Below are 122,529 nucleotides of genomic sequence, written 5' to 3' on the forward strand. Positions count from 1 at the left end.
ATATATTAAAAATATATATTTTATTCCAAATGCGTAATGATTACTGCTCCCTAATTTCTTTTCTTAGTTAAGTATCATTGGCTTTTTTTTTTTTAAGATTTATTTATTTATCTGACAGACAGAGATCACACGTAGGCAGAAAGGCAGGCAGAGAGAGAGAGGAGGAAGCAGCCTCCCCGCTGAGCAGAGAGCCCGATGCGGGGCTCCATCCCAGGACCCTGGGACCATGATCTGAGCTGAAGGCAGAGGCTTTAACCCACTGAGCCACCCAGGCGCCCCAAGTACCATGGGCTTTGTTCCATGTCATTACTGGTAGCTGTACCTATTCTCCCGAATGACTGCCTGACACTTCACTGTACGGATGTATCACACACTATTTTTGGATCTTATGCTGCAGGACAAATGGGTTGATTCCCAATCCCCCTGACTGCATGTTGGTTCCAGAAAGCACTCTCTTGCCTGCGCACCTTTACACTTGTTACTAGTCAGCAGCTTAACTAGTAGTCTGACTGCTACATTTCTGTCTCTAACCTTTGACTCCAGCTCTCTGTTGCCACCTCTTGGGATAGAAGACCAAGGTTTGGATGATTGGCTCAGCTGTCAGTTTGGTCCTCTTCCGACTGTGATTTCTCATTTTGACCTGCTGCTTCTGTTTCCACGCACTGCCCCAGTGCCTCCCCTGTCCCCGGGATGCCAAGTGGACTTACCCATCCCTCATTTAACTGTGTCTGACAGGGAACAGGGAGCCAACATCCTAGTCCTGCTTCAGTTGGGCAGGGAGCCCATATGGTCACTTACCCAGTTAAAAACTGTTCTGGGAAGTGGGGAGCCTGGGTGGCTCAGTCAATTAAGCATCTGACTTTGGCTCAGATCATGATCTTGGGGTCCTGGGACTCCACTCAGCAGGGAGTCTGCTTCTCCCTCTTCCCCTGCCCCTCCCCCCACTCATGCATGTGCACACACATTCTTTCTCTCAAATAAATAAATAAAAACTTAAAAAAAATAAAAGGCAATGAAAACTGTTCTGGGGGACCTGGCTGCCTCTGTCGGTAGATCATGCAATTCTTTTTTTTTTTTAAATATTTTATTTATTCATTTGACAGAGATCAGAAGTAGGCAGAGAAGCAGGCAGAGAGAGAGGAGGAAGCAGGCTCCCTGCGGAGCAGAGACCCAATGTGGGGCTCGATCCCAGAACCCTGGGATCATGACCTGAGCCGAAGGCCGAGGCTTTAACCCACTGAGCCACCCAGGTGCCCCAGATCATGCAATTCTTGATCTGAAGGTTGCAAGTTCAAGTCCCATGTTGGGCATAAAGCTCACTTAAAAATAAATAGGGGGTAGGTAGATAGACAGATAGGTAGGTAGATAGATTAAAACTGTTCTTTGCTTCAACATCTAAAATGCAATTACCATTGCCCTACAAGCCATATAAATATCTCATCATCGAGGGATGCCTGGGTGGCTCAGTCAGTTAAGCTTCTGACTCTTGATTTTGGCTCAGGTCATGATTTTGGGGTTGTGAGATCAAGTCCTGAGCCCCAGGTCAGGCTCCGCACTAAATGGGGAGTCTGCTTCTCTCTCCCTCTTCCTCTGCCCCTCCCCCACTCATTCTCTCTCTCTCTCTCTCTCTCTCTCTCAACAGATAAATAAAATCTTTTTTAAATCCAGAACAGCAGGATTTAAATCCATGTCTGCAACTCAGAGGCACAAGCCCCTTCCTCTTTGTCACACATGATGCTGGGGAAGAAAAGTATAGCCACTCTTCTATCAGAGAAAAATTACCATTTGTTGTAGATACATATTTGGATGATGAGATATTTATTTTTTTAAGATTTTATTTGTCTTGGGGCACCTGGGTGGCTCAGTGGGTTAAAGCCTCTGCCTTTGGCTCGGGTCATGATCTCAGGGTCCTGGGATTGAGCCCCGCATAGGGCTCTCTGCTCAGCAGGGAGCCTGCTTCCCCCTCTCTCTGTCTCTGTCTGCCTCTCTGCCTACTTGTGATTTCTGTCTGTCAAATAAATAAATTTAAAAAAGAAAAAAAACCCTGCTGTTCTGCTTATTCACTATCCAAGGGAACTTCTGGGAGGAGTCAGAGTTCCAAATCTGACATGGGGTTTGTGCAGTCTCTCCCGCAGGGTCACTCTGAGGATGAAGTTAAGATAGGTTTGAGAGGCACCTAAAAGTTGTTTGAAAATGACAGTGCTTGTGGTTAGATTCTTACTAGCAGCTTTCGAAGGGTGATGACTGATTTCTCCTAACGTTCCAGAAAAAGCATCATTTTTCTTTCGCATTAGAATGGTCATAAACTCGTTGTTCATAGATGGAACTCTACCTAAAGGGTGGGTTTGTTTCTTGAACAGAGCATTCCTATAGGCCCCAGACTTTTGTTTTCATCCCCAATGAGATGCTAAGAATCTTCCAGGGCTGCCTCTAGTCTTTGCATTTGTAAGGTTAGAAACAAAACTATAGTGACATATAATTTATAATGAAAATTATATAAAACAAATATATACTTTAACAAAAGATTATAAAGTTTGCATCCACTGCTCACTACCCAGTTCAAGAAATATAAATGTGGCTGGTAGGCCTAAAGTATCCTGTTCCCCTCTTAATCACACCTCTATTCCCTACACAAAGCTGTGACCCAAATGAGAAGGTCACCAGTTCCTTACTTCTCTTTATTTTATTTTTAAAGTTTTTTTTTTTAAAGTAGGCCCCATGCCCAGCATGGAGCCCAACATGGGGGTTGAACTCACAACTCCAAGATCAAGAGTCTCACACTCCACTGAGCCAGCCAGGTGTCCCTCATTTTGATTTTCTTGATTACTAATGAGATTGAGTGCTTTTTCAGGCTCGTTGTCCGTTTGGACATTTTCTTTGGTGAAATACCGTGGGGCATTCAAAGTTGTTTCTTTCTTTTTTTTTTTCTTTAAGATTTTATTTACTTATTTGAGAGAGAGAGAGCGCGCACGCAGTGGGTGAGGGGCAGAGGGAGAAGCAGACTCCTCGCTGAACAGGAAGCCCAATGGAGGGCTCCATTACAGGACCCTGCATCAGGACCTGAGCTGAAGACAGACACTTAACCGACTGAGCCACCCAGACACCGCCATCAAAATTGTTTCTTTCTACTTCTGGCCATACAGGTAGACCACATTTCCCTGCTTCCCTTGCAGGCCTGTGAGCTCATGGAATGCAGGTGGACGAGGTGAGAGCCTAGACCTGGCCTTGACAGATCCCCCAGCGTGAGACTCCCTTTCTCCCCGCTCTTCTGGCTGGACGCTCATGTCCAGGATGACTTCAGAGGCCACATGTCAATGACAGTTGAGTGTCTACCATTTGGGGGGATTTGGGTGACTTTGTGGAGCAGAACGTCCTCTGATCAGGAATATTAATTTTGGACTTTACGTGAGCAAGAAATACAGTTCCACACCTGCGATCCTATAAGGCGCTGAGATTGGGGACTTGGCTGTCCTCACTGTTGGTTCATTCTAACTAATAACTGCCCATTTTTCTATTAAGCTTTTTCTTTTGATTTAGGAGTTCTTGGGGACACAAGTCTTCTCCCAGTTACACATGTTGCAAATACGTTCTAGCCTGCAGTCCTTCTTTTCATTCTATCCATCCTGGGTTTTAATGAAAATTCTTCATTATCGTACGATAAAATGTATTACTCTTTTCCTTTATGATTAGTGTGATTTTGCATTTGTTCATAAAACTTTTCTATCTGGGGCTAAGAATGGATTCTCTGGTTTTGTTATCTAAACTTTTTTTTTTTTTAAGATTTTATTTATCCATTGGACAGACAGTAGTAGTAGACACAAGTAGGCAGAGAGGCAGGCGAATCTTCATCTCAAAGTCGTCAGTTACTTGGAAATGAGCTCAGTACAAGCTCTTCACCCAGTTAGAGGCAATCTGGGATTGCCAGAGAGAGAGGAAGGGAAGCAGGCTCCCCGCTAAGCAGAGAGCCTGAAGTGGGGCTCGATCCCAGGACCTTGGGATCATGACCTGAGCCAAAGGCAGAGGCTTTAACCCACTGAGCCACCCAGGCGCCCCTATCTAAACTTTTTTTAAAAAGATTTTATTTTTAGGTAATCCGTACACCCAGTGTGGAGCTTGAACTCACAACCCTGAGATGGAAAGCCAGTCACATGTTCCACTGACTGAGTCAGCCAGCATCCCTGCCCCCCCTCTTTTTTGGTATGGTGTGAAGTAGGAATACAACTTTGTTTTCTCTCTGTGGATGTGTGAATATCAGACTGTGACAATATCATTTTTAAGTTGTGATATCTGGTAGACCACATCCCTCCACTTTCTTCTTCAGAAATGTCTTTGCTTTAAAAAAAAAAAGTTTTTGCACTTTGTGAACCCTGCATCTCTCTTGAGAATCAGCTTGTCAGGTTCCACAAAATAAAACAAACAGAAAATCCGTTGGGATTTTGACCGGTATTACTTTACTTCTGTAGATTCTTTGGGGGGATAATTGACAACTCTTTCAATTAATCAATATATTACAGCTTTCCAGTCTTTGTACCTTCTTTATCTCTCAATACGGTTTATATTTTTCTCTGTAGTTGTATTCCACTTGTCTTTGCTCATTTTGTTCCTATTTGATAAACTTCATGCTGTTGATTTTATGCTGTTAAAACAGGTTATATTGTAGTTCAATCTGCCTCATTAAAAATAATTTTGGGGGCACCTGGGTGGCTCAGTGGGTTAAGCCTCTGCCTTCAGCTCAGGTCATGATCTCATGGTCCTGGGATCGAGTCCTGCATCGGGCTCTCTGCTCATCGGAGAGCCTGCTTCCCCCCCTCTCTCTGCCTACTTGTGATTTCTCTCTCTGTGTGGCAAATAAATAAATGAAATCTTTAAAAAATAATAATAAAAATAATTTTTGGGCCACCAAGGCAGCTCAGTCAGTTGGGTGTCCGACTCTTGATTTCAGCTCGGGTCATGATCTCAGAGTCCTGGGATCAAGCCCCATGCTGGGCTCTGAGTTCAGTGCAGGGTCTGCTTGAGTTTCTCTCTCTCCCTCTGCTCCTCCCCCTGCTCATGCACACATGCTCTCTAAAATAATAAATAAAACTTTAAAAAAATTTGTGTGTGTGTGCCTAGCTTCCCCTTTCTTCTTTTTATGCAGCAAGACCAGTTGGGTGTCTTGTTTTGTTTTGTTTTTTAAGATTTTTTATCTTGGGGCACCGGTTGGCTCAGTCAGTGGAACATACGAATCTTTATCTCAAAGTCGTCAGTTACTTGGAAATGAGCTCAGTACAAGCTCTTCACCCAGTTAGAGGCAATCTGGGATTGCCAGTCGTTGGTCCCTAACAATTCCACCTTTCTGACCCCTCTCCATCCTTCATCCAGAAGAGTGAAAGGAAGAAGATGACCCAGGACAGGAAGAGCGGGTTTGAAAAGAAGCCTTGCGACGGCACACCCGGTGTCACCTGCTAACGTCTGCTGAGGCTGGGGGTGAATGTGGGGTACACATGAAGGTGTCCTTGCTCTTCAGTCAGAATTCTGGCCTGTCTTGTGAAAGGCTCCTATTCCATTTCTAGCCCATGTTACTTCCTTTCAGTCTCCCACCTGCCGCACAGCAGACGCTCAGTAGATAATTGTGCAATGACTGAATGACCAAGGTCCTTTGATATGCGCCATCAAGGACCCGGACTAAATTGTCGCATCAGGCCTTCTACCCCCTCTTTTCTCCTACACACCCATCCTGACAGTCACTTCTTTCTGGCAGCTGCCCCCAGAGGCTGGTGATTCCTGTTACCTCCTTTAAAGAGCTGATAAGACCAGAGGGAAAGAAACAAAGATATGACGTGGGGAGGGGGGAGAGCAAGCCCTCCCCCAAATTCCAGAGACACAGCTGTGCCAGGACCCATTAACAATTCAAGGTCAAGGCATTTTCTTTATTTCCCCCATCCCATCCACCCCCACCCCAATATTCTCCAGTCCTGCTTTCCTTCTGACTGCTAGCCCCAGGTTATCCTCATTTTCTTACTAAAAATGCCACTTCCTTAAACAGATAAGACATTTTAAACATTAACCTCTGTTGCTTACATTGACCTGTAGAGGGTACAAAAATGATCTTTTTGTAAAAATTTTAAAATATTGCAAATAGAGGGGGCACCTGGTTGGCTCAGTCGGTGGAGTGCATGACTCCTGATCTCAGGGTTGTGAGCTCTAGCCCCACGTTGGAGGTAGAGATCACTTAAAGATGAAATCTTAAACAAGAAAATCTCTTTTGAAAAAGAAAACATTGTGACTAGGGCTGATTTGACGCTTCCTATCCTCTGCCATCGCTTAATTTCATCCCTGGATTTGCCTGCTTGGTTTAGGATTCATCTGGGATTCAAACCCGGCTCAGGCTTTTAGGGATTTATTTATTTATTTTGAGAGAGACGGTGGGGGGCAGTCTTCTCATTCAGTCAGATGCCCTCTAGGATGTTTCTGGCTCACCCTTCAGGCCACGCAGCAGCTCAGACAAGAGGCAAGAGCTCCCAGCTCCCAGCACTCTACCCCTGTCCACATTTTCAGAAGCTACATTTTCATCTCTCACCGCCATTCTCATCTGCCACTGGGAGAGCTGACCAGGAAAGCGGACCCACTGGTGGCTTGGGCTCTCCGGCCTTTCTCCTCAGCCTCTTCTCCAGGGAGGCTAAAATGGAAGGAAAGAACAAAACCCTGGGGGGAGGGGTGGCTGGAGCCCCTTCTCTCCACCTCGGAGGTGGCCTCTGATCAGGACCTCGTTACCTGGGTGACAGGAGTCGGTCCTCAGGCCTTGGCAGAGGCCCCCTAGTCAGAATGCCAATTTACTCTTCTTCAAAGCTCCCTCAATTCTTTATTATTTTTCTTTAACAAGGTGCTGCCGTCTGGATTTAAAGGGACTGGGTCCTTTGTTGGCCTTTCTGAACGTTTTTTTAAAGCAGTGTTCTGATGGAAACAACCCCCCTCCCCCAACTGAAGTAGTTTCCTCACAGAGCTTAGGGCTTGGCTAGAGTTGCCTGTGCGTAGTGCCCCTGGAGAAGGTCTACCTGCCCTTGGGGACAGGTCATTCAGTGTGCTGGAGGAACCCAGGTGTCCCATCACAAAATGTCCTGAAGGGCCCAGAAGGCTTAGGAATTCCAGTCCTGTCTCCAGGAGGCTTCATCTCTAAAATGAAGAGCTTTTATTCTTGCCACATTTTACACATCCATGTGCTTTCATATTAGCTGTAGACCCAGCTGTGTCCAGCCCAGCCCAATTCCTCTGTCAAAGCCCTTACTCTGAGTGTAACTGGATCTACAGATGGAGTCCGCAGGAGTTGGTCAAAGTGAATGAGGCCATAAGGGTGGGGCTTGAATCTAATAGGACGGAGGCCTTATCAGAAGAGGAAGAGAGACAGGGGCGCTTGGGTGGCTCAGTGGATTAAGCCTCTGCCTTCGGCTCAGGTCATGATCTCAGGGTCCTGGGATCGAGTCCCGCATCGGGCTCTCTGCTCAGTGGGGAGCCTGCTCCCCCCCACACCCCCCGCCTGCTTCTCTGCCTACTTGTGATACCTCTCTCTGTCAAATAAATAAATAAAATCTTAAAAAAAAAAAAAAGAAGAGGAAGAGAGACACATGAACACCCCTTCATGGGGGGACACAAGAAGTGTGTCTATAAGCCGGGGAGAGACCTCTCACCAGACCTCCTCCAGCGCCCTCCTGATCTCAGACTCCAGAACTGAGAGAAAATATGTCCATATTATTTAAGCCACCCAGGCCACGGTCTTTTGTTATGGTGGCCAGAACTGACTAATGCAATATTAAGACTTATTTTGTTTACTTGAATACACTTACATAAAAAGGACACTTGACTTTTCCTTTGTAATTGGAAAATCGGTAATACTCACCATAAATAAATGAATCAGGGCCAACCGGGCACAGAGCCTTGAGCCCAGGATATTTTTAGGGGCCTAGAAAATGCTTTAATGTAAATTTCTTTTAAAATCAGAAGAAAAAAGAAATACAATAATGAGTCCAGCCTGGATTATATTCTTATTTTTACCAATGAGTCTAAATATAATTTATTTTTATTGTATTTATTTTAAAAAAATTCTTCCTTTCTTTCTTTCCCTCTTTCTTTTAAGGAAGGAAGGGACCCACCAAGGTAAAAGTGTCTAGGACCCATGAAAGTCAGGATAGAACCCTGGAATGAATGTACCTATAGAAGAAACACAATGAAAATGGAATGATGTCACTAACTTCTAGCAGATTCTACCTGCTGAAATTTCTTTTCTTTTCTTTTCTTTTTAAGACAGAGAGAGAGGGTGCCTGGGTGGCTCAGAGGGTTGAGCCTCTGCCTTCCACTCAGGTCATGATCTCAAGGTCCTGGGATTGAGCCCCGCATTGGGCTCTGTGCTTGACAGGGAGCCTGCTTCCCCTCCCCTCTGCCTGCCTCTCTGCCTGCCCCTCTGCCTACTTTGTGATCTCTCTCTCTCTCTGTCAAATAAATAAATAAAATCTTTATTTTTTTAAAGATTATTTATTTACTTATTTGACAGACAGAGATCACAAGTAGACAGAGCAGCAGGCAGAGAGAGAGGGAGGAGGAAGCAGGCTCCCCGCTGAGCAGAGAGCCCAATGCGGGGCTCGATCCCAGAGCCCTGGGATCATGACCTGAGTCGAAGGCAGCTTTAACTCACTGAGCTACCCAGGCACCCCAATAAATAAAATCTTAAAAAAAAAAAAAGACAGAGAGAGAGGATGAGCAGGGGTAGGAGAGAAGGGCAGAGGGAGAGAGAGAATCTCAAGCAGACTCCTAGCTCATCGGGGAGCTGACGTGGGGCTGGATCTTATGACCCCAAGATCATGACCTGAGCTGAAATCAAGCATCAGTCGCCTGACTGAGCCACTTAGGTGCCCCTGCCTACCGAAATTTCTGTATCTCCTTTCTGTGCCTCCTTAGTCCTTGTTGAAAAAGAAGATTAATATGTATTAGGTATTTAGCTAGTAAAGACCTACTAGCCCCAATTGATATTTTGTTTTTGAGAAATCAAAAAGGATCAAAAGAAGTGGAAAAAGCAAAAGCTTTTTCAGTTTGTGATTTTTTGTTATCTATACACCCAGAATTGCTTGACATCCCTTCTGTGAGTTCATCCTGTACTGGGGAGACACTGGGTTTGATGATGATGATGGCCTTGAAGATGATAATGTTGGTTATCATATTCCTGTGGCCCAGATTTAGTACGAATGCTTCCTGTATTTCAAGCCCTGGGCTAGAAATTTTCATATTCAAATCTCACATAATCCTCACAAGGATATTGGGAACATGGCACTATTATCTCCATTTTATGGATAAACTAAAGCTTAGAGAGGTTAAGTAACTTGCCCAGAATCACTTAGAAAATATCAGAGCTTTAAATCCAGGGCTGATTGGCTCTGAATCCCACGTTCTTAATCCCTTGGTTACACTTCCTATTTTTGTTTCCCTCTTTGCCATTAATTTTCTTTAAAAAAAAAAAAAAAAACACATTGTAGGGGCATCTGGGTGGCTCAGTCGGTTGGGCATCTGACTCTTCATTTCAGCTCTGGTTACGGCCTCGGGGTCATGAAATGGAGCCCTGAGTGGGGCTCCACACTGAGGGGGTGTCTGCTTGAGATCCTCTCTCCCTCACCTTCTGCCCCTCCTCCCACTTACATGCACGTGGGTTCTCGCTCTAAAAATAAAATAAAATAAAATAAAATAAAATAAAATAAAATAAAATAAAATAAAATAAGGTTTTATTTATTCATTTGAGATAGAGAAAGGGAGAGAGCATGGCAGGAAGGAGGGCAGAGGGAGAGGGAGAACCAGGCTCCCCGCTGAGCAGAGAGCCAGACACTGGGCTCAATTCTAGGACCCTGGGATCATGACCTGAGCCAAAGGCAGATGCTTAACTGATTGAGCCACCCAAGTGCCCTGCCCAAAAAAAATCATAGAAAAACACATTGTATTTGTTTATAGCTTTGAATGGAGAGTTATTCACGTAGTATAAAGTGGAAAGTAAGTCTCCTTCCCACCCCATCGGAAGATAGTTTTCCTCACCAAACTGAGGAACTACTCATCAGTTTCTCTTTCTTCCTTCTTTCCTCCCTCCTTCTTTCTTCCTTCTTCTTTCTTTCTTTCCTTTTTAAATTTTACTCATTTACTTGGGGCACCTGCATGCCTCAGTGGTTTAAAACCTCTGCCTTCGGCTCAGGTCATGATCTCAGGGTCCTGGGATGGAGCCTCACATTGGGCTCTCTGCTCAGTAGGGAGCCTGCTTCCTCCTCTCTCTCTCTCTCTCTCTGCCTGCCTCTCTGCCTACTTGTGATCTCTTTCTCTGTGAAATAAATAAATAAATAATCTTAAAATTTTTTTTTTTTACTCATTTACTTGAGAGAAAAAGAGAGCACAAGCAAGGAAGGGGCAGGCAGAGAGAGAAGGAGAAGCTGACTCCGCACTGAGTGGGGAGCCTGACACGGGGCTCTATCCCAGGACTCACAGTTGGCTTCTCCTTCTCAAGAGTCACTTGCTCCACCAACTGAGCCGGCCAGGTGCCCGTAAAGGAAGAATATTTTAAATTTTAAATGTTATTCATTTTTGAAGCGGTTGACGAGAGAGAAAATCTCTAAAGGCCTGATACACAAGGGAAACCATTTTAGATTTCCTTCTAAGTCAACATGACTATATATAAACTTTGTTCAAACCAAAAGCCTGATTTATGGCCAGCCACACAGACGTTATACATCTGCTTTGTGAATGAGTCGCCTAAAGGAAAATCATCTTGTCCTGGAGATACCACTCAATGCTCCCATTTCCTGCATTCCTTTACAATAGAACTTGTGATTCCTGCCTATATGCTAATTGATAATCTTTTGAGCTTTTACAAGATGTAGAAGGTATATAACCTATAAAATCTATTCATTCTCCAGAACACTTTTTTCCCTGTGAAGAGCATGTTTCCCCAATTAGCTGTCTTAACTTTGGCTGGAATGAAACTTTCTTTTTTAAATTTTTGTTTAAAGATTTTGTTTATTTGACAGAGAAAGAGGGAACACAAGCAGGGTGAGTGGGAGAGGGAGAAGCGGGCTCCCCGCAGAGCAGGGAGCCGGATGCAGGGTTCCATCCCAGGACCCCTGGGATCATGACCTGATCCTGAACCAAAGGCAGATGCTTAATGGACTAAGCCACCCAGGCTCCCCAATAAGAACTTCTTTTAAAAAAAAAAACAATGTTCATAGTAATAAAAATAATACTAAAAAATATTAAAATGATGTCTGATGCCTGTCCAGGAGTGAATGTGCTGGGTTGGAGGAAAAGAGATGTCTGACTTTGTTTCCTGAGAGCAATGGAAATACTATGTTCCCAAACAGGAGAACCCTTTTTCCTTCTGCCTGATCTACTCATTGACCATGTGTTCCTCCACTCTACAAAGTGTCTTGCGCACTTACCACACGAAGCTCTGGGTGTAGCACGGCAGTGGCTGCATTCCTTCCCTCTGTCTAAACAACCTGAGAGCGAGCTCCTCAAGGACAAGGGACCCCACGTTATCTATTTATTTAAGATTTATTTTTAAGCACTCTTTATACCCATCATGGGGCTTGAATTCACAGTCCCAAGATCAGGAGTCACATGTTTCATGCACTGAGCCGGCCAGGCATCCCAGGGACCTCACTTTCTTATCAGGGTGTTCCCCAAAGGCAGGGCCTGGCACTCGGCAGTTAAATGCTAATTCACGAAGAGGAATGATCAGAGGTAGGTTCAGATGCCTTTCTACTCTCACCTTTCGGACAGTTTCCTCGTCACTTTTAGCATCTAAAAGGTGCTCAGCTAGTTTACTGAATTGAATTAACAGACTTAATCATTCTGCAAATGCATCCCACATCTGAGCAGAGAAGTACTTGGTTCTAACACACTTAGATAAAAACTATGTGGGGTACAGAGCTTAGGATTCAAAATACGTGCTCAAGATCTGCTGATTTCCTTCCTCATTTGGACTTGTGACAGGGCTTGGTCGCAGTGAGGAATATGTGTTCAGTCCTCCCGAAGAAGAGAGTATTACTAGTATATTCTTCCCCAGATGCTGCTCGGTGCTCGGAGGCTGCTATTCCATGGTGGTCTCAGGGTCAAGCTAGGGGAAAGGTCTTTGCTCTCGCACAGAGGGGTGGAGACCCCAAGCTGTGTGTTGGGGGGGGCGCCCATAATATGTCCATTTATAATGGACCGGTGGTAAAATAAGGGAGGCTGAGCAGCTTCCCCTGAAGAGAGGCTCCTGAAGTCCATCTTGGGACTCCCGCCACCCGTTTCCCAAATTACCACATAGTGAGCCTCAGTAAACATTAAACCTAGTCAAGGACCGAATGAATTGCGGACGGAACCCCTAAAGCTAGAGGAATGGGTCCAACAGCGCCCCCTTGCGGTGCCCTGCACCCAAGCCGCCCCCGGGGAGAAGCGTCTGTGCGGTCCCACCAGTGAACACAGCACAAAGGACCCAAGCTGCCACGGGAGCGACCCCTGGAGGGAATGTCGTCCACGCCATCCCCCATCTTTTTAGAGACGGGGCACTGGGCCCAGGGCGGGTAAGTGGCTCGTCCAGCGGGTCCCCAGGAATGCGCTCCAGCGGCTTAAGGAGGCGGTCTGACGGCGGAGGCCGCGGGCGACCTGCGGCGGGGCTGCGCTGGCACCGCGAGCAGCCTGTGCTGACTCACGGAGAGTGTGTCCTGCGGGCGGCACGGAGGCGCCCGTGGGGATGCGGGGTCCCCTGCGGCCGCCGGCGCCGGAGCTTCAACTAGAACCCGGAGAGGCGCCCTGGCGCCGCGCCCCGAGCACACGGGAGTCCCCTGGATCCCAGCCCCTCGCGCGGGACCGAGGGAGCCAGAAGCCTCTGCGCAGCCCGGGCCGGGCGCGTCGAGGGGGCGGGGCTCCGGGGCGGGGCACACAGAGGGGGCGGGGCTCACGGGGCGGGGCGCACCGAGGAGGCCGGGCTCCGGGGCGGGGCGCACCGAGGGGGCGCGCCCGACCTCAGTCCTGCTGGAGCGCACGGAAGCCCCCCAGGCTCGGTCCCGAGATGTTGGCCAGCAAGCGGGTGGCTAAGGTAACGGCGGTCGGACGACCCCTTTCTCACGGCTCCCCTTGCCTGCCTTGCCCTGCCCCCCTGCATCCCTCCCCCGGCTCTCGGAGCGCGGTTATTTGTCGCTCTCCCAGCCGCCGGGTCTGGAGGAGGAGTGGGTCTGCGAAAGGGGCGGGAGCGGGAGTTGAAGAGAAGCTGGGGTCGGGGATGGGGGTGTGGGGCATCGAACCGGGCTGTCGCTGCCTCCCTGGGCTGTGCTGGGGATGGGGATGAGCTGGCTCCGAGTCGAACTGGTTTCGGTTTCTTTTCTCTTGCCAGAAACTTGTGATCACAATTGCTCGCGTCTCACGGAGGTGCTGGAAAGGTTCCAGGAGTCAGGGGCTCTGCTGGGGCGGGTGTGTGTGTGTGTGTGTGTGTGTGTGTGTGTGTGTTGGGAAGAGATAAAATGAGAACAAGGTCTTTGCCATGGAATAGCTCATATCCCGCCCCGAAATTGGGTACCTACATTTCTAGAGTCCTGGGAAGTATGGGGTGTTGAGTAGGAGTCAGGAACAAAGTTCCCTCGTTATTCTCAGGAGGAAAAGATGCCAAAGCGGAGCTGGAAGGCGTCCTGGAGTAGGTGGCCTGCGCTCATTCCTTCTGCAAATGTTGTCGAAAGCCTGTTATGTGCTGATTCCTGTTCTAGGAGGTAGGGAGGCAAAGATGAGCAAAAATCTTGCCCGCCCCCCACCTTGAGCTTTCTTTCCAATCAGGAACACAATTTGAAGATTTTTGTATTTTTATTTGAGAGAACCGGCTGAGCACGGAGCCTGAGCTAGGGCTTGATCCCATATCCCACAACCCTGAGAACATGACCCCAGCAAGTGGAAATCAAGAGCCCACACTTAACCGACTGAGCCACCCAGGTGCCCCTCCAATCAGGAACACAATTTGAAATAAGGTCTGGGAGGGTGGGAGGGGGGGGGAAATTCTCCAGGAGGTAGGAAAACCCAGGGTGTTTGAAGGACTGGGGTGTAGCCAGGATGTGGGCGTAGGTGGGGAAGGAAGAAGGGTCACGGTGAAATGGGTCTGGCATATCCCCAGACTTTGACTCTCTTGGAAGTGGCCCTCCACTGTGTAGAGTGGGGCATGGGCCTAAGGGGTTGGGGAGGGCTGCAGGCTCCTTTCCACCTTTGAGAGAGAGAGGATCTCAGATTGGGACATAGAGCTGGCTCAGCCCAAAAGAACTGAAATCTGGAACTTAGCAACAAAATGGGGCAGGAGATCCTTCTAGCCAAGTGTGAAAGAGCTAGGAGCCAGTATTTATCACATGGGCACCATGAAGTGCCAGGCACAGCAACTCTGTGAGATAAGTCATATGCCCCCATTTTACAGATGAGGATGTTGAGGCTCAGAGAGAGTAACTCGGTTGCCCAGGGTCACCCAGTAGGGAGTGGTGAGGCTGAAACTGGAGCCCAGGTTGGCGGGGCTCCAACCCACAGGCTTGTCCAGTGGCCTCTTACTTTCATTTTCTTTTCCTCTGAGTAAGGTGATTTCCTCACTGGCCTCAGGAAAGAGCTGTGTGTCCTAGTTTGGATTTCATATCCTCAGGCTTGCAGAATCTTTTGGCAGAACTCTTCTACAACAGAAAAGCCCAAGCAATCCCAGTTACAGTAAAGTCGGGAAACTCTGTTGCAGAGCTCTGTTTGACTCAGGGTTTCGTCCTTGCCGAAGGGTCGTAGATGGTACTGAAGCTAGGACTCATGGAGCAGATGCTTCGACTTTCGGAGTGAAAAATAATCGAGGGGTCATAGACCCTGGGCAGAAGGCATGAGAAGCAGTCTGGGTTTGAAGAGAGAGTATGGGCTGAGACATGGGCGATGAGGCCAGCGTTGTGTTTATTTGTTGGAAGTGCAGAGAAAGTTCATGTGGTCCACAGTCTGAGGATCCCCGCCCCCCATACCCTGGAGTGGTTTTGAGCTTTCTGTCCACCTTTGTTTATACCACAGTTTCTGTTGACATCTGGGGCTGGATAATTCTTTTTTTTTTTTTTAAGATTTTATTTATTTATTTGACAGAGAGAGAGCGAGAGATTGCAAGCAGGCAGGCATGGGGAGGGGGAAGCAGACTCCCTGCTGAGCAGAGAGCCCGATGCGGGGCTCGAACCCAGGACCCCAGGATCATGACCTGAGCTGAAGGCAGAGGCTTAACCCTCTGAGCCACTCAGGCACCCTGGATAATTCTTTACAGGATGTCTACTGGCATCCCTGGTCTCTGCCCACTAGGTGCTGATAGCACTCCTCCAATTTGTGACAACCCAAAATGGTATAGGCATTGCCCAAGATCCACGGGGTGGGGGTGGGGGTGGGGGTGTCCAGTTGCCCTCAGTTGAAAACCAATGGTTTATACCCATTTGGTGTTGCAGAGGAATATGACTTGCCCTCAAATGTCTTTTTTTATTATTGCTGTTGTTTGGTTTTCCAGAGAAAAGTTCTGTTGTTCTTTAGGATGGACCCCAAAAGGGAAGAGGGGTTCCTTGATCAGATATGTTTGAGAAGCACTGTGTGCTATGGGCTCACATCTTGCAGATTCACGATACACTTTAGCTTTATGTTTTCCAATGTGCTTGATCATGAAACCCTTTTCCATCAATAACTAGTCTGCTTGCGTGGGGTGCACTGTACATATTTGCTCCCTCCGCCTTGGGACCTCTCCCCTGCTCTGCATGGGGGAAGCCTGTTTACTCAGTGGCTCAGTGCTCCTCTGTCCTCTGCTTCCCCAGTGTGTATCCACACACCTTCTTCACGTAGTCCTGTTCATGTTTCTCCCATTACTCCAGGGAAGCTTTGGAGGGCTGGGCCCTTCCTTCTCTCTCAAGCGTCAATAGAGGATACTCTGTAGTGGGCTGGAGGGGGAATGCAGCGATGTCCTAGGCACCAGGCTACATCTTGGGGTGCGGGTGGGCATGTGAGTCACTCCTGTCCTCCTGTTTTTCTGCTCAGGGTGTAGAGTTCTCCTCTGCTTCAGGCTTCCTGAACCATCTCCCTTCCCCAGCCCTAGCCTGGAGGGCTTTGTCTTTGCTGTCCACTGTGCCATGAGCACTGGAAAGAACAGGCTGGACATGCAGTGGATGCCATGGGAAGAAGGGAGGGAGAGAGGGAGAGAGGGAGAGAATTAGGACCTTGTGTCTTTCCAGGAAGAAAACAAGAAGATAGGGATGCAGTGTGTAGTACCTTGGTTTTAGGAGGAAAGGCCAAAGAGAGTTTACTTCCAAGTGGTAATAATGTCCAGAAACGAGGATCTTCATCTTCTCTCTCCATCTAGTATCTACAGAGCTTGGTGAGGCTTAAGGCACATAAGTCACTTAAAACACTAAGCACCCTACCTGACACATTCTTTTTTTGTTTTTAAGACTTATTTATTGGGGTGCCTGGGTGGCTCAGTTGGTTAAGGCTCTGCCTTCAGCTCAGGTCATGATCCCAGGGTCCTGGGCCCCACATCAGTCTCCCTGCTCAGCAGAGAGCTTGCTTCTCCCTCTCCCTCTGTCACTCCCCCTACTTGTGCTCTCTCTCTCTCTCAAATAAATAAATAAAATCTTTTTAAAAAGTTATTTATTTTTTGAGAGAGAGAGCGTGCCAAGCAGGGGAGGGCCAGAGGGAGAGGCAGATTCCTTGCTGAGTGGGAAGCTGGATGCGCGGCTCAGTGTCATGACCGTGAGATCATGACCTGAGCCAGAAATCCAGAGTTAGACTCATAGCTGACTGAGCCCACCCAGACGCCCCCGTGACTGGCCCATTCTAAGTACTCAGTATATGAGGGCTCTCACTTTGCCAGCTTCTGTCCCTGAGGGGTTCCTTTTTGGGACCCGGGACAGCTTGCTGCTGGGACAGGCAAATGGGCAGCTGAAGGAGTGGAGACTAGCCATCTGTCCATGGCTCTGCCCCCTGCAGGAGCTGGAGGATCTTCAGGCAAATCTTCCCCCCTACCTACGGAACCTGTTCAGCGACGATGCAGACGTCCTGGTGTGGCATGTGCTCCTCCTGCCCGTGAGTGTTCCTGGGGACCATGGCCTTGGACTGGGGTGGCAGGCCAGGGGGCATTGGCAGGGTGGTTGAGGACGGAGGACAGAGTTTCCCCTCCCTTAGAGTCCTTTTTTGGACTCTAGTCGTTGGTAGGTAGGGGTCTCAGGATTGATGCTTCTGAGATCAAAGTAGGCTGTGAAGAGGCTAAAAGAGAGTTCTGGATTTAGTAAGAGATTTTCCTCAAGCCAGTAGTCACCAAGCCCAACACAGGAGCGTCAGCAGACAAACGGCTTCGAAAGAAGAAAACAGATCTCTTGGACCTTTGTCAAGGGGTAAGGGTAAACTTCCTGTTTTTCTTTTTCTTTTTTTTTTTTAACTTCCTGTTTTTCACAGTTGGCAGAATTTACCCTCTCCAACCTAAAAGGTATTTTCTTTTCTTTTTAAGATTATATTTCAGGTAACTATTTTTTTTATTCCAGTATAATTCACATAGAGTGATACAAGAGTTTCGGATGAACAATACAGTGATCAGACAACTATTGTTACATAGGACAACCCAGATAACTCACCTCTACTGTTCTGATGTTTCTCCATTTATTAGATCTTGCTCAGTAAAGTCTCCCCCTGAAAACAGTATTCTAGAGGACCTATCTGAGTGCAAGAATTCTATTTTATCATTAACAGACTGACAATATTTTCTATGGGAAGTCATCTACACACCTTTAGTTACATGAGCATAAATACTAAAACAGTGAAGATTTACGGTAGTTTTTTGGGATATAAAGAGAACAATTCATTTGATTATTTTAGGATTTGGACTTTTTTTTTTAAGACTTTATTTATTTATTTGTCAGAGAGAGAGAGAGAGAGGGAGGGAGCACAGGCAGGGGGAGTGGCAGGCAGAGGGAGAAGCAGGCTCCCTGCTGAGCAAGGAGCCCAATGCAGGACTCAATCCCATGACCCTGGGATCATGACCTGAGCTGAAGGCAGATGTCTGTCATGTCCTGTGGGCTGCTGGGTTGAAGTAATCCATTTACCTGGCTTGGAGCGAGGACACCTGCTCTGGGCCTCAGGTGCCAGAGGACAAAGGTGCTAGAAGGTGTTCCAGGAACAGATTAGATCCCCCAAGGAGGCTAGCTCTGAGGTGGATGAGAGTGAAGGTTGGGCAGCAGGTCAGAAGGAGGAAGGTAGATGACAGGGACCCCTGGGGCAGGTCACATTTCAGAGGATACTGTGAAATCCAAGGACCCTAATGGTTGGTAAGACCAAGGTGGCTGGTCTTCTGGTCTGAGCACAATCCCAGTGTGTGGAGGGGTGTCCCCTCCCCCACCACCAAGCAATTCGCAGGACATCAGCTGGGCGTCCTACTCTTTAACTCACTTCGGACACCATCTACCTGGAGATAGCGTCAGATCCTACAGATGAAGGGCCCAGTCCCACAGGACTCTCCCTGCTGCACACACACCCCTGCCTCCCCTCAGATGTCAGTCTCGAGTCCAGGCTGCTTCTGACCGAATGGTTATAAATCAGAGGTTCCCATGACCCCTTCCTCAGGTTTAGTTCCTTTGCTAGAGAGGTTCACAGGACACAGAAACAGTTTCCTTACTAGATGACCAGTTTATGGTGGACGTTTATAAGGCAGAACAGCCAGACAGAAGAGCTGCATGGGGCAAAGCACCAGGGAAGGGCACGGGGCTTCCCACCCTCTCTTGGCGCGCCGCCCGCCCCAAAGCTCCAAGTGTTCACCAGCCCAGAAGCTCTCTGAGCCCTGCCCTTTTGGGTATTGGTGGAGGCTTTATGACATCAAGACGATCGATGAAATCATTGGCCTTTGGCGATTGAACTGGAGCCTTTCTGCCCTCCAACCCTTTAAGGCCAGGGTTGGCTCTCCTGCCAGAGCCCCCTTCCTTAGTTGCTTCCAAAAGCTGCTCCATTAACATAACAAAAGACATTTGGGTCACTCTCAACACTTGAGAATTTCCAAGGGTTTTGGGAGCTGTGAGCCAGGCACCGTGGGCAAGACCAGATATATATGAGAACTATATCTGAGTGACCAGATATCTATTTCTTATAAATCACAATAGCACACTGTTGTACCCTTGGGAACTAGCCAGAGACTTTCCGGCCATATAAGGGTCCTGAACTAGTCTGCTAGGTGGGAGGAGTTGATGCAGGACAGCCAATTAAGGGGGGCCCAAAGGTGCCTAGCGAGGCCATAAAGGAGGCGTGGTTGGCGGGTAGGGGAAGGAGAATCCAGAAAGGTCTGTGGGTCGAGCTGACAGATTGCCCCTCAAAAGTTCAGTCTCAGTATACAAGGCTCACCAAGGTGGCCCCACTTGTCCCCTTGTAAAAAAGCTGACAGGGGGACGAGCCTTTGAAAGCTCACAGTAAGAGTTCCCATTCACTGAGAAACGCTGTGGACGGAGCACTGTTTGCTGGACGTTGCATGAGCAGTCCTACTGAAAACCTGGCAACCACCCCACGGGGAAGCCTGGCATCTCTTTACAGTTGAGGAAATGGAAGCTGAGGGGGTTGAGTGACCTATCACAGGATAAGGTGGCAGAGCTGGAAGAGCAGTGAATGTTTTTTCCAAACCCAAACGCTAAGCAAATAGGACTTTCTCAGCTGACCCCAAGGTGCACTATGAAGCTGTCAGGTGGTCCATCTTCTTCACGTTACAGATAGGAAACTGATTCCCGGAGGAGCTCCAAGCCACGCCCCAGGCCCAGGGCAGAGCTGGGGCAGGTTCCCAGGGCCCCCTGCTCCAAGGCTTCTTGGCCTCCTTCCTCTGATGGAGCCCAGGAAGCCCAGTCTGGACCGCTGCAGACAGGACACGCGGGCATTCTCCCATCCCTTTTCTGAAGCGTCACTCTCGGGCCTATCTCTACTTCACAGGCCCCAGGCTCTTCTTATTATCAAAAATGGAAATGCTGAGACATTTTCCTTCTCTGTCCTATAGTCGTCTCTTCTATCTCAGAGACACGCCCAGGACGCCCGTGGCTCCCGTTTTGTCCTCTGCTAACCAAGAGGAGCTCTCATACAACCTTGACTCTGGGCTTACCTCTGTACGTCGTTGTGGCTGTCTTTGTCCTATCTTCTTGGGAACGAAGTTTCTGAAAGGATCTGGAGTTTTGGAACCAGCCAGAAGCTGCTGTGCTCTGTGCTGGGTCACCTGAGTTCCAGGACTTCCTGCTTCTAGGAGTGTAGACTAGTGCTCACGTGTGGAGACGTAGAGACCGGCGCTGGGTTCCCACCCAGCACTCCACTGTGCCCTGGGCAAGCTAGAGACATTAAACTTGAGTTTCTTCATCATAATATAGACCCTAACAGTGGTGAGTTTTCATGATCCTTACTGTAGCAGCTGACACAAAGGTAGTGTTTTCCATATGATAGGTCCTCTTCTAAGCCCTTAATATAAATGAACTCATTTAGTCCTCATGTAAGCTCTGGGAAGAAGTCTATTCTCATTCTCATATGGAAGCACAGAAGAGGTTAAGTTACTTGCATAAGGTCACACAGCTAGAGAATGGCAGAGCCAAGATTCATACCGAGGCAGGGTAGCTCCAAAGTTCATGTAACCGCTACCCTCTGCTGCGTGGACTAATGTGTGTCAAGCCCTTAACACGAGGCGGCACAGGGTGGTGCCCAGGAAGGTTTTCAGGTTGCTCGAAGTCTGGAGGGTCTTTTCCTGGCTCCTGGCAAACCCTCAGCCACTCTAGCCACTGAGTTCTTTCTTCTTTAAAAAAAGTTTTTATCATGATAAAATACACAATAACAATATGTACCATTCATGGACAAGCAGACTCCTTGCAGAACTCAGAGCCCGAGGAGGGGCTCTACTCCAGGGACCCGAGATCATGACCTGAGCCCAAACCAAGAGTCGGATGCTTCACCAACTGAGGCACCCCAGCATCCCCCTTCTTTTTCTTTTCTTTTTATTGTATCTATGTGAGAAGATGGATGTTAGCTGGACCGATTGTGCTCATCATTTTACCATGTAGGTAAATCAAACCGTTACACTGTACACCTTAAACTTGTACAGTGATGTCTGTCAATTATTTTTCAATAAAACTGGAAAAAGGTTAATTATTGGAAAAAACAAAAAAAGCTGAGAGAGTCCTTAAAGCTCATCTGGTCAAACTTGATCTAGTCTTCGATGAGGAAACGGGCCCCCAAGGGGAGAGGCGGCTGGCCCACCCCCCATTGCACAGCAGGACTCAGGATCTGACCTTGGTGCCTCCCAGGCCCATGATCTTTCGTGACTCTGCTCCTCTGCGAATCCGTGGCTCAGTCAGCAAGTGAGTGCAGGTGCCACCTCCATTCATGGTCCTACCTGGGAGCGAGCAGAGAATGCCTGGGAGCCCAGGGCAGGGCGGAGAGAGAGAGGGAGCCTGACCAAGGTCCTAGGAGGAAATCAGTCTTTTCAGAGCTGACGTGTCTCAGAGTCGAGCTCAACCCCTTCTCTTGAGCAGGAGGAACCACCCTACAACCTCAAGGCCTTCCACGTGCGCATCAGCTTCCCCGAAGACTATCCGTTCAAGCCCCCTATGGTGACATTTACTACCAGGATCTACCACCCCAATGTGGGCCACGATGGAAGCGTTTGCCTGCCCATCATCAGCCGTGAGAACTGGCAGACTCACACCAAGACCAGCCAAGGTGGGACTGGGGCTCGCCTAACAGGAGGGAGGGATCCTGGATGCGGGGTGAGGGGACTGATTCTGAGTCAGAAAAGCCCAAAACAGGGGAGATAAACATTGCGGGGCTCAGCTGGGCCTGTCTTTGGATAGAAGGCATGCATCCGGAGATGCTGGGCTGGCTGACCGGGTCCTGCCCCTGCTCTTCTACCTGGACAGGTGTGACAGAGCAGCGGGCTGTAGAGGGAAGGGCTCTGCTGCTCTGTCTGCGGACCTTGGTGAGGTCTGTTCCTTCCCAGGCTCAGTGCCCTAAATGACCATCAAGGGGACAGGCCCAATAATGGCAGTATACACTGAGGAAGCACGTTGAGTGCTGTGCTAGGAGCTTCGCAAACGGACTTTATCCAGTCCCAGCAACCCCCTGTGTGATGCCCTCATTGCCCCTTGAGTAGAGGGGGACCCCGGGGTACATGACAGCTAAAGCGCCTGCTTGCGGTCATACAGCTGGCCAGGGGCCGAGCTGGGATTCAGAGCCAGACTTGGCTGACCCTAGAGCAGTGGTGCCCAGCAGAACGTTCTGTAGTGATAGAAATGTTCCATAGTGCATGGAACAGTAGCCACGTGTGGCTGTTGAGCACCGAAATGTGGCAAATGGGATGGAGGAACTGAATTCCTCATTGCAGTTAATTTTAATTCATTTCAACTTAGATATCCACATGTAGCTAGTGGCTACCTTACATATTGGACAGTGTGTCTCTAGAGCCCATGCACATTTGTGTGCAGTCTGTCCTGCATCTGGACCAGCTCAGGAGTTCTCTTTTTTTAAAATTAATTAATTAATTGATTGATCAATTTTTAAAGATTATTTATTTATTTATTTGACAGAAAGAGAGAGAGAGATCACAAGCAGAGCAGAGAGGCAGGCAAGGGGTGGGGGAAGGAGGCTCCCTGCTGAGCAGAGAGACCCATGTGTGGCTCAATCTCAGGACCCTGAGATCATTACCTGAGCCAATGACAGAGGCCTAACCCACTGAGCCATCCAGGCGCCCCAATTAATTTATTTTTTAAGAGAGAGTGAGCGTGTGTTTGCATGAGTGGGAGTAAGAGTGGGGGAGGGAGATGGGGAGAATCTCAATCAGACTCCCCACTGAGCGAGGAGCTTGACACAAGGCTCGGTCTTATGACCCTGAGATCAGGACATGAGACCCCGAGCTGAGCTGAAATCAAGAGTTGGAGGCTTCACCGACTGAGCCCCCCAGATGCCCAAACCAGCTCAGGAGTTCTTAGCCTTGGAAACAAAGATCCCCAGTGGGGAAGGGAGGAGGGGTCCCAGGGGGACTGTGGAGAACTGTGAATGTCAAACCACGTTTGTGCGTGTTCATACGTGCACTTGCCTCGAGCGATGGACTGCTGCCTTCGCCGGTCCCCAGAGGCCCCTGTGAAAGAGTGGGAGCCACGGGGCAATAGTGGTTTCCAGTCTTCAGCCTCAGAACCCTTTTTCCCAAATAAAAGTTGATGTATTTGGAATCCTGATATCAAACAGAAAGTGGTTCTTGTTGAAAAAGGAGTGGGATCCCGAAACCCCAGTTATCTCATCGACCCCCATAATGGGAAGCCTCTCGGGAGCCATGCACGGAACCTAGTTTGAAAGTGCTGGTGTCGCCGGTCGGGGCTCTGGGTATCATCAGTGAGGAACGAGGGGTATCCGACTCAGTAGAGCCGTCCTCATCCCGAGGGATGGACCCTCCCTGGGAGTCCCCCCGCGGAGAGAGTGTGGAATGCCGGGGCATCTGGGGGTGCACTGCCGTGGCCTCCCTGCCAAGGTTTTTCTCTCACCCTGCTGTCCTGATCTGGCCTCTCTCCCCAGTCCTGGAGGCCCTCAGCGTGCTGGTGAATAGACCGGACCTGGGGCAGCCGATTCGGCTGGAGCTCGCCGACCTGCTGGCAGAGAACCCAGAGCGGTTCAACAGCGAGGCCCAAGAGTTCACCCTCAAGTACGGAGCCGACCGGCCCTCCTAGTGGTTCTCCCCCGTCCCTGCGCGGGATCCTCTGCTTGGCGGACAGACACATCTCACGGAGTGGGGGCCAGAGCCCTTCTTCGTTCCGTATTTTTCTTTCTAGGTTGTCTGTCAGTCATTAGTCTCTGTGGGGTGTGGGCCCATTCCCAGGCTCACCTGACCACAGGTGGGCTTTGCCTCACTCCTTCTCTCTGCCCCAGAGCCAGAGGAGTTGGCGATGGTTATGGGACAGCTCTCCGGCACTCTAGGGTGTGGAAATCCTGGTCTCACTAACTGCTCTGTCTTAGGACCACAGGTCACCTCCAGCCTGGCTGGCAGGGAGCGAGCCCAGGAGCCCACCAGAATGCCCGGACATCAGGGAGCCGGGGGTACATTGGGAGGGTGTGTGGGAGGCAGGGCTCATATTTACAATTGAGCCATTTGTTTATTGCGTGACCAAAGTCAGTTAGTCCACTAATGGGTACTACATGTCTAGAGGCAGGTGCTGAATCTTTCCTTTCCACTGAATCTTTCCACTGACAAATCGTGAAATGAAGACTCTCCATTCCGAAAATCTGACTACATGGTTTTGTTTGTTTGTTTGTTTGTTTTTAAGATTTATTTATTGATTTTAGAGAGGGAGAGAGGGCGCACACACGGGTAAGGAGAGGGGCAGAGAGGGAGGGAGAGGGAGAGAATCTCAAGCAGACCCCCCTGCTGAGCACGGAGCCTGACACACGGCTCCATCTCATGGCCCTGAGATCATTTCCTGAGCTGAAACCAAGAGTTGGTCGCTCAATCGACTGAAGATTTTATTTATTTGTTTGTTTATTTATTTAGAGAACGTGTGTGTGCACAAGCAGGGGGAGGGAGGGAGAGAGAAAGAATCTCAAGCAAATTCTACGCAGAGTGTGGAGCCCAATGCGGGGCTCCATCTCCAACCCTGAGGTCATGACTTGGGCTGAAACCAAGAGTCAAATGCTTAACTGACCGAGCCACTCAGGTGCCCCCTGACTGCATGGTCTAAACCCCCTTGCAATTCCCTTAAGATGCCAGTTTCTGGGGGCCAGGCTTTAGGCTGGGAGGAGTGACCCCTCCCCCAGTGTCCAGTTCAGGGGGAACCACAGAAGCCACCTGCTTGTCCACCCATTAAAGTCACAGATGAATTTGGAGGCTGGCTGGGTGTTCGTTGAAAGGATGGTTGGATTCATTGGGAGAACATGAGGCTGAGGGTTAGCTGCTCTCTACTAAGAGGTGTGACCCCACCCCCCAGAACAGAGGGCTTGCTGGACTTCGAGCCTCGTGGAACCCCAGATGCTGTGGGGGAAAACTGGCCATGGGGGACTAGGCTGTCAACCCATCTACAGGGGGAACACCCCCATTTTACGAGGCAGCTGAGGCACAGAGTGCTTTGGTGGATGGCCGGGTCTGCCCAGTCAGTCAGGGCAGGGTCCACACCTTCGGCTGCACAGCCAAGCTGGCTGGTTTTCATTTCTGTGTTTCTCATGAGCTGTTCTTGTCAGCGCACATGCTCGGAATGGCTGATAAGGTCAGACAGGCCCGTTAGCAGGAAATTATAAGCAGCCCAGGGGTGCATATCTAACGAACGATAGAAAAGCAGAAACAAGCCAGAACTTCAGCCTGAGCTTGAGGGATTAACTTAACACGAAGGAAGAACCTTCAGGGAGCAGCGGTCTAAGCTTCTGGAAAGCCGGTGCTTGTAAGAGACTGAGAGCAGGTGTCTCCACAGGCCCTGCTAACTTAGCTTGAGATTTCCAGAGAATCTCCTAGCCCAGCACCTAATCTGGGAGAAGTGTGGAAAGAGGGAAGAGAATCAGGAAAAGCACCACCAATAACTCAGAATGTACAAATGCACTCACTTTTGGACTCACTTATGGAACACTAAGGGGACAGGCACCCGGTGAGGCTGTTTGCTCATTTCATCATCTCATTCCACCTCCATCAGGTCTGTTCAGACCGTAAGCTGAGACTCAGAGAGGTTAATTCACTGCCCCGAGGTCACACAGCTGCATATCGGTGGGGGGTGGGGGAAAGGAGTTGGAGGGGTTGGCACCCAGACCACTGTCTTTTCCCAAGTGGCATCCTGGTTGTTGAGGAGATTTTGTCAGGTGAGGAACCCTGGCGGCTGGCAGGGGTTTATCATTCCAGAGGGAACAAGGTCCCGGGGCGGGGGGATGCACCAAGGGGGCAGACAGGATTTTATAAAAGGACTTTTAATGCATTTAAGACTGGTGCCACCTGCCTGGGCCCGGGCCCCTACTCTGCCCATCTCCACCCACAGGGCCGGTCCGCTCCTCATTTCTTCTTGGTCTTCACCAGCCCCTTCTGCACAAGGCTGCGGTACAGCTCCTGGATGTAGGTGTAGACGCACTTGGAGTCAGGCACCGCCAGCTGCACCATGTCGTCCACCTCCAGCAGCTGGGCACAGTCTGCCAGTTTCCTGAGGGACAGAGCCAGAGCTGAAGCATGTGGGAGCCAGGGGGAAGGGGCGCAGCCCAGCCAGGGTGAAACCCACAGAATCGTGTATGTTGGAGCTAAGAGGTCATCTAGGCTGACAACCCATTGTACAGATGAGGTCACTGAGCCCCTGACAGTCCAAACTCAAACTCAGCTTGGTGTGATCCCAAAGCCCACGTATGTCCTCAAGGTCAAAGCAAGTAACACAGCTGGGACTCAATCCCAGGCTTGCCTCTGGCATCCTTGCCCTGAAGCTGGGTCTCAGCAGTCCCAGCCTGTCAGACTGCCATGGGTGCTGGCAGTGGGAGAATCCAGGGTCCCAGCAGAAACCCTCTCGGGGCAGAGATAGCCAGGCTGAACCCAAGCCAGACTGGCCAGAGAGCCAGGGGAGGGGCACAGACTGGAGGACTGCCAAGAATGAGACAGGGTCCCTGAGACCAGTGTGGTGTTTTCCCCTCCTGGGGGTGGGTCAGGGTTCTGTCCCCCTACAGGGTTCTCTCCCCCTACACAGGAGAAGCTTCATTCCCACTGGACCTGAGGGGTGGTGGGGCTGGGATCTTCTGGCCACACAGCTGACTGGGGTGGGGGGCGAGCACTGGCTGTTCCCCCATATCCCAGGACTCCATGGAAATCAGGTGAGTTCCAGAACAGGGGCTGTGGGAGGTGATGGCTGGGGCAGGGGCCCCCTTACTTCACACACTTAATCTTCACACCAAACCCAAAGAGAAGGGAAGTCCATGGTCAAGAATCACAGAGCTAAGAAGGTGGGGACAAGATCTGAATTCAGCAGGTCAGACTCTCCATCCTGCGGCCCCATGCATCCCTACCAAAAGCCTTCCTTTTTTGCTGCTGCCTGATGCCTTCTGGCAGCTGGGTCCTTGTCACCTGATTATTCATCTTGCCTCCCCTAGGCTTTGCCTGGTTTGGAACCAAAGTAAGGCAGCTGCAGGAGGACAATGACCTGTGTCCTGCGAGCCAGGGACACTTGGTTCCTGGCATTCACTTAGAGCTCTCAGCTCTACTGGGAGTTTCATGTCCATGTCCCGGTTCTGCCAGGCCTTCCTGTATGAACCTAGGACGTTGAGGGACCTCACTACTCACATCGACACTCTAAGACTGCTGAGAGGATAGAAGGGGATGCTCCAAAGAAAGCTCTTAGCAGGACGCCCAGCACCTAAGCACCCTCAATCCATGGGGCTTGTCATCATCATTAAAGCTGCTTCTGAACCCAGAGCAGGACCTGGCACTCCTTACCCCCTCAGCTTCCCATCCCAGTGCACTCACTCCATCTCTTGGCAGGAAAATATGAAACTGGAAGGGATCTTCTGGAATACCAAGTCAGGTATTTTTCAAATTGCATTCTTGGTGCCCTAGAGCCCCGTACACGTGCTTAGGGAGCATCTTGGGAAGGGTGTTGGGTGCTTAGCTGGTGTGCTCCAGGAACACCTCCCAACCCAGAAAGGTCTCCTTTTGAGTGATGACCTTGATAGACCATGAACTCGAAGCTGAGGAGTGAAGACATAAGGAAGCTGACAGAAAGTGGAAAATGGTGAGGTTAATGGATTAGAAGTCCCCACGGAGTTAAGAATCTCTGGGAGTGGGGCTGCTAACCTAAGTGAGTTAGAGAGGTGAGGGGTGGGGACAGGGGGAGAGAGCTCAATGTCTGAAACCAAAATTTTGCAGGTGGTACAATTATTGGCAAAAACTAGGTCGTTGGGGCCCTTGGGTGGCTCGGTGGGTTAAGCCTCTGCCTTTGGCTCAGGTCATGATCTCAGGGTCCTGGGATTGAGCCCCACATCTCTGCTCAGCAGGGAGCCTGCTATCCCCCCGCCCCGCCTCTGTCTGCCTCTCTGCCTACGTGTGATCTCTATCCATCAAATAAATAAATAAAAATCTTAAAAAAAAAAAACCAAAAATCTAGGTCGTAACCATGAGCAGGTGGCTGAGAAGAGTGATAAGCTCAACTAACCGAGAGGCCAGTGGGTTGTAATGATTCCTTTTAACGGGTTACTTCATCCAATGTCATCCAGGCTACAGACAATTATCATTTGGGTTAGAACACGCTTTGCACCTTCTGTACCAGTTTCGTGACATACAAATTACAACCTTGAACTCCAACCTCTAGGAACGATCTAGTGTTTGAAGCAATACGTACACTTCATAAGAAAAGTGTTATTTAGTTAAATGAAAATTTAAAAAAATTTAAAAATAAAAAGGTCCCCCTGTAATCTGTTTTGTATGTTGGGCATTCACTTAATGTTTTGTTTGAGGAATCTGCTGAAAAAGAAAAACCCATTTGCAAAGCACAGCTCCTCATCCGTCTTCTCGTTTTGCCCCTGGGGGACATGCAGGCCCAGAGAGGGGAATGCTGCAGGCCCAGAGAGGGGAATGCTGCAGGCCCAGAGAGGGGAATGCTGCTGCCCCAGGCTTCCCCACCGGTTTGTGGCCAGGGACCATGGGCAATATCCTCTGCCTAATCCATTTCTACCGGTGGCTCAGAAGCCTCTCCCTGGGGCTAGAAGAAGGTGTGCCTCTGGTATGCACTCTTTGGGAGCCCTAAGGCCATCACTGTGTACTCTGGCCTCCCAGGTAGGTACAGACAGAGGCCTCCGGCTGAGGCCAGCTCTGGTGGGGCTTTACTGGTGGGAGTACCTCCCCTTCCGCCACCACCCAGCAGCCACGTCTTTGCCTCTCAGGTTCTTCCTTGGGCTATGCTGTTCCTTACACTCCTCCTGCCCTTCCAGGACCCCTTTCTCCATCCCACTGCCAACACCCCTGGCATCCAGCCACATGAGCCTCAGCAAGAAATCCCCCTCCAGATTCCAAAGTGATGAATAACTACCAAAAAACTGCTATCATCCATCATCATATAGGAACAACAGCTCAGATCCCTTTTTTTGGAGTTTTTGCTGTGGTTTAGGCACTGCTATAAAGACCTAATTATTTACTTAATTCTCACAGTAGCTCTGCAGAAGAGGAAACCTTGTGCCCATTTTAGAGATCCAGATGTGAGGGCTCAGAGAGGTAAATTTAGGAGGCTGTTCAAGATCACACCGCTAAGAAATGGTAGACTCAGGCGGTGGCCCCAATCTTGGCACCCACCATGTGTAAAATGGCAGGCCTGCCTCCTGTCTATCGCTTGCCCTGCCTGTTCTCCTTGGGGCGCTGCCCCCTGACCCCTGCGTTACAGATCACATGGAGGGGTGTGCTTGTGATCCGTCTCGCCCTTTAGACGCTAAGCCACAACAAGTGGGGACTCTGTCAGGACGGCTGCATCCTGACACATAGTTCCTGGTGATCGAAAAGCATGTGTTGGATTTGTGACCCGTCTGACCCGCCAGCTACCTGCCCTGCGTGCAGCCAGGCTCCGGAGCATCCCCCCTTCTCACCCCCCGCCCCTCACCCCTGGGACCGCCATCGGTGGCGGCTGCTCACTCTGCTGTGTCGAAGGCCAAGGTGAAGTTGTGCCGGCGCTGCGTGGGCTCCAGCGCTGTGTAGTCGAAGGCGTCGGGGAAGAACTTGTGGATGAGGGCGCAGAAGGCCATGCCACTGCTCCAGCTCGAGGAGAAGTTCTGGATGTCCACGTGCTGCCGGCGAGGGGGGCCGTGATGAGCCTCGGGCCGGGCGCCTGACCCCCTCAGACCCGCCCCGGCCCTGCTGCCCTGGGGAAGGGTCCCCTGCCCCACACGGCCGCTGCTCCATGCCCACCTCGTAGTTTCTTGTCATGGCCCGGCACCACTCCAGGAGCATGTTCTTGACCCCGCCGATGGCTGCCCCTGCGGCCTTCGCGTTTCGGAACAGGGCTGTGGGGCCCGTCGCGGCCCTGCAAGGGGAGGCATGGAGTAGGCCGGCCCCCAGTACTGACAGGCCACAGGAGGCCCCATCGAGGAGGAGCCCGGGCCCCAGATATCAGTCCTCCCACCCGGCCTGGGCTGTTCCCACGCCGTCAGGCCTCCCGGCCCCACCGATGGGTCCGTGGTTCACCAGGGAAAGCCCAGCCCAGTCTGCACCCTACCCGCCAAACTTGTCCACGATGGCTTTGCGGTTCTGGGCTCTGGGCCCCCGTGGCCGGGCAGGGGCTGACACCCTGCGCTCTGGTGCCTTCTCTTTCTTCTTCTCCTGGGAGGGAGGGGGCTCTGTGGGACTCTGGGGCACATCGCTGGGTGAAGACTCACTATGGAGAAAGTTCAGAGCAGTGTGAGAGGGCCTGGGACCAGCCACTCCAGAGCACAAGGTAGGGGCAGGAGGCAGGGGGCTGGCTGGTGGGGCAGGGGAGCTCCCTGCAGTCAGAAGAAGCATAGGAAATTGTGGCCCCCACTCCTGGCACACGTCTCCTCTGTGCCCAGCTCTGGGAGGGGGTCGAGATGAACTAATGAGGCTCAACCTAGCTTTGGGGGAGCCTGTGGTCTGGTGAGATGTGTGGGCAGAGCTAAGACAAGTCCGAGGTCTGACCTGAGTTTGAATCCTGACTTTGCCTCTTATTTGCTGTGTGATCTTGGGGCTGTCATGTCACTTCTCTGAGCCTCAGCCTCCTCCTCTGGAAACTGGGGACAAGAAGAGCTACCTGACATGGCGGCTTTGAGGCTCGAGAAAGAAGGGGAGTGGAGAGCACCCCGCTGAGCCCGAGTGAACATGCACCCACTGGCTTTCCTAAAAAAAGTGGCATGGAGGTGGATCTCGGGTCAAGACAAAGGAAGATTCTTCCAGTGAGTCAAGTTACACAATGGCAATAAGGCTCTCACTTTATCCAGCACCCACCGGGTACCAGGCACTATGCTCAGGACTCTATACTGTTGTTTTTAAAAAAGATTTTATTTATTTATTTGACAGAGAGAGAGAGAGACAGCGGGAGAGGAAACACAAGCAGGGGGAGTGGGAGAGGGAGAAGCAGGCCTCCCGCTGAGCCGGGAGCCCGATGAGGGTATTGATCCCTGGATCCTGGGATCATAACCTGAGCCAAAGGTAGACACTTAAGGACTGAGCCACCCAGGCGCCCCTCTATACTGTTTTATAAAAGTAATCTCTATGCCCAGCATGGGCCTCAAACTCATGACCTGGTGATCAAGCACCACATGCTCTACCGAGTGAGCCAGCCAGGTGCCCCACATGCTTTATACATTTTACAGCATGTGAGCCTCACGCTAATCCTATGAGGCAGGTACGATTACGGGGTGGCTTCACACAAGAGAACAGCGACGTGACCAAGACCACACAGTTGGTAAGTGGCAGAGTCATTGTCTGAACTCGGGCTTTCTGCTCACGCTCTGTGGGCCGTGCTGACGCCACGGCTGTATGCTCAGGGACAAGATGAGGAGCCCCGAGAAGATCTGCCTAGGATGCTGAGGAGGAGGAAGAGGAGGAGGAGAAGGTGGGGAGGCTTTAGCGGTGGAGGGGGCATGGTCCCTTCGCTTCCAGCCTCTGGCTCCTTTGGTTTCCTGGGCTCTGCCCTGGGGTAGGGGGCTGAAAGCCAGGAATTCTGGAATATCTCTAGATCAGTCGCCAGGGAGACCCAGGCCCAGGCGACGGTAGACTTGGAAGGGAGCGTGCGGTAGAGGGAGCTGGAACGGGACCCCAGAATTTGACATTACCTGGCTGAAGGACTGGTCTCTCCAGAAGCTGCCAAGTCTGGACCCAGCCCATCTGGAGGGAGAGGAGGGAGGGAGAGAGGGAAGCTGGAGCTACCTTGACTCACTATTGCTGTCCGCCTACCCCCTCAGGGTAGCTCCTGCACCCCACCCCCACGGGCCCCTGGACTCACTCACCTGGGCTGAGGCCACTGCCCTCTTCTGTGGGGCTCTCGAGCCATTCCTCAGGGGAGCTGGGAATCACCCCTGCTCCTTCCTCCGACTCTATCTGCGCACCCCCGTCCTGCTCTTCCTTGGGACTGCCTGGCTCCTAGAACCAGCATGACCTGTATGGGCTTGTGGATGCACAAGCACCTGTCCCAGGCTTTGTGAGGACTCCAGGAAGATCCGGAAGGGAGCCTGGGGCCCCTGGGCTTTACCCCCTCCCCCCCGGCTCTTGATGTCATTGAGAAGACTGGACTTACCCAAAGGAATAAAGCCAGGGGGTGGGAGGCTTAGTTCCTGGGGTGCAGGGGACTCCAGAACACGGCGGGGGGCCTCCTCCCTCCTCTCCTTCGCCACACTCACCACCTCCTTCTTCACGTCAGCTTCCTGAGGTTCAGCGTCAGTCTCCCCTTCCACAGCAGCCTTCTTCTGAGAGTCTGCGGGGGCCTCTGGGGCACTGGCTTTCTTCTGGGCTTCAGCTGTGGGCTCCTCTGTCTTGCTGCTCTTCTCCTGAGAGGCTGTCGTGGCCTCCTCCTTCCCGTCAGCCTCCTTGGCTTCGGTCTTGGCCTCCTGCTCCCCAGCAGCACGTTTGAGCTCAGCCTTGGTCTCATCGTTCCCACCGGCTTCCTCCCTGGATGGAGGCTTGGCGTCCTTCTCATCAGCTTGCTGCTTCTCAGAGGCCGGCATGGTCCCCTGCGCTTCCTCAGCCTCCCTGGGGTCGGGCTGGGTCTCTTCCTTCCCATAGGTCATCTGAGGAGCCACTGTGGTCTCTTCCTTCCTGCTGTCTCCCTTGTGAAGTTCAGCCTCTGCTTTGGATCCCACCTTGACCTCATCCAACCCATCGGCTTCTCCCTGAACTCCAGCTGGGGCGCCGTCCTCGGCTGGTGCTCTTTCCTGCTTTCCCGCTCCATCCAGAGGCCCCTCTTCTCCACTCACCTCCGTCGTGCTTTTGGCCTCTCCTGCAGAGGCTCCACTTCCCTGCGTCACAGGGGCCTCTGGGGTTGGGGAGACAGTGGTCCCATCCTCAGAGGGCTTCTCCTCCTTCTGCTCCATCTCTAGAAAGTAGAGACAAGCAGACCTGGTCATGCTGCATCCCTGCGTGAGGTGAGGAACCCGCCCTCAGAGAGCATTGGCCTGGGAGTCTGGAGGCGTGCTGCTCAGTCCCGGGTCCCCCACGTCGCCACTGCCTGGACATGTGACAGGAGCATCCGTGTTCCCTGTGGTAAAAGGAAGGGGTCCAGTGTTGCTTCCCCAAGGGTGCGATGTTGGGCCACATGGACTTGGCCTTGTATAGTGTTCACCCAACTGCCCTCTGCAGGCCGCGGCTTGGGCTTTAAAGAATATTACATCACGTAATCCCTTTTCAAGGACTTTGCCTCTTTCCGATTAAGCAAATGAAATGGTTAAAACGGGATCCTGGCATCAGGAACACCCGTGGAGTGGTTGTTCTTCTCCCTTTTTAATGGAGGTAGTAGCTAGCCTTGGTCTCCGGCTCAGAGCCCAAAGCAGGCGGGAGTACCCAGATCGAATCTAATAGTACTGCTTGGTTTCCGTTGTATTTTTGTTGTTGTTGTTGTTGTTACTTTCTATTTCTGGCCAGTGATATTGAGTTTCCATTTCCAACAGTGATACAAACTTTCTTTTAAAAATATATTTGTTGAATTTAAAAATAAGTTAATTCAAAGGAAGGCATTCAGGAAAGCAGAACACAGGTGGTACAGATGTGCCAAAATCCCGGGGGTGGCGTAAAAGTGCCTGAAATTTGGGAAACCCAGGGCCAGCTGGTCTCTGGGGCCCTGCCAGCTTCACCAGCTGCCACCGCTCTGTCTCAGCTTGGCCAGGGGTTCTCCGCAAAGGTGGGCCTGGACGTGGGAGAGTTTATTTTGAGGAGGAAAAGAAACGTACTCTCCCTAATCTGTGCCAGAGAAACCTGACCCTCTAACTGCCAGGGATGGGGTGGGGAAGAGGGAGGTTGTGATAACTTGACATGAGCTTTCCTATTCGAGTACTGTATATACTGTAGGATCTACAAAGACAGGTGGGCAGGGGGCAGGCAGGGCCACCTCCTTCATCCCCCTGCCCTTCTTGGTTGTCTGTTTACAAAGAAAACAATCCTCAAATAGTGTTCAGGGTATGACTCAGGGAGTAAGAGATCGAGGCACTCATGTCACTGGCTAAAAATACCTTCTGCCCTCTGCCGTGCCATCATTCTGGGCCACAGTACCCAGGGCACCTGGGCAGTTGGGACAGAGGCAGGAAGACAGGCAGGCTGGTACAGGGCTCCATTCCCTGCCATCCACTCGGGTCTTACTGCCCCCAGTCCAGAGTCCCCGGGGTCCCTGGATTTGGGGCCCCCACGGTTTCTGAGGAAGCCGACTGGGATTTGCAAAGATGCTCACACTGTCCTTCAACCCCACCCCTCACACCAGAACCCCTTCATGGTTCAAAAGCTTCAGCCATGTATTATCTGGGAGCTAACCAGCCAGAATTGGGATGCACGTCAGTGGGGATCCAGGAGACTGTGGAGCCAGATTCACCCCTATCACTTAGTTGCTTACTCTGAGACCTGAGCCAACCCTCTGCTTCTCGAATCCTCAGTTTCTACTGACAGTGACAGGATTGGTCTAGATGAGATTTTCCAAACTCTTCTGTGGAAAACTAGGGTCTCCTAAGACATTAATAGGAGCTGGGGTTGGAGAAATGTATTCTCTGGATGAGGCTGTTCCAGAAACAGCCTCCTATTTTCCCTTTTAGAGATATACAACTTCATTAGTAAGGAAGGGGGTTCTAGATACTCCATAGTAAAGAAACCTTAACTTTGCTTAGTCTTATTTAACTAATTGTTCCCCAAACATATTTTACCATGGATTTATTTTTTTCTTGCTTTCTTTTCTTTTTGCTTTGCTTTTCCTGAGACGCATCTACCGCCATCTTGAGGAATGCCTAGTGTCCCAGAAGCGAGTATGGCAGATGCTGGCCTAAATCATCCACACAGCCCCAAACTCCGTGTTAGTGTTTGGAAGGTGGTATGGAGCAGTGGTGGAAATCATCAGTTAGAATCTTTCCACTGTTTATTAATGGTGTTCTTGAGCAAGCTACCCACCAGCCCTGTGTTGTGAAGTGGTAGAGATAAAAGTCACCCTGTGGGGTGCTAGAGGGTTAAGGAAGCCAACACATGGAAAGTGTTTTGAAGTGTGCCTGGCCTGAAGGGAGCACTCGGACTTTATTTTATTATTATTATTTTTAACTGGGCTCCATGCCCAATGTGAGGCTTGAATTCACAACCTTGAGATTAAGAGTCGAATGCTCTACCCGCTGAGCCTTGTGTCTGCCTATTAATGTTGGCTCTGACCCAGCCATGAGGGCATTTTGTTGGTAAGACAAGGCAAAGAGGACTGAACGCCAGTAAGATGACAACAGACCCCTTTTATACCTCAGAGTGCGATGGTGCTTAGCTAAGACTTACCAGAGCCCTGTAGCCATCTTCCCCTTCGTCTACCTGCTACACGCTGGGAGGCGGGGTGGGGATGGGAGGGAAGGAGGGGCAGGTGCACGCGTGTGCACGCACACACTCACGCACGCGTACGCACACACCCCTCAGCCGTCCTGTGTGCTCATCACCTCAGCTCTCCACAGCCCCCAGGCTTGTCATAAATAGATAAGGAGTGAAGAACCCCAGAATGTGAGAAACCAGGGTAGCATCGCCCACCCCAACACTAAGGATCCCCTAGCAAGTTTCCAGCTTTCCCCACAGTGCCCTGTGGGACCTCACTCATTCCTTACTCTTGCCCTTTGGAATAGGTGTTCCTGGCCCCATTTTACAGGTTAGGAATTTGAAGACCCTTGAGTAAAGTCACAGGACAATTAAAGGGCCCAGCCAGACCTAGAATCCAGTTCTCCTAAAAACCAGTCTGGCGCTTGTGCCCCAAAATGCTGCTGCTCCCACCAGTTCTTCAGCGAGGGTCCCTTCAGGGGTCCTAGCCGGGTGTGAGGGGCACCCCACAGGTGGGCAAGGGCAGCTGGGTGTGGCTGCGGAGCGCAGCTCTCTCTCTTCCACGTGCACAGCAGGCCCTCTCCTCCGTCCCCTCTTCCTCTCCACGCCCCCCTCCTCTTTCCTCGCGGGAAGCCTACAGACACCCTGTTTTGTATCCAAAGCAGCACTCCTGACAGCTCCTCTTCCTTCTCCGTGTTTCTCTTGGCTGGCTGGGAGAAAAAGAACCCAGGAGCTCGAGTTCCAAACCCCAAATAATGCAGACAACACTTGATGGTTCTGTTAGAACCTCCCCGAGCCCCTGACAACCAGTCTGTCTTCTCGTGGTCCTGAGGCTTCCGCCGTCCCCCATCCCAGCCAGTGACTCCCCCTTGGAGAAACCACTCTCAACTGCTTAGAGAATGTGCTTCCCACCCTGACCAGACCAGGATGAGACCAGACTCCCAAGGGCCTCTCTGCCCCTGTCAGGTCCTCCCAGGGGATGGCCACCTGCAGGCTACTCTGTAGGTGATTTCAAGTTGCCCTAGAGCTGGGTCCCTGACCTCTGGCATCCAAAGAGAGTTGACAGAGAGGTGAAGAGGATTACAAAGAGCCTGGATTTCTCTAATTCTGTGGCTCCATGAGGAGGCTCCAGCCCCTGGAAGATGGGAGAGGGATTGGCAGCTCGAGGGGGGCACTTAGAAAGGGGCCCGGAGTTTCTCCTACCTGTGGGGCCTCTGCCTGGGGCTTTTGGAGCTGTCTCTTTCCTCCAGCTGAGCGACCTCACTCTTGGGCTGCCTTTAGCCCCAGCCAGTGGCCTCCAGCCCCCAGCTCTTCAGTCGGCTGCCTCCCCCTTCCTCCCCCCTTCCACCCCACCCCACCCCCACTCCAAGAGCCTTCAGCCGAAGAAGAGCATTGTTTATGGCCCTGTTGGTACAACACTTTCCCTTGGCCTAGGAGGCTCAGATTTCCCGTGAAGATCTGACAGGTGGCACCTTTCAATCACAGCCCAGCCCGTCTTTCCTGCCCTAACCCCGGCTGTATCCATCCTGTGGCCACCCTTCTTCCCTATGTACTCGCCAGGCCCTGGTGACCCCGAAAGCCAACTGCAGGCCATGTGGAAGATGGTCACCAGCCCTCTGGGCTCACCTGCCCATCGAGAGAGAGCCCAGGCTAGGTCTCCTCTGCTCCCTCTGCCCCCCTCATCCCATGTTCCTTTAAATAGTCTTTTACTCCTCCTCAGACAGAAACAGCTGCTGAAGGGTGGGCTGCAGAGGGGGTGAATGGGACAGCTGCCCACGGGGGATGTCTCGGGGCTCACACAGCCCAGAGAGATGTGGAGGGGGAGGGGCGAACAGGTGAGGAGGCTGCGTTCTGTTTTAAGCTGAAGTGACTGGTACATAGGAGGCTGAGCTTTTCATACTGAATTGAGATTTTTTTTTTCCAAGATTTTATTTTTAAAGTCATCTTTATGTCTAACATGGGACTTGAACTCAATCCCGAGATCAAGAGTTGCACGCCTTCCAGGCGCCCCTGAATTGAGATTCTGCTCAGGAAAACAAATCTGCATCTTCTCTATGTGTCCTGTGATCTCAGAGAGGTCCTACTTTGGGAGAGTGTGTGCAGGGGACACTCCTATCCCCTAGGGAGCCTGGGGCTCCCTGCAACCTCCGCCCCCAGTTCCTTTCACCTCCACCACACTGGTCTCCTTCCTGTTTCTGAAATTAATCGATTCCTTCCCACACTCAGGGGTGTCACCTTTTTGTTTCTGCTCTTTGCAAGAATGTTTCCTTCTCATTCTGCTCTCAGCTCAAGTTCTGTTCCCTCAGAAAGGCGCCCGTGGCTTCAGTCCCTCTCCGTCATTTCGTCCCAGCTTATTTTCTTCATAATAGTTATTGGAATCCAAAGTCAGCTTATTCATTTCCTTACTGTCTGCCTCTCCCTGAACTCTAAGCTCTCTGTCTCTAAAGGCAGAGACTTTATCTCCCATGGCCATGTGCCCAGGGCCTAGCACATTGCCTGGTTTACACGAGGTGCTCCATACACATATATTGAATAAGTAAATAAGATAATAGAAGGTCATGGTTGGTGTGGGGGAAAATCCTGTGGGGCTTAGAGGCTCCTGTCAGGATGTTGGCTTTTGCTCTGTGATTGGAAGCCAGTGGAGTCTTTCAGGTTGTGAAGGGACATGATCTAACTTTAGTTTTTGACGAGATGACTCTGGTTGCTGTTTTGAGAACAGACTGAGGGGGGAGCATGAACTGAGGTGGGGAAGGCAGTCAGGGCATTACTGCAGAAAGCCGGGGGCAAGATGGTGGTGAGGAGACATGGTGAGGAATGGTAACTGTGGATGACAGTGACCAAGACTGTGCCAACTTTGTCTCCAAGCCACTGGAATGACCTCTCTGTTCAAGTCACTGACATTCCTGCTCTCACATGTCCTGTTCTCCTCCAGGGAGTTCACTTAGACTGCTTTGTGTTCTCTACTCCCCCCTCATGAGTGGTCAGGGCACCCTCTCAGATTCTGGGTGACAATCCTGCATTCCTTCCTTTGGGGTTGAGGTCCCATCCAAGAGGACAGTACTGATCCATGGTGAGTACAAACACACAACTCCCTTCTGGGAGCCTGGGAGGCTGGGAAGGGGTGGAACCCAGTAGAGAGAGAGAGGCCACAGCCACAGGGTGGTGCTGACAGAGGTCAGCTACTTTAGACAACATATCTGGATTCCAAAGAGATCTTGGGGGGCTGGGGCTGTATAAACTGTTTTTTATTGTTGTTGTTGTTTACAAGAAGAAACTTAACAGGAACAATTGGAAATTCCTACTTATGGGTTCTCAAATCCCCAACTGTAAGTGTAGAAAGGAAAAGACACAGTTTCATAGTAAATAATAGCCATGACATCATCATCAGCAAGAACAATTATTACCCGGGCACTGGCAGGAGGAGGAAAAGTGTGGAGTTGTTCAATGGGTATAAGGTCTCAGGTGTAAAGTCTCAGGTGTTCAAAATGAATAAGTCCCCAAGATCTTTTATACAACGTTGTGCACACAGTTAACAAAACTGCATCGTGCGCTTAAAAATTTGCTTAGAGGGTAGATCTCATTGAAGTGTTCTTACCACATAAAAAAGGGACAATTTTTTTAAAAAAGGGACCATTTAAAAAAAAAAAAGATTTTATTTTTAAGTAATCTTTACACCCAACATGAGACTTGAACTCACAACCCCAAGATCAAGAGTTGTACCCTCCTCCAACTGACTCAGCCCGGCGCCCCCCCAAAAGGGGCTATTTTTTTTTTAAAGATTTCATTTATTTGACAGAGAGAGAGACCGTGAACAAGCAGAGGGAATGGGAGGGGGAGAAGCAGGCCTCCCTCTGAGCAGGGAGTCCGATGCGGGGCTCGATCCCAGGACCCCAGGACCATGACCCGAGCCGAAGGCAGACACTTAACTGACTGAGACACCGAGGCACCCCTAAAAGGGGCTGTTTTTTTTTTAAAAGATTTTATTTATTTATTTGAGAGAGAGAGCACACACAAGTGAGGAGGCAGAGGGAAAGAGAGAGGGAGAAGCAGACTCTGTGCCGAGCAGGGAGCCCGACACTCACATGGGGCTCAATCTCAGGACCCCAGGATCATGACCTGAGCCAAAGGCAGATGCTTAACCAACTGAGCCACCCAGGTGCCCCAAGAGGGGCCATTTTTGAGAAATTGGGGGAAATGGAATATGTGCAAAAGATCACATTAAGAAGTTATTATAATTTTGAGAGTATGAAAATGGTGTTGTGGAAAGGACTTTATTTGTGAGAGGTCAAAATAGATGAAGAAAATATGGCCAAATGTTAACAACGGTTAAAGTCTGGTGATGAGCATGTGGAAGTTCAGTATACTGTGCTTTCCACTCGTCTGTATGTTTTGTCTAAAAATTAAAAGGAATAAGTCTAAAAATTAAAAGGAATGAGAATAATGATTTTTTTAATGAGCATCTGCCATGGGCTAGGTGCTTTAAGTCTATTTTTTCTTTTTCTTTTTTGTAATGATTGTTTTAATTTTTTATTTTGAAATCATTGTAGATTTGCAGGAAGTTGCATAAATAGTACAGAGAGAGTACTGAAAGTAAAATCTTACATAACTATATGCAATATCAGAGCCAAGAAATTGACACTGGAACAATGGTATGTGTAGTTCTATGACATCTTATCACATGCTTAGATTTATATAAACACCTCCACAATCAGGATGCATAACCACCCCATCACCACAAAGATCTCCCTTGTTCTACCCCTTTATGGGCACACCTCCTCCCTAACCTTAATGCTGGGCAACCATTAATCTCTTTGTCTCTAAAATTTCGTCATCTTGAGAACATTATTCAAATAGAATTGCACAGTGTGTAACCTTTTGCAATACCTAATAAAAATCCCATCAAGGAAGTAGATTATTCTTGTCAGAACCCATCTCCTTTTCCCATACAATTTCTTAATATTCCATAATGTGTTGACTATATTATCAAAAGCTAAAACCAGGGGTGCCTGGCTGGCTCAGTCAGTTAAGTTTCTGCCTTCGGCTCAGGTCATGATCCTTGTGTCCTGGGGTCAAGTGCCACATTGGGCTCCCTGCTCAGAGGGGAGCCTGCTTCTCCCTCTGCCTGCTGCTCCCCCTGCTTGTACTCTTTCTTTCCGTCAAATAAATATATAAAATCTTAAAAAAAAAGCAAAAACCAGTACAGCAACATGTGTCCACTAAAACACATGTACAATAATATTTACAGCAGCATTGTCATAATAGCCCCAAACTGGAAACAATCCAAAAATCTATCAACAGGTGAAATGATAAATGAATTGTGACTTATTCATACAAACACTAGACAGCAATAAAAAAGAATAAATGACAGATACACACAACAACGTAGATGAAACGCTACGGACAGTACATTGAGCTAAAGAAGTCGGGCACAAACCAGCAAATAATGTATAACTCCATTTACATGAAGTTCAGAAGTAGTCAAAATTAACTGAGGGCAATAGAAGTCAGAATAGTGGTTAACCAAGGGTAATGACTGGGAAGGAACCCAAGATAACTTTTGAGGGTGTTGGAAATAGATTGTATTTTGATCTGAGTGGTGGTTATAAGAATGAATATATGTATATATATATTTTTAAAGATTTTATTGATATATTTATTTGACAGGCAGAGATCAAAAAGTAGGCAGAGAGGCAGGCAGAGAGAGAGAGGTGGAAGCAGGCTCCCTGCTGAGCAGAGAGCCCTATGCGGGGCTCAATCCCAGGTCCCTGGGATCATGACCTGAGCTGAAGGCAGAGGCTTTAACCCACTGAGCCACCGAGGCGCCCCTGAATATATATTTTTAAATTAAAGTTAAGTTTAAAAAATTTTAAGCTTAAGTTTCATGTATTTTAGTCAAAATGTTATACCTTAATTTTATTGAGAAAAGTTTTTTTTTTTTTTTTAAGATTTTATTTATTTATTTGACAGAGACAGTGACAGAGGGAATACAAGCAGGCGGACTGGGGGAGGGAGAAGCCGACTTCCCGCTGAGCAGGGAGCCCTGACCTGAGCAGAAGGGAGGAGCTTAAGGACTGAGCGACCAGGCACCCCTGAGGAAAGGTTTTTAAGTAACCTCAATACCTAAGGTGGGGCTCGAATTCAGAAAGAGGTTGGGGGCTGTGGATAAAGAGTTGTGTGCTGTACTGAGCCAGCCAGGGGCCCCTGCTATACCTTTTTTCCAGATTTTATTTGTTTATTTGGGAGAGAGAGAGAGAAAAAATGAGCTCAAGTGCACACTCAGGAAGGGGGGGTGGGTGGAGGGAGAGAATCTCAAGGGGATCCTGCACTGAGCCGGGAGCCAAGGCAGGATTCTATCTCACCACGCTGAGATCATGACCTGAGTGGAAAACCGACAGTCCCACGCCTAACTGACTGAGCCACCCAGGCACCCCTACCTTAATTTTATAGTCTGGGGGCACAGGGCTTGAGAAAGATGAGTCTTTAGAGCAGAACTAAGGGCCAGAATTTAAAATCTTGACTTTCTTAGGCAATTAGGAAAGCATATAGTGACCAACCAGCCCACCTTCGCCAATGGGCATGTATTCTTGCACCATTAATTTACATGTCCTAAACCTCGTTTACCGGGAAATCCCTTGAAAAATCAAAGGATTGGGGTGGGTTTTTGTGGTGCAGGGGTGCAGATCGAGGAACACATGAAGTCTGGTAAGATGAAAAGAGTTCACAAGTATTTTCTTCCTCCCTCGCTCAAATACACTAAGTTATCTCTTGTGGCAGCCAAAATCACTCCTATCCATCTCTTTATGGTCCAGGGCGTTTAACAGAAGAAGCTGCATAAAACAGACTATACGTATCTCATTTTTCTGTGAGCCGGAACCGTGCCTCGCTTCTCTGCAACCCCAGGGAAAGCTTAGGACCTACATGCCCCTGTATATGCACAGTCCCCTGGAGCACTGGCTCTCAAACCTGGCTGCACAAAGAAATCACCTAAGGAACTGAAACATTTACTGATGCCTGGGTATTACTCTTTAATTGGTATGAAATGAAGGACGAACATCGGGATATTTTAAAGCGTCCCAGGTGACCTTAATTCGCAGCACAAACAGAACTGCTCTTTAGGGGAGTCCTTCCTTCTCCGCGCCAGTTTGCGCTGGGGCGTGAACTCTCCAAGGGTGGGAGCGAGGTTCACCGAGCTCGGCCCTCTACCCCTTCCCACAAAACAGTTAAACTCCAATCTCTCAGCGATAACCCGGGGGACTTGACAGCCGGGCTGCAGGCGCTCTGCACTCCGCCCAAGCCTCTATGGTATTTTGGCGTCCTCTCTAGCACATGCAAGGCGTCTTTGTCTTCAGCCGCTGCCGGCGGCTCCCTCTCTATGGTAGCCGATTGCCCGTCCGCCTCTTTGGTACTTCATTCCGGAAGCGAGTCCTATCATGGAGGAGGCGGGACTTCCTCCCGGAAGTGACCCACGTGCTTCCGCCTTAGCCTACCTGGTCGCACGGTGAGTTTCGAGTGTTTGCCCGAAGTTGGGGACACTGCGGGCATTGTGACAGGCCGCGGGCCGTGGTAAGTGACCTCTCTCCTCAAGGTGACCCTGATGATGGAGCCGCCATTTCAGAGGTGCAGGCCCTAGACCGGGACCTTTGCATCTTAGCTCCGCGTGTTTTCGAATTCCCAGGGCCCTGGAGGTTCAGGTCCGCGGTTTAGTGTTCCTCGCCGGTCTCTAGATTTTCTCCTGGGTAGAAGTGACCAGGAGGCACTGGGCCGCCAGGGCTCGATTTCCAGCCGCTCCACTGACATGTGACCTTGGGCTACGCAGTGTTCCCTTTCTGGGCCTCAGTTTCCACGTCTGTGAGATGGGGTGGTTGAGCGCACAGAGGTCAGTGACCGGTGCCAGCCGCATGTCTTACGATTCCCCCGCATCCTCCACCCCCTTGGGATGGGAAATGGAACGGGCCGGGTGGAAGCTGACGGTGGTGTCTGCTTCCAGGACTAGGAGGCCAGAAGGAGCTCTTTTCCACGGTGCAGGGCTGAGATGGATCCGCTCAGGGCCCAGCAGCTGGCTGCGGAGCTGGAGGTAGAGATGATGGCTGATATGTACAACAGGTAAGGGCCCACAGTGCGCCCCCTTGTCTTTGAGAATGATCCTAGGTCACCCTCTCTGGGTTGCCTTTCGGAGGGTACCCGCCCGCACCTGCACTCCTCCTGGTTGAGGGCTAGTGCAGATGCAGTATGGGGTCACTAGAACAAGTTGGACGTCTAGATTGGGATGCAAGTAGCTGAGCAGAAAGAGAAGCACCAGTCCAAGCTCTGGTCAGGTTCCAGGAACAGTTGAGCATTTGCGTTTGTGCCAAAAAGCACGTAGCCCACTTAGTAGTTAACATTTCTTAAATTCTTACTCCGTCTCAGGCACACGCTGAGCGGTTTACATGCCTTAAACTTTTTTAAGCTTCAGAGTGATCGACTGGGTCAATTTTAGTTGTCCCATTCTAAGGTGAGGACACTGAGGCTTCTAGAGGTTAAGTAACTTTCCCAGGGCTCACAGCTGGTCAATAGCAATGTCAGGACCAGTACCTCAGTCCAACTCCAAGCTAGTGCCCACAACCATTTGGCAGATTTGGGAACAAATTGTAACTGCTCTAGTCACCCCTGGTTTGGCCTAGGGCAGGTTACTTGGACTGTTTGGTGGTTTCCCCAGCTATAAAATGGAGGTAGGGACGCCTGGGTGGCTCAGTTGGTTGTTCAGTGCATGTTGTGATCTCAGGATCTCAGGATCAAGCCCCACCTTGGGTTCTGTGCTCATCAGGGAGCCTTCTTGAGATTCTCCCTCTGCCTCTTCCCTGTGCAGCCGCACACTCATGCCCCCGCACATGTTTTCTCTCTCCCTGTCAAAGAAATAAATAATAATAAATCTTTCTAAAAATAAAGTGGACATAGTAATGGTACCTACCTTGTGGAGACATTGTAGATGTTATGTGTAGAAACGTATGACAAGCTCTTGTATTAAGCCCAATACAGAGTAAGTAGCCCACACCTGTTTGCTGTTTTTATTGCCTTAAGCCCCCTGTATTTTCTCTTGATGGTTTATCTTGGAGGCTATATATTAGAATACTTCCAAACATTTTTTTTTTAAGATTTTTATTTATTTATGACAGATTGTGAGAGGGGGAACACAAGCACGGGAGAGCTGGAGAGGGAGAAGAAGGCTCCCCAGCCTGATATAGGACTTGATCCTGGGATGCTGGGACCATGACCTGAGCCGAAGGCAGATGCCCAATGACCGAGCCACCCAGACACTCCACTTCCAAATATTTTAAATAATTTTAAAATGCAAGCCGTGAGGTCAGACCCTGGGGGTTCGTATCCCGGCTTTACATGGTTCTGAGGCTCTCCATGCTATAATTTCCTTATCTGTGAAATGGGGATAATGATTGTGCCTACGTCATAGGGTTATTGTAACGACTGCATGACAAGCCGTGTCAAGCACTTAGCATGATGCCTGGAACATAGCCAGTACTCAACTAATGGTTCCTATTTAAATAACCCTGGGCTCAGATAGGCGAACATTCTCAAGGACACTTCAGTACAGTTGAGATGTGAACTGAGGTTTTTACACTGCCTTCCTGGAAGGTGAAATCAGCACAGCAGGACAGGAATGATGGAGAGATCCTGGTATGCTTCCGGATGCTGCTGACCTGACCTTGCCCTTGCTCCCTGCCCAGAATGACCAGTGCCTGCCACCGGAAGTGTGTGCCTCCCCACTACAAGGAAGCAGAACTGTCCAAGGGCGAGTCTGTGTGCCTGGACCGCTGTGTCTCCAAGTACCTGGACATCCACGAGCGGATGGGCAAGAAGCTGACGGAGTTGTCTCTGCAGGATGAAGAGCTGATGAAGAGGGTGCAGCAGAGCGCCGGGCCTGTGTGAGGCCCCAGACAGTGTACACCCCAAGGTGCGCCCTGCCCCTCCCACTTGTCCAATAAAAGTGCCCCCATTGGGTGTCAGCTGTGACAGCTGCTGGGCCTCGGCTCCCTCGGGAGAGCCTCCAGGAGCCCAGAGGATGGTAGAGCTACTCTCCTGCTCGAAGAGGGGAATTTGTCACACTGCGACGTGACTGTCTGTGTACGTGGATGTGTGTGTAGATATATATTAAAACAGGTTTGTTGACACCAGCTACACGGAAAGCAGTGTGCCTGGCACTTGCAAGCAGAGGCGGCAGCCGCAGCCTCTACCAGCAGAGGGGGTCTCATGTGTTTCAAGGCATAGACTGCTGCCATGTTCTGGGTTATACGCCAGGGCAGCTGCTTGCCGCGTGACCCTGAACATGTCACTTTACTGTGCTTTAGCTTCCTCGTCTGTGGAATGGGGATAACCACAGGGCTGTGGCGAGGATTAAATGGTTTAACATGTGTCCAGCACGTGGCGTAATGACTGGGACATAGGAAGTGCTCTGTAGATACGAGCTGTATACACGTGTTTAAATAACAACCCAAAATTTAAATGGAGTCAGGCAGGCATTTTTCCAGATGAAAGGGAATAGAGGAGTGAGTGAATGGGAGATGGGAAGGAAGATTTGAGAAGGAAGTAGCCAACGCCTGGGTTCTAAGTGGCAGTATCGAAACATGTGACAGGGCCAGCTTCATGTGTGGTGTGAGTGATCCAGGGAGGGGACTGAGCGAAAATGCTGCCGTTCACCGTTCACCCGGAACAGGGACTGCGCTCCTCACTCTTCATACAATATCCCATCCAGCTCTTTCCGCCATCTTTCTGGGCTGCCATGATGGTGCACACGAGTGTCCTGCCAGATGTTCGCAAGAGCGTTAATGCTGAAAAAGAGAGGCAAACGCCATGTTCTTATTAGGCCATGCCCCAGAGTCCTCGTCTGGTTTCTGTGAAGATGAAGCATGGTTACCTTGGTGAATCTGAGATCACTGATGATCACAGAGGCTTGTGAACCTCATGGGCAGGTTAAACAAGCGTGGAGGGATCAGCCCCACATTTGATGTACAGCTCAAAGATCTAGGAAAATGGTGGAATAATCTTCCATCCTGCCAGTTTGGTTTCATTGTATTGACAGTCTCAGCTGGCATTGTGGCTCGTGGAGAAACAAGATGAGAACACATGGGAGGGAAAATCCTGGGGTTCCTTTTCTCCGGGTGTAACGCGTGCAGAGAAAACACCTCAGTGGGGGAGAAGAGTCTGATGTAATCCACTCAGCTGGGCTAAGGGGCCCTATTAGACAGTGGAGGCCCAGAGCCCTGGTTGCTTGTGGGAGGTCTCACGAGAGGAGTGAGGGCTGACTGCTGCTCTTGCTGTCTCCCTGAGGAGACCACTGCCCCGAGTTCCTGAGTGTCCTGGAGAGCTGTGCACCTTTCAGAATGTGTGGCTCACTCCCTCCAGGTGGGATTTTGGTTGATGTCAATGCCACTGTGGCAGTAGTGCCTTCATAGCAGAGAGGTGGATGTGGGGAAAGAACCTCACCAGGTCACTGGGCATGGGGTAAAGGAAGCACTAGAAGCAGAGAGTTTGGAGCTTAGAAGTGCAGGCCAAGGGACTCGGGTGGCTCAGTCGGCTGAGCATCTGACTCTTGACTCTTGATTTTAGCTCAGGTCACGATCTTAGGGTTGTGAGGTCAAGAGGTCAAGCCCTGCCTTGGACCATGTGCAGGGGGAGGGGTTGTGGAGGGGGGAAGGGAGGCTCTGGAGGAGTCCGCTTAGGATTCTTCCTCTTCCTCTGCTCCTCCTTCACCTCTCTCTCCCTCTGTTTAAAAGAAAAAAGGGGAGGGGCGCCTGGGTGGCTCAGTGGGTTAAAACCTCTGCCTTCGGCTCAGGTCGTGATCCCAGGGTCCTGGGATCAGGCCCCACTTGGGGCTCTCTGCTCAGCAGGGAGCCTGCTTCCACCTCTCTCTGCCTGCCTCTCTGCCTACTTGTGATTTCTGCCAAATAAATAAAATCTTGGGGGGAAAAAAAAAGTGCAAGCCCAAGCCAAACCGTCTGTGGTGGAATTTTCTAGCTGTGTGATCATGGGTGAGACATTTACCTGCTGTGTGCCTCAATTTCCCCATCCATAACATGGTAATAGTGGTACCCACCTCCTTGAATGAATGGTGTGAAAATGGAAAGTGTTCATAACTGCAACACTTAGGAAAGTGCCTGCCTCTGTCAGATTAAGTGCTCGGTAATGTTAGCTTGTGTGTTTGTTATTGCTGAGTTTGGTGTGAGAAGACCCTGGGCAAACTTAAGCCATGTGCACTGACCTAGTGGCCTGCAGAAGGCGAAGGCTCCTTTCTAGTACCGAAGTGCAAGTGTGGGTCGACAGGTGGCGCTGTCTGCTTGCAGGAGCAGCCTGGCAGCGGGCAAGTTTGCCTCCGTGCAGGCGTCCTGAGAGGGAGAAGGGAGGGGTGAGAAAGATAGATGTGGTGCCTGCCCGCAGGTTTAGCAAGGAACATCAAAAATTCTGAGAGCGCATAGCGGGAACATCTAGAAGGGTGGCAGGAGCAGAGAGAAGAGGTTCCAGCTGGAGGGAATAGTACTTGCAAAGGCTTTGAAGTGGCAGAAAGTGTGGAGCGTTCAAGAAACAGCTTCAGTGCGCCTGGAGTGCCGAGTGTGAAGGGAGGTGGTGGTGAGAGATGAGCCTTGGGGGCTGGGCAGGCAGAGCTCCAAAAGAGCCTTGAGGAGCTGCGTTAAGGAGTTTGGATCTTCTCCTGCCGAGGGCAGCAGCAGAGCGTTGGAGGATGTAAACCCTGGCAGCGAAAGATCTGCTTTCCCGGCTGCCCGCTGGGTGGGTAGTGGAAGATGGCGGGAGGTACCAGTGAAGGGGAGAGGTGCCAGGGAGCCCGTGAGAACAGCTGTTCAGTTGCCTGGTGTGCTAAGAAGTGTATCACTTCGGTTAATCCTTGTAACAACTTGCAGGCGGGTACAGTTATTCTCACTTAGCAGATGAAGAAGCTGAACTCTGAAAAGGTAGTTAACTTGCTGAAGGTCACGCAACAGGCAAGGGACAGAGGCAGGGGTTCAGCTTATTCAGACAGCAGAGCCCACTTTTAACTGTTGCTCTAGAATTCGGGGGGTAGGGGGCATGGTCTCTCAAGAGGTACACGTCAGCAATTTCATACTTCATTCAACAATATTTATTATCGGCTGCTCCATGCAAAGAGCCACAAAAGGTATCCAAAGTGCATTTGCTCTGTCCTGGCTCTCATGAATATTGTGGGGAGCTGGAGGGGGTACAGGAGAGATGGGACACACATACAAAGGGTGGCAGAATAGGTTAGGCTCTTTCTGCCATAAAGCGGAGTCCAAAATTCCTAATCCTAATGTATTTTTGCTAGGTTATCATTTTTAAAATCAGGAAATGTCTCAAAAATCTGGATTTGACCTTTTTTTTTTCCTAAGATTCATTTATTTGACAGTGAAAGAGATAGAGAGGGAACACTAGCAGGAGGAGTGGAAGAGGGAGAAGCAGGCCTCCCACGGAGGAGAAGGGAGCTCCATGTGGGACTCAATCCCGGGACCCGGGGATCGTGATCTGAGCCAAAGGCAGACATTTAACCACTGGGCCACCCCGGTGCCCCTGCGTTTGACTTCTTTTGAAAGTTTAAAGTATCAGTCAGCCTCCATTTCTGCTTGGGAGCGGCCAAGGAAGAGCAGCGAAACTCCCATTGCTGATTTCTTTCCTCATCCTCTGCTTGGCCAGTAGGCCATTTGGTCCTAACCTGCCCTGGGCTTCAGGTGAGCCGGATGCTACATGAGAAAACATGTCGATGTCCAGGGATAGGCAGGCTCTAGGTGGCTCCCAGTGGTCCTGCCCCCAGCCAGGCGTTCCTGGTACAGTCTGCTTCCCCTGAGTGTGCACTAGACCTACAGACTTGCTTCTAATAAACACCACAGCAGAGGTGACAGGATGCCCCTTCCGAGGTTAAGGTACAAGAGATTGGAATGGCCATCTTGTTAGTGGTCTCTCTCCTCTTGCTTACCACGAGGAAGCCAGCTTATATTTTGTGAGTGGCCCTTTGAAGGGGCCTGTGTGGAAGGAACTGAGGGCAGCCTCGAATCGGCGAGGAACTCAGTCCCACCGACAGCCCCGTGATTGCTTCTGCTTCTCCAGATGACCGCAGCCCCTGCTGACACTTCCCAGCTCTGCGAGCCACCTTGGAAGCAGAGGATCCCCCTGAACTGCACCCTGACTCTGACCTACAGAAACCAAGATAATGAATGTTGTTTGAAGCAATTACGTTGCGGGATAATTTGTTATGTAACCATCTCTAACCAACACCTGGACAGATCTTACAACTACTACAGTAGTCGGAGATTATGATCTTTTCTACACCTCAACCCAGCATGGGCCAGGCCCCATTCCAGGCCTTTGGGACACATCACTGTACAAAACATAAAGATCCCTGTCCTCTTGGAACATGTATGCAAGTGGGGAGAGTTCTGCATAGTAGAAGTCTGGGGTAGCAGTGCTGTTTTGAAGGAGAGAGCATTTTCAGTTCCTGGGGAGAGGTTTTTAACTGCTTTTAGGTCTCAAACCCCTCATGAAACTCCAATAGACGCCATGGATGGTTCTTTAGAAATATGTACATGCACATAGAATTTTGCATACAATTTTAGGGATCATCATAAAAATGTGGGCTGACCGGAGGGGAGTTTTGTGATGAGCGTTATTTTAAGTGTTGGGACAAAGAGAAACAAGATTGAAAAATTGAATGGGGAGACATACTAAAGTCAGTTGGCTTTTGCAGTTGTGGTAAGTGCCACAGGAGATGTTCTGGAGCTATAGAGAGGAATGTGTCCCCAAGTCTGGGTGCTCAGAGAAAGATATCTCCCAGAACAGGGTAGGTAAGTGAGATTTGAAGGATGAGTGGAATTTGGCCGGCAGGGGGCAGGTAGGTGGTAGGTTCTGTGTTAAGTGCCAGGAGGGTCCCCGCCCTCCGGCACACACAGTCCATTGGACGAAACACACATCTTGATGAGTCTCCTCAAAAGGAAACTCAAATATATAGATCACATAGCAAGGGGATTTATTGCTGGAATCAGGCAGGGAGACTTCTTCCCCCAGAAAGTGACCATTAAGCCATAATCTGAAGGATTAGTTAGATAGGATCAGGCAGGGGAATGTTCCAGGCCCAGGAGAAACTTGAGATGGGAGAACATGGGGTGTTAATGGGCTTGGAGAGGTCACCATGGTGAAAGCATAGAGAAGAGAGAGACCAGAGGGAGGCTGGGGCTGCAGATGGGGCCCAGACGAACTTGGGGTCACTGTCGGGAGTTTGTATATTCGCCCAAGGGTCATGGGAAGCTTGTGAGGGGAGGAGTCTGATCAAATCCCTGTTTCCAGAAGATCATTCTGACTGGACCATGGGGTCATGTGCACAGGTGGAATCAGGCCAGGTTGAGAGGGGCGCCCGGCTGGCTCAGTTGGTGGAGCATGTGGCTCTTGATTTGAGGGCTGTGAGTTCGAGCCCCATGTTGGGTGTAGAGATGACTTAAAAATAAAATCTTAAGAAAAAAAAAAAAAGCCAGATTGAAAGGATTGCGGGAGTGCAGGTGTAGCTGCTGATAACCTAGCTTCAGGATGACAGTAGATGAAGACGAGACATCTTTAACGATAGGGTCCATAGGCTCTCTAGTAGGTTGGATGTGGAAGATGAGGCAGGGAGCAAGTCAGGTAACTCCAGTTTTGTGGCTTAAGTGACCAGGTGGCAGGTGGCACTTTTACTGACACAGGCAACAACAGAGCAGAAGGGGGTTAGGGGACAAGAAGGTCCTTTGTGGTCATTATTGGGCACTTCTCATTTTAAAAAGATTTTAGGTTATATTATTTTTTTTAAAGATTTTATTTATTTGACAGAGATCACAAGTAGGCAGAGAGGCAGGCAGAGAGAGAGAGGAGGAAGCAGGCTCCCTGCCAAGCAGAGAGCCCGATGCGGGGCTCGATCCCAGGACCCTGGGATCATGATCTCAGCCGAAGGCAGAGGTTTTAAACCACTGAGCCACCCAGGCGCCCCTCATTTTAAAAAAGAAAAAAAATTTTAAGTAATCTCTATACCCAACATGGGGCTCGAACTCAGAGCCCCCAGATCAAGTGTTGCACTTGACCCACCAGCTGAGCCAGCCAGGTGCCCCCCCTGACTATTTTAGAAGATCCAACATAGCTGGATCTGTCCAGCTGCATCCTCACACCACAGTCCCCTCATTCTGCAGGCTTCATCCATTCTGGCCCTCATTCAGCATACTGACTGCCTCTGGCATCCTCTTGCCGTAGGACCTCCGTGTGCACTGTGTTCTCCTCTTGGCGGGCTGATAAATCCTACTTATTCAGACATGGGAAGCTGTCTTCAGACTACAAGCATGCTGACCTCCGGTCTCGATCAGATCCCCTCCCCAGTGATACATTCGCATGGCACCCTACGTCTCTCTTCCTTAGCACCTCCTTTGGATGCAATAACACCACCTGTGTAATCACTCGATTCCTCTATACCTCTGTCCCATTGGACTTTGCATTCTGAGGGTAAGGTCTGTATCCTACTCACCATCGAATCCCTAGTGCCCGAAACATGTGAAGGTGTGTGTGTGTTTGAGATATAAATTCCACATATCATAAAATTAAATATTTTATTTTTTAAAAGATTTCATTTATTTATTTAAGAGTGTGTGAGAGCATGAGAGAGACAGCCCATAAGCAGGGGGACGGGCAGAGGGAAAAGCAGGCTCCCCACCGAATAGGGACCCCAATGCAGGACTCTATCCCAGGACCCCCGGGATCATGATTTGAGCCAAAGGCAGTTGCCTAACTGACTGAGCTGCCCAGGCACCCAAAATTGAATATTTTAAAGATTTATATTTATTTTTTAATGTAATCTCTACACTGAACTGGGGCTCTAACTCACAACCCCAAGATCGAGAGTCGCATGCTCCCACCAACGGAACCAGTCAGGTGCCCCCTTCTCTTTTTAAAGATTAAAAAAATTTTTTGCATAATCTTAAAAGTAGATAGTTTAGTGTAAAATTCAGTGGATTTTAGTATATTCACAGAGTTGTACAACCATCACCCCTGTCTAATTGCACATTTTCGTTGCCCCAAGAAGAAATTTCACAGCCACTAGCCATCACCTCCCATTTTTCCCTCCTCCAGTTCCTGGCAACCATGAATCCACTTCTGTCTCAGTGGCTCTGCCTGTTGTGGGCATTTCATATAAGTGCAGTCACACAGTATGCGGCTTTTTGTGTCTGGCTTCTTTCACTGAGCAGTGTTTACAGGGTTCTCCCATGTGGGCACAGCATGAATTGCTATGACCAAATACAATTACACTGGAGATGAGTACACACACATTTTGTTTATCCACCGACCGATGGATGGTTGGGTGCTTGCACTCTATGGCTATTCCGAATAATGTCGCTGTGAACACTTGTGTCCAAATTTCTGTGTCTACGGCTGTTCTCAGTTCTCTGGGGTATATTCCTACAAGTGGAATTTGCTGGGTCATGGGGTAGCTCTATGCTAACTATGTGAGGAACTACCAGCCTGTTTTTCCAAAGCAGCTGCACCATTTTATTTACATTCTTCATGTAAAAGTTTATGATAACGATTTATTACACAGAAGAAATAAGTTCTGACATAGTGAACTGGATACCATTATTTCCAGCACCTAACGGACTAGAAGAGTGAGGCTCAGCAGCGTGCATGCCTTAGGCAAAATCGCACAGCTCTTCAGCTCCTCAGAGCTGTCGGCCCAGCCTTGAAGCAGGCTGCACCAGCAGGAGATCCTATATGATTGGGGTGTGTGTGTGTCAGGGAGATGGAGTTTAGGAAGGCATTACTTTTGTGGGTAGGGAGTGGGCTGAGAAATCCTATCAAGTCTGATACAGAAGTGTATCTTAGGTCTCTGCCCCCCCCCTTTTTTTTTTCCATCTGAACTATTACAGTGGCTTTAAGGTCTTTAAACTGTCCTAAGTTCTCTGTCCTTTCCAATATATTCTCCTTTCATTAAGCACACTCATTAGGCAAACTCAACCACATCCATCACCATCCTTAAAAGGAAAAGAAAAAAGAGACAAGACAAGACAATCCAGGAGCTCCTTTGGGCCATCTCACAGCCCTGGAAGTCCTTGGCCTCGAAGAGGTCATTCCAGACCGACCCCAGCTGACTCTTTCAGCTTCAGGCCCCACCACCCTTTCCTTTATTCATCAGATGTTTACCAGAGGTTCGTTACATGCCTGATGCCAGGATAACGGCAGACCTATCTCTACCACATGGTTGTGGCCCCCAAGAGATTTACAGCTCGTGGGGAGGAGGCAGACAACGAAACCAATGAGTCAAGTTTACTGTGAGGGCTTCAGTGGAGATTAGACTAGTGTTTTGGGGAGTATGTGGGCAGGGCCCCAAACCCAGCCTAGGAGACCAGACAGCTTCCAGAAAAAGGTAAAACTTGAGGTGAGTCATGAGGGAGGAGTGCATTAGAAATGAAGGTGGGGGGCACCTGGGTGGCTCAGTCATTAAGCGTCTGCCTTCTGCTCAGGGCATGATCCCAGGGCCCCAGGATCAAGCCCCACATTGAGCTCCCTGCTCAGCGGGAAGCCTGCTTCTCCCTCTCTCACTCCGCCCGCTTATGTTCCCTCTCTCCTCTCTCGCTGTGTCTCTCTCTGTCAGATAAATAAATCTTTAAAAAAAAAAAAATGAAGAGGGGAATCTGTCATGCCCACAAGAAGGAGGAGCAGGCGCAAAAGCAAGGAGATACGAACCCGGCTGGTTTACACTTCGTTCCACAGGTGCTTGCTGAGGGCCTCTTAGCTGCCAGGGGCTCTTATAAGATGCTGGGGATACAGCAGGGAACACAGCAGACAGACCAGGCCCTCACCCCCATGGAGCTGAGGGTCCACGAGGGGACAATGTGCAAATGAAGATGTGTGTATGTGAGCTCATGGTCACAAATGCATTTTCACAGGGAGTGGACTCATAACATTGCATATGGTGTTCTCAAGGGGATCTGTGACTGTTTGGGGTTAGAACCCTTATTCGAGGGCACCTTGTGTTAAGCTAAGGAGTTTGACCTTGATCTGGAACTTCTGGGAGCGGGTAATGAATTTTAAGAGGTGAAACCATCAGAGCCTGACTCCATGCTCCTGCCAGAGAAAACTCCTTGTGCTTTGTCCCCACTGAGCCTTTGCTCGTGCTCTTTCTCCTGGCCAGGAGGACTGGAGCGGGCCACACTTAAAAGCCAGATCTGACTTTGCATCCTTCCTCCACCCACCACGTTCCAGCAGCTGGCTAGCCTTCCCCCGCTGTGAAAAGCTGTGGAGATGAGCCCATGATGTTTTGAGGATTTAATAGTTTTTGTTTGGCAAGTGCCCAGCGTTCGGTAGTCACTTAGCCAATGTGAATTCCTCTCTTGGCTTGGTGACTTAACTGTTCAGGGATCCTCTTGTCTGAGGTCGTGCCGGCAGTTGCTCACACTGCCACAGAGCTTTGTGGGTGTCACCACTCAACTCTTAACACGCTGTGTTAAGCTCACATCTGTATTGACCGGCCTTTGCCTCACCTCATTAACCCACACTTCCCCTCTATCTTACCATGGAGGAACCTGAGGCTCAGGGAGGGGTCCAGAAGTGTCTGGAAGCATCCCATCGCCACGGCTTTGGAAATAATAATAAAACTAGCCATAGCAGTAACAACAATGAACCCCCAATGTGTTACTGAGCACCACCACGCTCAGCATTTGCCTGCACCACAAGCCCCAATTCCATCCTTCACCTCCTACCTCCTTAATTATGTACTGTTACCTGAATTCACAGAGGAGGAAACCCAGGCTCAGAGAGGTTAAGCAGCTTGCCCAAGGTATCCCAGGCCAGTCACTTTCAAAGTCCAGATGCAGACCTCCAGCTGACTATCCCCTAGGAAACCCGTGTCATTCTGCTTCTTGGAAAACACTACTCCCAACTGCACAGTTCAAAACCCCACCCAAGCCCGCCCTTGCATCGCGGCCAGTCTGCTCCAGCTAAGTCGTTCTCTGTTTTGATCAAGGATACGGAGGGCGCTGCCCAGTTCTTCTGGGGGACCCGAGGGAGAGGGTAGGGGTGAGGGAGTGCGGGTGAGGGTGGAAATATTAGGTGCTGGGGCGTGTGCCGGGGGAGAGTATCAGGGGACTGGAGGCGAGTCACGTGCGCGTGAAACTCGACCTAGGGGGAGGGGAAGAAAAGGGAGCCCCCGCCCCTACCTCGGGGCGCAGCCCGGGACGAGTGTAAATACCACGCTTAACTCAGTGGATCCACTTGATCTATGCCCCACATTAAGGATCCCGGGTGCCCGGCGAGTTCCCAGCCCCCCGACTTCATCCGAGGGAACGGAGGAGGCAAGAACACCAGACTGCGGCGCTGAGTCTCCGAGGCGGCCCTGCCCCGGAGCGCAGACAACTCCGAGCACCCGTGCGGTTCGGAGCTGGGCCCGTGGGACAGCGGACACCGAGTGTGGACGCGCCCCGAAGGCGCTGCGCTCCCCAAGGCGTCGCGTCCGCGGCGGCCAGAGGCGCGTTTGCCCCCAGACCAGAGGTGAGCAGCAGGTGTGAGTAGGGGGTCCCCAGCTGCGGGTCCGCTGAAAGCCCCCCGGGCCGGCTGTCACCGACACTCGCAGGATCCACAAAGAAAGCTTGCTCCCGGAACCCGTGGGTCCCGCGGCGCACTGTCGACGTCTCTCCAAGCGTGCCCCTCCTTCCCCTTCCCTCCGACCCCTCCGACTCCCCTCCGGCCCCTCCGACTCCCCTCTTCCTCTCCGCCCGCTCGGCGGCACTTCCTCAGTTTGGAGCAACAGTCTTGTAGTTTGAACGGGCGCGCGGGAACCCAGAGCCCCATTGCACAGATGAGGGTACTGAGGCCCGGGCAGCCGCAGCTGGTGTCCTCCGCCCCTCCCTCGTGCCCTCCCCCCCCCCCGCCCTTCCCCGCCCCTCTCCTCTCAGCAGAATCCGTCTCCCCCCCCTGCCGCTCCCCGCCCCCCGTGTCCCGTCTCCTCCCACGGTGGTGGCGGCGGCCGCGGCGGGGGGAGCTCGGGCTCCTTCCCTCCCTCTGGTAAACACACCCGCCCGCCGCCGGCCCGCTGGCCCATCCGCCACCACTGCCCTTATAAAGTCAGCGGCCTCGGGACTTCCTGCCGGAGCTCGAGCCCCCTTCCCCAGCCGGAGAGCGCTGGCTGGCGCCCATGCGCGCCTCGTGGTGGCCCGCGCCCCGCCGAGTGAGTGAGGGGCGCCCCGACTCGCCCTAGGTCCCCATCCACGTGGCAGCTGTTGGCCAGGATCGAGAGACTGCAGGGGCACGGGTCGCCCGGTGCAGAAAGGGGGAGGGAGGAGGGCTGGCGGGGGCCCGGCCCCGGAGCAGAGGAGTGGTCTTAACCCGCGCAGCAGGAAGGGGGGGGGTCTTAGGCGAGCCCCAGACTTCCCCTTCCTCCTCCTGCTTGCTTCTGGGGGGTCCTTCCTGGCGTAGGCGGCCGGATACTGGCCAGCGGTGGCTCTTCAGAGCGCGCTTTGCCCCTTGCTGACCTTTGGGGACTTGGGGGAGTGCGGGTTTGGGCCCGGGAAGCCGGGCTCCGCGCGTTCTGGCCAGGGTGGAAGAGCCCGGCAGAGCGCCAGGAATCGGCTGCGCTCGCACAGGACCTGCCTTGTTTCCGATAGTGGCCAGGCGGGAGCCCGGCGCCGCGTGAACCCCTGGCACTGCCAGTGCGCACAGAGCCAGGTTGGCGGCACTCGCCGGGAAGCCCGGGGCCCTGGGGCCTTCCCGGGCTGGCTCGAGGGGGGTCTCGGGAGGCTCCATGATGCGAGACCCTTCCCGGGGGCCTCTGGGGGTTACCCCCCGCTCAGCTCTGTGTTCCGGTGCAGGCTCGCGGCCGGCATGGCCCCCACGCTACAGCAGGCGTACAGGAGGCGCTGGTGGATGGCCTGCACCGCGGTGCTGGAGAACCTCTTTTTCTCCGCTGTGCTCCTGGGCTGGGGCTCCCTGCTGATCATGCTCAAGGAGGAGGGCTTCTATTCCATCATGTGCTCAGGTATGCCCGCTGGGGGAGGGACAGCAGCAGGGCAAGGTGGAAGCTGAAAAAGGACAGGTGGCCAAGGGTACAGAAAGCAGGGCTGCCAAAGAGGGAGCACTGGGCAGACGCACTTCTTGACCTCTTCACACTTCCCCTAGACAGTGGGTGGCTATCTCTCCACTCTATCTCCTTTATCTAATGGAGTCTTTTCCGGAATGCCAGTGTCCTGCTGGATATTCAGACCCTAGGACTGACCACTGGAGTCCTAAGTCTTTGGCACCTCAAGTCTGGCTAGAGTAAGATGGAAACCCCTAGAAGGAGAGCTGCCGCACCCAGCTGGGGAGGGATTTTTAATTTTTTATTATAATTTTTTTAAACCAGGGCTCCTGGAAGCTATACAAGACAAAGGAGCCCCTACAAAGTGCACTTGAACTTAACAGGTCTGTGTCCTTCCTCTTCTAGGACTTTGAGCCCCCAAGTATTCAAATCAGTCATCTGCACAAGGTTAATAAGCCAGGCATTGTGGAGGGACCCTGTTTTCCATTTCAGTTCCTTTGGCTTCCTGTGAGCGGCCCCTAATGAGGAAGTAGGAATTCTAAGGCTCCTGAGTGGAGGGGAGGATACCAGGTCCCCTCTGAGTTGTTTACCCTGGAGACTGCCAGCGACTTGCTCTTTGTCACCTCGTGCTCTTAAGGCTTGCCCCTGCCCATCCTGTAGCTCCTTCCTGCCTCACTCCACCTGCTTGGTTTGGGTGTTTTGGTTTTTGTTTTTTTGGAATCAGCTTTATCAAAGATTAGTCTACAGCACACACTTTGATGAGACTTGACAAATGTGTGCCTCAGGGACCGTCACCCACCACAATCAGTATTTAGAATATTTTCATCACCCCCAAACTCCTGCTTCCCTTTTGCTGCCCATCCCTCCGGCCTGTGCTTTTTTTCTTTTTTTAAATCCACCTGTGCTTTTAAAAAACACGTGTGAAAGCTTTATTAAGATCTAAGTCATGTACCTTTCAATTCACTCATTGAAAGTATACAATTAAAAAAAAAATACTCTATGTGAGAGAGAAAGCGCGACAGCAGGAGCAGAGGGAGAGGGAGAAGCAGGCTCCCTGCTGAGCAGGGGCCCCAACACGGGACTGCATCCCAGGACCCTGGGATCATGACCTAGACCAAATGCAGCTGCTTAACCCACTGAGCCAGACAGGTGCCCCTAAAGTATACAATTTAGTAAGTTATGCAACCACCACCATAATCAATTGTAGGACATTTTCTTTACCCCAGAAAGTAATCATGTACCCATTAGCAGTGCCTTAGTTTACCTAGGACAAAAATAGATTTTCTTTTAAAAGGCACTTGTTACCATTTAGTAAACCTCCCCCTTACCCCACCCTCAGGGCTTCAAGCTACCAGAACACAGCCATCCCCCTCCCCTGAATCTTCTCTTCAGCTCTTCTGTTGAAGCATTTGGCCTTCCCAGCCACGGGTGGCTTTGGGGAGCCCTCCCTTGTCTAGCACTCTGTAGTAGCCTGATTTTACCCCTCAATGATAGGAACTATTTGCATATTTCATGTAAATGGCATCTTATAATATGTGGTCTTTTGTGACTCACTTTTTTTCACCTAGCATGATGCTTTCAGGGTTGATCTGTGTTGTCGCGGGTGTCAGGACTCGGTTTCTTCTCCACCGTATGGATCGACCACATTTTATTTACGTACTCATGAGCTGATATGCATTTGTTTCCACTTTTTGGCCATTATGAATGCTCCTGTTAAACACTTAGGTACAAATTTCCATGTGGGCATAGGCTTTGCTTCCTCTTAGGAAAGGAGTAGAATTGCTAGGTCAGGTAGTAACTGTATGTTGAACATTTTGAGAAAATGCCAGACTGTTTTCCACAGTGGCTGCACCATTTTCCATTCCTAGTGACGGTGTAAAGGGTTCCAGTTTCTCCACATCCTCGCCCACACTGATGACTGCTTGTCTTTTTTATTATAACCAGTCTAGTAGATACAAATATTATCTTCTTATGGTTTTGATTTCCAATCCCTAATGGCTAATGATGGTGAACAACTTTTCATGTGTTTCTTTTTTTTTAGATTTTTAAAATTTATTTATTTTTTTTTATTATTTATTTGACAGAGAGAGATCACAAGCAGGCAGAGAGAGAGGAAGGGAAGCAGGCTCCCCACTGAGCAAAGCGCCCGATGCGGGGCTCTATCCCAGGATCCTGGGATCCTGACCTGAGCCAAAGGCAGAGGCTTTAACCCACTGAGCCACCCAGGCACCCCTTTTCATGTGTTTCTTGGCCCTTGGTATATCTTCTTTGGAGAAATGTCTGTTCAGATCCTTTGGCCATTTTTAAGTTGGATTATTTGCTTTTTTTAAAATTAAATAAATTATTTGACAGAGAGCAAGATCACAAGTAGGCAGAGAGGCAGGCAGAGACAGAAGGGGAAGTAGGCTCCCCACTGAGCAGAGAGCCGTAGGCGGGGCTCCATGGACCCTAAGATCATGACCTGAGCCTAAGGCAGAGGTTTAACTCACTAAGCCACCCAGGCGCCCCCCCTCTTTTTTTTTTTTAATCATTGAATTGTAAGAGTTCTTTATATTCTAGATACAAGTCCCTTATGAGATCTGCTATTTGTAAAATTTTACTCCCTGTGGATGGTTTTCTCACATTCTTTTGGGAGCACAAAAGTTTTTTAATTTTGATGAAGTCCATCCTTTTCTTTGCCATTTGTGTTCCGGTGTCATGTTTAAGCAATCCTCGCCTAACCTACGGTCATAAAGATTTATGTCTGTGTTTTCTTCTAAGAGTTTTTATAGTTACAGCTCTTACATTTAGATCTCGGGTCCATGTGGGGGTAATTTCATCTGGTGTTTTGAGCTGTCCAGAAGTGAGTGTGCGTCTGAGCCTGGTTGTCTGGGATCACTCAGAGGTGACCAAACCGAACCCTCCTTTCTCAGAACTTATTCGTCCACTCTTGGAAAGCAAGGCACAGCACGTCTCTCTTCCCCTGGCTCTCCTTCCCTCAAGCGACTTAGCCTAAATCCTTGAGCTATCAGGCTGATTGGGGTTACTGTACCTTCAGTCATGCTGCCCCATCAAAAGTGCTTATTTTCTGCTTCTTTTAAACATTTTTAAAAAATATTTTATTCATTTATTTGAGAGTGGAGTGAGCACAAGAACAAGAGAGCATGAGTTGGGGGAGGGGCAGAGGGAAAGGGAGAAGCAGACTCCCCAACTGAGCAGGGAGCCCGGATCCCAGGACCCCGGGATCAGGACCTGAGCTAAAGGCAAACGCCCAACCGGCTCCCCTGTTTTCTGCTTCCTGAAGCCACATACACAAGAACACAGAATCAGACCAGGAATGTGGGTCCCCACAGTGTGTGTGGAAAGAGCCGGGCTTCCAACGCTCTGTGTCTCTTGGCTTCTATTAGGTGTTTACTTAGCTCTCTGAATATCTCAGTTACCCCATATGTAAAAGGGGACCGATCATCCCTACCCCATGGGACTGCTGTGAAAATGAAACAAGAGCAAGTGTGTGGCCTCCACGTGGGGGGTCTTTGTTACATGCTGGACCCAGCTTTGCTGTCATTTGCCATGTGCCTGTCATTCTCTCTGCATCTCTGCTTCTAAGTCTGCAAAACAGAGCAGATGTCCCTCATCCTTCTTGCCACAGAGCAATGACATGAGGACCAAATGATGTCAGTTAACAAATGTGAGGTTCATGATCCAGGTCTTCACTAGTGTTGGCCTTGGGGTCCCTGGCTACACCCTCTGTCTTCTCAGTGTTTCCTGCTCCCCCTCGGGGTTTGCCCTGGGGTGAGTGGTTGAACCACCTCTAGGGGTGTCACAGTTGAAGAGGGCTCTGTTACTCAGAATTCAGGCAAGGACAATTCAGTTTAACACATACTACTGTATAGCCAGCAAAAAATGCCAAAATAATAAAATGATACCTAAAGTTCATCAGGCCTTTAGTATTTGCTAATAGGTCTTTATTCCTATTATGTAGTTTATTAGTCTTATTATGTAGAAGAGAAAGCTGAAACTCAGAGAGGCTAAGTAACTTGCTTGAGGTCACACAGCTCATAAGTAGCAGAGTGAGGATTCAGCCCTCGATCTGACTCCACGACCTGTCTCCTGGTCCTCATGGGAATAGTGTAGATATCTCCAACCTCCTGGAGCAGTCCCACCATAGACGAGACAACAAGCTAGAGCCCAGTCCTACAGGTGTTTGAGTGAACATGACTGTCAGTGGACGGACGGATCAGGGTGTGAAGAGGGGCTCACCGACCTGGGAGACCAAGTAAATGGGATCATTTTGTGAGTGTTTGTGTGCGGCAGTTCTCAGCCCAGCCAACCTCTAAGGAGGTTGCAACCCCCAATTATGCCCATTTCACAGGTGGGCTAACAGAGTCTCAGAGTTTCTGCAGCACAGCCAGTGAAGCCAGGATTTGAGTGTGCTCTGGCTCCAGAGGTGGAATGTTTAACCACGATCCTGCTTTCTGGTGCTTCACAGACCTAGTGGCTTGTAGTTCACCCTCATGATTTTACCTTTTCTACGTCATAGGTGCTATTTACTTAATGCTTCCTTTTAAACCAATCCATTTTAAAAAGTTAGCTTAATTTCAAAGTGTAATATCCTTGGAATCTTGGGTTTGATTGTACTTACCCACACATATACACACACATCATACACATACATGTGTCTAATAAACACAGGTACATGTATATGTATCAGAAACACACATATACACACATACATATGTGAATATATTGGAAAGACATATGCATGTTTCTAATGTACATACATATATGCAACATTTTCCCAATACATTCATATATGTATGTGTGTATATATGTGTGTTTCTGATACACTTTGAAATGACTAATGACTATGAAACATCAAAATCCTTTCCCTGTATCCCCAACCCATCGTGAGGGCCCCACATGCTATGCATACCACAGTTTGGGAAACACATTTTTTTCTAAGACTTCAGCTCTACCACTAACTCTATACATTTTCCCTGTCCCACCCTATGCCTCACTTTACTTGCCTATACAACTGGGGCCGTTAGATTTTGACGACCTCTTCTGTTGTAATCGACATGAATAGAGTTCCAAGGAGTCTTGGCAACTTGGGCTGGCTTTATCTAAGAAGTCCGGCTGTAGCCAGCTACCAGAGTGATCAGGCCTCAGGAGCTAGCTCTCGTTAGTTATCAATCAGGCTCACGAGAGGCTGATTGATAGACCAGATAGAGCAATGCACTAACTGACCACGATTAGTAGCTGTCCACCGGGCTGGCATGCTCCACAGCTGGGGAACACCTCCTCTTGCCTGCACCAGGACGGGCTTGGGAAGCGCATGGAGCTGCTGCCTACAGGACTGGGGGTCCTGTGGGGGATGAAAGAGTGCTGACCTTGGAGAATGTCTTGAGTCCGAATGGAAGCCTGCCTGTAGGAAGCAGCATGGCTGGGAGTTGCAGGGAGGTTGTGAGGATCAGATGAGATCTGTATGAAAAAGCTTAGCACAAAGTAGTTGTTAATTAATCCAGAGCTAGTGGGTCGGTGTAAGGGAAGGTAAGGGAAGGAAAGACCAAGGAGTGAGGCCAGAGTCTAATTCAGCGGCTGCACACTCAGACACCAGCAGGGGTTAGGCAGGTTGTAATAACTAATTAATAATCAGAATTTAATAATAAAATAAGGCAGGTGCAAGATGGTGAATGTCTGGGAACTACTGGAGAGGTGAGGACTTGGGTGGCCTGGAGAGGGCAAGTGGTGGCGAGAAGGGGTGACCGCCCCTCAGCAAGTGCCAGATCTTCTGGCTCGATCCATCCTTCCTTCCTTCCTTCCTTCCTTCCTCCCTCCCTCCCTCCCTCCGTTCGTTCCTTCCTTCCTTTCCTTCTTTCTTTCTTTATTGATTTTATTTATTTGAGAGAGAGAGAGAGATATAGTGAGAGAGAGCATGAGCAGAGGAAGAGGGAGGGAGGGAGAGCAATGGCGGGCTCAATCCCAGGATCCTGGGATCATGACCTGAGCAGAAGGCAGACGCTTAACCAACTGAGCCATGCAGGTGCCCCGATCTTCTCACTTCTTAAAGAGAAGCCAGATTTTTCAGGGATAGCTCCTGATTTTAAACTGCATCCTGTTGCAGTTTGCAAGCCAAGCAAAACAGGCGTGGGGGCCACTGCTGGTTGCCTGTTTGCAGCCTCTGGCCTGAATGATCTTTGCATTTTTTGCTGCTTTACCCATTGCCCCAACCCAGTACCTGGCATACAGTAGAAGTTCCGGAAGCGCACGGAGACTGAATAAAGCGGAGCAGACGAACCTGGTGGAGATATGAACAGTGATCGTGACCATCACGAAATTTTGGGGCTTACCTGAACCCCAAAGGCTGTGGTCTGAACACCCCCACTGCTTCTCCCATGGGCCTGAGCAGTCTCCCCTAGTGTCTGGGCACTGGAACTGTGGCCAGCTCCCCGTGGCCTGAGGTGCCTTCTCTCCCGGTTGACCGGCACTCAGGATCCGAAACGTCTTTGTCCTGTTCTTCCTCATGTTAACACACAGGTCGCCTCACCCCTCTGCTGCCCGCACGCCCTTCGGATATCTGAAGTTGGGAGTCAGAGTCCCCACCCGGGGCAGGTGCTTCCCCTCCCAGCATTCAGGCATCATCATGGCCTCCTGTTTTGTTCTCTTCATAGCACTCGTCACTCTTTACCTTTCTTTCTTTCTTTTTTTTTTTTTTTAATGTAAGCCCTACAGCCAGTGTGGGGTTTGAACTCACAGCCCTGAGATCAAGTCGCATTCTCTACTGACTCAGTCAGCCAGGCACCCAACAGCACCTGCCACTCTTTAAATCAGGGTCCATTTGTGGACTTGTTTTGTATCTAATATAAGCCCCACGAGAGCTGAGAGCTTCCATTTGTATTCACTATGGGATCCCCAGCACCTAGAGAAGAGGCTGACCCCATCATGACCCCGCAGGAGGGCCGGCCCCCACTTACCCCTTCATCAGCTGTTTCAGGAGAACCTTCTCTGGGCCAGGCCTTGTGCTAAGCTCACCTTCCCCAACTGAACCTCCTAAGGAACCTGTGGGTTAGTCTCGCTCTGCTTCCTCCGTGGCCCAGGGAGAGGAAGTGCCTTGTTCAAGGTTGCCCAGCTCATAGGGGCGGCGGTGGGAATTCAGACCCTGGTTGGTCTGTCCTCCAGGTGCCCCCCGAGTGTGCCTTTGGCAGTGACACCGAGGCAACAAACGGGGCAGGGGAACAGCCACCTTGTGACTCCGTGAGCCCTGAGTGAAGCAAATTGCCCTCCTTCCCCCATCGTTAACCTTTTTTATTAACTCTTCACGACTCCAAGTTGGCAGGTTACCTTGAGGGCGAGTCCTCACCAGAGTAGATAAGACTCTGGGCCACCCTCAAAGTCACCAGGTTGGCAGGAAGTCATCAGCTCCGGAGCCCCAACCGCAGGCCCTTCTCTCCTGCGCCCCGGTGTTCCCGCTGCCTCGTGCTGAGCCCTCCCTTGCCTCCTCAGCTGAGAACACCACCAACGTCACTCAGGGCGAGCGGCGCAAGTGGCTGAGCTGTGACGGCCAGGAAAAGATGCTCAACCTGGGCTTCACCATTGGCTCCTTCGTGCTGAGCGCCACCACCCTGCCGCTGGGGATCCTCATGGACCGCTTCGGCCCCCGGCCCACGCGGCTGGTCGGCAGGTGGGGGACTGAAGGCAGGGGCTGTCGCTCGGGGCAGGGGTGGGGGGTGGGGGAGGCTCAGAGTGTTCATGGGCAACTCCTCCCCCTTCCCTGGGTCTCCACAGTGCCAGCTTCGCTGCGTCCTGCGCCCTCATGGCCATGGCCTCTCAGGACACCAGAGGTGAGCTCTCGGGTGACCACAAGATAATGGGTGGTATGCGGGTGGATCATCTGCTCCCAGCTCCTCCCTTGGCCTCCTCCGACAGCTCCCCAGATGCCCTCACCCAGCCCTCTCCCCTTCCCAGTTCTGTCTCCGCTGATATTCCTGGCGCTGTCCCTGAATGGCTTTGGTGGCATCTGCCTAACGTTCTCTTCACTCACGGTGAGTGTGACGGGCCCCACTTGGCAACAGGGTACCCAGGAGTCGGGGTGGGGACTAGGGGTAGAGGTGAGTGAGGGGGAGGGGGGTGAGGGAGGGGCCGGTGACCGCAGAGCAAATGCTTGTGTGTGTGTGTGGAACCGCGTAGGCGGCCGCTAAGGGTGGGTGTGAGGCTGTGCACGTGGGGACTCGACGGTGTGTGAGTGTGGGTTTTGGGCCGTGCGCGTGTCCCAAGCACGCAGTGTCTGCCGCCTCCGTTCTAGGCACTGGGGCCACAGCACAAACAGGACTGCCAACTTCCTCGCCTTACTGGAACTTCTGTTTGGGGGTTGCTGAGTGAACAGGCAACCCCCCCCAACAAGTAGACTTACAAATGATGTCAGTAGTCATAAGTGCTGGAAAGAAAATAAAACTGGGTGTTGTGATAGCTAGTGACAGGGAAGGAGCAGCTGGGGTGTGTGTTTGCCACGTTGTGCCTTGTGTGATGCCCTAGATGGGGAAGGGCGTGTGTCGGGGAAGGTATTTGTGAGTGTGCGAGGTTAAGCCGGGTGAAATTACCACCGCTTGACTGCGCCGGACCTACAGAAACAGCTTTTTTGCATGATTCGCTCTCTTACATATGTGTTTGCTGTGCTTGTTGCTCTGCGTGTGTCTGTTGATGGATGTGAGCGAGTGTAAGGGTTAAAGGCTTGTGAGTGTGCGGTGGGGGAGGGGTTCCTGGCTGGGCCAGCTACAGGCTGTTTATCCCTGACCCATCCTGACCTCCAAACTGGGTGTTTTTGGCTGAATTTCACCTCACCCAGCAGCCGCCTTTAATTCCAGCCTGGGACATTTCACAACTCTCTAAGGAAGCGATCCCTTCCTCCCCGCCCCCCTGCGCAGCCCCTTCTCCACGCTGTGCAACTTGGCTCGGGCCCTGAATCCTTTCCCTCCCTTGCCCTGCACTGCGCGGTGCCCAACCTCAGACCCTGCCCTCGCCGGCCTAGGGGGCTCTGCCCGCCGCCCCGTCCCCCCCCACCCTTCCCCCGCCTCGCGCCTCTCCTCCCCTGCCCCGCCGCAGTAATCTCCAGCCAATGGCAGGGCCCGGCGCCCGCCCCGCCCCGAGCTTCTGCCCTAGCCTGCCAGGACAGACCCGAGCCGAGCCGGGACGTCCAGTGCTGCCCAGCCCCTCGGCCCGGGTTAGCCCGGTCGGCCTCGCGCCCTGCCTCCGGCAGCGCCTGGGGACCCTGGGGCGGGGGCATCAAGGGTCCCGCCGCTCTCGCCCTGGCCCTGGCACTTTATCCCGCGTCCTTGGCGGCGTGCCTTGCAGATACCCGGTGTCAGGGAAACCTCTGCCCCAGTGAGGGTCAGCCTGGCCCATCCCCTTTTCATAGCCACTTGGAAGGTGGTGGAGGACTCCGTTCTCCGTGTTTACTATCTTCCTTCCCCAAGGTATTTGAGGTCCCCTTCCTGGCCTGGGTTATCCTCTCTGTAGAGAGGGTTGAATTTCCATATGGCATCTAACTCCGGTCCCAGCTGTGGGAAATTGTTGGCCTGGGGAGGATGGTGGGGCCAGAGGAGGGGTGCACACAAAGGGCAGAGTGACTTTGCTTTCTCCTCCCCGGAGGGCCTGGCTCAGGCCAGTGAGCAGAACATATGATCAGTTCTCTCCGGGTGGGAATTCTGGGCCTGCTCTGCACGTCAGAGCCACCTCTCCTGGACACCTGGCCTGCCCCTACCCCACCTTTAGTTCCACCCTTACCTCCCTGGCACCTCCCATGACTTGTCCTGGCTCAGCAGATTGGGGCCTTTGGCGTCCCCAGGAGGGTTAATTCCAGAGCCAGCCATGGTCCCAGCCTTGGGGCCTGGGAGACAGCAAGGATCACCAGCACAGGGGAGAAAGTCATTAAAGAGCTCTGTGAACTTGAGTATATTTCTCACACTCTCTGGGCCTCAGTTTTCTCATCTTTCAAATGGGTTACACTAGATCAGTTTTTCTTAAACACCCACTGCATGGGTTATTAAGAGGCATTGCCCAATAGAAGGGCTCCATAAACTTGAGGAACCTGGGGGTTAAGCAAAATTGACAATTTTTTTTTTCTTTGAGTGCACGTCTGGGAACATTTCACATGCTAAAGTGTGTTGGGAGGGTGCTGGCTAGTTTCCAACCAAATTTTGCCTTCAGACTTTTCTGTTGCATCTCCCAGAGCTAGTTTTCCTGGAGCTCACTTTGAGGGCTGCAGGGCTGGATGCATTCAGGTTTTACCCCACGGGGCTGGGCACAGGGCCCCCTGGGTGGCTGTCAGGGTCCCCTAGCTCACTAGTGCTGCTTCCCTCCCTCAGCTGCCCAACATGTTTGGGAACCTGCGGTCCACGTTCATGGCCCTCATGATTGGCTCCTACGCCTCTTCTGCCATCACTTTCCCGGGAATCAAGGTATTGGAACTGTTTGGGCTGGGGGCAGTGAGGTCACTTGGGTTTTCTTTTTGCCTTGACACAAAAACTGGGTGGGACTGGGTGAGTAGTGGCTGGTGTGTCTGAGGATCCTGTTCTTGCTGGCTGGAGGTCAGTCCCCACCACCTGGGGACAAGACACTGCCACTGACCCGCAGGTCTGGCCTCCCTGCTTTGCCTCCTTTCCTTTACCACCACCCCGGGCCTCGCCTCCATCCTCTCTCCTAGGCTAGCTCAAGCCTTTCTAGCTGGTCTCCCTGCCTTTGACCTTCCCCCTCTCTGGTCTGTCATTCACACAACTTCTAGAATGATCTTAGTTGGAGGCCTGGCTCATACACTTGCCCTGCTTCGCTGACAGACTCAAGTCCAACCCCTTCACAAAGGCATTCAATGCCCTTCACCTCCCTGGCCTCAACCAGCCTTTCCAACCATGTCTCCCTCTCCTGCCCTGGAGGGACTGGTTGCCTTGGGTCCAGCGTCATGAATGTAGTCCACACGGAGCTGGAGCCTGGACACATCTGCCTGGTGGAACTAGAAGCAAAAGGCTTGCGTTCTAGCTTGGGGGAAAGCTTGAGGCCTCATTTCTTCCTCTGATATCAAGGAGTGGTTTCACCTGGGCCATCGCGTACCCTCCAGATTCTGCCTGGGGCAGTCGCATGTGTTATTTTAGAAGGCACTTGCGTGGCATCCCGGAAGGAGTTTGAGAGTGGAGTGGTGGGGGCGGCCATCAGTCATTCAGGTAGCACCAGACGTGGCGGGTGGCAGGTTCTCCCTTCTCTTTGAAGCTCTGTCCTATCCCCGGGGAAGAAAGAGCCTCCAGGCCCCAGGCTGAGGAGGAGCAGAAACATTCCCAGGCAGCACTGGAGCTCTGAGCGGGAGCCGGAGGGGGTGGCAGATGTCCGTCATCCCAGGCATGGAGGACAGGGGGAGGGACACCATCTCTGTGTACCTGGCTTCCGCGTTGGCAGAGAATCCCAATCAATTCAGAACCTGCTTGTCCTGATGTGATGAGGCCTTGCGCAGAACCTTTGCCTGTGCACGCGCATGTGCGCACCCGCGCGTGCGCGCGCACACACACACACACACACACACACACCACACACATAGTTGTCGTACCTGGGAGCACCTGTGAAAGGAGAGATAAGGCTTCTCATATTGGGTTTGTCTTTCCCTCAGGGAACGTGCCAGGAAGGGGCAAGATAAACACAGTTAGGCCTGGGGTAACCTAGAACATTAATTTTTCTCTTTTGTACATAAAATGAAATGGCATTTTTGTGTGAAAGCCAACACGTGCATGGACTCATAGGTACACTTGGGTGCCTTTTTAAGATAGTAATTGAGATTTCAAAGACTTTCCATGCTTGTGGCCAGCAATTTCAGCTCCGTGTGGGAATTGTTTCACACCTGTTTAGGGGGCTGGGGTGAAAAAGGAAGAGGATGGTGGGTCTTCTGGGTCTGACTCTTAACTTCTGGCCTCAGCTTCCTTATCTGCAAATCAGGCACAAGGAATGGGGTAGAAGAAACCTTGTCTCAGGCCACTGGGTCCTGGGCTCTGCCTTGGGCTGGGAGAGGTGGGGCCAGGCAGCCACCCCTGTGAGTCTGCCCCCTCCTTCCACAGCTGATCTACGATGCTGGTGTGTCCTTTGTGGTCATCATGTTCACGTGGTCAGGCCTGGCCTGTCTGATTTTTCTGAACTGTGCCCTCAACTGGCCTGGTGAAGCCTTTCCGGCTCCTGAGGAAGTCAACTACACGTGAGTGGCTGTGGAGGGCTGTGTGGGAAGGGGGACTCCACTCCCTGTGGAGGGAGAGGTGGTGGGGGGGACTGGCGAGCATAGTGGTGATGCAGTGCACACAATCATCTTTGGTGTCAGAGAGACCTACCTTTGCTGATGGCCTCTGCTTTCTCATCTGTACAATGGGCTTGATCCTCCCCACCCACAAGTGTTTGAATAGACGTGGCATATAAAAGGTGGTCAAAACAGGGCAACTGGTACTGTTAGTATCCTTTCTAAGTTTGGACGGTGGGATCAGTAGGAGGGACCCCAGGCAGGGTGTTGTGTGCTGTGTGGTCCCAGCAGGGGAATACAAAGACTCAAATACCACCCCCTTTATGGGGCAAGCTAAATGCCAACTTTCCCCCACCCCCTATCAGCTTCCCCACAAGGAAGCACATGGGGTGCCAGTCAAAAGCTGATGTTTATCCTGTGTGTGCTTCTGGCCAGGCACTGTGCATAGCTCTCATACCATTGTCAACAGTCCTATGATGAGGCTTCTGTTATTAACTCCTTTAATAACAAAGGCTCAGGGAACAAAGTGATTTTCCTAAGGTCATACCACTGAAGGGGGCTGGGGTAAGGCTTGGAACCAGGCTCTCAGACTCCGGAGTCTGAATTCTTAATTCTGCCTCCATGGCATCAGCCCAAGTGGAAAATGACTTATCCACCCACCACGAGGGTGCTAAGCTGGCCCCTGGCCTGGGCTCTGAGAGACAGACACAGTGGGCCTGTCAGTCAGTGCAAGGTCAGGGGGTGCTCAGCACTCCTGGGGACGACTGGGACAGACCCTGAGAGGCTGGCTGTTGAGGGCAGGCTCTGTGCAGCTGGTTCCCACACACCCTGGCCTGGCTGCTGGCAGGAAGAAGATCAAGCTCAGCGGGTTGGCCCTAGATCACAAGGTGACAGGTGACCGCTTCTACACCCATGTGACCATCGTGGGCCAGCGGCTGAGCCAGAAGGCCCCCAGCCTGGAGGAGGGGGCTGACGTCTTCATCTCATCCCAGGATGTTCGTGGTGCCTCGGAGACCCCTCCTGAGAGTGAGTGTCTGATCAAAGGGCCAGTCTTGGGGGACAGCAAGGGTGGGTCCTCATGCTTAGTGAACACTCATCCTAAGTGCTCATTCTCTCCTCTTGTGGTCTCTCCAGACTCGTGGTGTAGGTGGAACATGCTCCCCATTTACAGATGGGGGCAATCAGAGCTCAGAGAATTCTGGAAGTTCAGACTCAGGGGTACTGGATTCCTGGGTGAAGGAGGGAGGGAGAAGCTTCCAGAAGGGGGCAGTCTCTCTAGGCCTGTGGGGCAGTTGGTTTCATCAGGGCTCCCTTTAACCCTTTTAGCCCCTGGCTTCAGGTACTGTCCCCCTCCTCCCCCAGGCCACTGTCTGGCTAGACACTCTGATGTCCGGCTGGCTGGCTGGCTCCCCCTGCTGGCCAGAAGAGGAGCTGCGGCCACCTGCCTGGGGCACTTCCTGAGGTGTCCCGCTCCCAGATTAGAGGAAGGTGCACCAACCTTGGAGTCAAGAGATGGGGGTTTGAGTCTGGCTCCCCAGTTGCAGGCCATGTGACTTTTGGGTCAATCCTGTAACCCTGCTCTGGCTTTCCTTGACTCTTAAACTAGCAATAATAACACCCACTGAACAGGGAAGTTAATCATGAGGATTAAATGGTCCACGGACGTGGAAGCTCTGTTACGGGCACAGGAGTGTGCAGGTGTGAGTGTGTTACCCCTGCTGCTGGCCTCTCGTGACAGAGGGAGGCCGGCAACCTGCCGCTTCCAGCCCCATGAGCCTGAGCAAGTCACTGAGCTCTGGGCCTCCATTTCCTCAGCAACAGAAGGTACTAAAGACAGGGTTTTGTACGCTTTGAGTAAATGGGATGGTATGTGTCAAGGGAGTGGCACATAGTAGGTGCTTAATAAATAGTAGCTAGAGTTATTATTATACACCAGCGAGGACATCAGAGGTCACGTGAAAATCTTCTGTTGCAATCATTATCAAACTGGGCAAGAACCTGGAGGGCAGTGAGTCTCAACAGTCATTTTTGAAGAAAGCAGTCCCTCCTGAGTCACTAGTGCATGTCCGAATCCCCTCTGGAGCTGCATCTGCGGGGACAATCAGAGGGAAATGGAAGCTCCGGAGGCTCACGGGCGCCCTCTGCTGTCTCCCCAGAGACCGTCCCGTTCCGCCAGAGCCTCTGCTCCCCCATTTTCCTGTGGAGCCTCCTCACCATGGGCATGACCCAGTTGCGGGTCATCTTCTACATGGCCGCCATGAACAAGATGCTGGAGTATCTGGTGACGGGGGGCCAGGAGCATGGTAAGGGGCTGCTGAGCCTGCTGGGGCCTGGGGGCACAGGAGGGTCACCCTGCTGAGCTCCTCTCATTCTGGCTTCTCCCCCCACCCCCATCAGAGACAGACATCCTGAGAAAAAGGGCAGCAGAGACAGGTAAGGGGATGAAAATTGGGGCCCGGCCCCCCCCCCCACTGCCCTCTCCACAGGGAGCCTGGGCCCATCCTCGGAGCTCTGGGCATTTGGGGCATCGAAAACCTGGGCTCAGGGGGAGGCAGGGCTGGCACCCCCTCTCCTACACCAAAAGTGGGTAACAGTGTCCACTGGGCTGCTGGCATCTGTCGGGACTGACAGCTCCTGACTCCACTTTTCTTGCCGTCCTGCCCAGTTGGGTTCTACTCCTCCATCTTTGGGGCTATGCAGCTGCTGTGCCTTCTTACCTGCCCTCTCATCGGCTACATCATGGACTGGCGCATCAAGGACTGCGTGGACGCCCCCGGTGAGGGCACTGCCCTCGGAGACCCCAGGTGACCGGCACAGGGATGGCCATAGCCTGTCACTTTCTCTGCCCTTTCACATCCAGCGTCTCATTTCATTCTCCCCAGAGCCCTGGGAGAGCAGGAGCCTCTCCCCATTTGACAGATGAGGAAACTGGGGGGTAGGGCGCTGCTGGCTTGGTAATGAGTGTGGCTCATCTCAAGGGCTGACCGTGAATGAGGCATGTTGCCCTGTCCTGTCGAGCCCTGCGACAGCTCTCTGAGGTCGGTATGTTGTCCTCATTTCACAGGTGAGGACCTGGAGACACAGAAAGGTTACGTAACTTACCCAAGATCATACAGCTTTGGTTTTATTTTATTTTACTTATTTTATTATTTTAAAGATTTTATTTATCGGGGCACCTGGGTGGCCCAGTTGGTTAAGTATCTGACTCTTGGTTTCAGCTCAGATTGTGATCTCAGGGTCCTGGGATCAAGCCCCGTGGCTCCCTGCTCAGTGGGGAGTCTGCTTCTCCTTCCCCCTCTGCCCTTCCCCCCCCACTTGTGTGCCCATGTGCGGACACTCTCAAATAAATACATAAAACATTTTTTAAAGGATTTTATTTATTTATTTGAGGGGGGGCGCCAAGCAGAGGGAAAGACAGAGAGAGAATCTCAAGCAGACTCAAGCATGGAGCCCAACTCAGGGCTCAATCCCAGGACCCAAAGATGGTGACCTGAGCTGAAACCAAGAGTCGGCCATTTAACTGACTGAGCCACTCAGCTTCCCTACCACACAGCTTCTAGTAGCAGGTTCTAGAACCTGTTATAAAGGGTATACCCTAAAGCCTTCTGTGGCTAGGAAGAAATAGAGTCGGTGTATCAGACATCAATTGCTATATCACAAATTACCCCAGAACTCGGGCATCTTTAAAAAGCTAACATTTATTGTCTCGTAGAGTTTCTGAGTCAGGAATCTGGGGATGACTTAGCTGGGTGGTTGTGGCTCAGTGTCTGTCTGAGTCTGTTTGGGCTGGTCTAACAAAACACCACACATTGGGTAGCCTAAAAACAATAGAAATTTAGTTCTCGCAGTTCTAGAAGCTGAAAGTCTCAGATCAGAGAGCCAGTAGTTGAGTGAGAGCCCTCTTCTGAGTGGCAGACTTGCCCCAGTGTCCTGTCATGGCCTAAGGAATAGGAAGCTCCGTCCGGGCCGCCTAATCCCATGACGAGGGCTCTGCCCTCCTGACCTAATCACCCCGCAGAGGCCCACCCCCTAAGACCATCGTGTTGGGCATTAGGCTTTCGGCGTATGAATTCCAAGGGCACACAGCCATTCAGACCATAGCAGGGTCCCAGGAGGCTACAGTTCGGCTGTTGGCTGAGGCTACAGAGATCTGGGGTGTTGACCGGCATGGGGGAATCCATTACTGAGCTCACTCACGTGGCTGTTGGCAGAAGGTGTGGCTCCTCCCTACCTGGGTCTCTCCATAGGGCTGCTTACCACAGGGCAGCTGGCTTTCCCCAGAGCCAGGGGTCTAAGGGAGAGAGACCAAGATGACAGCCTCTGTGTCTGTCACAGTGAAATCTCACAGGAGACGCATCATCCCTTCCATGGTCAGTCACACTTCCATCTGTCAGTCACACAGAGTCACTGGTCTGGGGTGGGAGGGGACGACACAGGGTATGGATAGGAGGTGAGGCTCACTGAGACCCATCTTGTTGGCCGGAGACCACTGTTGGATCTTGAACTTAGGTTTTCTGACTGCATGTTCTTTTTGTGTTTGTCCTGAGAGGTTAGGAATGGAAGACTTCTTCCTCTTTGTTTTTTTTGTGTTTTTTTTTTTAAGATTTTATTTATTTATTTGACAGAAAGAGAGATCACAAGTAGGCAGAGAGGCAGGCAGGGGCGGTCGGGGGGGGGGTGCAGGCTCCCCGCTGAGCAGACAGCCTGATGCGGGGCTCGATCCCAGGACCCTGAGATCATGATCCGAGCCAAAGGCAGAGGCCCAACCCACTGAGCCACCCAGGAGCCCCGGAATGGAAGGCTTCTAAGGAACAATCCAGTGGCTTCCCTCCCCAACATTGGTGCCCCCGCCTTGTCACTCAGCCTCCTGAAGGCAGAGCCATCTATCTAGGATAGAAGGGCAGCCTGCCCTCATCCCAGCCTGCTGGGATGTTCTCATCCTCTGGGTCTGGGGCAGTCCTTTGAGCCCTTGCTTGTGCCAGAGCAGGGCTTGCTGGACAGTCAGGGGCCAAGCTGCTGTCCCCAGAGTAGCATCTACTTTTGTTCAGGCTGATGGGCAGAGACGCTTTTTCTCCAATGGGAGGTGGTGTGAGCGCTCCCAGTTCTCCACCTTCCTTCCCAGCCTTGTGTCTCTGACTTCAGTGTGCGCGAAACATACCTGGGCTATTTGTCAAAATGCAGATGCCTAGGCCATGCTCCTGCAATTCTGGCGGTGGGAGCCTGGAATCTGCAATTTAAAGAAAGACCCCAGGTGATACTGGAGTCGTAGGCGGGGGAGCCACACTTCGAGAAACACGGGGCTGGAGACACAGCCTGCTCCCTTAGCTGCCCCCACAGCAAAGGCGCAGTGTTCAGAAGGGAGGCCAGCCCAAGAATCAGGGAGGGAGGGAGCTGCTGTGGAGTGGAGGCAGCCGCCAGTGACATCCTGTTCTCCTCAGGGATGGGGTTGCCACCAAGTCTGCCAGGCCCCGCTACCGCAAGATCCAAAAGCTCACCAATGCCATCAATGCCTTCACCCTGACCAACTTTCTGCTGGTGGGGTTTGGCGTCACCTGCCTCATCAACAGCTTACACCTCCAGGTACCCACTTCCGTCCTCCCTGCTCCCTGCCTCCCAGGACCCCTCCAAAAGGATGTTTCACCTGCCTTCCAGGAAGCATGGTTCTCATCCTCTGGGTCTGTTTTCCGGGGATGGGGTGGTCAGGGGCTCGGGGTCCCTCTTCACCTGACCCATCCTTCCTCCTGCCTCCACACCTGCTCTTCACCTCTACCCTCCCTCTTTTTGGTTTCAGTTTGCCACCTTCGTCCTGCACACCATGGTCCGGGGTTTCTACCACTCAGCTTGTGGCAGCCTCTATGCTGCAGTGTGAGTCAGCCCGCGCTTTGCTGCCTTCCTGAGCTTTCCCCCATAGCCAGAGAATCCCAGAGCAGAGTCCAAAGGGCCCCAGACCCCCTTCCCCGCCCCCTCCACCGCCTCCCTGGAGTGCTGACTGACATCTCACAGCCGGCGGGGAGCTAGGAGGCTGTCTGGGGGGCCACTCTCTCAATGCTTCTCTGGTGGGGGGCCCCCACCCCCTCACCTCTATCAAAGGCAGCTTGCCCCACCGCTGGCTGGCTCCAGTGCCAGGAGGTCCTGCCTTAGAGGAAGCCGAAATTCTTGGTTTGATGACACTTTGGTTAGGTCCCCTCTCTCTCCTCCATCAGCCCTGTAGAAATTTCCAGACTGCAGTCTTGCCTGCCTTCTAACTCTCCTGCTCCATCTGGGGCAGCCCCCAGTTCCCTTTCCCCTCGCCTTCTGGTTTCCACTGCCGGCCCTGCTGAGTGACTCAGGTGTGTGCCGTGACAGAGTCATCACCACTATCAGGTGCTTCCTCAGTGGCAGGTGCGGTGCAGGACCCCTGACCCGTGTCAGCAGAGGGCAGTCCCATCTCCTTCACCTGCTCCAGCCAGAGTCTTGACGTCACGCTTGCATCTTCCCTCCCTCACACTCCGCATCCAGTCCCCAGCAGTCCTCCCAGCTCCCCATCCACAAACCCCAAAGGCAACCCCCTCCTCATCCCTAACACCACCCCCCTGCCCTGGCTGAGTGCAGCAGCTCCCGGCAGCGGGCTCCCCGCGCCTGCTTTCTCCTCCCTTGGTCTATTTTTAACACACGGCTGGAGACACCTGTTGGGACATAAGTCTTTTCCTGTCACTCCGTGGCTTCCTGCCATGATCTGAGAAAAAGCCAGAGAATTTGTTATGGCTGAACAGGCCTTCCAAGGTCCAGCCCCTGGGAACCCTTCTGCTCTCTTCCTTCCCCTTCCCCACTCACTCGCTCTGCTGTAGCCACTGTGGCTCCCTCATGCCGCAGTAACCCCCAGTGTGTTCCCTACTTGGGGCGTTTGCACTTGCTCTTCCCTCTTTCTGGAACATTCTCCCTCCAGATATCAGCAGGGCTCACAGTAGTCTCATCTTGTCCAGGTCCTCACTCGGCTGTTCTCTTGTCAGGGAGGCCTCTGCTGGCCGTCCAGTGAAACCCCCTGACACCCCTACCGGCTTTCTCCGCCCTGTTTCTCTCCTTAGCTCTTATCACCAGCCCACACTCTAGGCATTTATCCCGCTCCTTGTCCAGCTGCCGCCCGCCCCACCAGAAAGCCGCTTCTGCGAGGGCGGGAATCTTTGTTAGGTCTGATGGCGAATGTGCCTGCACCTTAGGACAGTGCCTGGCCCATGGGAGCGCAGTGGATACTTGTCAAAAGAATAAATGAGCAGCCCAGTGAGGTCAGTGCTAGTTCGGTTACTAGTGGAGGAAGAAGTGGGTCCCAGAGAGGAGGGATTCCTTGCTGTTATCACCTAGATAGCAGGTGGAGAAGCCAGCTGAGTGGCCCCAAAGTCACTGCACACCTCTCTGAGGACAGAGTCCAAAGAGCACGGGCAGAGAGGCTCTTCCGTTCTGCCCTGCCTGCCTTGCAGATGCCGGCGTCCGGGGGTGGGGGTGCTGGACGGGAGAGGGCCGCACCGCCCTCCTGACTGGCCCCCCTCTCGTGGACAGGTTCCCCTCCAACCACTTCGGGACGCTGACGGGTCTGCAGTCCCTCATCAGTGCTGTGTTCGCCCTGCTCCTGCAGCCACTTTTCATGGCCATGGTGGGACCCTTGAAAGGAGAGCCCTTCTGGGTGAGAACTGGGGGTGGCATGAGGGGAGCAGGAGCCCCTTCCCAGGGTGCTTCGGAGGAGTTGGGGGGTGGGAGGAGGGCTTGTGTGTGGCCGAATCCCTGAGTCCTATCCCCAACTAAAGGTCTTTAATCGGGGGATTCCTGAGCTGGCCGCCCGTCACAGCCCCTCACAGAGTGAAAAATACAGATTCCCCAGCCTGCCTCTTGCCCTGGGCCCAGGAGTGTCTTTCCTTCAGGTGCCAGGTGAAGTGGCCCAGTTCTGAGGCAGTCTGGTGTCACCAGGACATGGATGGTCTCTCTCTCAGCACCTCTGGAAAGGGGTTCCTCCAAACCCTCAGCTCAAACACCCTCAGGATGGGGCAGCAGCCTTTGGTATGGTTAGGAGGGCTTTTCACTTCGACCGAACACGTGTCTGGTCCTCTCTCTGCCCTGTGGGGACACCCGTCCCATAACGCTTCTCCCAGCAGAGCGATGAAGAAAGGACAGTCACGGTTTACGGAGTGTTCATGAGGTGCTGAGCTCCCCGTGTACTCTGCTTCCACCATCTTTGCCCTAATGAGGCATTTACGTCAAGGCAATTTGCCCAAAGTCGCACAACACATCGTACAGAGGGGGGTGTGGAGGCCCGTGTGAGGGCCACTGTCCTGGTCCCTCTGTCCCCCGGCCGCATGCCTCAGCTCCTTTAACCGATAGCAAACCTCTTCCCACCAACCTCAGTGTGATCCTATCATCAATATCCGCAGCCCAGAAGGTCCCATTTCAGAATGTGCCCTGGATTGGGCACCAGCCCAGGGTCCCCCAGTGTTTCCCCAGAGGACACCAGCTCATGAGGGTCCTGGTGTTAGGCGAAGCTCAGACCATGCTCTGATACTTTACGAAGCGGTTGAACAGTAGACGAGGTATTGGGGAAACGGTGACTGAAGACAGAGTAAGCAGTAGCTATGTTTATCATTCTGGCCAAGGACCTGGAGTGAAAATGGCTGTCTCCTCCTCTCTGTTGGAAGCTGAGGAGGGTCCTTGAGGCTGATGAGAGAAAACGGGTACCTACTTGACTCTTGTCTCTCTCTCCTTGCCCTCAAGGTGAATCTGGGCCTCCTGCTCTTCTCGTTCCTGGGCTTCCTGCTACCTTCCTACCTCTTCTACTACCGTGCCCGGCTCCAGAGGGAGTATGCCACCTACTGGGAGGGCCCAAAGAAGGTGCTTGGCAGCTCTGAGGTGACCGCGTAGACCTCTTGAGGCCAAGGGACCTGGATGACAGGAAGCCAAGGCCTGAGTAACCAAAGGGAATGCCTCATGTGGCTTTTCTACCTGTAACATACGCACAGAGCTGGGCCGTGGATTTATAAATACCAAGAGAAGTTCTATTTTTGTAGGGACTTGCTAAAAGGAAAAAAAAAACTAAAAAAAATTTCCCCAAAGCAATGCTCCATTGACTGAAGACAGCCCCTGTGCTAGAAGGATTGGGCCTTTTTCCTTCTCAGAATGGCAGAGACCAGGATGTGGGGCTGCCCTTTCTCTGGACCTGCCTCCTGGTGCCTCCTGGGGGCTTGTGGGATCAACAAACAGGCAAATAGGCTACTCCTGGGGTTCTAGCTATGCAATGCCCAGAGCATGTGTGTGTGTGTGTGTGTGTGTGAGAAACAACCTTCCCCTTAGAGGAAAGGGATCTGAGGTGCTCGCTGTATCTTGGATGGGGTGTTGGGGGTAAGCCCCTTCCAGGGACCGGAGGGCGGGTTCCCTCCCTGGTACTGCTTTTTGCAGGTCTTAGAGGAAAAATAAAAAAGGAAGTGAGAGACTGGCTGGTGTGTGCCTGTATCTTTGTTGGGGGCGGGGGGGTTGTTTTCCCATACCCCCATCTCTTCCTCACCCAGGCTCAGCTGGGCACTAAGTAGGACACCTAAAGTGCTAGCCTGTCCACCTCTGGCTGTCGGCTCATCTTCCGGTTCTTAACCATGCCCTGCCCTTGGTGTCTGGAGGGACTCCACGTCCTGCCCCCTGCTCCTGCCCCCCCACTTCCCATGGTCAGGTCAGGATGCTTTAGAAAAATGCCGAGGGTATGATGGAGGTTTGTTGAAATTTACCCTTTTTTATAGTCTCCTGTTTTATCTTAAAACTTCATGCAAATTTGGAGCTTCACTTTATACTATATTCATACTTATTTTTAACATTGAAGTGAGGCTTTAAAATTACATAGGTAAAGACACCATGTTTGAGAACAAGGGACCCGCCAAGAAGATATACCTTATTTATTCCAGGTCTACACTTCTTCATGTCCCTGGGACAGAAGACTTTGAGGCCAGAGAGTGAGTCACAGAATGAAGGGATGGGCCAGGAGGGCCTGTGCCTCACAGGTATCTTATTTCATTGTAACGATGGCCCAAGAGGTTGGTATCTTCGCAATGGTTTGTAGGTTGAGGAAAGCCCAGACAGGTTAAGGCACAAGGCCAGCTGGTAGGTGGTAGAGCTGAGCTTGGCCCCAGGGCGTTCTGACTGTTGAGTCCTGACCACAGGCCTACCAGGGGCAGTCATGGCCAGAAAGATCCCAAGCTTCTCAGGTGAGCTCAGCTGTCCTCTCAGGGCTGAGAGCGACCTCAGAGACCCTATTCACAACCCCCTTCCCTGGAGGAAAAAAACAAAAACAAAAAAAGACAACTTTGGAGAACCCTCAAATATCAGTGCTGAAGACAAAATTACAGATAAAACTGCCCCTTTGTCTTAAACTCTCTTTAGAAGTTAATGAAACAGATTGATCCACCCATTTCACAAATGAGGAAACATGTCCGGAGAGGTCTGGAGACTTGACAAGGTCCCACAGCAGAACCCTGCCTGCTCTGAGCCCAGAGTGCTGGCTTTCAGTTCCCGTTTTGTGAAATACTAAACCAGAACTGGACAGCGCCCACTAAGGAGGTGGGTGGGTTCCCGGAGGGCCAGCCTGGGTCTCACTGTGCTCGCGTTCCCGGACCTTGACCCTTCGAGTAATCTGGCGGGGAGTTTGATCATGAGGGAAGGATCCCACCAGAACAGGTTGCTGGTGGGCAGAGGAAGCAAAGCCCTGCACCGGGTGCTGGGTGTATCCAGTAGGCGGCGCTGCGGGGCTGCGTCTGGGATGGGATGAGATGGGGTGGGGGGTGGGTTGGGGGGAGGGGGGCAGAGAACCAAAAGGGATTTGCCCCCCGAAAACACCCCTCCACACACAGCCTGCCCGCTAGCCCGTCCTACCTGGGCCTCGACCCCCAGACTCCCACCCTGGCTTGTGCTGCCCTCCTTGGACGGCTCACGCCTTCCCGACCCCCACACTTAAAAGCGTCATCTGCACCCCCACCGGACCTCAGACCGAGGGAGGGGGGCCTGGACGGTGGCCCCGGCCCAGCTGGGGCTTCGGACCGGGTGGGAGTTGCCTCCAGAAATCTCGGCCTCCCGGGGGAGGGGTGGAGAGCTTGGGGAGGGGGCTGGGCAGGGGCGGAAGCGAGCTGGAGCCGTGTTTGTCGCGGCGCTGCCGAGCGGAACAGATGGCTGGGGAGGGGAGAGGGTACGTGGCGGGGGGGAGGAGGGGTGCGGGGGCCGGAGGATGAGGAACGAGGAATTTCGACGCCCCGAGTCTCCCAGGAGAAGCCCCCCTCCCCATCTCTTTCCTGCAAGAGTGGGGGGCCAGCGCCGGCCTTTCACCCAGAAAGCCCGGCCTCTGGCCTGCCGCGGCCCCCGCTGCGCAGCCGGCCGCCCCAGGGCGCGCCCCTCGCCCTAGGTCGGCCCCCTGTGCCGGCGGGGCGGGCTGGGTCAAGGCCGCCGCGAGCCGCCCGGGGCGCTAGGGTTAATGGGGCTGCACCCCGAGGGGCGAGGGGGCGGCGGGAAGCCGGCTCCCGAGCTGGGAGCGAGTTCAGGGATCGTAAATAGCTGAGGGAAAACGTGTTAATTGGAACTTTATGCAAATGAGCTGGGACTGGGGGTTGGGGGTTGGAGGGAGGGAGAAGGTCACGCGGGTGCGGGACCCGAGCCCAGTTCCGAGGGCAGGGGAGGCGGGCTCTGGCCTGGGAGGGATAGGTGAGTGTCCTGACCTCTGGGCGTTGGCCTCCGGGGAAGGCCGCGGGTCCCTGCAGGGGCGGCTTCCTCCCTGACCCCCTGCCCCAGAAACCGAGAGGACGCCTCCAGCAAGTCCGCATCCCGCGTCCAGAAGTTCAGGGTCTCAGATCGCCGCGAGGGTCGGGGACACATTGTAAGCTACTGTTTCCTAGTGGCTGCTTACCTGGGGTCTCACTTCTGCTGTTTCCTCATCCCCATGGTCTCCGCGTCCTCCCTCTGCCTCCTCCCTCCTTTATCCCCCCATCACCCTCTTGGCGCTGGAGTGTCGCCTGTTACTTTTACCAAGTGTCCCTGCCTTGGGGGTGGGGGTGAATCTAACTTTTCTTCCTTTGCTTTCTCTACTCTGCCCCCCTTCCCTGACCACCCCATTTTTGGGATGTTTCTCAGCTTTTAGAGTGCTCAGTAACCAACCCCCACTTGTTAAAATGAAGCTCCAGGGTCCCTCAGTGAGCTGATTCAGCAGGGCTAAGGGGCTCAGGAATCTGCATTTTAGCAACTTCCCACCTAAATCAGATGTAAAAGACCCTCATTTAAAAAAAAAAAAAATACAGGCAAGGAATTGGTGGGCAGGAAAGAGTGGGCAAGCTTCTTCCAAGGCTCCCCCTTCCCCCTGCCAACCCTGCCTCCGTGCTTCTGACCTCACCTCTGCTCAGAATGGCCATCTAGGCTTCTGGCACGATCGCACCAGGCGTGGAGAAGGTGCCAGGAAGGAGAAAAGGAGGGAAGGAGAAAGGGAGAAAAAGAAATGAGTCTGCCCCTAGCTCTATTCTCTCTGAGTAGGGTCTTCCCCTTCCCTTCTGCTGCCTGCTTCCCTCCCCTTCGCCTCAGCTGGACCATCTTCCTCTCTTACTCCACCTGCCTGACCTCCGCTTCTCGCTTCTCGATTCCTTTCCCCCTCTTCAGCTGAAGTGTTTAGAAAGGCTAAAGGATCTTAGGGGGAGTGGGCAGAACCAACCAAATCTCCCGCCTCCAAAAGAAAGAGGCGAGAGGCACCTGGGGTTGGAAGGAAGAAGGGGAGGGAAGCTGGACTTGAGGGAAGGTAATAATAGCAAATACTAGATCACCTTTCCACGGGGTTATTGTATTTACTCCCCACAGCAAGTTGATTTAAGCAGGTGTTATTGTCCTCGGGTCACAAATGAAAAAACAAACAAACAAACAAAAAACCCCACAATAGACAATCAGAGAGGTTAAGTAACTTGCTGAAGGTCACACAGTAAGTAGAAGAATAACTAGGTCATTCACCTTCCACTTCCCCAAAATCATTTCTCCAGAGGCCACTGGTCACTGTCCCAGGCCTGTCCTCCCTGCCCTACCCACAGGGGCAATGGGGATGGGGAAGGGCACAGTGTACAGAAATGAAAGGAGATGCTCAGGTTTCGGAACATGTGACAGGTCTGGCTGGAAGCATTAAAAATTCATGTAGAAACCCGACCCCAGTCGGACCTTGGGTCTGCCACCTGGACTGTCCCTGACCTTGTGGCCTCTCAGAGCCTGGTGGGCGAATTTCCTTTCAGCAGTGTCCCGAAGCCCCCCATGTCTTTGTATCTCAGAGGAGGGGGGTTCTCTTAGGGATTAGGGGTCTGAAGTCGGGTGCTAGCAGTTCTGAAAGCAGGGCTGAGAGCCCTCCCCGCCACTCTGAGGGTAAAAACCTTAGAGGCTTAAGGGCTTATAAACCCCGTCATCTGGCGTCCTTCTCCTGTTCCTCTCCCCGGGCGGTTGGATGGATGCTCACGCTCAGTTTACTTTGACTGAAGCCTGGCTGTGATTCCCAAGGTGGCCAGTGGGGGGCAGCCATCTGCCTGTAGGTAGCCTGAGCCGGAGCCTTTAAGCTGCTTTGAAGGACAGTCAAAGAACCCCCACTGATGAGGTCGGAGAGGGGGCAGACTGGGCCTTGGCGGAAGGGGTCTGGAGTCTGTCATCTGAGGAGGGGGGAGAGGCTTCCTCGTTTGGGGGAGATCGAGGAACTTTAAGGAGATTTCAAAGTAGGTTTGTGGGTTGCGAGAGCAGGATAACTGACGGCCAGCATGATACAATCATTCTAGCCCCAGTGAAGATCTGGGGCGAGGCCATGAGAGAAAAGGTGAGAAAGGCAGTTGGTAACCAACTCTGAGGGATCTTTGATGGTCGGCTAAGGCATTTCATCTTTAACCTGTAGGCAGTAAGGAGGTATTGTAGGTTTCCAAGTGACAGAAAAACACAAGGCAAATTTTGGTCGGTTGAATCTGGCCACCATGGGCAGCGGGTGGGAGGGAGAGAGACTGAAGGTAGGAAAACCAGGGAGCGGGGTACTGCTATTTTCTTCTCTATTCTAGGCATGAGGTAATGAGGAGATGGAGCAGGGAGATGGTGGAGGGAATGGAAAGGGAGGGATGGGTCTGGCCAGGAGGGGACTGGGTAACCAGGCAGACAGATTATAGAGAGGAGTTATGCACAGCGATCCTGGGGGTCTGGTAGACAATGCAGGATGTGGGTCCTCTCACAGAATGCAGGTGAATGAGCTTTGTTTTGTTCAAGGGTGGAGGCTCTTGGACAAATCCCCTCCCCTCTCTGGGCCTCAGTTTCCCCATCAGAATCCTGGTGATTGCACAGGATGGCCTTGAAAGCCCCTCCTGTGTCAGGATGTGCAGCTCAAGGCTGTAAATCTGAGTTGTCCTGAGACGCCGGGGGACTGTGTGTGCTCGAGATATCGGGAGGTGGTCTCTGTGCAGGGTCCTGCTTAGGGGGTTGTGTGGCTATGCATGTATGCATTTGGGGTGCATCTGCCTGTTTGTGGGACCCATGGGTGTCAGCTGGCCTGCACGTGCTCCATAGCTCTGCACTGTGCGAGTGTGTGTGAGAGAGCGTGTGAGCGTGGGTGTGCACGTGATGGGTGTCCGTGGGTCTGTCTGGGCTGGTGGTGGTGGAGGTGGGGGTGGTGGAAAGAGGCACTGCTGTAGGCTTCTTCCTGAGGCTCACACACTCCTCTTGCTTTCACTGTTCTGAAATAGCATCTGGACCAAAGGCCCATGAATATTTCACAACGATAATTCTGTGACCTGGACAGCCTGCTTCTGATTTCCCAGCATCCTCCCTCCCCCTGCCCAGTCCCCAGCAGCTCCTCCTCCATCAGAGCTCTTGTCCCCCTATCCCACTGGCTAGCCTCCTCAAAGCCAGCCTGACACTGGCTCCTGTGAGGCCCCAGCTCCCCCCCCACCCCGTTCCTGGTTAGCTAGCTGTTTTCATTGTTCCCCCACCCACCACGTAGTCTTATCCAAGGTCCCCCTGCCTCAGGCCTTCCTGTTTCTGCCTCCTCCGCTTGCCATCCTTCTGACTTGCCTGGCCAGAGTTACAGGATATTCGCATTCCTGCTCTCTGAGCCCTGGCATCCAGGCCCCCTCTCTTTCCATTCCCACCCCCGAGTTAGAGTCTTAATCCTAAATGTAAGCCATCAAACTTCTCCCCAGTTGCTCTAATAAGGCTCACCCCTAACCTCTCTCTCAAGTTCTACTTTAGTCTGGCTCTTTCCTTCCCCAGGCCTCCCTAGCCTTACCTCTATCCCTCCCTTTCACATACTGGAAAGATGAAGCTTCAGATCATACTTCAAGCCAGCAGGGTACCCCAACTTGGGATTCTTGTCCCTCTGGTCACCTTAGGACCTTGGTCTCTCCTCTAACCTGCTTGCAGAACTGCTTCTCTAACCTGGTCCATCCCACCTCACAGGAGCCAAGGGAAAGAGATCACTGATCTATAGGGTTGTTGTGTACAACTGTGCAGGCTGTACACTGCATAAAGGCACAAGAGGGCAAGTGTTTGTTGTGGTGTGGGGCTGGGCTGCCCTGAGGATGAGGTGCCTTTTTCAGATTTGCCCAAAGCCATGTTTGGGTTGGGTGTGCCCCTGGATGTCTGTTATTTCTCCTTGAAGGGTAAGATGGAAAATGCTCTTCCTTCCGGAAGGAACAGGGCCTGGGAGGGAGCCGTTAACCAGGCTGGAGGCCTTCCCCAGCCTCAGCTCCTCAGGTGCCAGAAAACTCAGGGTGGTCTGTAGCGGCTTCTTCCAGACCAATGGGAATCGAGGCGATATCAGCACCCACTCTTGGCTGCCAGAATTCACCTGGCCCACTTGGGACTACAGGGTCAACCCTCTTCCTCAGTCTTCAGCTTCTCATCATGGGGGAGCAGCACTCCAGGCAACAAGAAGCAGTTTGGTTGCCTAGGACGTATCTTCTTTCTCTAACCCTCTTGGCCCTAAGCCTGCTAGTTCTCATGGCTCTGATGGTTCTAAGCCCTCCTCCCACTTTTGGGGTCCTGAGCCAACAAATCTTACAGAAGAAGATAAAATAATAGAATTTTTTAATAAATTTTTTTTTTTTTCCCAAACAACTTCTGTTGATCTTCACCACACAGGGGCCACGGTGGAGAGGAAAGTTCCCTCCAGGCACCCTAAAAAGTGTCCCGGGTAGACTTAGGAGAAAAGTATTCCTCCAGTGTCGGGAGGTTGAGGGGGGCTAGGAGAAGCAGGGGCCTAGGGTTAGCCTGGCCCCAACTGAGGCATCCTTCCAAAGGGCTCCTAGGCAGGGCTCCCTTCCCGGGAGCTTCCAAAGGCTCTGCTGGTGGGCGATGCTCTGTAGACAAAGCCCCTCTCGAGTCCACGGTGGGCGCTGGGAGAAGGGGTCGGCGGCTGCCTGGGGTGCCCCACCCCAGCCTTGGGGTGGGAAAGAGTTAATGGCCGGAATTGGGGAGAACAGGGCTGAGCCACTGGGCGCAACCCAGTCCTGAGCCAGCAGCTCCGGAGGCAGGGAGAGGCGGCCGGTCCGTCCCTGGGGAGGGGAGAGGAAGGCTGCAGAGGCCGGGGGTGGGGGTGGGGGTGTTGGAGAGCGGGGGCGGGCCGGGGGCGGGCCGAGCCGCCGCTGGGGGTGGGTGGGGGGAGGGGGGACACACAGGCCTCTTCAGTCTCAGCACCGCAGTCAGAGGTGGTGGGGCGCCAGGAGCAGGAGGCAAAGCAGAGGGGTGGGCAGCCCGGCCGAGAGCGCGGGGCCGCGGGAGTCCGGGGGCGCCTGGCAGGCCGCGCCCGGGCACGTCTGCTCCCCCCGCTGGTCCTCGCCCCCGTAGCCCCCCCAGTAGTCGTCCTCCGTGGGCGCGTCCCCACCCTGGCGCCCCCGCGGGTCTTCGGCGGGCAGGTCTCGGTAGAGGGTGGAGGGGTCGGCGGGGGGCGCCCCTGCCTCGGCCACGCCGTACAGGTGGTTGGACGAGCTGTTGCCGCGCGCGCGGCTGCCGGGCCGCGTGGGCGCCGCCGGCGGGCACGCCTGGAAGTCGGCTTCCCGGAGGGTGCGCAGGTCGCGGCCCTGGCGCTCCGGGGGGGTGGCGCAGGTCACGTCGGAGCTGGACACGCGCGCGCGCTGGAACCAGGCCCAGAGCGGCCGCGCGCGGCAGTCGCACGCCCAGGGGTTGGCGTTGAGCCGCAGGAACTCGAGCGACGGCAGGTCGGCCAGCGCCTCGCCGGGCAGCGAAGCCAGGCTGTTGTTGAACAGGTAGAGGATGGTGAGGCGGCTGAGGCCGCGGAAGGCCGCGCGGTGCACGCCCTGCAGCCGGTTCCCGTGCAGCAGCAGCCGGTCCAGGCTTCCCAGGCCGCGGAACACGTGCTCCGTGAGCAGCCGCAGGCGGTTCCCGTGGAGGAAGAGGTGGCTCAGGTTGGCCAGGTCTGCGAACAGGTCATCCTGGGGTGGGGGTGGGGGAGAGAAGAAGAGAGTAGTCCTTAGAGGCACGTGGGAGGAAGGGAAAGAGGGAGAGCATCGTGGTGGAACGTAAAGGGTTTGACTTTTTGATTCGGACGGTTCTGGGTTCGAAGCCCGCCTCCCCGAACCTGTTGAGAAGTTAATGTGGGGAAAACAATGTAGTTGAGGCCAGTAGTTCTTAAACGTTAGTGCTTTGAATGCCCTGCAGAGCCCGGCGTGCTGTGCACAGCCCCCCAACCTCGAGTTTCTGATGGAGCAGGTCTGCGGTGTCGCCGCAGGATATGTTCCCAGGTGGTGCTGATGCTGCTCGTCAGAGGGCCACACCTGGAGAATGAGAACCCCAGGCTTGCTTAAGCATGCAGGCTGGGCGCCCAGACTTCCTGACTTCGAATCCTGGGATCTCTTCGTACAGACTGTGCCACTCTGGGCAAGTCTCTGTATCTCTGACTCAGTCTCTTCACCTGTAAGGTGGGCAGATTAAATGAAGCAACATCTATTAGGTGACTGAGAACAAGATTTCCATGAGGTAGGCATTCAGTGGGTTGGCCGCTGTTGTTAACTTGGCCAAGCCAGTAATCTCTCTAAGCTGGTTTCCCCATCTATAAAATGGGAATGAGCGTACGTCCTCCTGCGTTGGTGCTGAGGATTAAGGGAGACAATCCACACAAAAAGCAGATGGGTGAGGCGCTGGGCACAGTGCCTGGCACATTGGGATTCGGTCCAGTGAAGCCCACAGGCTCAGTAGTGAGAGCCCGGGGCTTCCGATCCAGCGTGCCCTCCTCCTGGCTGAAGAGGGCTGAGGGAGGGTTCGGTGAGATCATGCTGGAAGGATACGGCCTGGGTGGGCACAGAGACCACCATCAATAAAAAGCGGTTATGGTGACGGTAGGGTCTTGGTTACAGTTAGGTCCAATCCTGTTCCTCTAACAGAGGAGTTTCCTGGGGCTCAAGAGTTCTGCTGTTCTACTTCCATAGGATATTAAAGGGACCAGGTGTCAGTGACACCCACCAGAGGGAGGAGGGAGGGGAAGGAAGCCTGCTGTTTGATGCCCTCCATCACTGGCCCCCTTCAAGGGCTGTCCCACCTGCCTGCCTGGGGCTGGGGCATCCCAGAATCAGGCCTTGTTAGTGCTGGACGGATCCTGGACGGTGATCCAGAATGAATGGGGGTGCGGTAATAGGTGTAGGTATGCTTCCTGGGGGCAGGGAGCTGGATTCTGTCCCTTAACCAGTTCACAGCTTGGTGGTGGTCAGCCTGACTCGAATAGTGCTTCTGGGTCCACTGATCCAGCCGCTTTAGAGGAGAGCACTGAGACCCAGAGAGACCACGGGCTTGCCAGAAAAGGGCCCAGAGCCCCAGTACTGAGGTCCTCCCCTCTGTGGAGGATATCCCTGTGGTCAGCAGGCCCAGAAGGCCTGGTTCTCAGGGATGAGAGCATCGCGGCTCTGAAGGCTGCACACCCCTGGGTGCTGTTTCCAGGTTGTTTCCCACCCTTTCCTGGCTGGGGGATGATCCCGCCCTTCCCACCTAGGAGCCCGGAGGCAGGCTTGCAGGTGGGGGGAGGGCGTTGACTCCCAGCCCACACGCACAGCCTCCACCTTCCTGTGCTCCTGCTTTTCTCGCCCCCTCCCATCTGCCTTCCGCCCTCTCCGCAGCAGGAACTGAGCCTGCCAAGAACCCTCCTCTTGGCCACATTGAGATCTGTCCCCTCAACCTTCTTGGCTGTCTCTGACACTAGCGTTCTCTGCCCCCTGCTGCCATCACCCTGTGTCCGGCTCAGTGGTTCTCCACGCCTGTGGCCTCAGCCTGTCCCAGCTTGGCCAGGCACCCTTGTCCTTCTCTTCCTGGCCCCCAGGGAGTGCACTCTGAAACCCTTCCACTCAGACACCGTGTTAGGGTTTTCCTTTTTTATGGAGTGTCAGCCAAGGTGGGACACCTGGAGATACCTGTCAGGATCAACATGGGGTGGGGGTAGAAGCAGAGGTCACCAGCACTCTTGGGACATCCTGAGCTCAGGAAGGGAAGACCAAAGACCAGACACCCCAGAAATTCAGACACCTTTGATCCACAGCCCCAATTTGAGGGCTACAGAATCCCTTGATCTCAACTCTTCTACTTCCCCCTCTTCCCTCTTGCGAATGTCCTGGCCCTCCCCCTCGCTGAGTCTCCATCTGGGGTCCAAACCCCTCCCTTCATCCCAGCTGTTGCCAGATGCCCCAGCCACTTCCTGGGCTGCAGCTCTCAAATGCGGGCCTTCCTGTCTCCCCATTAAAACATTCTCTGTGCATTAATAAGCTCTTGACTTTCACAGCCCTCGCCATCCCCACCCTGTGCTGCCCCCCCCCCGCCGCCCCCCGGGCTGAGAGCGGCTGCTAAAGTCATCCACTTCCATTTCGAAAACCACATTTCCCTCACCTCCCTGCAGGTCGGTTCACAGCTCTCTGCATCCATTTGGAATCTCAACGCTGGATCCCTGCCCTCCCCAACTCCCCCCTCCAGGCCCCAGAGCATCCAGCATCCTGCTCTTCACCTTGCTTCCTTCCACCCTCCTGGCTCTAGTCTCTGGCACCAGCTGCTGGGCTGTGTGACCTTGGGCAGCTCCACAACCTCTCTGAGCCTCAGGTTTCTTCATCTATGAAGCAAGGGACTTGAGAGAGTTGATCATTAAGATCTAGCCTCATCTGATATTTATGAGTAAGTGAGTCCTGGAGTGTACCTCATTCATTCAGCAAAGCTGTATTGAGTGTCTGCTCCGTGCCAGGCACCCCCACTCACAGGGCTCACCAATCTCTGCCAGGTGTCACCGTCATCGTCTGCGTCAGAGCCCGCGCTGGGCGCCAAGCTCTGTGCTGCCCAGACCCCACATAGTAATTGAATCATCACAGCCCCACGAGGCAGATAATATTATTGCGTCCCTTCCGGAGAATAGGAGAGGAAGGCCCCCAGAAGGCAAGTGACTTGCCTAGGGTCCAACAGCTCCATGTGCTGGAATGCAGACGTGAGCTCCGGAGTCAGCCAGACCCGGGCCGGTTCTAGGCTGTGCTCCTAAATGTCTGGGTGACCTCACACCGGTGCCTGGACCTCACCAAGGCTCAGTGTCTTCGGCGGTGGAGGAAATGATGCTTATTCTGAACCACACACATCGCTGAGCCCTTTTCAGGCAGCACCGACTTTAACCCTCACAACACACCTCTGAAGTGCAGGTCGTTTTCTCCGCTTTATGGATGGATCCGTGGAGGCTCAGAGAGGCAAAGTAATGCCCAGAGCCACAGGGAAAACCAGAGGTGGGCCTGGGATTCACACTCAGCTCTGCCTGCCTGCGAAGACTGCCCTTATGCACCATGCGGGCTGTCATGATTGAAGGAGAGAACTGTGTCTCTGTCACCTGGTTCTATATCGGAAATAAGCTCCAGGAGGGCAGAGACTCTGTTCCTGCTCACTCTTGAAGCCCTGGCACCCAGAACGCCACCTGGAATGGAGACGTTGCTCCGTACGCTGATGAAGGAACGCCCCCTGGTACGGTGCCTGGCCTACAACAGACAGTTTGTGAGAAACTCTGCCCTACCCCACCTCCACCTTCACCTTCCTGTTTCTGAAAAGCTGTGGCACCTTGCCCCCTCCAAAGCTCCCCTCTCTGGGCAGGCTCCATCTTGGGTCACACCTGCCATCTGCGCAATCTCCTCACCTGCCGGTACCATCTCCCGGCCTGGTTCTTTCCCCAGGCAGTCCCCTGGCAGAGGTGGCTCTTTCTCCTCTCTGCAGGGGCTGGTGCAGAGATGCTCCCTTTCCCTGAGGCCCCCCCCTGCCCACCATTCACCCCCCAGGGTGCAGGACAAGCACTTCCCCCTTCAGAAGGGCCCCCCCCCCCCCGCCCCCGCCGTGCCCACTCAAGGTCTCCTTTGCCCAAACCCTGCTTGAGCCCAGGCCCGAGAGACAGAGGGTCCGGTCATCATGACCGATTTATTCTGCACTGAACTACGTGCTTTATATACACAAACTCCATTGGCTTTTTGTAGCCATTCTTTGTGGAAGATCTTGTTTTTATCTTTCCCATTTTAAAGATAAGGAACCTGGGGTTCAGAATGGGGAGGCAACTTGCTTCAAGTTAAGTAAGTCGGAAAACAGCGGAGCAGGGATTCAAACTCAGGCGTTCTGGCCCCAGATCCATCCTCCTGAACAACTAATGTGTGTTGGTAAAGAGGTCAGGGTGTCAGTAGGAGTTGCTGTCCAGCTACGAGCAGGAATAGGACAATGAAAGCATCCGTGAGCAGTGGGGCTCAGGGCTAAACTTTCAGCCTCACAGAACATCTTAGGTAAATGTTAAGTACTACCTTGGTCACCATTTTACAGATGAGGAAATGAAGATGGAGAGGTTGAGTGATTTCTCCAAAGACATACAGCAGCCAGGGTTTGAACCTCGGTCGGGCAGGCTCCCAAGAGTGTGCTTTCAAAGCCAGCCCACACCGCTGTCCTTCCTGCCCCGCTGGACGGAGCCTGGGGGAGAGGTCTGAGGGACAGACATTCCTAAAATGTCATCAGACGCCAGAGGCTCCAGCACCATGGGCACTAACTGGTCATGTGGCCCCAGGAACTTCCATTCTGTGTCCCTACTGCCCCTAACTGTCCCCTACAACCAGGCTGTTGGGACGATGAGACGCGAAATCCCCAGTCACACGGACAGTGGTTTAAGAGAATTGATGTGTCAAGGCCCGCTGTCTACAAAATCTTTGGGGCCCCGGGCCACCGCATCCTTGCTTCCTCGTCTGTAAGGAGACAACCTCCAACAGGGAGGAAGACGTGAGATGAGGGGGCTGAATATACTTTGTAAACGCTGAGGTGCGAGGCAAATTTAGGAAGCAAAGGAAAGGGAGGGAGTATTCTGGGACCCGCTCATGGCCTCAGTATCCTCCATGAAGATGACCCAAATCTCCAGGATCGGGTCCAAGACGGGCTGTTTCACCAAGGCCAATGTTAAATGAGGCTTGTTTCTCTTTTTAAAATAGTATTTTAACAAGCATTTACATAGTGCTTACCGCATGCCAAGCACTATTCTAAGTTCTTTACAAATTATTCATGCACTGAATGCTTATAAAACCCCTAGGAGATGGGGGGCTGTCGCTGCCCCTGTTTTACAGATGGGAAGACTGTGGCTCGGGAAGGTTGAAACTTGCCACGTGCTTGTAAATGATACCAGAGTCAATGCCTGTATAGTCCTTAGCACAGGGCCAGACACACAGTGTGCCTCCTAAGTAGTAGTGGGAGCTACTATAACCATTGTTTAGGCAGTAATCATGGCCATGGCAGACTTCTCCAGCGGGGTCTGCATTTTTCTTCTTGTCTTTCTCCCCCACTAGAATGTTATCTTGGAAGGCAGGGAGCTTTGTCTGTTTAGCTCCCTGCTGTCTCCCTAGTGCCAAGCACGTAGTGGGTGCTTCATACACTTGTCAGGCTACTATTGCCGGTGTCATCGCCACTGACCTGATGTGCAAATCAGCATATTGGTGAAACCAGGCAGGCTCCAGACCCAGGGTGGGGAGGAGCAAGGGACTTCCAGGCTTATGGGTGGGGGGAGGGAAGAATTTAGAGGTCCTTGCCCCCTTCCAGCCAGAGGCTGGGTAACCCAGGGAGGAATTTCTTCCAGAGTGGTTTGGAGGGTATGTGATTGCTTCCTGGGGAAATAGAATGGGAGGATCTGGCTGTCAAACAGTCAGCATAACAACAACAATAAACAATATTTAGATCAATGACAATAACAATAAATAGCAATTACTGTTATTCCTTCCGTTTCCAGAGCGTCCATTTTCCAGCTACTTAACCGCTCTTTACCCTTTTCTTTTCCTTCTGCCCTTGCGCGGGAATGACAGGTTTGGGGGAATCTGAAAGATTAGGAATCCCCCTTGTCCCAATACCCAGTGAGCTGGAGAGAGGTGGAACCTTCCATGGGGCATTATTACAGGGGCTCTGCCCTCTTGCTCCTCCTCCCCATGACGTGATGTGGGAGGGCGTAGGGGTGGGTGAGAAAGGCAGCCTCCAAGGCCTCCAGGCTGAGTGCCTGGGGAAAGGCAGAGTCCCCCGAAGGCAAACAAGGGGGAAAGGAGGGATCACAGAAAGAGACACGTACATACACCCAGACAGACATGGGGGAGTGTGCAGAGTGGGCGTGTGAAGGGAGACAGACAGAAGAGGCAGAAGAAGACAGATGGGGGAGGCAAGTTAGTGAGAGAGGCAGAGAGGGACAGAAAGGGATAGACAGACAGACGGACGGGCAGAGGGAGACAGATGGGGGGTTGGAGAGTTAGGGAGAGAGGCAGCGAGGGACCCAAACAGGCATAGACAGGAAGATATAAGGAGAGAAAATAAAGAAAAGCCCCTGGTGAGAGTGAGAGGAACAGAAACTCAGGAAAGGGGCGGGGAACTGGAGAGGCTTTGGCAGAAAAGGGGTCCCCCTGCGCCCTGGGGCAGAGGAGCCCCGGCCCAGGGGGAGGGCGGGGCGGCCCCAGCAGGCGTGGCTCTGGGGCCCAGGGGGAGGGCGGGGCGGCCCCCGCAGGCGTGCCCAGAGCCGGCTCACCTGGAGGTGGAGCAGGCTGTTCTCCTGGAGGTAGAGGTACTGCAGGCTGACCAGGCCGCGGAAGATGTTGCCGGGGAGGCTGCTGAGCTGGCAGCGGTACAGATGCAGGGACTGCAGCCGCTCCAGGCCCTGGAAGGTGTCGGGCTCCAGAGAGCGCAGGTGCCGGTTGTCGCCGAGGTCCAGCTCCTCCAGGGCCTGCAGGTGGCGGAAGGTGCCCGGGTAGATGGTGGAGAGGTTGTTGGAGAAGAGCCACAGGGTGAGCAGGTTGGGCCCGAAGGTGCCGGGCCGTAGCGTGCGGATGAGGTTGTTCTGCAGGAAGAGTCGCTGCGTGCTGGGCGGCAGGGACAGTGGCACGGAGGAGAAGTTGTTGGCCTGGCAGCTCACGGTGGGCGGGGACGAGTAGCAGGTGCAGAGCATGGGGCAGCTGGGGGCCGCTGGGGGCAGGGCCAGGAGCATCAGCAGGAGGCAGGCCGAGGCGGAACCTGTGGGAGAGGGAGGCCGGGTGGTTCTGGGCAACCCCCCCTCAACGCCCCCCGGCCCCCGGGGCCAGGCCTGCCAGCCAGGGGCCTGCCCACACACCCCTAAGGGCAGCGCTCCTGGGGGCGGGGTTCTGGGTGCAACCCTCAGGGACGCAAGAGGCCCTGACCCGTGGCTGAGTTTTGAGGCTCCTGGTGTATTTAAAAAATAAAGAAATGCCAAGAGGACACTGTGGAAAGCAAGGTTTGCCCATGTAACTGCCAGGGCTCTCCAGCTCCGGATGGTCGGCCCCTGATGGTTCTTGCTTATACGGGGCAGCCCTGTAAGATGTCTTATTTAGGATGTTTTAGCAGCATCCCTATCTTCTGCCCACTAGGTGCCAGCAACACCTGCCCCCAGGTTATGATAACCTAAATGTCTCCAGACATTGCCAGATGTCCCCTGGGGGGTGAATCGCCCCCATTTGAGAATGGCTGGAACTAAATTGAGAATCTTCGTGAATCTAAGGCTTGTGAAAAATGGCCCTCAGGCTGCCCCGGGGTCCGGCCTTGCCGAAACCCCCCATGCCTGCAGCCCCCTCCCTCACCTTCCAGCAGCTTTCACCTTGGAAGAACCAGGGCCTGTCCAGGCTGCAAGGGCCCTGGGGGACCAGGGGTCAGTGCGTTTCTAACTGGGCCAGCAGCCACCTGTGACAGAATCAGGCAGGTGGTCCTGGAAAGCAGGCAGAATCAGAATTCCTGGGGTGACTGCCTGGGAATCTGCATTTCACACCACAGGCTCTCCTCATTCAAAGTCATCAAAGTCACTTAAAAATAATGTTTTTCAAAGTAACTTTTGAATGATGGAAATAGTTCAGCATCCTTATGATACAGATGGAGAAGCAGGCCCAGGGAGCCCCAAGAGCCTGGGGCTAAAGTGTTGTGTCTAGGTTCCTGTATCCCTGCGCCATAGTACGGGTGCAGGACCCCCCAACCATCCCTGTCCCCAGCCTTCTGCAGCTGATAAGCTTCTGAGCTGGATCTAGCTTGCCCGCTGCCCTTTATCATGATTTCCAGATTAGTCCTGGGATTTTCTCCTGGCAAATTTGCCTGGGGAAAGGGAAGCCCACACCCCATAAACTGGGCAGTGATTCCCTGGGCACACACTGATGAGAACCTTCTGCTTCAAGGAATATGTTAGCCCCATGAGGGCAGGGGGAGGGGTGGGAGACAGGTCCTTGGACCCCGGACCCGAGATCCTGGGGCTCTGTGGGTTTCAGAGACTTCAGGGGAAGGACGGAGGGTCTGTGGCTCTGAGTGGTCCTTGCACTCCAGAGGTGGTTGTGTGTGAATGTGTGTGTGTGTGTGTGTGTGCTTATACACAAATGTATGATTGTAGGGACGGGTGTGAGTGCTGCTGAGCTGCTGTGTGCACATGGCACCGCCAGTCTGAGTGTGGCATGGACAGCACAGATACCCTGCTGTGCCTTCTCCCTGGGTTGTTGGCAGGGGGACACCCCTTGCCTGGTGTGTGTGGTGTTCCCTCTCCTTGGCTCTGGGCGCCGCCCCAGCTCTGACCGGGCCCCTCGTTGTGCCCTGCGGCGTGAGCGTGCGCCGGCTGTCCTCCGCGTGTGTGTGAGTGCGGCCCCGTGCGTGTGTAGGCTGGGTGTGATGTAATAACTCAGTGACACAGCGGCTGCTGTTCCATTCCTTCACACCACCTCCGCGTTTCTCGGCCCTTCTCACCCCTCCCCCGTGCGGCGTTTCACGATTACTTTCTCCTCCCGAGTTTTTCTCAGAGCCACGTGGGGTGGAGGGGCACGTCTCTCACCCCTTCCTCTGAACCAGGCAGAGGTAGGGAGCGGGAGTGCAGCAGGGAACCCTGGGTGGGTTTCGTGAGGCCTGAGGTTTGGGCCTTAGAACAGGAGATTTCAGAGCTGGAAAGGTCCTCCATGTGGTTCCAGTTCTTGTTCTATGCAAGGGACATGGGGCTCAGAGAGGGCAAGGAGCTTGCCCAAGGTCACACAGCAAAGTGACTGATTGATTGGGCAAGGACCAGAAAGGATTCTCCTGATGCCTGGCCAGGACACTTCTCTTTGTAGCAGTCACCCTCTGAGCTTGCTTCCCTGAGGACTTGACACCAGAGGAAGTCAAATCCTTTTCTGATCCTTAATCCCACCCCTGATCCACAAAGCTCACGAGAGTGTGAGCTCTGAAGGCCAGCAGCCCTCCAGAGGATTACGGAGCTCTTCGCCCCAGCCTCTAGGGCTGACTGGTACCCCAGAAGAGACAGCGGGAAGGATGTGTGGTTCTGGAGCTCTCCAGACTCCAGGGCCGCTCCCTGGCCCCAGGGTCTCTTTCAGCCTGGGGGCCAAGCCTACAGGGGTTGACTTGCAACTCTTTGGCTCTCTGCTTGCCCACATCAGCGAGCTCCTCTTCTCTTTCCCCACGCCCCCTCTGGCTGGTCCCCACATCTACGCCCATCAGGGCCCACTGCCCCACGTTGGAGATGGTGTTCCCTACAGGCTCTTTGAGGAGGGGCCCTGAGCAGGGGGCCCCTCCGTGACAGCTGCTGCGTAACAGTGACTCTGTTGCCATTTCTGGCCCTCTCCGCCGTGCAAAGCAGCTGTAACCCAAGGAGCCTCATCCATAATTCAGGCTGCGGCTCTCACTGGAGGCGAGGAGGAGGGGAAGGTGGGGGGCTCTGGGTTTCTCTGCCCCCAGGCCTGGCTGGATCGCTGCTGGGCAGAGGCAGTGGGGGCTGGTGAGCCATGCCACTCTCTCCCTCCTCCGCCCTTAGGCCCTGCCCGGCGTGTGCCCTTTTCCTTCTCCACCCCCTGCTTCCCACGGCTCCTCACCATCACTCCTTCCCTCCAGGCCTTGTCTTTTCTCTCTCCCTGAGGACCACACGTCCACTCCCAGCCCCCATCTTGTGACTCCCTGGCAAAGACCAGGGCAAGATGCAAAGTGTTGGAGCCGGAAGGGGGGTACATCCATGGCCTTCAAGGGCAAACCCCTGCCTTATTTCACAGGGAGAACCGCTAAGGGCTGGAGAGGGGAGGGGTCAGTTTCGGAGGAAGCAGCTCAGGCCTCCTGATCCGGATCTCTGACAGTCTGCCTTCAGTTTCTGTCTCAAAGCCTTCATTTTGCTGCTTACTCCTTCTATAGGCTGAGGAGAGCCCCTGTGACAGCCTCCCCCACCCTCTTGGCTCACCCCATCCTCTCTCTTTCCTCCTCTTCCTTTTTTTCTAAAGTCAGCAGGTGATGGCTAGAGCTGCAGGGGAGCGCAGAGCAGGCATGGGCAGAAGCCATCTGTCGTGAAGCACCTACTGTGTGCCAGACTTTGTCTTACTCCATGGCCTTCCGCAGAGAGTATAACATAGTGTAAGCCCATGGAGTAATATTACTGCCTCCAATCTGCAGCCCAGGCGAGGGACGCTCAAGCACAGAGTTGTCTCAGGTCGTGCAGCTAGTATCCGGTGGAACCAGACCAGTCCATGTCAGAAGAGACTCTCTGACCTTTCTCTGGGAGACCTCACATCATCCACAGAAACCACACTGAATGTGACAGTCACTGCCCTTGAGGTAAAGGGAGACAGAAAGTGCACCCAGGTGCACGGGGCTGGGCCAGCCATGAGGCTATTGTGGGGATGGGGGAGCAAAGAAGGGACCCAGACTCTCAACAACTTTTTTCTTCTGGGCTTCAGCTTGTGGCTGCTCTAAGGGACAGCCCATTTGGAGTCAAAAAGGAATGACCAGTGTCTAGGAGATATGGCTAGGATTGACCTACGGACAGAGGGGAGAGAGGCCAGAATACGGTATCGATCCCGGAAGGCTGAGGTGCCCAGAGCCAAAAAGTATCCATTCTCCGAGGGACCATTGTCAAGGACTCTGGACTATCAGCCTGGAGTCCAAAGGCTCAGAAGCAAGGTTCTCACCCCAGTAGCCACCTTTTAGTCCAGAGGCTCTGGTGAAAGAAGGAGCTTGGAGAGGAGGCAGGTGGACTCCGGGTGGAGGGCAGGTGCCAGGGTGCTGGACCTGCTGGGCGGAGGGGCCCCTGGGAAAGGTGCTCCCTGGAAGGGGAGTCAAGGGCCCTGGCTCTGAAGGAAGGACACGGGGTCCCAGATGAGCAGCAACAGCTCCATACCCAAAAGGCTGGGGAAGGGCTAGGGCCTGGCAGGCAGCGGCTGAGGGGGCAGGGGCTGAGGAGGTGGGAGCCTGGAGCAGAATGGAGGTGGTGGCGACACTAGTGACGCAGGGGCCTGGGGAAGCACTGGTGTGGTGACGGAGGTTTACAGCTGCTGCAAACAGCTTCTCACTCTGCCAGAATGTAACACCCCAAAATAAGCAGCCACCGTGGTAGCGGTGGCAAGATCCGACGACGGGGCCCAGAGATATAAATGGCAGCATGCAGCCAGCCGGGGTGCCCAGCCTTGGAGGCTGCCAGCCCACTCGAATGTCCTCACCCTTTCCCCCTCACAGCCGCCCCCAAGGCCCAGAGCTCAGAGCCCCACAGGCTGGCCCAGCGACCGCTCCCTGAGAGAAGGGATGTGACAAGCAGGCGCTTTGGGAATGGAGGGCTTCCCACGTGGAAGTGGTTACCAGAAGCCTCTTTGTCTCATCCCTGGGCAGCACCCCCCTGGTCCCTCTCTCCCATCTTGTCCTCTTCCTCTTCCTTCCTTCCCAGCTCCCATCCTCATCAGCCCCCAGCCTCTCTCCCCTCTGTGGTTTTCTGTCACCAACCATAGCGCTCATCCTTGACCCCCTTCCTGGCTCCTGACACCCCAGCTCTATCCGCCAGCTTCGTCCTTCTCTGATTTTTAGGCTTCGTTCTTCTCACTCCCCTTTCCTTCCCAGTCCCCAGAGTCCCAGACCTCCTCTTTCCCATTACCCACCCTGCCTTCCGGATTCCGGGTTCCTCTCCCTCACCTTCTCTCCACTCCTCTGTGCATCTGGTCTCCTCTCTCCTCTCTTCCTCTGTCCTCACCTGGGTCCCATTTCCCTCCATGCTTTTCCCGTCTAACCTTAATTCCTCCTCTTTCTCCCTCCTCTAGCCACTTTCTCCATCCTAGACTGCTTCTCGCTCCCCACCCCTCTCTATGACCCCTTCCTCACCCCACCCCCAATCTCTGGTCCACACCCTAGTCTGTCACTCAGTCCATGGAACTATCCCCCTTTCTAGCGCCCTCCATCTGTCTTACTAGGCAGGGCCGTTTGGATTTCCCTCTGAGCCTTCTATCCTCCCAGACAGCCCCCTACCAACACCCTCTGCCTTCCCAGGTGACTGGAAAGTGCTGAGGCACGGGGCACGAGGAGTTGCTGAGTCGGCGCTTCCCCAGCCGGCCAGAGTCCTCAGCGTCCCCCGGAGCAGGTGGAGCCCGTGCCGGGTCCGCCTGCTCCAGCGTCCCCCCCTTGGTCACGAGCTACCCGCACCTCCCAGCAGGCTCCGAGCCGGGTGCGCTCCTCCAGCCCGCATCCCTGGGCGCGGGGGCGGGGCCCCGGGCTAACCTCTCCCCCCTCCCCAGGCAACCCCCCACCCCCACAGCGGCCCCACCCTCGCGCCCTGGGGGAGGGGGCACCCGGCTCCCCTCCCCTGGTTGCCCTCCGCCCACCGGCGGGCTGGGGTCCCTACCTTGCAGCAGGCGCCCGTGCCCGGGCAGCATCTTGTCTCGACGCTCGGGGGAGGGGGCGGCGGGGGGAGGGCGCTCCCTCTCGCTCCCTGAGCCCGCCAGACGGACGGCGGGGACTCCGCGGGGCTCCGGGACGGCCCGGGAGTCCCCAGGCTGTGTGGCCCGGCCGCGGCGCTCTACCCTGCGCCCCCCGGGCTTCGGGCCTCGGGAGGAGCCATCGGCCCCGACGGGACGGGGCGGGGCGCGACGGGGCTGGGAGGGCTGGAGCTAGCCGTCGACGCCCGGTGCCGGCGCCCCCCAGCAGTACAGGCAGCGCGCGAGTCCGTCAGTCCGTCGGTCCATGCGCCCCGGCTGCTCGCCGAGGGAGAGTGGGGACAGCGAGGATGCTCTTCCTAACCACCCCCACTCCTTCCCGCACTCGCTGGCTCCTCCCTCGCTTCCTAGCTAGCCGGCTTAACCCTCTCCTGGCCACTAGGAGGCGGGAGCGGCTCTCTAGCCCCCTCCATCCCGGCCCCCTCCCCTCCTTGGGGAACCCGGAGGACGTTGTTCGATCGCCTTCGCGGAGCCACGCTTCGAGAGAAATCCTCTCCTGGGGGGTGGGGGGGCGGTGCAGTAGTGTGAAGGAGCTCCGTGGACTTGGCCAGTTCCCCCTCCCAACTTTCCTGAAGGAGATGGGCTCCTGGGTCACCTCCCCCTCCTGCCGCGTCCCCGGCGCCAATGTCCAGGCCTCCACCGTTTCTCTCCCCTAGATTCCACCTTTCCTTCCGTTCCCAGACCCCAAGCCCAGAGTGTGCGTGACTCTAAGAATAGCATATGCAAGTTTGCGTGTGCAAGGCTGAGTGCCTATGAGCGTGCACGCGCGCACAAGGACCCTCGTGCAGGTGTGACTCTAGAGGGCTTGCGCGCGACCTTTTAAAAGGGCCCGCGGAAGGGGGGAGGGCACGCGAGTGTGCGAATGGGTAAGCCGCTGAGTGCCCACCAGCGTGCGTGTCTGCACGGGTGGGAACCGTGAGGTGTTCGAGAGTTTGGCGCGAGTGAGCTTGGGATGGGTGGCAAGGGGATACGTGCCCAGGTGTGTGCGTGTGCCCCTTAACGCCCTGGTGAGCGGGTGCAAGTTTGGGTGTGAGCGCGAGTGTGTGAATTTTTATGTGTATGTGTGATGTGTCCTACAGGGAATATCTCATCTCCCGCGTGGGGAGGAGACTGTTGATTTCACTCGAGCGTCTTCTCCCTCCCAAAGAGGGGTGCATTCTGATCTCGTCGGGGTCCCTTCTGCCTCTCGCGGCCGCGTTCGCGGCGATACCAAACGATTCGTGACCTAGGCGTGTCCTTACAAAGGCGGCGGTGACGGTGACCCCGGCCGAGACCCAGCCTGGGGCGCCCGGCATCCGGCCCTCAGAGCCGCCGCGGCTCCGGACAGGCGCAGAGCGCTGGAGGAAGGCGCTTCGGGGACCGCGGCCTTGCGGCACCCGCGGGGCTGGAGCTGCGGGAGCGGCGCGTGCAGCCCAGGCCGGGGCCATCTGCGCGCAGCCTCACCCGAGGAAGCGCGAGAGCCCCGGGCGGCCGCTCCCGGGAGCACAGAAAAGGAACCCCTAGCCCCGTTGCCTCGCTCTCTGGTTCCTCCTCCCCTGTCGGTGCCTGAGTCCCGCACGGCACCGCGCAGACAGTCGGCGCTGTATAAATGCCGGTTCCTGTTTCCCATTCATTCTCTGCTCCACTCATGGTCGCTCATGCTTCTCTGGCTCTCGTTCGATTTCTCTCACTTTCTTCCCCCCCACCCTTATTCATATTTGTAGTCTCCGTCTCTCCGTTCCACCTCCCGCCCCGTTCTTCCCCCCGCCCGCCTCCTTCCCCTCTCCTCTCCCTGTCATTTCCTATCTTGATCAAGCACCCGTCTCTCTCTCTCTCTCTCTGTCCCTCCGTGTCCCTGTCGCCTCCGTTCCGTCCTATGGCTCTCTGCCTCTCGGACTCTACATCTCTGCGTCTCTTGTCTCTTTCCCGGTGTCTGTCTCCCTCCCCGCCTCACCCCCACCCCACCCCATTTCTCCCGCAGGCTCCCGGCCTTCTTGCCCCTGGACGCTCAGGTGCCCCCTGCTGGTGTATCGTCTGCCCTTCCAGGGCTCCGTCCGCCCCTAATGTCCTCTCCCGCGCCTCTCCTGCTCGGGAGAGGTCGGAGCGGAGAGCCTCGTCCCTGGGGCTCCAGTCCCCCTCCCATCTCTCGAAGGCAGGAACAGGCCCCAGCATTTACTGGGACCCACCCTGCCGAGGCCCCGCGCCTGGGAGGAGGGCCTGGAGGGGGCGGCGGGGAGGGAGTGTTGGGGGTAGCAGGGTGGGATTTGGCGTCCTTCCCCGGAATGAGCCGCGGCACAATCTGTCGCTGGGTTTGTTTGCCGAGCTGCCTCCGGAGCGCAGTGGGGCTGGCTCCCGGGGAGCGAAATATCACAAGATGCGGAGACAGACGCTGAGGGGAGGGTGGGCGGCGGGCTGACTCAGGTGTGCTGTCATCGGTTCCCTGGGCCCGCGATCATCTGAGGGGGGGGGGGGACACGGATCCCGGACACAGGCCAGCTCCCAAAGCTGGAACGGGATCCCCCATCCGGGGGTGAGATGCAGAGAAGGGATGCCCCTGCCAATAATCCGTGGCCTTGGGAGCCCCAGGGGACAGCTCCACATTGAGTGTACCCCAGAGGGTCACAGACCCCTCTGCTCCTATCCCATTGTATAGGCTTGCACGGGGTTTCCTATAATTATCTGCTGACTCACCACTTTCCCCTACTAGACTGCCAGCTTTTTGAGGGCAGGAAACTCCTCTCATCCATCTTTGTGTCCCCAGCAATTGCTCAATGAACCCTTTTGGGTGGATGGATGCATGGATGGATGGGGGTGGGTGGTGGGGTGGGTGGGTGGTTGCTTTACAGGAAATACCACAATGCCTTTGGTCTTCCCTGTAGAGCATTCTGACCCCTTGTTCCTCTCCCTATCCATACCTGCATCAACCCCTGCCCCCATCCCGCCTCCACATGGGCAGGGAATTGGGAGCAGCTCTCTCCGGGTCTGAAGACCAGCGTTCTCCAGGTGACCCTAAGTAAATCTTTCCCTGTTCCATCCGTTGTTTCAGTCTCTTCATCTGTACGGTGGAGACATATTCCTCAGGCTTCAGTAACTCTCCAGCCACTCCAGATTTGAGAAAGTGCTTAGGGAAATGAAGTTCTGACCCCTCTCTGTGGTGGTTAACGATTCTCTTTATTGTTCTTTAAGATCTTTGCCCCAGGAGAATCAGACACCACGTGTGAACATGAGTTTTGCTTCCGCAGTTAGATGTTTTGACATCTCAGCGAGTAAGCTGATGGCAAGATGTAATGGATGGCTGTGTCATAGGGCATCGGGGTCCATCCCTGCCAGGCTGGACACTTGGCCAGTCTCTGGGACTGCCGGGTCCTCAGGACTGGCCACAGAGCTGTCCTGCCCTCTGGTGGCGATAGGTGGATCTGCAGCCCCAAGGGAAGCCTGGGCTCTTTGGAATTGGGCTGATGGGATGGATGGCTTTTTCCTGAGAAGGGGAAGGATCCGTTGTGTGGAAAACAGTGGGCTTTGGAAAGGAAGTCATGTAGAAGAGACAGGATATTGGCACAGATTAGTCAAGGCGTGGCTTCCTCTATGATTTCCCTCTTATTAACATCACTCTTACTCTCATGTGGCGCCAGGGCTCCTCTTTCCTCTGGGAGACCCCACCCGGGGAGTCCGTGGAATTTCCCTGACCCTTTTTGACACCTACTTGGCAAAGTCATCGTGTAGGACACTTGGCAGCAGGCGAGGTGGGGGTGGCTCAGTGGTCAAGAGTGCGGGTGTCGGCAGGTTCCTGCCCTGGCTCTGCAGCTCACTCGGCTAGTTCGATGAACTTGGGAGAGGTGTTCCGCTGTTCTAAGCCCCGGGTTTCTCATCCAGAAGATGGGAGGAGGGCACTACCAGTTCCCAACTCACTGGGGGATCTGAGGATTCAATGAGATAAAAGGAGAAAGAACCTAACAGAGTACTGACCCTGTGCTCAACAAACCCTAATAATATTACTATTGATTTTCTCTTTCAGCCTCACAGCGGCCTGCAGAAACAGATGTCGCATCTAGCGAAGACAGCAAAGTGGGGACCCGAGCGTGCATGCGTACTGAGAAGCAGAGCTGGGTCTGGGAGTCAGTTTTTCGTTGTAACCTCCTATCCCATGTGTGTGTCTCCGACCACATCTCTGCCTTCCCCTGGCACAGACCAGGGCTGCCCTGTGTGGTCAGTGCTGTCTGGGCCTGAACTAGAAGTCCAGTTTTCCCCTGAGCCTGCCTCCACATGGCCACTGTGTAACCTGGGACAGACCTCTCTCCTCCCTGGGCATCAGGATCCCCATCACGGAAAGGAGCAGCTGGGACTCCGTCCTCTTTCTTGAAGGTCCCGCAGAGCCATGCTTTTGTGCTGTCCTCATTTCTCCGTGGTGACTCTAGCATCAGAGGCTACTGAAATGCAGCCCTCAACCAGATTCCTTTCCATGCTGCTCCCCCCCTTTCCAGCTCTGGGGGTGTGATGAGAGGCCCCAGGGGCCGGTCAGAACTTCTAGGGACTTCCAGAGCCCCCTGAGCCTTTCAGTTCCTGCTGGCAGTGGTGGGGGAGAGGTGGCAGAGAAGGAGAGGCTGTACTTTTCACCCAGAACCCTCCCACACTGAAGTCCAAGTCCTACTCTACCCCCCTAATGGGGACAGGGGACAGGGCTGCTTTCCAAAGGGAAGAAGACAGAAACCAAAGTAGTTTAAAGGGCAGGGATGTCAGAACTTGTTTTCTCCTTCTGTGCTTGGTTTCTAGGGTCTCTGTCCATTTATATTATTTATAATGGTTACTGGCATTTGTGAACTATTTCATGTCATGAACTTATGGGTATTGGCTCATTTAACATTCCGAGCAGCTTTATGGGGGAGGGCCTATTAATATCCCCTTTTTAACAGATGGAGATTACTCAGAGAGGTAATATTACTCTTATATCCTTCTTGCCCTAGGTCCCATGCTTTAGAGGGTTCTGGAAGAAAAAAAATAGAGTGTTTTTTGTTTGCAACCTCCTCCAACCAGCATCCCTCCTTGGGGCATGAAGTTCCTGCAACCAAGGGGTTATGCCCTCTGGGAGCCTGCATTCCCCTTCTAGACCATACTGTGGCTATCCAGAGTTCTGGACTCCCTTCTCAAATGGCCCTAGTCCACTGCCAGGGCCTCTGGGGGCATCTTCTCCCATCTACCTTTTTGCCAGTGTGGTCACCCCTAACCAAAGGATGGCCAAAGTGCAGCTGTTTGTGAGGGGTGGTCGGAGCTTGGACATGTGGGTGGGATAGTCCCACGTAGGATATACATGAGGCCCCATGTTTGGGATGGAGCTATGTTTGGGAAGACAAGAGAACGTGGCTGTGTTTCCGTATAGAACTCCGTGGAGTTAACATTCTAAATTTGAACCTAGTTTTTCCAATGTCAGGTTCCTTTAAAGGATGCAAAGGAACAATGCTGGTGTGGAAAGACAGGAGTTGCCTGGCATGGACGGGTGGGGTGAGGAGAAGCCTCCCAGCTTATAGTGCCTGTGCTTCCGTCTAACATTGCAAATGTCAGATTCGGGGTAGCCATGGTGAGACGTCATGGGACTTCATCATAGCCAACATGACTAGGAAATTGTGGAACCAAGCTCTGAATCCAAGTCTGTGTGACTCTTTCCTTGTTTCACAAAGCTCCACGCCAGTCTTGACCAACAGTCCTCATTTTGGCTCCCTGAAGGCCTGTCGGTTAGAAACTTGGGTCCCCTTGTGTCTGCCAGAGTTTCCCTCCTGGTGACGAAAGCCTCCCTTCCACACTAGACTGCGACTTGCTGAATGCAGGGTCCACATTTTCTTTGACTTTATTTCATGCACCTGGCACAGCCTTGACTCAGGGCAGGCACTTGGCAGATTGTGCTGACCTACCAGACCCAGGTCTTAGAAATAAGCATGGCGCAAGGTGGTGTTGGTCCAGTTGGTGTCCAGCAGAGGGAGCAAGTCTGGGACAGAGAGTGGGCTTTAGGAAGCATTGGGAAGCCCCGCCTGGTATTAGATGAGTTGCCTTAGACTCCGTGAGTCTGGGAATTCAGGTTTGGGGTTGAAAGGCTCCCATGATGACCCGCCTCCACCCTTGCACTGATTCTGCAACCCCTCCCCTCACTCCAGGAGACACCAGAGGAGAAAGGATGCCTATGGCATGACTTCCCTCTGTGATTCTCTATGGGCAACACTTTTCTCATTTATATCATGAATGGACAGGACAAAACAATTCCCTTCTCCTTAAATTCTGTGGGCTGAAACCACTGAATCGGCAAGGGAGAGTGAGTGTGGGTGAAGGGCATAGCGGGAGGCAGGGCAGAGAGCCACAAGTCCTACTACAGGGGACATGGACCACTACTGCCTATTCCCACCACCACGGCCCAGTTTGGGGTTCTGCAGTAGCCTGCTAACAGACTTCTCTGTCTCTCAGCCCACTCACCTCAGTTAATCTCAATGTTAATCCCCCAAGGTGTAGTTTTGATCCTATGACCTGCTGCTCAGAAGCCTCCCGTGGCCAAATCTGGCCAGCCAATGATTCATGTCTCTGAATCCCGAAGCACTCAAATGAGTAAGAAAAGCCTTAAGACTTCAACAGATAAACAGGTGAAGGATGGGGACAGCTACTTCACCCAAGAGGATAAGCAGAGTAAACAAATACTCGGAAAAATAGTTCAACCTGTTCATGATCAAAGAGATGGAAATGAAGGCAGTCTCGGGATAGCGATTTATACTTATTCGATTAGCAGAATTCATAAACACCATCACCCAGTGCTGGCAAGGTTGGATGAAGTCTGTGTTCCAACATCTTTGGAAGCAGCATGCAAAACTCTGCAAAACGATCTAGTAAAATGTAGCAAGAGTCTCAAAAATATTATTACCTTTTGACCCATTAATCTCACTTCTGGGAACTGATCTTAAGAGCTTAGTTCAGTAGCTGAGGAAAGCTCCTGGCATGCCACTGGCCTTATCCTCCCACATTTTTTCAGGCAGGGAGATGGTTAAGAAAATCATGGCTCATCCAGTCAATGCAATATTATGCAGCCACAAAAATAATAATTATAGAGAATATGCAGAAGCATGGAAAATGTTTATAACATCATGTTTATTGAGAAAAAACAGGATATGAAATTTGCATGAATGCTGTGATTGCGACCATGAACAGTAAGTATTCATGTTGACAAAGTCTGGAAGAGAATATGCAAAAAATGAAAATTATTTAAGGTTGGGAAGATAAGTGTTTTTTTTTGTTTAAACATCTTCTTTGTTAATGTTGAAATATTATTTTCACAACAGGATGAATTCTATAAAAAACAAAACCTCTATTATTGCTTATAAAATAAAGTTAAAACTCTCTAGCCTACATTCGCTGTAATAATCAGAATGATCACTTTTATTAGGTGTTTAATAATGACAGTGACCCCGTTTGTTGTTTCAGGCTGTGAGGTGAGTCATGTATACAGTTCCACTGAATCTTCACTGACGACCCTGTGTGTAAAAACTAACATATCTCCATTTTACAGATAAGGAATCTGACACCCCCCAGGGGGTAGGGGGCAGTTAACCCAGGTGCCTATAGGGTAGATAGCAGAGCAGGGCTTGAACTGCTGCCTGTCTGCTTCCAGAACTTGTGCTAAATCCCATCACTGGCTTTGTGTGTCAGTGTTTCAAGAACTTCAGTCATTAATGTATCACTGTGATGATTTGGGGGCTAACGGTGGCCCACACATCATGTACTGTGATTTACTTAATCTTTAAATTTAAATTTAAATCAACTCACTTTTTAAACATTCAAACGCCTACTCTAGCATTATCCTAAGTAAGAGTCCCCGTGGAATCATCTGTTAAATGTGTTGGTTATATTTTTCAATGTACAATAAAATAAAAAAGAATTAATAGTATAAAAATTCCCTGAAGATCATCTTGTATACCCCTCCCCACTTTAGGAGAAACTGAATTATCTTGTGCCACAGTCTAACTCGACCTCCCAGTCCGTTCTTCTTCCTCCACACCACCTGCCCTATCAGCTACCACCTTCTCGAGACCTGAACCAGTCCCAGCCAGATGGCATCTCCGGACTCCCCTGACCCCTCCTAGCCGGGTGCCTTGTGACACACCCTATGCCCCTCCCTGCTCCTGTGTTCAGTGTTTCTCTGGGGCTCGCAGGAGCCGAATGAAGATCAAAGCCCTTAGTGGACAAAGAGGACACTCAGATTCAGAAATCTGCCTACTACAAAAATTAATTATCAGGGCTCCTGGGTGGCTCCGTCGTTTAGTGTCTGCCTTTGGCTCGGGTTGTGATCCCAGGGTCATGGGATCAAGCCCTGCATTCAGGCTCCCTGCCCAGCAGGAAGCCTGCTCCTCCCTCTCCCACTCCCCCTGCTTCTGTTCCCTCTCTCGCTGTGTCTCTGTCGAATAAATAAATAAAACCTTTAAAAAAATTAAATCTCATTTATTAAGCTCCCACTGTGTGCCAGGTTCTATACAGGAAGCTTTATGTATATGGAATTTCTATCGGCTCTTTTACTTTTTTTCCATCTTGGGGTCAAAGTGTCTACATTAACCAATTCTTCTCATTCTATTGTGATAAGGGCATTTAACATGAGACTTACCTTCTTAGATTTCTAAAGGTGTAGTGCAGTGATATTATCTATAGACACTATGTTGTACAGCAGATCTCCAGAACTGATTTACCTTGACTTTTTTTTTTTTTTAAGATTTTATATATTTATTTGACACGGAGAGAGAGAGCGCGGGCACAAGCAGACGAAACCACAGGCAGAGGGAGAGGGAGACTCCCGCTGAGCTCGGAGCCCAAAGTGGGACTTGATCCCGGGATCATGACCTGAGCCAAAGGCAGATGCTTAACCAACTAAGCCACCCAGGCGCCCCTATTATTGACTCTATAATGACTCTGTGAAATTCATATGATTTTTAATTTATTTTTTTAATTTTAACCTTTTTTTTTTTTTTTAAGAGAGAGAGAGAGAGCATGCAAGCAGGGGGCAGGGCAGAGGGAGATGGAGAGAGAGTCTTAAGCAGGCTCCATGCCCAGCACAGAGCCAGACGTGGGGCTCAACCTCATGACCCTGAGATCATGACCTAAGCTGAAATCAAGAGTTGGACACTTAATCAATTGAGCCATCCAGGTGCCCCTGATTTTTAATATCTACTTCATATGTTGGCAAACTGTGGTCCACGGGGTAAGGCATTTACCTGAAACACACAGCAGGTAAGTAATAGAGCCTAGACTCAAGTCTTGTACTGTTTGACCCCAAAGTCCTTCCTCTTGCCACTCTGATCCTCAATGTTATGAATGATGAGGGTAATAAGACAGGACAGTCCTCCCTCCTCCATGCTCTCCGAAGCGGGCCTATGCATTTCTTGCCTCTCCAGGGTGGGAACAAGAGGCATTCATTCACTAAGGGAGGGACTGTTGATTGGTCTGACCATTTTGGAAGACAGTTTGACAGCAGCTGTTAAAGTGAGGGGTGCCTGGGTGGCTCAGTCAGTTGGGTGTCTGCTCAGGTCATGATCCCAGGGTCCTGGGATTGAGCCCTACATCAGGCTCCTTGCTCAGCGGGGAGTCTGCTTCTCCCTCTTCCTCTGTCACTCCCCCCGCTTCTCCTCATTCTCTCTCTCTCTGTGTCAAATAAATAAATAAAATATTTTAAAAAATTGAAAATGAATAGGATTGTTGGCCCCCAAATTTACTTTTTTTTTTTTTTAAAGATAGAATGCAAGTAGTGGAAAGAGCAGTGAAAGGAAAAAGGAAGGTGAATCTCAAGCAGACTCCACACTGAGCACTGAGCCCAATGTGGGGCTTGATCTCACAACCCTGAGATGGTGACCTGAGCCAAAACCGAGAGTTGGACACCTAAGTGACTGAGCCACCCAGAAGCCCCTAGGTACATACCTTTCAGTACATCCATAAGCGGTCATCAAAAAGAATGAAGGGGCCCCTGGCTGGCTCAGTCAGTAGAACTTGGGACACTTGATCTCAGGATTGTGAGTTCAAGCCCCACGTTGGATATGGAGTCTGCTTAAAAGTAAAAAAAGAATGAAGGAAGTGTGTGTGTTCTTATGAGGAACAATAACCTAGCAGAGATACTAAGTTACAGCAAGGCGAGGGGCAGAACAATGTGTCAAACCCTGTGGGATGAAATGTATCTAATTATACACACACAGGCAGACAGAGGCTACCTCTGGAAGGACATAAACAAAACAGGTAACAGAAGCAGCCCAGAATTCTGTATCAGAGAGACTCTGCGGGAGGTGAGATGGAAGGGCTGGTTTTGCAGCAGCATCCAGCCAGAAGATCAGGCTGGCATCCCAGGGTCATCAGAGGAATCTGTGCACGTGAGTAATGGAGATGACCCCACCTGCATACCCACCGCAGCCAGCCCGCCCCCAGATGATGGCAGACTTACTTTCTACTATGTAACCTTTTGTGCTGTTTGTTTCTTAAAACCCTGGGCCATATATTACCTCTTTAATAATTTAGAATTTAAAATTAAAAAAAGAGGAATTTCCTGCCTGAGGCAGGACCCACCTAAGAAATGAGAAGAGGCCAGGCTGCCCGCGGAGGGAGAGCAGGCCCTCGAGGGCCCGGGTGGGAGGGGCTGAGACGCTGGGACCTGTGGCTTCTTCCACAGCCCATGGGGGACCTCAGGACCCTCTTTCCATCTCCCTTCAGGGGAAGGTTCCATCCTCTCCCTTCTGTCACCAGCAGCCGGTCACAGCTTCAGAGGTAAGTTTTTGGATGAGATGTATTTCAACAGCTACACTGAGCTCGAATTCCTTCACTTCTGCAGGACTTGATTCTTTGTTTCTAAAATGGAGGTGATACATACATCACAGGGTGGTCCTGAGGGTCAAGGAGCCTATGCTGGGCGGTACACAGAGGATATGAAACTGGGGAGACTCCTCCATGACCTTGGCGAAAAAGGAAAAGGTGTCTGGTGAGGGGTCTGGGCGGCACACAGTGGGGGTGGAAGAAAGGGCCTGTGTTGAGTTTTTGGAAAACTCTACTGAAGCTTGGTTGAGTGAAACTCCTTATACCTCCAGTCTCTTGGACTCATCAGGGCAGCCCTGCCCTCCAAGATCAGACCCTGAGTCACATGACGGCTGAGCAGTGGGAGGGGAAGAGATCTGGGGGGAGGGGTCAACCCTAAGGACCACCACAGTCCCCTAGGGCCAGATAACTGTGTCTTGGCTGGACATTAAACATAGCTAAACAAAGACTGGCTTACCCATTCACCCATCTATTCTCCTGTCAGTAATTTCTCAAATGACAACTGGGAGCCAAGCACGGGGCCAGGGGCTGAAGATGGGGCAGTGATCAGCAGCCCCTTGCTGCCAAGTCCTTCCTTTCTCTAAGGCTCCGGGGTGCTCCTTCTCTGTGAGCCCCACCCCGCACCCCACCCCCAACGCTTAATCCTGTGCCTCATGCGCTCACCCGGCACCCCACTCTGCTCTACTTTTTCTTTCTTTCCACAGTACTCCTAACTTGCCAACATGCTTTTTAAGTTATCTATTTATTAACTTTATTTTATTTTTTAAAAGATTTTATTTATTTGACAGAGAGAGCAAGAGAGCACAAGCAGTGGGAACAGTATAGGGAGAGGGAGAAGCAGACTCCCTGCTGACCAGAGAGTCCAACACATGGAGCTCGATCCCAGGACCCCGGGATCATGACCTGAGCGGAAGGTAGACGCTTAATGACTGAGCCACTCAGGCGCCCCTGTGTTTATTATTTATTGGCTGTCTCTTTTTACTAGAATGTAAACTCTGTGAGAACAGGGAGCTTTGTCTTGTGGCCTTGGACCCATAAATGGCTGTTGAGTGACTACAGCCCTACCCGTCCCCCACCCCAACCCCGCCCCGTTGTGTGCTGGCGAATGTTTACACACTTGAGCGGTAGGGGGAGAACTCGGAAATCAAGTCATCCCAAATACAAACATGTAATTACAAGCAAGGAGCAGTTCGGTGCAAGAGTACCGGCCACAGTGCGTTGTCCTGGGGCTCGGGAAGTTATACAGGAGGCTCGCTCTGAAGGATGAGTAGGAGTTGGCGAGGGATAAGGCAGGAAGGGGCAAAGCAAGGGGCCTCTTGTGGGATCCAGGGGCGGGGGAGGAGGGTGGTGGCACAGAGGGCTGGTGCCCTTGAGGAGGAGCCAGGCCCCAAAGCCAAGCCGTGTGGCCTGTTCAAAGTTTCAGATCACTTGAATAAATGGAGAGTGACGATTCTTCCCAGGGAGCCCCAGGCAGCCTGCCTGAGGGGTACTAGGTAACTAGTACCGGGCGCTCCCACTGCCTGGGCCGCCTTTCAGTCCTCCACACACCCCGCACCCCGCACTCCGGCATCCAGCCCTAAAGCCATTCCCACCCGGAGGCCCTCACTCAGTGCCCGCCCTGTCGATGGCAGAGGGCACAGGGGACAGTGCTATGCAGACTCAGAATAAGGGGCTCCGAAATCTCCTGCTATTCTGGGAGGAGGCACAGTGTGATGTCATTCCCCTTTTCTGGTGGAGGAGGGGTCTATGAGAGGAGTCACTCATTCACTGTCAAGGTCACAGTCATGGTCCCGGACAGGGCCACCACCGTGGGGGTGGAGATTGTGTCACAATCCGAGGGAGGCTCCTGGCAGAGGGGCAGGTATCCCAGGCTGGGGCAGAGATCACAGCGACCTTTGACTCCCTGGGCTCAGCAGCACCTCTGGGAGGATATCCTGTCTCACACCCATTGGTGCTTGTTCTCCTGCTGGTGCTGGCCGCCTCTTCCCACCAGGGCAGATCTCCTGTCAGGGCTGAGAGAGGAACTGCTCTTTTCTTGCTGACACTGAAGCTCTGTAGCAAAAGTCCCAAGACCGTGCCGTTCTTTCCGGTCTCTTGAAGAATCAGGACAAATGTCTCAGGGCATAGCCTCCTGACTATGTCTTTCCAGAAAGCATTGTTAAGCCAGTGCTCCCAGGAGTGGTCCCGGGCACCCCCAGTCTTGCCTCGGGGTCAGGGTCCAGCCTCCCTGGACACTCTCTGCAGGGGTGAGGCAGCCTCAGTCCTGGCTCCGAGCTGATGGGTTGGGGTCAATTGCAGCCCTTCACCCTTCACCCTTCCGGTCCTGGGTCCCAGGGAACTGTAGGTGGACAGCCTACAGTTGTTCATCCCCTCTGAGCCCAGAGCCTGAGCTATCCAGACCCTCCACAGACCCAGTCCATCAGCACGACCAGGTGTAAACTGAGCCATGTGCGGAGCTCAGCGGGTATCAGTTCACTCCTGCTGTCCTTGCTGGCTCAGTCTGCCAGTCCTGCTTCTCAGAGCCCCATTTGTCAACACCCCTCCAATCCCGTTACTTGCTTTGGATCTCTTTGTTTCCCAGTTTGACTTCAGGCCTTTCTTTGGCTCATTAATAAGGCTTACAGGCAGGCTGAGGTAGGTCAGCTGCAAGGAGCCCCAGTCACAGCGGGGGAAGGCTGCTCTCGGGCTACCTGCCTTTGGTAGATGGAAGGCAGATTCTCCAGCTGACTTGTCATCTGGTGGCAGGGTGACATGGCACAGAAAGGACACTTAGCCTGTGTCTGCTCTTCTACAAGCCTCAGGCCTCTGACTGCAAAGTGGAGCCACCGCTGCCTCTCTCGCTGGCTCAGGGGCTGGGCTGGAGCACAACTGCTTAATTTGTCACTTTGGTATCACTTCCCCTGAGCCCAGTTATCTATCGGGTGTGCGCTGACGGGCAGCCAGTGACATCCCTGTGCTTACCTCTGGGAGGGATGGGCTTCTCCCCAGGGGACTCTGAAACCAAACCTTCCTGGAGGGCTTCAGCAGCACCCCTTGAAGCTCAGGGAGGGCTTGGGGAAGTGCTCAGTTTGGCCAGCTGGAGAGAACGGTGAAAATCCACAGGATTATTCTGTCTCTTCCCTTCCTCCGTCAGGATGCAGCATCGCATGACCCACGTGCTCTGAGGCTCGAAGGGGACCCAGGCACCTGGGTGCACGTGGGTGCCATCTGTTCTACAGTACGGCTGGGCTTCAGACGGGAAGAAAGGGAATTATCCTCATTTTGAGGTGTGCAGAAGCTCGGGCCGTTTGTGTCCAGGACTCTTCTGACCTTCAAGAGCTTCTCCAGGGGGAATGCCTCCCCGTCGAGGAGAGAGGACCTCCAGTCCTTAAAGGACTCAGCCTCTCAAGATGGAGGCAGCTGTGCTGGGCCCGTTCCTGCCGGGAGAGGGTGGTAGAGTGGTGTTCCCGTGTTCCTGATGTGGGAATGTGTGAAAGGAGGAAGTGCCCATACCTGGCACTTCCCAAAGGAATGGTCCAGATAAGTGGGAAACCATTAATCCACTTGGCATCTGGAAACCAAGAGCAATTCAACTCCCAGAGATTGTTAACATGCCTCCCGATGCCCTTTCTCAGAGGGACTTTGATTAAGCCCAGCGCCTGGGGTGACTTTTTGAGCAGGAATTGCTTTTTCAAATCCCAGAGAAGTAGGATCAAAGATGGACGTTCTCTGTCCTTAGAAAAGCTGGTTTGGGGATGAATTCAGAGATGACTGGGTATAGAATGGGGAGCAAACGGAAGACATGAGGCTTCGAGCCATTTTCCCAGGAGTGGTCCTTGACAGGCATCAGAACCGGCAGGTATCTCTAGAGGCGGGGCCAGGAATCCGCACTGCCTTTGAAATGAAGGAATATTGTAATTCAGTAAAGGGCACACAACCTAAGTGCGTAGCCCAGTGAATTTTCACGTAGGAAGAGAACTGTAGAATGACCTCCTAGATCCAGACACAGGACGCTCCCAGGGACCCCGAGGGCTCCGTCAGGTGCTGACAGTGATTCACCTGCCTCTCCCCTCCTGGCACGAATCAGCCACCACGCTGGTTTTTGTCACTACCAATTGGTTTTACCTGTCCTTGGACTTCACACAAATAGAATTGTACATCATATAACATCCTTTCGTGTCCGGTTTCTTCTTCTCCACATCACGTCTGTGAAATTCATCTGTGTGGTGCGTACCAATAGTTTGTTCCATTTATTGCAAAGCGGTATCCATTGTGCAAATTGAGGGCAATGTATTTATGCATATTCCTATCAGTGGGCATGGAGTTGTTTCCAGTTTGGGGCTATTGTGAAGAAAGCTGCTGTGAACATGTCTTTCGGGAAACATATGCACTCATTTCTCTTGGGTAAATATTCAGGGTGGGATTGCCTGATCCTGGGTAGTTGTGGTGGCTACACCGAATTCCCTTCCGTATGTGTTTCTGGCTAGGGGAGACACGAGGGGGATTCCTAAGGGGATTTGGCGGGTTGAAGGGAAGCCATTCTGGAGCTCACACATGTTGTGGCTGATCGGCTGACACACTTCGTGGGCAGGAAGGAGCAGCTGTTTCCTCCTCCCGAGTGGGGGAAGGAGCCTGGTGCGTCCGTGTTTAGCTGGCGGTGAAGGATTCTGGCTTCTGCAGAAGAGCCCTGTCCTCAGTGACAGAGGCAACAAAACCTGGCATGAGCTTCTGGGATTCGGTCCATCCTTGTGGGGTTCCAGTTAGAGCTGATAGGGGCTCCAGCCTGTTCCTTGATCTCCCTCTCCTTCTGTTCTCGGCTGCCTGAGCAGGGCGTTCAAGCTCCAACTTGAGAAGCAGAGACAACAGTTCTGCAAGAGTGCTGAACCAGCTGCCCCGCTGAGTAAGGCCACCTCCCCGTGACAAACCACACACGCTCTCTCCCCTGGCTGACCCTGGCGGATTCCATCAGTGGGTTCTCCCTCCATTAGAAACTGCCGAACCTGTTTCCAAAGGGATGGTTCCTACTTACCTCCCAGGTTGCTCCAGGTCCTCCCCAGACCTTGCTAGTTTCATCCTTCTCAATGTCACCCGTGCTGGTGGGTGGGTATCTGCGTGTTTAACTAGCACCTCTTGAGATCCTTTTGCAGGATGAAGGATAAGAAACCCACTTGGGGCAAAACCTTGGCACTCAAAGGGAGCCTGTTTGCTTTGAATGATCGCTTCGCCACTTACTGGCTGTATGATTTTAGTTGACCTTTTCTCTCTCTGGGCTTCGGTGTTTTCATCTATAAAATGAATTATTAAGCATCGCTAACAAGTATCGAGTGCTTACCAGATGCCAGACACGGTTCTAAGCACTTTACATGTACTAACTTGTAGTGCTCTCTTGACAAATGATGAGGCCGGGTCTATTATTATCTCCAGCCTTGAGAGGGAGAAACCGACGTGCCGGGATTCAGATCCAGGCTGTCTGGCTTCCATGCTTTTTTGCCTTCGGTTGTCCCTCTGTTGCAACGCCTAGTGAAGAAGAACTCATGACACGGAGCTCAGGGCTCTGCCAAGGGCCGGTGTGGTTCTGATTCTTTCTCTTCAGTGGGTCTCAACGGGAAGTTCCGGCTCAGTTCTCTCAAGTATGCAGAAATCTTCTAAACAAACAAGCTAGAAGAAAAGGTAGGCACAGTCATAATAAATGGAGCCAGAAAGGTAGGCTTTTCCTAGGATCCAGAAAAATCCAGCACTCTCCAGACAAGAGGACACTTGTAGGGCTCCTTGCCTTGGATATTATGACCCCTTGGCAGGTAGGAAGCTTAGACGCGTGTGTCAGGCTTTACCTAAGTGTCAACCCATCAACTCCCTTCACTCTGACTTTGTACCGAACAAAGAACCTTCAGGTATTGATTTCCTTTCCCAAAAGTCTATCCTTCCTGAAAGAGATTGTGCTGACCAGTCAGCCTCAGGATTCCCGTCTGCTGGGCGGTTTCATTTTTCAGTGTCAATTAATACACTGCATTCCAGGTTTATCAGTCCATCTCTTGTGAGTCTGTTTAGTGTAGGTCATCCCCCCCCCCAACACCTAATCACAGTACTGAACTCTCAGGGAGAGACTGGGAAAGAAATACCTCCAAAGTAATACAAGAGAGATACCCAATGAATAGTACAAAAAGGTATGCTGTGAGACTGAAGAGAACGGAGAGAGGACTTTTGTGTGGAGAAAGGAAGCATCAAGGAGGGCTTCCTGGAAGAGGGTGATGTTGGCACAGGAAGAAGGCCACTATAGCATCAAAATGTGGTTAAAACACAGGCTCTGGGGCCTGCCAACCTGAGTTCGGAGTCTGTCTCTCCCACTTACAGGCTGTGTGATGTGGCCAAGTTACTTTATCTCCCTAGGCCTCAGAGTCCTTATTTCTCAAGTGGGCAAAATGATAGGGTTGCTGCAAGGATGAAATGATTACATATTACACATACTATTCTTTTTTTAAAATTTATTTTTAATTTTTTTTAATTTTTAATTTTTTTATTTTTAAATTTCTTTTCAGTGTAACAGAATTCATTGTTTATGCACCACACCCAGTGCTCCATGCAATACGTGCCCTCCATAATACCCACCACCAGGCTCACCCAATGTCCCATACCCCCACTACACATACCATTCTTTTTTTTTTTTAAGCCCTATTTTTATTGTCTCATCTACTGATAAAAAGTTTTTGAGTTAGGTTATGTTATTTCCATGTTAGATATAAGGAAACAGGCACAAAGCAGTTAAGTGACTTCCTCTGTTCACATGGCTAGTAAGAATAGGGGTAGGATCTGAGTCCAAGCAGTCTGACTCCAGAGCCTGAGTTCTTCACCAAGAGGCTTCTCACTTCCCAAGAATGTGGAGGTCCTCTGGAAGCTGGAGTTGATAATATTGCCTTGAACTGGTCGCAGGCTCGGTCAGCTCGGAGCTCGGCTGGAGGCCAGGGTGACGGGAGTAATTGGGCGCTGTTCTCTGAGGGCGCACTGAGGAGTGGGGCCCCGGGCTCTTGGCTCCTCCGGGCTGGAGACTGGGAGGCCGCCATATTCATTCCCGTCCTCCAGAACTCTCTACACATACCATTCTTAACACAACTCCTGGCCCATGAGCAACCCTCTGAAAATGGCTGTCATTACTGTTGCCAGGATTAATAACCAAAGCGATGTGTTCATTGAGGGGAATTCTAGGAGAAGGGTCACCGTGGAGGCCTGCTGTATCCCCAGAGGCAATTTTGTATCAAAGGGAGTTGAGTCTGTATTTGCGTTAAGACTCAGAGGGCAGAAAGCCCTTTGCAGTGTATGGCTCTTTCCTGGAGAGTGGTCACAGCCCATCCTGTGGTTTTGCAGCCCACGGAGAAAGCTGCTTGTCCAATCTATACGAACCCATCAGCCTTGAGAACATCCGTGGTTTCTGAGTCACTCTCAGGCACTTGCAGCATCCAAGCAGAAACTCCCAGGGTCATGAGTACCTTCTAGGCCTTGTCTGCCCTCTGCTGTATGGGAAGAGGGAGGGAAGGGTCAGGAGGCCCCCTGCGACCACCCCCCACCCCCGCGATTCCCGGCTCACTTCCAGGCCCTCCCTGAGCCCCAGCTCCGTGATCCAGCCAGCTCAGGTGCTCCAACCCCAGGTCTCCTGCTTCTCTGTCCAGTGTTCTGTCTGTAGATTCTGATGGGCCTTCCTAGTCTCCCCACGAGTTTGGTTCTCGCTGATGTAGGGAGGAGGGGGGGAGGGGCACAGAGAGCACTGGAGCTTCCATCACATACTTGGAGATCCCACTTGTCTCCGGTTCTCCCCTCTTCTCCCAGTGGATGTCTATGTCCCTGCACCCTACGGCTTTAGCACCAAGGAAACTGTTACAGTTTTCTCTCTGACTCTCTTTGCCTTTCCCCATAACTAGAGCATTCCATTGGCCCCAGCTTTTTCTCATTCTTTAGATACTGGGGGAGCTGGAGGTCTGAAAAATCCTGTTGCTTTCACATAGGACCCCTGGGCTCTCATCCTGGGTCCATTTCCTCCCCCCACCCTCACCCCTCCTGAATGTACCTGTGCATGTGTGGGGCGGTTGGGTGAGGAGGGCTGGGAGACACAGACCTGTTGCTGAGGGGAAAGCAATGATTCTCTCTTGTTTTAATCAATGATGCCTTATGAATGAGGTACCTGCCCCCATTCCTATTACTAATAATTGATACTTACTCATAGCTACCCAATTCCAGAGCTCATACTCCATCTAGCGCTGTGGGGTGGGGGGGACCCCCCTCAGGGAGGCTGGTGGGGTACTGGTTAAGAGCATGGGTCACAGTCAGAGCATCTGGGTTCATATCCCAGCCCTGCCACTTACTACTGGTGTGAGGTTGGGGGACTTGCTTAATCCCTCTGGGCCCCAGTTGCCTAGATCATGGATGCTAATAACACCTGTTTCCATGGGATTGTGAGATTCAGAGAGAGATTAAATACAAGGCACTTAGAACAGTGCCCCACAGGGGGTCAGTGCTCAGTGAACCCTGGGTCCTAGCCTTACTTACTCTTCTCAGGGGGTGAGGCAGCCCTTGGTGTGGACAGCATCCCCCAGCCAGGGCCCCAGCCCTGGAGACTCAGAGGTGGTCTGTGTACCCCGGGCCCTCAGTTGTACCAAAATCTGTGTGGGAAGCTGAGTTAGCAATCCACGGCTGCTTCATGAGCATCGAATTAGAGCTGAGCAGAGTGCAGATGGGCAATGGGAGGCTCTTGGGGCTGAGTGCGGTGGGGCCCGGGGCTCCCATTTCTATCACAGGGCTGGCCCTGATGCTCCCTGTTCTGGGTCGAGCTGGCTGGCCCCTCTCCCTGGCACCTCTTGGGCAGCCTTTAGGATTCACCCTTGGTTAAAGGAAGGTCTTCCCAGAACAAGGAGGCCTCCTCATCAGTCAGGACTATGTTGGGGCCCCCACCCTTGGCAGAACTGTTTTGAAGGCACTAGGAGATACTCTGAAGAACTCCTTCCCATCCATGTTCACTCTGGTTCGTGAATAGATTTTCTTCCTGCAGCTCAGAGTATAATCAACCAGCCCTCCCTCCTTTGGACAAGCCCAGCCAAGTCAGGGAGGGCACCCGGATGACACTGATCTGTATTTTGGGGCTACCTAGAGATCAGTTCTCTGGGGTAGATCTTCTGGAACAAACGACCAAGTTCACCCATTATATATATATATATTTTTTTTTTCCTCATTTATTTCTATTCTAGGTTAGGAGCCCTTTGTAATGCCGACTTCATGATTTCCTCTTTGCTTTTCAGTCATTAAATCATTCTTGGGAACAACAATAGCTGCTATGTGTTAAAACGTATTTATTTTTTTCAGTCATTCCTACAACCAACACGGGGCTTGAACTCATGACCCTCAGATCAAGAGTTGCAGGCTCTTCCGACTGAGCCAGCCAGGCAGGCACCCTTAGCTGCTATTTATTAATTAGCCAGTGTCCTGACTGGGTGATTTCCTTGTCTGATCTTCAATCCCTACAGCAACCTGATTCCAATTTCATAGATGAGGAATCTATGGATTCAGAAATCAGAGGAATCAGGAAGATCAGGATGTGGCCCAGTATCAGTGTGTCTGTTGTGTTTTGTTTTGGCATTGCCTCAAGATGTTTTAGTATTTTTCAGGGTGCCTGGGTGGCTCTGTGGATTGAACATCTGACTCTTGGTTTCAGCGCAGGTCATGATCTCCTGGGTCGTGGGATTAAGCCACAAGTTGGGCTCCACGCTCCACGGGGAGTCTGCTTAAGATTCTCTCTTCCCCTTTCTCTGCCCTCCCGTGTGCTCACTCTTTCTCTCTCTTTAAAATAAATACATAAATCTTAAAAAATAATGAGTAGTATTTTTCTACTCAGTTGAAATGAAAGAGAAAATGTTTGCTTACACTTGTCTTCCAAAACAAGCTCTTGAAACCTCATTCAAGACCCTAGCTGGGAAAAACAAACATTTTGAAATGCATGAACCCAGATCCTGAAAGGACAAAAAGTTTATGTTTTGTTTTGTTCGTTTGTTCATTTAACACATCAGCAATTAGAACCCTTTGTATGAATGGCTCAGAGTGTATCCACATATAAAAATTTAGGAAGGGGTGAGGAACTGGAAAGAGTATGTGGACCCTTTCCAGAAAGTGATGATCGGGGGTCCAGGTGGGTCCTAGCTGAGGTTATCTGGAGGAGGCTTGGGTTTTGGGGACTGAGGGTGAGGGGTAAGGGGGTGGGCCTGCACTGGAAGGTGGCCCAGCTGAATACCAGCCACTGCTTGTGTCACCGGGGATGGCTTGGGGCAGCTCCTTTCATATTGCCTTGTTTGGCAAGCCACTCTTCCCCAACCTAAATAAATGTACCCCCTACGGTGGAGCCTGGATGGAGACATGGTCATGGGAAGGAGAAGCCCCTCAGCACCAGTCCTTGGGTGGGAGGCAAGAGATCCAGCTCAGTGCTCCCTCTTCCCTCCAACGATGTCCCACGGCTAGTATCCCAGGACCCCGACTGGCCCTCACCAGCTGGCTTCTCAGAACTCTGGCCTCTGAGCATTTCTGGGCGGTCAAGTAGTGTCACCAGCTTGGAAGGATGGAAATCAACTGCTGCAGCAGATTGGGGAGGGTCTGGAAGGAGGAAACGTCCGGGTGAGAGATGGTGAGCCTCTGGGCAAGGCAGTGGTCAAGGATGGAGAGGAGGTGTATCATGGGGTAGGATCAATAGGACATGACTGATAAGGGCTCACGCCCAAATGCCTGCACTTAGCTTGGCCACTCCAGCCTCCAGTGCTGCCACTCCCGTGGCGACTCTCTGCTCTAGCTGGTTCCCGAATGTTCTCCCTCCATCACAGCTCCATGCTTCCGAATGTGCCGGGCTGGCTTCTGCTGGGGTACCGTTTTCTGTATCCCCCACTGAAGAAAGAGATCCTTGAGGGAAGGCGCTGAATTTCTTCTCTCTGAACTCCAGCCCGGGCACAAAGCCTAGCTGTACCACATCTATTTGTTGAGTGAAATCGATCAATCAAAAAAGACGCAGGGTGAAGGGGAAGGAAAGAAGCTAAGAGTAAAGGAATGAAGACATGGGGCTCCCCGTCAGACCTTGTTATAATCACTCCTCTCTCTGATGTTACACATTAATCCTCATTGGAGCGAGTCAGGAGAGGGATGAGAGTAGCGTCTGCCTTCGCTGGCTGCTGGAACTTGAACCGAATCAAACGGGAATGGTTCAGAGAACAATCTAATATTCTGTCCCAACATTTTCAGTAAGTCTGCCGCATGGCTAGAGAGAGGCAGTGCTTCCTGCAGACCTTGAGGCAGGTGTTGGGGTGGGAGATGCTGAGAACCATGACAGAGACGACAAGAGACGGTGGACAAAGGCCCTGGCGACCTGTGTCAAGTCCCGAGCTCCAGTCCTGGATGTACAGATAGCCCGTGAGCCGGGCCTTTCCGACCCCTCTTCCCGATTTACATTCTAAAATCTCTCTCTCTCTGCTTTGACTTTTTCTGTTCCTCCCTTGCTACTTCCACACTCACTGATCCCCCAGGTCCTCCGGAGACCAAAATGTTAGCCAGAGCAGGAGGGAGGGCTTGAATTAATTTCAGTGTCTTTGTGTCTTGTAGTAAGAGGGAAAAATCTTCCATCTTAAGGCCTGTTTTTGTCCTGGGCTGCTCTATTTTCTTATGGTCGTTTCCATCAGTTCGTTTTTTAAGACAAGATTCGTTTTCTCTAAAATCCGAGTACCGGAATGTTAAGCCGGGGAGGGTTAAGAGCATAGGTTTGGGAGTTGGGCAGACACTGGCGACTTTGTGGAGTGACCTCAGT

At 52.6% G+C, this 122,529-nt stretch overlaps 5 protein-coding genes across 12 annotated transcripts; 3 read left to right on the forward strand and 2 right to left on the reverse strand.

Moving 5' to 3' along the window:
• The first annotated feature begins 12,984 nt into the window (after positions 1–12,984).
• On the forward strand, positions 12,985–23,773 carry UBE2L6 (ubiquitin conjugating enzyme E2 L6). Of its 2 annotated transcripts, XM_032846445.1 has the most exons (4): positions 12,985–13,078; positions 16,984–17,079; positions 21,528–21,714; positions 23,560–23,773. In XM_032846445.1, the coding sequence occupies exons 1-4, from the start codon at positions 13,052–13,054 to the stop codon at positions 23,709–23,711; spliced, it is 462 nt and encodes a 153-aa protein (XP_032702336.1). In that variant the 5' UTR covers positions 12,985–13,051; the 3' UTR covers positions 23,712–23,773. The 2 variants fall into 2 exon arrangements, with proteins under 2 accessions (XP_032702336.1, XP_032702337.1); XM_032846446.1 differs by lacking the exon at positions 16,984–17,079 and having other exon boundaries at positions 12,986–13,078.
• Positions 23,774–25,879: 2,106 nt separating this feature from the next.
• SMTNL1 (smoothelin like 1) lies at positions 25,880–36,778 on the reverse strand. The gene is made up of 8 exons (XM_032846447.1): positions 36,653–36,778; positions 32,320–33,011; positions 31,930–32,062; positions 31,756–31,807; positions 30,183–30,341; positions 29,876–29,990; positions 29,603–29,754; positions 25,880–26,150 (listed from the first exon to the last, which is right to left on the reverse strand). Exons 2-8 carry the CDS (start codon positions 33,007–33,009, stop codon positions 26,006–26,008), a joined length of 1,446 nt encoding a protein of 481 aa, XP_032702338.1. The 5' UTR covers positions 33,010–33,011; positions 36,653–36,778; the 3' UTR covers positions 25,880–26,005.
• A 6,069-nt stretch (positions 36,779–42,847) lies between these two features.
• TIMM10 (translocase of inner mitochondrial membrane 10) lies at positions 42,848–45,454 on the forward strand. 2 transcript variants are annotated; one of them, XM_032846491.1, is made up of 3 exons: positions 42,848–42,947; positions 43,437–43,552; positions 45,169–45,454. In XM_032846491.1, exons 2-3 carry the CDS (start codon positions 43,482–43,484, stop codon positions 45,368–45,370), a joined length of 273 nt encoding a protein of 90 aa, XP_032702382.1. In that variant the 5' UTR covers positions 42,848–42,947; positions 43,437–43,481; the 3' UTR covers positions 45,371–45,454. The 2 variants fall into 2 exon arrangements, with proteins under 2 accessions (XP_032702382.1, XP_032702381.1); XM_032846490.1 differs by having other exon boundaries at positions 42,881–43,012.
• A 10,191-nt stretch (positions 45,455–55,645) lies between these two features.
• Positions 55,646–79,204, forward strand: SLC43A1 (solute carrier family 43 member 1). Of its 6 annotated transcripts, none has more exons than XM_032846435.1 (15): positions 55,646–55,990; positions 57,307–57,473; positions 64,995–65,172; positions 65,277–65,332; positions 65,457–65,533; positions 67,853–67,945; positions 69,581–69,714; positions 70,598–70,776; positions 71,907–72,053; positions 72,148–72,183; positions 72,416–72,554; positions 75,189–75,330; positions 75,542–75,615; positions 77,284–77,407; positions 78,487–78,633. In XM_032846435.1, exons 2-15 carry the CDS (start codon positions 57,320–57,322, stop codon positions 78,631–78,633), a joined length of 1,680 nt encoding a protein of 559 aa, XP_032702326.1. In that variant the 5' UTR covers positions 55,646–55,990; positions 57,307–57,319. The 6 variants fall into 6 exon arrangements, with proteins under 6 accessions (XP_032702326.1, XP_032702327.1, XP_032702330.1 ...); XM_032846436.1 differs by having other exon boundaries at positions 55,646–55,794; XM_032846439.1 differs by lacking the exon at positions 55,646–55,990 and adding an exon at positions 56,519–56,666.
• A 6,594-nt stretch (positions 79,205–85,798) lies between these two features.
• RTN4RL2 (reticulon 4 receptor like 2) lies at positions 85,799–100,244 on the reverse strand. Its single transcript, XM_032846440.1, has 3 exons — positions 99,854–100,244; positions 93,767–94,248; positions 85,799–87,179 (listed from the first exon to the last, which is right to left on the reverse strand). Exons 1-3 carry the CDS (start codon positions 99,882–99,884, stop codon positions 86,430–86,432), a joined length of 1,263 nt encoding a protein of 420 aa, XP_032702331.1. The 5' UTR covers positions 99,885–100,244; the 3' UTR covers positions 85,799–86,429.
• Between the last annotated feature and the right edge of the window lie 22,285 nt (positions 100,245–122,529).

The sequence above is a fragment of the Lontra canadensis genome, unplaced genomic scaffold, assembly GCF_010015895.1.
Source record: "Lontra canadensis isolate GAN:19392208 unplaced genomic scaffold, GSC_riverotter_1.0 scaffold176, whole genome shotgun sequence".
Lineage (NCBI taxonomy): Eukaryota > Metazoa > Chordata > Mammalia > Carnivora > Mustelidae > Lontra > Lontra canadensis.

What these genes read in the sequence shown, in the direction of transcription:
- UBE2L6 (XM_032846445.1), top strand. Translation starts at nt 13,052, where the DNA reads ATGTTGGCCAGCAAGCGGGTGGCTAAG. An exon ending in CCAGCAAGCGGGTGGCTAAG is followed by an intron (nt 13,079 to 16,983) that starts GTAACGGCGGTC and finishes TGCCCCCTGCAG; the next exon opens with GAGCTGGAGGATCTTCAGGC. An exon ending in GGCATGTGCTCCTCCTGCCC is followed by an intron (nt 17,080 to 21,527) that starts GTGAGTGTTCCT and finishes TCTCTTGAGCAG; the next exon opens with GAGGAACCACCCTACAACCT.
- SMTNL1 (XM_032846447.1), bottom strand. Translation starts at nt 33,009, where the DNA reads ATGGAGCAGAAGGAGGAGAAGCCCTCTGAGGATGGGACCACTGTCTCC. An exon ending in GAGACCAGTCCTTCAGCCAG is followed by an intron (nt 30,342 to 31,755) that starts GTAATGTCAAAT and finishes CTTTCTCCATAG; the next exon opens with TGAGTCTTCACCCAGCGATG. An exon ending in CCATGACAAGAAACTACGAG is followed by an intron (nt 29,755 to 29,875) that starts GTGGGCATGGAG and finishes CCTCGCCGGCAG; the next exon opens with CACGTGGACATCCAGAACTT.
- TIMM10 (XM_032846491.1), top strand. Translation starts at nt 43,482, where the DNA reads ATGGATCCGCTCAGGGCCCAGCAGCTGGCTGCGGAGCTGGAGGTAGAG. An exon ending in ATGGCTGATATGTACAACAG is followed by an intron (nt 43,553 to 45,168) that starts GTAAGGGCCCAC and finishes CTCCCTGCCCAG; the next exon opens with AATGACCAGTGCCTGCCACC.
- SLC43A1 (XM_032846435.1), top strand. Translation starts at nt 57,320, where the DNA reads ATGGCCCCCACGCTACAGCAGGCGTACAGGAGGCGCTGGTGGATGGCC. An exon ending in CCTGAGGAAGTCAACTACAC is followed by an intron (nt 69,715 to 70,597) that starts GTGAGTGGCTGT and finishes GGCTGCTGGCAG; the next exon opens with GAAGAAGATCAAGCTCAGCG. An exon ending in CTCGGAGACCCCTCCTGAGA is followed by an intron (nt 70,777 to 71,906) that starts GTGAGTGTCTGA and finishes CTGTCTCCCCAG; the next exon opens with AGACCGTCCCGTTCCGCCAG.
- RTN4RL2 (XM_032846440.1), bottom strand. Translation starts at nt 99,884, where the DNA reads ATGCTGCCCGGGCACGGGCGCCTGCTGCAAG. An exon ending in GCACGGGCGCCTGCTGCAAG is followed by an intron (nt 94,249 to 99,853) that starts GTAGGGACCCCA and finishes CCTCTCCCACAG; the next exon opens with GTTCCGCCTCGGCCTGCCTC. An exon ending in ACAGCCTGCTCCACCTCCAG is followed by an intron (nt 87,180 to 93,766) that starts GTGAGCCGGCTC and finishes CCCCCACCCCAG; the next exon opens with GATGACCTGTTCGCAGACCT.